The sequence below is a fragment of the Monodon monoceros genome, unplaced genomic scaffold (assembly GCF_005190385.1).
Source record: "Monodon monoceros isolate NGI ecotype Baffin Bay Population unplaced genomic scaffold, NGI_Narwhal_1 Super_Scaffold_18, whole genome shotgun sequence".
Lineage (NCBI taxonomy): Eukaryota > Metazoa > Chordata > Mammalia > Artiodactyla > Monodontidae > Monodon > Monodon monoceros.
Window position 1 is genome coordinate 34,815,272 of NW_021703774.1, and position 130,230 is coordinate 34,945,501.

General features: G+C 38.9%; 1 protein-coding gene and 1 pseudogene across 6 annotated transcripts; one reads left to right on the plus strand and one right to left on the minus strand.

Moving 5' to 3' along the window:
* The first annotated feature begins 57,251 nt into the window (after window positions 1-57,251).
* On the plus strand, window positions 57,252-118,463 carry CD46 (CD46 molecule). 6 transcript variants are annotated; one of them, XM_029231228.1, is made up of 14 exons: window positions 57,252-57,468; window positions 80,884-81,072; window positions 81,425-81,527; window positions 88,417-88,502; window positions 89,341-89,538; window positions 99,633-99,815; window positions 100,206-100,250; window positions 100,360-100,404; window positions 102,150-102,197; window positions 108,120-108,170; window positions 109,647-109,682; window positions 110,180-110,237; window positions 110,807-110,850; window positions 116,140-118,463. In XM_029231228.1, the coding sequence occupies exons 1-13, from the start codon at window positions 57,348-57,350 to the stop codon at window positions 110,814-110,816; spliced, it is 1,173 nt and encodes a 390-aa protein (XP_029087061.1). In that variant the 5' UTR covers window positions 57,252-57,347; the 3' UTR covers window positions 110,817-110,850; window positions 116,140-118,463. The 6 variants fall into 6 exon arrangements, with proteins under 6 accessions (XP_029087061.1, XP_029087059.1, XP_029087062.1 ...); XM_029231226.1 differs by lacking the exon at window positions 110,807-110,850; XM_029231229.1 differs by lacking the exon at window positions 102,150-102,197.
* LOC114900005 lies at window positions 85,106-86,624 on the minus strand (annotated as a pseudogene).
* Window positions 118,464-130,230: the final 11,767 nt, after the last annotated feature.

A 130,230-nucleotide genomic window follows, 5' to 3' on the forward strand; every position in this document is an offset into this window, starting at 1 on the left:
TTGTCATTCCTCAGAGGTTTCAGACATTGCTGTGATATCTAGAAGTCATTTTCAATTATATTTTAATTAACTAGCCCTTTTCTACTTACCTTCTAGGAAATTAACTTTTTAAAAACAGCTAAACTCTGTCCTTTATGGCATACAAATGGGAGAAGCATGATATAGGGATCTGCAGTCAATAAAGTATTTTCCTTTCCTCTGGCTTACATACAAGCAGAAGGTGACAAAATTGCTTTAAGTATGGATCACATTAAGAAAGTTACCCACCCTGATTCTTCACTTGCTAGCCAGAGAAAATCTGTATGGGGTGGTAAAACTTAGGGAAGCGGGACCCATGCCAGACAAAGCCTTTTCTGCCTAAGTGGAAAGCATGGTCTCAAAAAACCAGACTCAAGATGTCTCCAAACGAAAGATTCTGCTTAGCAATTTATTAGCAAAAACTACCTTGGAATGCTAATTTCAGGGAAAGAGCTGTCAACCTCCAGGTGCATAATGAAAAATAATCCTGCTGAGTGGCCCTTCAGTCACAAGTAAGGGGCATGCATTTTGCTTCTCATGACACATCCATGAGCACTGTTTAAAATCAAGCATTCATGGGAACACCAGAAACTACTTTTATGGAAAAGATATCCCAAGCCATTGTTTTTGTGCTTTGATGCTAAACTCCATCTTTTGGCACTTTCTTATTTGGGGACTGGAATCACAGCAACCTGCTGGCAGAATCCATGAGTTACTTGCTTTATTGGTGATACCTAGGCTGGAGCTAGGGACACAGTAGGTGAATCAAAAGTTGTTCAGTTTGTTACAATTGACCCAAAGCTGTTATGCCCACAGGTCTATTGTAGCTACCTCAGCAGAAAGGTGAATAAAACAATTCAGGGTCTTAACTGGTCCCGCCACCGCATCCTGGGGATTAAAACATGAATTCTCCAGTCAACAGCCTGAAACAGCACTGCAGCTGCAGTGAAAGGATGCATCCCATTCACGGGGAAGTTTTCCCAACAGATGCTTCACCTGTCCCACCCCCACCCGATTGGGCAGGGCAGCCAGCTGGGGGAAGACTGGCAGGAGGTGGACTTAGAAAGGCTTCCCAGGTGGCTGAGATGCCACCACTTATGGAGAACCACTGGAGTGAAATAAAAGTCCTGCAAGTGGGTCAGAGCTGGCGTTGCAGCTCCTGTGCAAAAAAGGTCCATGAAAGGGGGACAGCCCTCTTACCTAAAGAGTCCCCAAGTTTAATCCCCTGTGAAGTCAAATGTGGCTCATCTCTGAATACCTTTACAGAACTGGTTCACTCTGTCTACAAAGGTTGATAGAAACAAAGAACCAAAAGTAGCAATACTCCTGCATCTCTTATAATGCAGCTGAATTCATTGGTGCTACTCCACGGGCCATGTGAGTACAGGCTCAGGTATGCCAATGTTTCTGAGGGAACACTGACTGCAGAGGCTCCAGGGCTGGAGCCCACTGGGAACCGAGGTCAGTTTCCCGTTCAATAAGCAGCATCCTTCAGCCCAGGTCTGCAACGTGTCTCTCTTCTGTAATCTTTTTTCTCATTTTATTTCTTGGCTCATAGAATTTCATTCCTGTCTTCATAGGCTACATTTTTAATATGTCTGCTGTAACCGACTTCAAGTTCTTTACGAAGTAGGTAAGGTCTGCACAGCAAATGAACTTTTCAGGACCCCACTCATCATCATACAATTAGGAACGAAAAATAAAAGACAGAAAACGAAGACATGATAAATTGTACACAGTAAAGCATTTATTAAGGTCAGGACGCATGACAGAAAGATAATTCAACAGCAACCAATTTATAGTTTACATCACTACCACATTTCAGCAAACCGAGGACATCAGATAAATTTTAGTAATTTGCTTCTAAAAATCCATTAACTGCTCTATTACCCGTGCATAAAGTATGGTAGATGTAGTTAAAGAAGCTAGCAGGAAAAAGCATAACCTTCCTCCCCCTCTCTCTGCGCATCCATCTTCCAGGAAGCCCCAGGCTGTTGCTGACCAGACTTGGCATGAGGCCTCGAGGCTGCTGCTTTTCCCCCTACATCATAACCGATTTCAAATGGTGCTAGACAAAAACAGACTCTGAACACCAGGAGAAATCGGTCAGCCTGTGTAAGAGATGGGTCCAGTGGTGCTCGGTGGGGTCCGGCACCTTGACAGTGCAGGTGGCGAGTCTGATTTCAGCTGCTCGGCAACTGCAGCTGAATGTTTCACGGCATCTAGGAGCAGGTGGACAGTGCTGATGTGATGAGATAGTCCTTCTGGTCCACACCCCTCCCCTTGCCTATTGCAATCAACTACCCAACCCAGCATTGCCCAAGCATGTGCTCAAAGGCCTTACCAACAGGCTACTGCTAGGGGTTGCCGCTCCCTGTCAACAGAAAGACAATCACAACCTCTGGCTCTGCTCAAGCCTCTGAGTTTCTATTGAACACAACCCCATCCCTGCACTGTCCCCTTCCACAACCCAACACACTCAAGAGTGTACTTTGATTCTCAAGTTCTTCCTTTTCTTGAACCGGCTCAGGTGGCAGGAGGAGGGAAGCTGATCCCATGAGCAGCAGCTCCTCTGCGGTTGGCCTTTTGCTGTGCTGCAATTCTTACTCCTAAAACACTGATTTCAAATGGTGCTAGATACAAAGATGGAAAAATCTAAGCCACCATGTGAAACCAGCTTCCAGAAGAAGAGGATCTCACTGAAGAAAGAATGGAGATGCGATCGGAAGGCCCAGCCTCTGCCCCGAGCAGAGGTGTCTTCTTGCAGTTCCACTTGTGATGGGACATGATATATGGATCCATTAGAAAGGCACAGAGAAGAGTTACAAAGTGATGCTCAAAGAACATGAAAGTCAAAGCTGATAATTTACATAGACAATTGCAATACAAAACTCATGAATTCTAAGTTATTTAATTCCATAACCAGTCCCTACAGATTATTATATATATGACAAAATAAAATAGCCAAAACTGTTACTAAACTGGGTTAATATTTACATTAGTATTGCCCTGCTTTGTAAACTATTTCACAGTGTGCAAAGCATTTTCCGATATTATCTCATGTCATCAGGAAACAAGCACCCTTTCTGCCTGTGAGGCTCTAGACACTACACAAAGGTGGGTTTCACCTGAGCCAGGGCAACTCTTCCATGTGTCCTAGTCACGTAGATCATGGGCTCCTCCTTCCCAGCCATAGGTGAGCGGTCAGGACATTCAAATATGACCCCATTAATTGCCAATCTTATTTATTCTCTACTGTGACACAAAAAGATTAGTGTCTTATAATTGTACTAAGTAGATAATCTTCTAATAAAAGAATGGAGTTTTGTTCTGTGTTGTTTTCAAATTCTGCCTGAAAATTAGGTTTGCAAATGGTGTTCAAATTAGATTTCCCATCTCCTAATTGCACCATCTTTTTTGGTTGTTTGAAGCTAAGAAAATATGTCTGTATTTCCTCTGATACCATAACCAGGAGAAAGAAGAATCTGTATCTCTCCGGTTCCCTACCAATTCTTCAGGACTCTAGATAAACCCTTCTATTTTTTACGCCTCCTGGACATAACATCACGTGCTGCTCTAGGGAAGAGAAGGAAATAAAATTTGAACACCAAGCTGTGCTCTTGAATTCTCACAACAGTTTTGCGGAGTAGGTATTATTCCCATTTTTGCAGGAGAAGAAACTGATCCTCAGTGTGGTTCAAAAACTTGTCCACAGTCCCATGACTAGTGAATGGTGTTGTTCCCAGATCTAACTCCAAAGCCTGTGTTCCTACCCCTCTACCCACTGCTGCCTGCTTTGTAGTTTGACTATCATCTCATTCTGTTCTTGAACTTAATTATGAGCAAGTTTGAGGGTAAGGGAAGTCCTAGGCAATATTTCTGCATGGAAGTGGGGAATTACTGACTGTACAACACATTAAACTTGGGTAGAGATGAGAGCATGCCTGGTTCTGCAAGGAGCCAGTGCTTTGATACTTGCTTTGTTCTCCAGCACCCTGGTGCCTCTGTGGTCTCCACTGCACGGCTGTGGGAGGGGAAGGCGCTGGGGATGAACTGCCCCGCAGTACCTGTGCTGGACGCCTGAGCGATCCTGACAGCAGCACTAGGCTCTGCAGCCTGTGGGATGAGAAAACAATTCTTTAGCCATGAATGACCTTTGTTGTAAGATGCAGGGTAATCTTTTTCAAAGCAGTGCTCTGTATCTGCTTGATTCTGAGGTTGTATGGGGTTTCCTCAAAGTGGTCAATTCTGTGGAACAATCAGAAGTATACAGGACATTCAGTATGCTACACTCCAGTCTGAATCTTAAAAACAAGTGTAAATTGAACTGTACACCTCATCCCAAATTCTGCTGCTTTTCTGTAGGAAAATCATGTGCAAAACCTCCAGAACTCTTCAGTGGCATGGTGCAAATTAACACAGATGCCCAGCTCAGATTAACAGTTAAAAATTCTTGTAATGAAGGGTGAGTTGTGAGCATTATCTGTGGAATGTGAGTTCCAGAACAGAAATGCCAACCCCCCACCCAGTCTTAGACATGCAAACCAGAATATAGATATCTGTACTTCAAAAAGTAAGCAATAGGACTTCTGGGTCGAGATGGTAGCTTGAGCAGAGGCATATGACCAAGGAATATAAGAAAAAAGGAGTAATCCGTACCTGTATAATAAATAAACTAGGGGAAGGCACCATGGTCCTGTTGCAGGTAGTACTTGAGAAACCTAGCAAGATATTCACTGGATAAAAAGAATCAGACTGCCAAATAAGTTAAAGGGAAAATGCTGGTTGAACCATGCAAACATCTTAACTGAGATCGGGGCAGTAGAGCTGATTAGAGGATCCTGGGGCAGGGTGTTACAGCAGCTTTAGGAAAGGTAAGTGTTAAAGTGCACACAGTGTGGGGACCTGAATGGAGTTCTTGCCCTTGACTTTTCCCTGGGCTGGGGAAACATGCTAGAAACCATTCCCTCAACTTAAAGGGAGCAATTAAAGAATGTGTACTAACCTGCAGCTGTTGCCACAATAAAGTCAGAGGAAAAATGACATCTATATTAAATCTTCCTGAGAAAAGTGTCCCTAGTCTTCAGCCCCATCCTATTCAACCCAAGATATTGTACCTACGATCCAGCAAGTGTAAACTAAGATAAATCAATATTTGCCTCTTCTCATTTGGTCTGAGCCTGGGAGATTTTAAAGCTTTCCATACAATCTCATCATCAATCCCTTCTCACCCCCCATTTGAATAAGCCTAAAGCTCTCTCTGTAGTGAGCAAACAAAACATCACTAAACATAAAGGAAGATACTGCAACTGAAAATAAGAGACCAATCTGAGAAATCAGAGACAGTATTCCTCTACAAATCAATGTACTGCAATAAACAAGGGAATAACAAGTCCAAAACATGATATTAGAAATCTCTCATATGTTTTTGTAACATAGAATTCATAAAAAAATGAGGCATTTGTAAGATATAATGACTTGATATCAAGAAATTTTACAGGGCTTCCCCGGTGGCGCAGTGGTTGAGAGTCCGCCTGCCAATGCAGGGGACACGGGTTCGTGCCCCGGTCCAGGAAGATCCCACATGCTGCTGAGTGGCTGGGCCGGTGAGCCATGGCTGCTGAGCCTGCACGTCCGGAGCCTGTGCTCCGCAATGGGAGAGGCCACAACAGTGAGAAGCCCGCGTACAGCAAAAAAAAAAAGAAAAGAAAAAAAAGAAATTTTACATATGAATAAAACATAGGAAAGTCTAAAAACAGCAATAATCAATAGGTTATTAAATCCAGAAAAAAAAACCAAAGAGATCATGAGAAAACCGGATTAAATTCTCCATAATTAACCATGGACAAAACTGTAAATTATATATACACGCACACATATACACACATGCACTCACATGTGTACACAGATCTAGATATGAGAAAAATAAAAGAAAGAAAGAAGAGGTGAAGCATTAATTAGCAAATAATGAAGATAGTTTCCCAGACTAGGAAGAAAAAGACTACATTGTTTGAATCTTTAAGGCTTACTAAACAAATGCAAGTTTGATGATAAGAGGCCCTGCCCTGCATGGAGAAAATTTATGAAATTCAGATATTAAAAAATATTGTAACTATCCAGAGATTTTTTAAAAATACAGAAAAAGAAGAAATTCATATTGGTATCAAATGTTTTTTCATATACTAAATAACAGAAATTAGTGTTTTGAGAGAAAATATTATGGCATAAAATTTCTGTACTCATGCAAGCTACCATTTATCTACAAGGCACAGATAAATAGTCTTACTTGAGCAAGAATCCAAAACATACACCAATTAGATATACTTCCTTAAAAAAAAGAATAATTCTTACAAACCCATGGGGAATTTTTAAAGAAGAAATCAAAGAAATAGTAATGAGGCACCAAACTAGTTAAATAGTGTTTTTTTAATATGGATCTGAAACTAGATATAATGGCAGGACTAATTCTTGAAAGAGAACTCATGGACCATGAAAAGAAGAATAATAAACTTGATATAAAATAATAGATTTTGTCACTACAACTAGGAAGTTGGGATGAAGTAAAGATAAAAACTATGCTTAACTTGTAATACATAGGGGATAAGTAGAAAACACATATTCTTGACATGATAAAGAGAAAATGGTATTCCATACTAGTATAAAATTGAAAAATGCAACTTCAAAATCACAAGGACAATCAAAACAGCAAAACCACTTGGTTCATGTAACAAAAGAGGGATGAGAAAAGGAAGGGCAAAGAAGCTTTCTATTTCTCTTGCTGGAAACAGCATCAGCAGAGCAAGAATGGAGCTAGTCTTGTACAGTGTTGTGTTCTAGCCCTTGGAATTGTTAAATAAATAAAAGGGAAAGAACACTACAAGCAAGATCAAACATGTCAGTTACAACAGTACATGTGAACAGCTTAAATTCCCCTTTTGAAGGACAATGCTTTCTAAATACAGTCAATGAAAACTTCAAACTACATGATATTTGAAGACACATTCCTAAAATAAAATGACACAGAAAAATTCCATTTATAATAACATCAAAAACAATAGCATTTTTATACATATATTTCACCAAGGAGACAGAGACATACACTGAAAACTATAAATTGTTGCTGAAAGAAATTAAAGATCTAAATAAATAGAAAAACATCCATATTCAGGGATTGGAAGACATTAATATTCTTAAGATGAAAATACTGCCCAAAGTGATATACAGATTTGATTCAATCCCTATCAAAATCCCAACAGTACTTTTTGAGGAATGGAAAAAACATCCTAAAATTCATTTGGAATTTCAAGGGACCCAGAATAGTCAAACAATCTTGAAAAGAACAAAGTTGGAGGACTCACACTTCCTGATTTCAAACTTACTACAAAGCTACAGTCATTAAAACACTGTGTAACTAGCATAAGGTTAGACATACTGAACAAGGGAATAGAGTGATAGCCTAGAAATAAACCTGTATATTTACGGTCAACTGATTTTCAACAAGAGTGCCAAGACCATTCACTCAGGAATGAACAGTCATTCAACAAATCGTCACGGGAAAACTGGATATCCTCATGCAAGAGAATAAAATTAGAGCTTTACCTTATACCACATACAAAAATTAACTCAAAATGGATCACAGACCTGAATTTAAGATCTAAAATTATAAAATTCTTAGAGGAAAACTGTAGGGGTAAATCTTCCCAATCTTGGATTTGGCAATGGTTTCTTAAGTATGACACGAAAAGCATAAGCAACAAAAGAAGACATAGATAAATTGGGCCTTACTAAAATTAAAAATCTTTGTGCATCAAGACAGTGTCTAGTCTGTTTGGGCTGCTATGACAATATATCAGCTAAACAGCTTATAAACAACAGAACTTTACTTCTTATCCATTTAGAGGCTAAAACTCTGAGATCAGGGTATCAGCATGATCAGTGAGGTTCTTCTTCCAGGTTGCACATGTTTCGTCATATCCTCACATGGTGGAGGAACTAAGAGCTCTGTGTGGTCCCTTTTATAAGAGTACTAATCCCATTCATGAGGGCTCCATCCTCATGTCCTAATAACCTTCCAAAGGCCCCACCCACTAATGCCATCACCATTGTAGGTTAGGATTTCAACATATGAATTTTGGGAAGATAAAAACACTGAAACCATAGAAGACACCATCAAGAGAGTGGAAAGACAACCTACAGAATGAGAAAAAAATATTTTCAAATCATATATCTGACAAAGGTTATATATCCAGAATATATAAAGAACTCTGTAATCCAACAATAAAAAGACAAACAATCCAATTCTGAAATGGGCAAAAAACTTGAATAGACACTTCTCCAGAGAAGATATACAAATGGGCAATAAACACATGAAAAGATACTAAACAGCATTAGTCATTTGGGAAATGCATATAAACCCACTTCACACTTCCTAGGATGGCTTTAATAATAATTTGTTTTAAACTGAAAATAAAAAGTGTTAGTGAGAATGTGGAGAAACTGGAACACTTACACATTGCTGGTTGGAACATAAAATGGTGCAGGCACTGTGGAAATTGTAAGATATCTATACTATGAACTATTTCGCATCAATGAAAAAGACTTCATTAGATCCTGTATTCAGTGACCATGATGTGATATTAATTGAGAAAACAATTTGCAGAGAGTCATGTAGAGTTTGTTCTCAATTTAGAAAAAATGATGACAATTTTGGAGGAGATGCTCTATATGTGTATGTGTGTTTGAATGCTCTTGAAAAAGTGGGGTTATTGAGACAGGGTGAGACTGATAAAAAAAAATACATGCTATTCTAAGCACATACATATATTGTAAAATTTTGTTGTCACATTACTGAAAAGAAATAAATTAAACTTAAATAAGCGAATAACCAAGGAGCAGATGCTAACCTGGACAAATGAAACATAGATTGCTTTGACAAAAGGATGACAAACTTTTTCTGTGAAGAGCCAGATAGTAAATATTTTCAGCTTTGTGGGCCTTACAATCTGTGTTGTAACTACTCACCTCTGTAGTTGCAGTGGGACAGCAGCCCTAGACAATACATGAATGAATGTGTGTTTGAGTTCCAATAAGACTCAATTTACAAATACAGGCTGCAGCATACATGGGGCCCATGGGACTTAGTTTGCCAACCCCTGGATAGATGAAGGGATTGTCAACATTATTTTTCCTCAATTCCTGTTGTTGATCAAAATCAGAGAAGTTTTACAAAGAAGTAAAAAGATAAATTTTAAAATAATAATAATAGTTGAAAACTTCATATTGGATAAGCAAAGGTACAAAACATAAGACACTGATGGATGAGGCTGTTTTGGTACATGTGTATTGAATTTTGTACCTTACAGAGAATGCAAACTCTTTCTAGGAACCATTTATAAGAGTTGATAGCATATCACTCCACAGGGTGTACCTCAATAAATTTGAACACAGGAGAAACTAAAACAGCTATATACTCTTATTATAATAAAAATAACACTAGGAATTAATGACAAAAGAATAAATAAAAATTCAAGTTTTGGTAAAGAATCCACCTTACAATGCAGGTGACACAGCTTAAATCTCTGGTCAGGGAACTAAGATCCCACATGCTGCGCGGCAACTAAACCCGCGTGCCACAACTGCAGAGCTCACACGCCTCAACTAGAGAGCCTGCATGCCACAAACTACAGAGCCCACGTGCCCTGGAGCCTGTGCACCACAACTGGAGAGAGAAAACCCTCATGCCACAACTAGAGAGAAGCCCACCACAAAGAAGAACCCATGAGCCGCAACAAAAGATCCTGCATGCCTTAACGAAGATCCTGCGTGCTGCAGCTAAGACCTGACACAGCCAAAAATAAAGTAAATGAATAATAAATAAATCTTAAAAGAAAAGAAATTAATAACTAGAAAATAGAAACAACAGAAACGATAAGTAAATCTAAGAGTAGGTTCTCTAAAGTGGTCAATTAAACAAACAGAATTTAGCCAATTGTAATTTCACAAAATAACAAATCTACAAATACCCATGAATTCGAAAGAAGATATCACTATAGATGTTGAAGAGATTCAATACTTTTTAAAAATAGTATATCCTCTGTATTCTAATGAAATTGAAAACATCCATGAAATATGTCATTTTGTAGGAAAAATACAATTTATCAGATGGTACGTAAAAACAGATAAATCAGATGATTTATCAATTTCTGTGAGTCTCTTTTTTCAATCCTTTCTGATATATAGTTAGGATTGGAATTGCTGGGTAATATGGTAATTCTATGTTTAAGTTTTGAGGAATCACCTAACTGTTTTCCACAGTGGCTTTTACATTCTCACTATCAATGTTCAAGGGTTCCATTTTCTTTATGTTCTCACCAACATTTTATTTTCCATTAAAAAATTATTATTATAGCCATCCTACATGGTGTGAAGTGGGCCTGATTTGCATTTCCCTAACAACTAATGATGTTTAGTATCTTTTCATGTTTTTTTTTAAATAGATCTTTATTTGAGTATAATTGCTTCACAGGACTGTGTTAGCTTCTGTTGCATAACAAAGTGAATCAGCCATATGCATACACATGTCCCCATATCCCCTCCCTCTTGAGCCTCCCTCCCATCCTCCCTATCCCACCCCTCTAGGTCATCGCAAAGCACCGAGCCTATCTCCCTGTGCTATGCTGTTGCTTCCCACCACCCAACTATTTTACATTCTGTAGTGTATATATGTTGATGCTGCTCTCACTTTGCCCCAGCTTTGCCCTCACACCCCATGTCCTCAAGTCCATTTTCTATGTCTACCTTTTTATTCCTGCCCTGCAACTTCCTTGGATAATGTCTATTCAAGACTTTTGCCCATTTTAAAATTGGGCTGTTTGTCTTTTTGCTACTGAGTTGCAGGAGTTCTTTCTATATTCTGTATAATAAACTCTGACCAGATATTTAATTTGCAAATATTTTCTTCCATTCAGTGGGTTGTCTTCTCAATCTCTTGATAGTGTCATTCATGTTGACTGGGACTATAGTCACCTAAAGGTTTGACAGGGTTGGAGGATCAACTTCCAAGAAGGCTCACTCATATGGCTATTAGCAGGAGACTTCAGTTCCTCATCTCATGGACCTCTCCTAAGGGCAGCTGGCTTCTTCTAGAATGAGCAATCTGAAAGACAGAGGAAGACTTCATAGTGCCTTTTCTGACCGGTTTCCAAAGTTGCTCACTATCCCTTATGCTTTTATTTTATTCATTAAAATCATATCACTAAGCCCAGCCTGTATTAAGAGGAGAGGAATTAGGCTCCACCACTTGAAGGGAGATGCATCAGGGAATTTGTGGGCATATTTAAAACCACCACAAAGAAAAGTGCCTTCAAATAAAGAAAATGGCCCAGTTTTATGACTTCTTTTAAACCTCAATAAATAAATAATAAAAATATTATTCAAACTGTTACAGAGTATAGAAATAAAATTGTGCCCATAGTAAAATTTGCCAAAGATGGCAAATGAAAAGAAAATACATTTCTGGTTCATTTCCTAATATAAATGCTAAAATCTTAAATCAAATATTAAATAAATATAATATAAAAAGAATCATGCAGGGCTTCCCTGGTGGCGCAGTGGTTGAGAGTCTGCCTGCCAATGCAGGGGACACGGGTTCATGCCCCGGTCCGGGAAGATCCCACATGACGTGGAGCGGCTAGGCCCGTGAGCCATGGCCGCTGAGCCTGCACATCCGGAACCTGTGCTCCACAACGAGAGAGGCCACAACAGTGAGAGGCCCGCGTACTGCAAAAAAAAAAAAAAAAAAAAAAAATCATGCAAAGTGAACAAGTAGGACTATTCCATAAATGGTTCAAAACTAGAAATCCATAAATTTATTTCATAATAGTATAGAAAAATATAGTGTTCCTTTCATATAAATATACTATATGATACCCCCCCCAAGAAACAACATAACAAAAGGAAAAGATAAAAATGACACCATCCTAGCCCTTGATTCTCCCATCCCTGACATTACTTAATGGGCTCTCCAATGCCTCAGCATGCTTTTCCACAGTGTATAAGATGCTTACAAGGAAAGGAATCTCATAACTCCTCTTGAACAACAGTTTAGATTCAGATTCATGGCTACACAAATTTCTAATGCCCAAGGGAGCTAAGTGGGCTCCAATAAAAGAACTTCACAGATATGGGAAATCAGGCCCGGAAAAATTACAACATAATCACTACTGGGTCTTACAATACATTCAAAAATAGTCACTGGTTTTCGGCTTCCCGGGTAGCGCAGTGGTTAAGAATCCTCCTGCCAATGCAGGGGATAAGGGTTCGAGCCCTGGTCCAGGAAGATCCCACATGCCGCGGAGCAGCTAAGCCCATGCACCACAACTACTGGGCCTGTGCTCTAGAGCCCGTGAGCCACAACTACTGAGCCTGCGTGCCACAAGTACTGAAGCCCGTGCACCTAGAGCCTGTGCTCCGCAACAAGAGAAGCCACTGCAATGAGAAGCCCGCTCACTGCAACGAAGAGTAGCCCCTGCTCACCACAACTAGAGAAAGCCCACGCACAGCAACGAAGACCCAATGCAGCCAAAAAGTAATTAATTAAACTTTAAAAAATATTCACTGGTTTTTATAGCCATACAGAGGCTGGAACTTGCTTCACATTTTTACTCCAAGGCTCTAGCTTAGTCATAGTGAGCACATTAAGAGCAGCCTTTATTAGGTCAAAAGTCAGAGGACACCCATGACCCTGTGCTTCTAAGGCCACTTTTAAATGTGTGATAGGAGACGGACAGAAGGAAACACACATGTAGTAGAGGGATTATTCTTTCCTTATTCAAGTGGTTCTCAAAATGTTTGTTTGCAGAAATTTTGCAGATTAAATATTTGTTGGCACACTTAAAACATTTTACAAGATAGCCAATAAAAAACAAGTTAATACAAAGAAATATTCACTGTCATTGTTATACCCACATTGTTCCCGTCATTTTTATATGTCACTGTTTCAGGAAGTGCTGATATATCTGTTAAGATTATATTAAGCTGCAAAAGACAGGAAAAAAAAATAACGGGAGTTTAAACAAGATAGCAGTTGACTTCTCTCTCAGGTTAAGAATCATGGTCGGCCCAGGGCTCAAACGGTGGCTCCATTATCCACAGAAACCTGGGATCCTTCCATTAGAGAATCCATCTCAGCTCATCATCCAAACTCCATTCAGCAGAGGAAGAATGGAGCAAGGGGACACTTATCCCTGTAAAGACACTTTCCAGACACTCCGCTTACATCTCTCTAGCCAGAATATGGTCACATGGCAGTAAGGGAAGCTGAGAAATGAAGCCTTTAGGAAGGTGGCCAATGGCCCAGTTAAAAATACAGGGTCCTGTTACTAATGAAGAAGAGGAAACTGGATACTGGAGATCCCAGCAGTCTCTGCTACAAAAGGGTACTGCCCTTACCACGTCTTAGGTAATCAAGAGGCAAAGTTCTTAGCTGTTCCAGTAACTGCCTCACTGTTATATGACATTGCCTTTTACTTTATCAACTTTAGCCCTCCTGTACACTGGAACACATGAAGAGCTTGGCTGAGTATCTTTTGTGACATTTCTCACAGTAATAGTACTGAGATACTTAATACAGGAAAAATATATAATGAAATGTTCCAAATTTGGGGACCTGCTCTAAATGATTTCATGACACAGTGAGTAAGTACCCCTGTCTTTTTTTTTTTTTTTTTTTCTGTACGCGGGCCTCTCACTGTTGCGGCCTCTCCCATTGCGAAGCACAGGCACCGGTCGCGCAGGCTCCGGACGTGCAGGCTCAGCGGCCATGCCTCACGGGTCCAGCCGCTCCGCGCGCGGCACGTGAGATCTTCCCCGACCAGGGCACGAATCCGTGTCCCCTACATCGGCAGGCGGACTCCCAACCACTGCGCCACCAGGGAAGCCCCTACCCCTGTCTTTTACATTTAAAGTGTTAAGATGGTTAGCTATTTCCTCTGGCTCTCACTTAGTGAGTCTTCAGGGTAAAGACACCGCTCTTTACTTCAACAAATATTTTTGAGCACCCTAAGCTTAACAGTCTTTAGGCTAGGTGTTGGAGTGTGCACATATTTCAATAAGGCACCTTCCTTGTCATCAAGGAGCTTATAATTCCCTGGATGGAAGTACACACGAATAAAATAACTCTGTGAAGTTCCCTAAAGACAAGCACAAAAATGTCCCATGATGAGCAAGGAAAATACTGCATTAAGTTGTGAGGAGACCAGGAGTGAAGATAAATTAAAGAGGTAAGAATTTAAGCTTCTCCTTAGAAATAAAGGACTAATTTGCAGATGGAGATGATCTTTCTTCTTTGAGGTCTCCCGTACATAATTAGTAATTTGTAACATCCTCCTGCTATTATGTGTAGAGTATAATCATTTTTCATTCTTCGCTTCTAGGTATTGAATGATTGGTTCCCCTTCTGCTACTTGTCTCCTCTTAGGCAATGATGTCACTTGGGATAAGGAGACACCTATCTGTGAGTCATTAAATTTTTTCCCATAATTCCCTCCACATGATCCTGATTTGTTTCCAAAGTTGCAAAGAAAAACTCTAATCCTTCTTGTACGGAGTAGTCTCTAAGATATTTGAAAATTGGAGTCATGTGCTGCGTGGTCCTCCTAGTTTTTCTTTACTTTAGGAGGAAATTTATCTGAAACTGTGGGCTTAAGCTCAGGTAAAATTGCCCTACTTTCCTACTTTGATAGTAAACTCTTTCCAGTATAAAGATCCTTCTCCTTAGTGACTAAACTTAAAAGACATTAGAGAAAATTAAATCTGTCTGTGCTACTTCTTAAAATAACATTACAATTCCAGGAAGTATATGTCTCCCTTCCTCATTATTCTTCTCTAAACAATGAAGAACTTCCCCAAGCCTCTGGTCATTCCACACTTTTCTTCATCCTTCATATTCTTATTTGGACTTCTGAGGGCTCCTTCCCTTAGCTGCATTTGTTGTTGACTAGTAGACAGTCCCTCTTGTCCTTTTATTTTTTATTGAAGTATACTAATTTACAATATTACTACTTTCGGGTGTACAACATAGTAATTATATTTTATACATTATTTTTATAAATTATATACATTACGAAATGATCAACATGATGTCTAGTTATCATCTGTCACCATACAAATTTTTACTATATTATTGACTATATTCCCTATCCTGTACATTATATCACTGTGACTTCTTTTATTACTGAAAGTTTGTACCTCCTAATCCCCTTCACATATTTTGCTCATCCCCTCCACCCTCTCTCCTCTGGCAACCCTGAGGTTTCTCTGTATCTATGAGTCTGTTTCTGTTTTGTTTTTTTTTTTAGATTCCACACATAAGTGAAGTCATATGGTATGTGTCTTTCTCTGACTAACATTTCACTTAGCATTATCCCTTTTAGGTCCATCCATGTCACAAATGGGCAAGATTTCATTTTTTATGGCTGAGTAATATTCCATTGTGTACCTATAACACTTCCTCTTTATCCATTCATCTATTGATGGACACTTAAGTCACTTCCATATCTTGGCTAATGTAAATAATGCTGCAATGAACGTAAGGTGCATATATCTTTTCTAGTGTTCTTAGATTTTTCCAGTAAATATCCATAAGTAGAATTCCTGGATCATATGGTAGTTATATTTTTTTATTTTTTGAGGATCATCCATACTATTTTCCACAGTAGCTACACCAATTTACATTCCCACCAACAGTGAATGAGGTATCCTTTTTCTCCACATTCTCACCAACCATATTTTTTGTCTTTTTGATAATAGCCATTCTGACAAGTGTGAAGTATATCTTGTAGTGATTTTGATTTGCATTTTCCTGATGATTAGTGATGTTGACCATTTTTTCATGTTGGCTGTTTATCTTCTTTGGAAGAATGTTCAAGTTCTCTGCCCATTTTTAAATCAGATTGTTCTTTTGATATTAAGTTGTATGTGTTCTTTATATAGTCTGGATATTAAGCCCTTATTGGATATATATGATTTGCAAATATCTTCTTGCATTCAGTAGGTTGCCTTTTCATTTTATTGCTGGTTTCCTTCACTGCATAAAAGCTTTTTTAGTTTGATGTAGTACCATTTGTTGACTGCTGTTTCTGTTGCCTTTGCCTGAGGAGATATCAAAAAAAATATTGCTAAGACTGATGTCAAAGAGCATAGTGCTTGAATTTTATTCTAGGAGATTTATGATTTCAGTTCTTACCTTTAAATCTTTAATCCATTTTGAGCTTTTTTTTAATATGGTGTTAAAAAGTGGTCTAGTTTCATTCTTCTACATGTGGCTGTCCAGTTTCCCCAGCACCACTTATTGAAGTGGCTGTATTTTCCCCATTGTATATTCTTGTCTCCTCTGTTGTAGATTAATTTACCATATAATTGTGGTATTGTTTGTGGGCTCTCTATTCTGTTCCTTTGATCAATGTGTCTGTTTTTGTGCCAGTGCCCTACTGCTTTGATGACTATAGCTTTGTAGTATGGTTTGTAATCAGGGAGTGTGATACCTCCAGCTTTGTCCTTCTCTTTCAGAATGTTTTGGTTTTTGGGGGGTCCTTTGTGGTTCCATACCAATTTTAGGGTTATTTGTTCTAGTTCTGTGAAAAATGCCATGGGAACTGTATTAAATCTGTATATTGCTTTGGGTAATAGGGATATTTTAACAATATTCATTTTTCCAATACATGAGCACATTATATCTTTCCACTTATTCATGTCATCTTCAATTTATTCATCAGTGTCTTGTAGCTTTTTGAGTACAGGTCTTGCATCTCCCTTGGTTAAGTTTATTTCTAGGTATTTCATTCTTTTTGATGCAATTGTAAATGGGATTGTTCTCTTAAATTCTTTTTCTGATAGTTCATTAATTAGCATATAGAAATGCAATGGATTTCTTTATATTAATTTTGTATCATGCAACTTCATTGAATTCATTTATTAGTTCTAATAGTTTTTCAGTGGATTCCTTACAGTTTATTGTATCTTGTGATCTGCAAATAGTAACAGTTTTACTTCTTCCTTTCCAATATGGATGCCCCTTATTTCTTTTTCTTTTTTAATTGCTGTGGCTACAACCTCCAATTCTACGTTGACTGAAAGTGAGGAGAGGAGGTATCCTTGTCTCGTCCCTGATCTTAGAGGAAAAGCTTTCAGGTTTTCATCATTGAGTATGATGTTAAATGTGGGTTTGTCATATAGGCCTTTATTATGTAGCAGTACGTTTCCTCTATACTCACTTTGCTGAGAGTTTTTAATCATAAATTGGTGTTGAATTTTGTCAAATGATTTTTCTGCATATTGAGATGATCATATGAGTTTTCTCCTTTTTCTTGTTAATGTGGTATATGATGTTGATTGATTTGCAGATCTGGAACTGTCCCTGAATCCCTGAAATAAGGTCCACTTGATCATGGTGTGTGATTCTTTTAATGTATTGGTTGGATTTGATTTGCTAATATTTAGTTGAGAATTTTTGCAGACTAGATTTTCAATTGGATATTTTAAAGTTAACCTCCAGAACTTTAAGAAACATGGAAGAATGACTCACTGCAATTTTGTAAAGTATTAATTAAGATTGTGAAGAAATCAGTGTCACACAGAGCTGATGGCAGTAAAAGTGGGCACAAACTACTGGAAGGCTAATAAACAATATTTACAAAAGCTTTAATGCAAATACCCTTTGATGTGGCAATTCCATTTTTCAGAATTTATCCCAAGAAAAAAACCATGGGATTATCCTATGATTTTGGTTCAAAGACACTCAATGCAACAGTATTTAGGATGGCAGAAAATCTTAAAAATCTAAATGTTCAGTATGGTTTATAAATAGATAATGGAAGAAATGAGGTTTATTAAAAATGGATATGATGAGCTTTTAAGGAAGATATAACATGTACCATGAGGTATTAGAGATTGAGATGCCTCGTCTTAGTGGAAAGAGATAGTATATCTAAATATCTACATGCCACAAAATATGATTTCCTAGAAAATATATCCATAGACATACATGCATGTGCACACATACATATTTGAAAAAATATACATTAAATTGTTAAGAATCATTATTTTGGGACCATTATCATTTCCCTCTTTTTGTTTGTCCATATTTTATAAATATTCTAACATAAGTGTTAATTGTGTTCACAAGTACTCACAAAAAGAAAATAATGCTGACATTAAAGATTAAAAAACTGAAGGAGAAGTCATAAAAGGTGTCGCTCTTATCTGCCAGAGATTAAAAATTGTCTGAAAAAAAATCAAATTAGGAAGGTATTATCAGTTTACTATAAAAAAAATGTCTCGGTCTGGCAACTTTTGTAAGCAGTTATCTTCAAAGAAAACTGTTTCTACCTCTATTATATTTATAGGTCAATAAACATTAAACTGAGTCAATATTGGTTACATCTTTTCTCTTTTTGCATTTTATTTTTATATACAGCAGGTTCTTATTACTTACCTTTATAATATATATTAGTGTATATATGTCAATCCCAAAATCCCAGTTCATACCACCACCACCACCACCCCACCCCCACTTTCCCTGCTGATGTCCATGAGTTTGTTCTCCACAACTATGTCTCTATTTCTGCCTTGCAAACCAGTTCATCTGTAAAAATTTTCTAGATTCCACATATATGCATTAATATTCGATACTTGTTTTTCTCTTTCTGACATACTTCACTCTGTATGAAAGTCTCTAGGTCCATCCACATCTCTACAAATGACCCAATTTCATTCCTTTTCATGGCTGAGTAATATTCCATTGTATACATGTACCATGTCTTTATCCATTCATCTGTTGATGGAAATTTAGGTTGCTTCCATGACCTGGCTATTGTAAATGGTGCTGCAATGAACATTGGGGTGCATGTGTCTTTTTGAATTAGGGTTTGCTCTGGGTATATGCCCAGTAGTGAGATTGCTGTGTCATATGGTAATTCTATTTTTAGTTTTGAAAGGAACCTCCATACTGTTCTCCATAGTGGCTGTACCAATTTACATTCCCACCAACTGTGCAAGAGGATTCCCTTTTCTCCACACCCTCTCCAGCATTTGATGTTTGTAGATTTTGTGATGATGCCCATTCTAACTGGTGTGAGGTGATACCTCACTGTAGTTTTGATTTGCATTTCTCAAATACTTAGTGATGTTGAGCAGCTATTCATGTGCTTCGTGGCCATCTGTGTGTCTTCTTTGGAGAAATGTCTATTTCGATCTTCTGCGCATTCTTGAATTCGGTTGTTTGTTTTTTTAATATTGAGCTGCATGAGCAGTTTATATATTGAGGAGATTAATCCTTTGTCAGTTGTTTCATCTGCAAATATTTTCTCCCATTCTGAGGGCTGTCTTTTTGTCTTGTTTGTAGTTTCCTTTGCTTTGCAAAAGCTTTTAAGTTTCATTGGGCCCCATTTGTTTATCGTAGTTTTTATTTCCATTACTCTAGGAGGTGGATCAAAAAAGATCTTGCCATGATTCATGTCAAAGTGTCTTCTTCCTATGTTTCCCTCTAAGAGTTTTATAGTGTCTGGTCTTACATTTAGGTCTCTAACCCATTTTGAGTTTATTTTTGTGTATGGTGTTAGGGAGTGTTCTAATTTCATTCTTTGACATGTAGCTGTCCAGTTTTCCTAGCACCACTTATTGAAGAGACTGTCTTTACTACATTGTATACCCTTGCCTCCTTTGTCATAGATTAGTTGACCATAGGTGCATGGGTTTATCTCCGGGCTTTCCATCCTGTTCCATTGATCTATATTTCTGTTTTTGTGCCAGAACCATATTGTCTTGATTACTGTAGCTTTGTAGTATAGATTGAAGTCAGGGAGTCTGATTCTTCCAGCTCCGCTTAGTCCCTCAAGACCGCTTTAGCTATTCGGGGTCTTTTGTGTCTCCATACAAATTTTAAGATTTTTTGTTTTAGTTCTTTAAAAAATTCCATTGGTAATTTGATAGGTATTGCATTGAATCTGTAGATTCCTTTGGTTAGTATAGTCATTTTCACAATATTGATTTTTCCAGTCCTAGAACATGGTATATCTCTCCATCTGTTTGTGTCATCTTTGATTTCTTTCATCAGTGCCTTATAGTTTTCTGAGTACAAGTCTTTTACATCCTTAGGTAGATTTATTCCTAGGTATTTTATTCTTTTTGTTTCAGTGGTAAATGGGAGTGCTTCCTTAATTTCCCTTTCAGATATTTCATCATTAGTGTATAGGAATGCAAGAGATTTCTGTGCTTTAATTTTGTAACCTGGAACTTTACCAACTTCATTGATTAGCTCTAGTAGTTTTCTGGTGGCATCTTTAGGATTCTCTATGTATAGTATGTCATCTGCAAACAGTGACAGTTTTACTTCTACTGTTCCAAATTGTATTCCTTTTTTTTCTTTTTCTTCTCTGATTGCCATGGCCAGGACTTCCAAAACTGTGTTGAATAACAGTGGTGAGAGTGGACATCCTTGTCTTCTTCCTGATCTTAGAGGAAATGCTTTCAGTTTTTCACCATTGAGAAGGATGTTTCCTCTGAGTTTGTCGTATATGGCCCTTATTATGTTGAGGTAGGTTCCCTCTATGCCCACTTTCTGTAGATTTTTTATCATAAATGGGGGTTGAATCTTTCATTTATTTCTGATCTGATCTTTATGATTTCTTTCCTTCTGCTAACTTTGGAGTTTTTATGTTCTTCTTTCTCTAATTGCTTTAGGTGTAAGGTTAGGTTGTTTGAGATGTTCCTTGTTTCTTAGGGTAGGCTTATATAGCTATAAACTTCCCTCTTAGAACTGCTTTTGCTTCATCCCATAGGTTTTGGGTCATCGTGTTTTCATTGTCATTTGTTTCTAGGCATTTTTTGATTTCCTATTTGATTTCTTCATTGATCTCTTGGTTATTAAGTAGTGTGTTGTTTAGCCTCCATGTGTTTGCATTTCTTACAGATTTTTTCCTGTAATTGATATCTAGTCTCATAGCGTTGTGGTCCGAAAAGATACTTGATACGATTTCAATTTTCTTAAATTTACCAAGGCTTGATCTGTGACCCAAGATGTGATCTATCCTGGAGAATGTTCCGTGCACACTTGAGAAGAAAGTGTAATCTGCTGTTTTTGGATGGAATGTCCTATAAATATCAATTAAATCTATCTGGCCTAGTGTGTCATTTATAGATTGTGTTTCCTGATTAATTTTCTGTCTGGATGATCTGTCCATTGGTGTTAGCAAGGTGTTAAAGTCCCCCATTGTTATTGTGTTACTGTCTATTTCCCATTTTAGAGCTGTTAGCAGTTGCCTTATGTATTGTGGTCCTCCTATGTTGGGTGCATACATATTTATAATTGTTCTATCTTCTTCTTGGATTGATCCCTTCATCGTTATGTAGTGTCCTTCCTTGTCTCTTGTAACATTCTTTATTTTAAAGTCTATTTTATCTGATACGAGTATTGCTACTCCAGCTTTATTTTGATTTCCATTTGCCTGGAATATCTTTTTCCATCCCCTCACTTTCAGTCTGTATGTGTCCCTAGGTCTGAAGTGGGTCTCTTGTACACAGCATATATACAGGTCTTGCTTTTGTATCCATTCAGCCAGTCTATGTCTTTAGGTTGGAGCATTTAATCCATTTACATTTAAGGTAATTATCGATATGTATGTTTCTATTACCATTTTCTTAATTGTTTTGGGTTTATTATTGTAGGTCTTTTCCTTCTCTTGTGTTTCCTGCCTAGAGAATTTCCTTTAGTATTTGTGGTAAAGCTGGTTTTGTAGTGCTGAATTCTCTTAGCTTTTGCTTGTCCGTAAAGCTTTTGATTTCTCTGTCGAATCTGAATGAGACCCTTGGCAGGTAGAGTAATCTTGGCTGTTCTTCTCTTTCCTCACTTTAAATATATCATGCCATTCCCTTCTGTCTTGTAGATGTTCTGCTGAGAAATCACATGTTAACCTTATGGGAGTTCCCTTGTATGTTATTTGTCATTTTTCTCTTGTTGCTTTTAATAATTTTTCTTTGTCTTTAGTTTTTGTTAATTTGATTACTATGTGTCTTGGTGTGTTTCTTCTTGGGATCCTGCCTGGGACTCTCTGCACTTCCTGGACTTGGGTGGCTATTTCCTTTCCCATGTTATGGAAGTTTTTGACTATAATCTCTTCAAATATTCTCTTGGGTCCTTTCTCTCTCTCTTCTTCTTCTGGGACCCCTGTTATGTGAATGTTGTTGTGCTTAATGTTGTCCCAGAGGTCTCTTAGGCTGTCTTCATTTCTTTTCATTCTTTTTCTTTTTCTGTTCTGCAGCAGTGAATTCCACCATTGTGTCTTCCAGGTCACTTATCCATACTTCTGCTTCAGTTATTCTGGTATTGATTCCTTCTCATACATTTTTCATTTCCGTTATTGTATTGTTCATCTGTTTGTTTTTTCCTTAATTCTTCTAGGTCTTTGTTAAACATTTCTTGCATGTTCTCGCTCTTTGCCTCCATTCTTTTTCCGAGGTCCTGGATCATCTCCACTATCATTATTCTGAATTGTTTTTCTGGATGGTTGCCTATCTCCAGTTCATTTAGTTGTTCTTCTGGGGTTTTATCTTGTTACTTCGTCTGGTGCATAACCCTCTGCATTTTCATTTTGTCTATCTTTCTGTGAATGTGGTTTTTGTTCCACAGGCAGCAGAATTGTAGTTCTTCTTGCTTCAGCTCTCTTCCCTCTGGTGGATTAGGTTATCTAAGAGGCTTGTGCATGCTTCCTCTTGGGAGGGACTGGTGGTTGGTAGAGCTGGGTGTTGCTCTGTTGGGCAGAGCTCAGTAAAACTTTAATCTGCTTGTCTGCTGATGGATGGGGCTGAGTTCCCTTCCTGTTGGTTGTTTGGCCTGAGACGACCCAGCACTGGAGCCTACAGGCTCTCTGGTCAGGCTAATTGCTGACTCTGGGAGGGCTCATGACCAGGTGTACTTCCCAGAACTTCTGCTGCCCGTGTCCTTGTCCCTGCAGTGAGTCACAGCCACCCCCTGTCTCTGCAGGAGACCCTCCACCGCTAATAGGTAGGTCTCGTTCAGTCTCCTATGGGGTCACTGCTCCTTCCCCCTGGGTCCTGATGAGCATACGACTTTGTGTGTGCCCTCCAAGAGTGGAGTCTCTGTTTCCCCCAGTCCTGTCAAAGTCCTGCAATCAAATCCCACTAGCATTCAAAGTCTGACTCTCTGGGGATTCCTCCCCCTGTTGCCGGACCCCCAAGTTGTGAAGTCTTACATGGGGCTCAGAAACTTCACTCCAGTCATCAGACTTCTGTGGTATAATTGTTCTCCAGTTTGTGAGTCACCAACCCAGTGGTTATGGGATTTGATTTTATTGTGATTACAGCCCTCCTACCATCTCATTTTGCCTTCTCCTTTGTCTTTGGATGTGGGGTATCTTTTTTGGTGAGTTCCAGTGTCTTCCTGTTGATGATTGTTCAGCAGTTAGTTGTGATTCCAGTGCTTTCACAAGAGGGAGTGACTTCACGTCCTTCTACTCTGCCATCTTAAACCCATCTCCTTGGTTACATATGTTCAGGTGAACATACATGTAGTAAGTTATACCAATATTTTAAATTTATTATGTTATGATAGAAAAGTTTTCATTATAATTTTATTACCCCTGATTCTGATTATTTCATTTCTTATGGCTTCTCTTTTATATTTTTTTCTGTTTTCTTTTGAGTAGTGCCAGAGATAGTATATTTATCCTGCTGTTATTAAATAATCAATAGAAAAAAATAGTCCAGCAGTAATAATAATCTATGGTAAAATCTCAGAGATCATCCACTTAAAATCATAAATATGTAAACCATAGTAATACATAGATGTTTTTACACAAAATAATTATTATGTACAGAACCCAATCACACACAACTAAGTTTCAACTATGTAAACAACGTGTCTGATTACTATCAAATATTACAAGAATAGTATTTTAATTAGCTGTATTTTAGGAAGTCATTTGATTCTTTTTGTTATTTAAATTCATAGTAAAATCATTCATAGTTAAAAAAATTAATTCTAGAAAAGGCAAAACTATGGAGACGATAAAAACATCAGTGATTGCCGGGGGTTGGGTAGGAAGTGGGATTAATATGCAGACCACTGAGAAATTTTAGGGAAATGAAAGTACTCTGCATGATACCATAATGATGGGTACATGTCATTATATATTTGTCAAAGCCCATAAAATTTGCAAACCAAGAGTGAACCCTCATGTAAACTATAACTTTGAGTGATTATGATGTGTCATTGTAGGTTCATCAATTATAACAAATGTAACTCCCTGGTAAGGGATATTGATAATCAGGGAGACTATTTTAGAGGGGCAGCAGGTATATGAGGAATCTCTGAACATTCCCTCCAATTTTGCTCTGAGCCTAAACTGCTCTAAAAAACTTATCTTAAAATTTTTTTTTAATTAAGTTATTGTTTACCACTCTCTCTTTTATCCCAGATATATCTTTCTTTGTGGTTTGATGACTTTCTTTAGGGGTATCCTTAAATTTCCTCTCTATCTTTTGTGTATTTACTATAGGTGTTTGTTTTGTGGTTATCATGAAGCTTATGTATAACAACTTATTTCTGTAATGGTTTATTATAAGCTGATAACAACTTAAGTTTGATCCCATTGTTAAACTCAGCATTTTTACTCTCTCCTCCCACAATTTATGTTTTTGATGGCACATTTTACGTCTTCTTATCTTGAGTATTCTTTGAGTAATTGTTGTAATCATAGTTGTTTTTACTAATTTTATCTCAAACTTCATACAAGATTTATAAGTGATTAACTCACTACCTTTACTATTTATTTACCTTTCCAATGAGATTTTTCCTTTCATGCATGTTCTTATTACTAATTAGCTCCCTTTCTTTCAGCTTGAAGAATTCCTTTTAACATTTCTTGCAAGACTAAAAGAAAAGCATTTTAAAATGCTTTTTTCTTTTTGTTGCACTGTTTGAGTGAGTTCCACTGCCCTGTCTTCCAACACACTGATTCTTTCTTTGCTTCATCCAGTCTGTGGTTGAGTCCTTCTATTGTAGTTTTCAGATCAGTTATTGTATTCTTTAGCTCTGGGGCTTCTATTTTGTACTTTCTTGTGTTTTCCATCTCTTTGTTGGTGTTCTCAATAGGTTCATCCATTCTTCTCCCCAGTTTGGTAAGCATCTTTATGACCATTACTTTGAATTCTTCATCAGGTAAATAAATTACCTCAATTTCATTATTTCCTGAGGTTTCCTCTTGTTCTTTCATTTGAATATATTCCTCTGTTTCTTCATTTTGTTTGACTCTCGGTTTTGATTCTTTACAGCAGATGAAACAACTACCTCTCTCAGTATTGAAGGAGTAGTTTCATGTAGGAAATAAACCTTGTTCAACTCTGCCTCAGCCCCTCATTGTCTGTCAAACCTCTGTGCTTGGCCAGAATATCTATTATATTTTGAATAGTTCTCAGTAGTTAAGGATGTACCAAGACATGTCAAGTGACCCAAAGGGAGGGATCTCAGCACCTAGATTCAGGCTGACTGGAAGCCAGACTGTCAGGCATCAGCTTTTAAGAGTATGCAAATACATACAGTCCTGTGGTACCACAAGCATAAGTTCCACTGTTCACCAGTGCCAGGCCAACTGGAGGTGTCCCCTGAGTAGCTGTCACAGAAATTGGTGCTCCAGATGAATGTATAAGCTCTGTTTTGGGTGATACCGGCAAGCTGAAGCAAGGCAGAAGGGGAGCGCCAAGATGATGTATACAGCCTATATTACCTGAGAGCAGCTCCATAGGCCACTAAATGTGTGCTGAACCTGAAGACTGTTCCTCAGACCAGAGCTCCAGGACAGGCACAGAGGGCTTCTTCACAGAAAGCCTGGGGAGTGTGCCCCAATCCACTATCTGTGCAGTGCCTTGGGAGTGGTAGCCTGCCAGAACCATCTCTCCAGTTGCCACAGTGCTGTGGGACCCAGGATGCAAGACCCCCAGCCATCAGAGCCATGCCATCAAGGGGCATCCCCTGGGAAGCAGCAACAAAAACTGGGGCTCTAGACAAAAACCAAGGCACCAGTCACACATAAAGCTACCCTCCAGGAGACACTGGTGCACTGGAGCGTGGCAGAGCGTGACCATAAAGATAGTGCCCACCCTCTAAGTTCTCTGGAAAGGATTACAATAAGCCCCAAGATCCTGCCTAATCAGAAGCCCACCCCTCGGGCTGCAGTCAGGATGATCAGTTAAAAAACCTTCACAGGAAAACCAAGCTCCTGAGCCTGTTTCCTCTTGCCATGCCCAGGGGATGACAGCTGTTTAAAAACTCTCTCTCCATTGGTTACAGTCCTGTGATACCCACTGCCCCTCAGAGCCAGGTGATGTAGAAGTGCCCCCTGGCAGCAGTCTAAAAAATTGGGGCACCAGAGAGTGGTATGAGATCCTTTCTGGGTGACACCAATTATTAAAGAATCATGGCAACAGGAATACAAGATCCCCTGGTACCCAGAGCCATGGATAAAGAGGTGTCCACTAAGAAGAAGCCACAAAAAGTTGGGGCACTAGACACATGCAAAAGTTCCCCTCCAGGAGACAACAGTGCTCTGAAGCATGACAATAGAAGAGCGTGAAAATGGCATGCACCAGTCTATGTCCCCAAGTGTTGTGCAGGCTCCAAATGTGTGTTAAATAAGATGCTTCCCCCTCAGGCCAAGGCTTTAATCTAAGCAGATGAGCCTCTTTCACTTTATGTCTGAGCACTATTGGCTGCCTCTGAGCTGGGCCCTGGGGTGGGCAAGTCTGGGCAGGAGCCCTTTAAGAGTGGTCTCTCAGATCGTTAGCATCTTGTGGGTCTTGGGTAGTGATCCCATTGGTTATCAAGGCCAGATGTTTAGGGGTTTCTCTCTCAAGTGTATGTCCCCAAAGTTAGAATGTCTGGTGTGGGGTCTGAAACCCTTGCTCTTCAGGGAGAATCTCTGGGTTCAGAGTTCCCTCCTGGTTGTGGGACATCATGGTGGGATAGGGTTTATGGTGAGATAGTTTCCCAGGTTCTGCTACCCACCTCGATGTCATTTACATCTTGTTTGGACAGTGTGTAGTTCTCACTCAGCCAGGCCTTCAAAGGTTTAAAGAGAAAATTATTCCATACGTAGCCGTAGACTCAAGTGTGTCCATGGGAAGAGGTGAGTTCAGGACTTTGTCTGTTTCCATCTTGAAATAGAACCTACTTCTTATTCATTTTTAATACATTGTATATCGTTCAGATTGAGGCTTAAATGTGTTCTGATGCCCTGAGAACACACCAATTGGGCTGTGAATGGAGGCAGCCAAAATCTGAGTCACAATATGCTCTACACAATATATTCTCTAAGTCTATAGCTTTTTACTTTTATGGGGATTTTGTTCTTGATGGCTTCTCTTGTCTTCTTATGCTGAAATGGCTGGCTTAGCAGTGGAATGGGAAGAATCCAGGCTGGCACATAGGGACCAAGCAGAGGCTTATAGTTCTGGAGGAGGAGTTGGGAGAAAAGATGCAGGGGGATGGGTGACTAACTGTACTGTAAGCTAGGGGAGGGGTCTGTTGGATGACACTTGGGCAAAGGTATCCCTTGTTGAGGCCAGAAAGGAGAGCTTTCTAGGAAGTGTAAGAATGGAACTAGCCACCAGCACTCACAGCTCTGTACTGGATGGCCAGTCCTGGAAAGCAAAGGAACATTCTGCTTGTAGTCTTAGGAATGTTTTAGTAGAAAAAACACAGACAAGGTGTTGAAGAAACATTTATTCTACTCACAGCTCTGCCCTGTGGCCTTAGTTTGCTTACCAGTAAAAAGTGGGTGCTGAACTAGCACATCTTTTAAAATCTACACTCTCTGAGTAGGATTTTTAAGCTCCCTGGCAAGCACAGGATATAGCAGAAGATATTTCCTCGTAACTGACAGGTACTTTGCTGTTCTTTCCTCAGTTTGTCAACCACCACCAGAAATCCTGCATGGTAAGCACGCCCCAAGCCACAAGGATGACTTTTCCACTGGGCAGGAAGTGTTCTACAGCTGTGAGCCCAGATATGATCTCAGAGGGGCTTGTTTCCCTGTCCTGTACACCCCAGGGAGACTGGAGCCTGGCAGCTCCCAGGTGTGCAGGTGCCTATATTCTTATCTGGTCTGAGGATCAATTTCTTTGTCCCTCACATGGACATCTCACTCCTGTGTTTTTTTTCCTAGTGAAATCTTGTGCTGACTTCCTGAACCCCCTCCCTAATGGACGTGTGCTCTTTCCACTTAATTTCCAACTTGTGATAAAAGCATGCTTTTTTGTGATGAGGGACTGAGGGACCCTAGAAGAGAGACCAGGGACTCTGTGATGGATAGTGACTCTCTTGGGTTCAGGGGTTAATCCACAAAGGGAAGCTGACCTATGGAATAGAAGTACCCAGAGGACTAACTGCTGGGCAGTTTTGAAATAAGTGTCACGACTCGGGAGCATCACTATGAAGGAGATGAAGAAAATGGCATATGTAATTCAGTGTCAAATACAAACATAAATATAGACAGTGATCTTGAATTCATGGTTAGAACTTGAAGTAAATGGGGAAATAGTTGTTTGGAGGCAGGAAAATGTAACTTTCTAGGAAAATATGCTAGTAAAAGGCTTGACATATAAGACAAAAATTGTTTGCATTGTGATAGATCAGGCAAAGGTTGTTTCAGGAAAATAAAAACCAATCAAGAGTGGAATTTGTAATACTGTATGGATAAGAATTAATTCAATCATATATCTTTGCATCTGTAATGTCTTGGTCTTTGGGATCATAATGGCCAATGTTATTGTTTCAGGAAGTATTATTAACTGTTCATGTGGATCTAGTACACTCAGTAGAATGCAATGTCTGTGAGAGGTAACAAGACTGGGTAATATAGTAGTTACTCTAAACAATTTCCAAGGAATCTTTGATATTTACAAAGTCTGCCACCCAATAATGATGAGCAGATTTCATAAGGACCATAGGATCTAATAATAATCTGGGCATTTCAGTGGCAGAGACCTCTGTGAGCCCCTTCTGGCCATTACAGCTCTGGTGGCAAGAAGAACAATGTCGGTTCTCTTTCCCAATGTTCCCTGCTTTGCTTCCCCAAGTCAGGAGCCAATCTTGCTCATGACCTACTAATGAGGATAAGAGGAATGTCAGAGGACTGTCAGTGAGAAATGCAGAGTGGGTCTAGGGCACTGGGGAGAGTCCAGCTCTGTGTTCAGGGACTTCTGAGGTGACACTGGGCTATGTCTGTTTGACTATTAAGCGTACAAGTTCTGATTACTTTGTCTGTCACAGGACACCGCGATACTTTAGAATAATTTGGCTTCTGAATTTCTGCCAGCTACCGAATGCAAGTCCTTAATGAACTGAGACTTCTGGCTTGTTCTGAACCTAAGAAACAAATGGTATTTAGGCTGAAGTGAAAAAGCTGAGCATCTATCAGTGAAGAGATGAAGGGAGAAATAGGAATTGCTCACCTATTTGCTATGCTTTTTGTCCTTAGGTTCTGATTAAAAGACAGCTCTGCCAGCCATTGTGTCTTAGTTGGAATGAAAACCCCTTGAAGAGCAGTATTACTGTGTGTGAACGTGAGTACAAATAATTCTGCAGCCTGGATATATCCTCTTATTTTTTTCCTAGTGTGTTTCACCTCATGGAATCACCTGTTGTCTGGATCTTTATTTAGCTAAATTACTGGTAAAATACTTCTTTGTTGTAAGAATTTTTACAGGGTCTGGCAGGTCTTATACATCATGTGTTCATGTTACTAATCTGTAAGTAACTAGTTTAATGTTGGTGTTGAATTTTGTGGGGAATATGTGGGGAGAAAGTAGATGACATAAAGGTATGCCAAAATTTATTTATTCATTTAAAGTTTCATCACTGAGGACTAATCTCTCTTAAATTTTTATGTCCTTTTATCCCTCACATAGGTGAACTATTTTTTCAGCCTCTCATTTAGTCCATAGTATTTATGAGGAAGGCTTCCCATGTGCCAGGACTTTCTATGTAGGGGGTGTGCTGAATAGGAAAGTCTTATCCCTGCTCTCATGGACTTCATTTTCTATTTGGGGAGGCAGACAATAAACAGGAAAATAAGTCAGTAAACAAATTAAAAATAGAATATATAAAATAGTATGTTAAAAAGTGATGTGCTATGGGACTTCCCAGGTGGCGCAGTGGTTAACAATCTGCCTGCCAATGCAGGGGACACAGGTTCGAGCCCTGGTCCGGGAAGATCCCACGTGCTGCAGAGCAACTAAGCCGTGCGCCACAACTACTGAGCCTGTGCTCTAGATCCCACAAGTCACAACTACTGAGCCCACAAGCCGCAACTACTGAAGCCCGTGCAACTAGACCCCTTCCTCTGCAACAAGAGAAGCCACTGCAACAAGAAGCCTGTGTACCACAATGAAGAGTAGCCCCCCACTCACCACAACTAGAGAAAGCCTGCATGAAGCAATGAAGATCCAGCCAAAAAAAAAGGGATGTGCTATAGAGAACAAAAACAGATTTATATGATAAATTAGTATGGTTCAGGGAGGTGAGTCAATATTTGAAATGTTGAGGTGAAGAGTCTTAAATTTCCAAATGACCTGTTTAAACAAAACATACCAAAGACTCAGAAATTAATATAGTTAAAAATATTTTATATACGAAGACATTACTGATGTATTCTACTCTGTTTACTAAAGCAAGGCAAGATTTTTAAAATCCCTTCCTGATGATTAGAAAATGTTTTATTTTGGATTTCATTAAAGTACTTTGCTGGAAATCTATTTGGACATCTTATGGGATTATGATGGAACTTTTAAGAACACTCGATACATATAAAATTCATATATACAGTAAACTTAACCTTCCTGAAACACAAAGAGCTGAAAATAAGTTAGGTAAACTTTGGAGAAACATAAACACACAGTTAAGAGTCCAGATACCAGGAGTCAATCATTGTTTGATGTACTGAGGCCCTCATCTGGAGACATTCCCTATGGAAAAGAAGTACAGTGGACCAACTGTATCTACAGGTCTGCATCCGTGGATTTAATCAACTGAGGATTCAACTAACTTTTTTTACTGAAAAGTAAAACTTAAATTTTCCCCATGCTAGCAACTATTTACATGGTATTTACATTGTATTAGCTATTATAAGTAATCTAGAGATGACTTAAAGTATAGAGGAGGGGGTACTTAGGTTATATGCAAATACTACGTTAAGCCACTTTATATAAGGGACTTGAGCATCCATGGACTTTGGAATCCATGGGGATTCTGGAACCAATCCCATGTGGATACTGAGGGCAACTTTATCTTACAAATGTGACTTCCTCCTCCAAGACAGAGAGATCACCTTCAGCCTCACTGGGGACAGCACCACCCACTGCACAAGTGACAGTCAAGGGATGGGGTTTGGAGCAGCGCCACCCCTCATTGTTAACTTTCTGGTCCTACTGGTCAGTGCACATTTCCCCACGATCCAGAAGGATCAGTGTATCTAGATGAAACCTCCATGTTTCTACAGTGACAATCGTTTTTGCTTGTGATATAGCTTTGTTATGAATGTCAGAGGCAAAATTACCTGCAGGATGGATAACAGATGTTTTAGATGTGCTACAATCTGTCCCAGTTGGTGGTATTCTGATGACCCTTCCCTCTGGAGTGAGGAGGGTGGGATGGTGAGGAGAGGTGGGAGCAGAGAGAATAAGTAAAGGCCAGATTTTACAGGGAATATTATCAAGGCACTGAAAACAAATGCCAAAGAAATAGTCTGTCATGCCATCTCTACTGAGTTTTCCTTATACTAGATAGATGGGTGCGCAGAGCAAAAAGCACATGTTGATGTCAATAATTTACTTCAGAACTGGTGATGTTACTGAGTATAGGAGATGGCAGAGTAGGAAGATCCTGAGCTTACCTCTTCTCACGGGACATCAAAATTATAACTATTTACGGAGAAACTAATCGATGAGGATGACCAGAACCTACTAGAAAAGAGCTTCTACAACTAACGATATAAAGAAGGAATCACAACAAGATGGCTAGGAGGGGCAGAGTCAAGGTAAATCGAAGGCCCTTACCCCTGCGTGGTGACTCCCACAAATGGAAGAGTAACTACAATTGCACAGGTTCTCTCCAAGGAGTGAGGGGTCTGAGCCCCACATTGAGCTCCCCAGCCTGGGGGTCCTGTGCCAGGAGAGTGAGCACCCAGAATGTTTGGCTTTGAAGGCCAGTGGGACTCTAGGAAGTACAGACTCCACTCTTAAAGGGTGCACACAAAGTCTCACATGCTCCAGGACCCAGAGCAGAAGCAGTAATTTGAAAGGAGCCTGGGTGACCCACGTACTGATCTTGGAGAGTCTCCCAGAGAGGAAGGAAGCAACTGGAGCTCATCCTGAGGACAAAGACACTGGCGGCAGCCATTTTGGGGAGCTCCTTCTATCATGTGGACATTGGTGCTGGCAAGTGCCATTTTGGAATTGCCCCCATTAGCTTTTTAGCCTCAGGACCCAAGCCTGCACCTACTCACCAGCCTGTAGGCACCAGTACTGAGCACAGCTCTACCCACCAGCAGGCTGCCTTAAGACCTCCTAAATCCAAAGATAACCCCGGACACAGCCCTGTATTGCAGAGGGCCCAGGATCCAGCACCACACATGGTGTAGTCACTAGACTTGGGACTCCCAGGGTCCTTGTGGCCAGAGACCCTAGGACCCAGCCTCACCCACCAGTGGGTGGACACCAGCCCTATAACAACTGCAGGTCCACAGCCTGCCATGTCAGGACACAGCCTACCCATCAACAAGCTGGCACCAGCCCCAGGAACCACTGGGCTCCAGCGCCACCCACCAGCAGGCCAGCATCAGCTCTGAAACACTTTGAGCCTCTCAGCCAACCTCAGTGGATCTAGCCCCACTCACCAGCTAGTCAACACAAGCTTCAGGACAACCCAGACCCCACAGGCAGCTGTGTAAGGACCTGGCCCCACCTACTAGCAGTTCAACACCAGCTCTGGGACCACAGTCAGAGACCACAGATCCCAGTTCTGCACACCAGTAGGCTGGCACTAACCCCAGGACTTGGTTTCACCTACTGGACCTACTGGTGGGCAGGTACCAGTTCCAGGATCTCCTGGGCCCCACCCCCACCCACCAGCCACTGGTCCCAGGTCCACCACAGCCCACAGCCTTCCTTGTAAGGACCCAGCCAATGTACCAGCAGGCTGGCAACAGTCCCAAAACTGCCCAGGCTCTGGCTCAGCCCAGCAACAGGCCAGCTACAGCTCTGGGATACTATGTGATCCTCAGCCAATGGCCCTGGATTCCAGCCCTATGCACCAGCGAGCTATAACAAGCTTCGGGATTCCCGGGGTGCTCTAGCCAGAGTCCCCAGGAAATGGGTCCACTCACCAGTGAGCCAGCACTAGTCCTGGGAACCCATGGGCCCTGGACCCACCCACCATCATGGCATCAGCAGTTATGAGACACCTTAGTCACTTTAGCCAGCCACCCCAGGATCCAGCCCCATTTACCAGTGGGCCAGCACTAGCTTTGGGACACCACAGGACCTGCAGCCAGCCATGTCAGGAATCAGTCCCACCCACCAGAAGCCCAACAGTAGATCCGGGAACCCCAACCCTGCAACCACCCACCCTGGAACCCAACCAGCTCTGCCAGTTCTACCAGTGAGCCAGCACTAGACCTGGGACCCACTGCAAAGCCAGCCAAGTCATAACCTAGCCCCATAAACCAGTGGCTAACAGCCTCCACACAAGGCAGGGCCTGGCAACAAACTGAACTGGGGGCCAGCCATGACTACCAGGCTACCCACAGTAGTCAGTCCACCACAAAATAAGGACTCATGCAGCTCACATAAGGGGCAGCCCTAGAGCATATAAGCTCTGGTGACCAGAGAGGAGTGTGCTACAGGAACACATAGGATGTCTCCAATAAAAGGCCACTTCTCCAATATTAGAAAACTTAAACAACTTACCAGATACATAGAAATAAAGTCAGCAAATTAGGCAAAAATGAGGCTAGAGAGCCATGTGTCCCACAGAAAGAAACAAGATAAAACCCCAGGAAAAGAACTAAATGAAGTGGAGATAGGCAATCTACCCAAGAAAGAGTTCAAAGTAATGACTGTAACAATGATCAAAGAACTCCAGAGAAGAATGGATAAACAGCACAAGAAGTTAGATGCTTTTAACAAAGAGGTATAAAATAGGAAGAACCAGACATGAAAAACACAATAACTGAACTGAAAATTACACTAGAAGGAATCAATAGTAGATTAAATGATACAGAGGAACAGACCAGTGAAATGAAAGACAGACTAGCGGAAATCACTAATGCTGAACAGAAAAAAGGAAAAAGAATAAAAAGAAATGAGGACAGTTTAGGACACCTCTGGGACAACATAAAACATACTAACATTCACTTATAGAAGTCCCAAAAAGAGAAGAGAGAGAGAAAGGGGCAGTAAACATATTTGAAGGCATAATAGCTGAAAACTTCCCTAACCTGGGAACAGAAATAGACATCCAAATCCAGGAATCATAGGGAGTCCGAAGCAGGATTGACCCAAAGAGGACCACACCAAGAAGCACTGTAATTAAAATGGCAAAAATTAGAGGTAAAGAGAGATTAAAAGCAGCAAGGAAAAAGCAACACATTGAGTACAAGGAACTCCCATAAGACTATCAGCTGGCTTCTCAGCAGAAACTCTGCAGGCCAGAAGGGAGAACCATGATATATTTAGAGTGATGAAAGGGAAAAACCTACAACCAAGAATACTCAACCTGGGAAGGGATTCATTGAGATTTGATGGAGAGATCAAAAGTTTTACAGGTAAGTTAAAGCTTTAGTACCACCAAACCTGCTTTACAAAAATATTAAAGAAACTTCTCCAAGTGAAAAAGAAGAGGCCACTACTAGAAACATGAAAATTGTGAAAGGAAAAAGCTCATTGGTAAAGGCAAATATACAGTAAAGGAAGTAAATTAACCACATACAAAGCTAGTAAGAAAGTTAAAAGACAAAAAGGAGTAAAATTATCTGTATCCACAATAATCAGTTAAGAGCTACGCAAAACAAGTAGATGTAAAATACAAGGTCAAAACCAGTAACGATAAGAGGAGGAAAATACAAATGCAGGGTTGTTAAAATGCATCAGCAACTTTAAATAATCATGTAAATATATACAGATTGCTATATATGAATCATATGGTAACCACAAACCAAAAATAGATACAAAAAAGAGAAAGGAATCCAAACATAACACCAAAGACAGTCATCAAATCACAAGAGAAGAGATCAAAGAAAAAGAAAGGAATGAAAAAGAACTACAATAACAACCCCCAAACAGTTAATAATATGACAATAAGTACATACCTACCCATAACTACTTTAAATGTAAATGGCTTAAATGCTCCAGTCAAATGTTATAGACTGGTTGAATGGATACAAAAACAAGACCCATATATATATTGCCTACAAAAGACTCACTTCAGATCTAAAGATTCACAAAGACTGAAACTTAGGATATGGAAAAAAGTATTCCCTCCAAATGGAAATCAAAAGAAAGTCAGGGTAGCAATGCTTATATCAGACAGAATAGACTTTAAAACAAAGAGATAAAGAAGGACTTTACATAAAGATCAAGGGGTCAATCTAAGAAGATATAACAACTGTAAATATATATGCATCCAACATAGATTTAGGAGCACCTAAATACATAAAGCAAATATTAACAGACATAAGAGGAGAAATCAACAGCAACACAATAATAATAGGGGACATTAACTCCCCACTTACATCAATGGACAGATCATCCAGACAGAAAATCAATAAGGAAACACTGGCCTAAGTGACCCATTATACCAGGTGGACTTAATAATATATACAGAATATTCCATCCAAAAAGCATAATACACATTCTTTTCAAGTGCACATGGAACAGTCTCCAGGATAGATCACATGCTAGACTGCAAAACAAACCATGGTAAATTTAAGAAAATTGAAATCAAATCAAGCATCATTTCCAACAATAATGCTATGAGACCAGAAATCAACTACAACAGAAAAACTGCAGAAACACAAACAAAAGGAGGCTAAACAATATGCCACTAAACAGCCAATGGATCACTGAAGAAATCAAAGAAGAAATTTAAAAAATATGTGGGGACAAATGAAAATAAAAACACAACAATCTAAAATTTGTGGGACACAGCAAAAGTAGCTGTAGGAGGGAAGTATAGCAATATGAGCTTACCTCAGGAAGCATGAAAAATTTCAAATAAACAACCGAATCTTACACCTAAATAGCAAGAAAAAGAACAGAACAAAACCCAAAGTTAGGAGAAGGAAAGAAATCATAAAGATCAGAGGAGAAATAAATGAAATAAAAACTAAAAAGACAACAGAAAACATCAATGAAACAAAGAGCTGGTCCTCTGAAAAGATAAACAAAATGGATTAACCTTTACCCAGACTCATCAAGAAAAAAAGGGAGAGGGCCCAAATCAATAAAATCAGAAATGAAAAAGGAGAAGTTACAACTGACATCACAGAAATACAAAGGATAATAAGAGACTACTACATGCCAATAAAGTAGACAACCTAGAAGAAATGGACAAATTCCTAGAAATGTACAATCTCCCAAGACTGAACCTTGAAGAAATACAAAATATGAACAGACCAATTATCAGTGATGAAATTGAATCAGTAATTTAAATAAAAAAACTCCCAACAAACAAAGGCCAGGACCAGATGGCTTCACATGTAAATTCTACCGAACATTTAACTGTGCTGGCTCCAAAACTAACAGCATAGTACTGCTTGACAGCTAAATAAATTCAACTCCAGAAATAATGTAAAAACTAAGAGACAACTTTATTGGAATCTCTCAAAGAGGCTCAAAGAAAGATTACACTATGTGATGCTCATAAAAATGTCCTAATATCCACTTTACCCATTTATGTCCCCCAGGGTTCCATTCCTTAAGGCAACTGCTTTCCTAAAACCTTGCTTCTCTCTCTCCCTCTCAGACTCTCTCTCAAAAGCTCCAGCTAAAGTTGGCCTATCTGTCTTCTACTACGCCCTTACCATCTGAATCGTCTAGTTCATCAAAGTCTCCATGACATTTCTAAGGTAAATGGTGTTTCTTCTCTACAGATCAACAAAACACAACACTGAAAGGGGCGCAGGGAAGTGCAGAAAATATCTTAGAATGTGGGGTTGGGAGAAAGGGTGCACATATATGTTTATGCTGGCACATAAATATGGGGAAATTGTTTAACCTCACTAAAACTGAAAGAACTGCAGAAGAAAAGAACAAGGTACCATTTCTTTGCCCATTAAATTGTCAGCAACGAAGGTTCTTATGTGACCCCCAATAAAAAGCAAAATGTGATGAAACTGATATCCTCATATGTTGAAAGTACAATTATAATTGGCAAAAACCCTATGAAAAACAGGTATGCAATGTATGTAGACAGTAACACAAATACTCATGCCAATTAGCCCTCCTAGAAATCCAATCTAATGAAATAATGTAAAATACAAAAACATTTCGTGCATTTTTATCAAGGATTTCATTACAAATAAAACTTGAAACAGCTTAACTCTACAATAGAAATCTTGGACTACACTACGATACATTCACTAGAAAAGTTTATATTACTTTGCCTCTGTCATGATATTCATTCCTATTGTATCACTGTGTAAACTTTAAATGCATGGAACAATTTACCGGAAAGGAATGTACCACAACATTTCAGGGTAGTAGGATTATGGATGATATTTTTCTTGCTCTGTTTTATAGATCTTCTGCTGTAGTTATATTATTTTTATGACAAAAAATATTACATTAAAAAGAAAAAAACAGACTTCTCTGAGTACACAAAATGAGATTGTGTGAGTAAAACCAATGGCTTTTTATATCATAAAAAGCTTTTTATATCAGAAAAAAATAAGACTATGTATTGAAAAAAAATCAGGATGAATTATAACTGACTGAGAGTTCCTGTTTGATCATATTGTGTGCCAGACTGACGTTTTTTATGGCTTTTGCTTCCTTTTAGACACAAGTGATAATCTCATAGCTGGTAAGTTTTATGAAGAGTTTGCCAAGGAAACCTAGCATCTTGAACAGTAAGTATCCACTTATAATAAATGAAATGTAAAAAGAGAGATCAAAATATCCTAGACTGCAATTTCAATTAGAAAGAAAAGAATAATGAATTCAGGCCATAGTGTAGCAAAACTGGTATCCTTATATGCATATAGAGTGAGTGCCTTTTATCAAAGTTTCTATACTATCTTTGAACCATTATAAAAACTGAATCGTTCTTCCTACTTTAATGTGTTTGGAGAAGACAACTTGCTCTTTGTTTTATAACCTAGGAATGGCCTTCAGGATGGTAATTGTGCCCGTTTGCACAAATTGAAAGCCACAAAGACCAGTTTTCTAAGCCCATTTCTGTGATCTGCCTATGTGAGAGGAATAGTTTTGTGGTAGAGTTTCTAAGAGAATCAGTAGAGTCTGCTGCATAGAGTAGCTCGTGCCTTGCGCCTCACACAAGAGACATGCAGGGTCATGGCAAGCTGAGCAGAGGAGCTCCAGTGCTTGTTCCCACCCACCTGTTGAAAGGCTGCTGTTGGACAAAGGTCACAAACTGCTCTCTCACAGCTTACCTGTAACCCTGTGGTAATAAGACTAATATGCTAGATTAAACCAGGAGCAGAGGGGAGTTCTTAAAGATAAGCCTGTGGGGGGTGTTTTTAGTAGCAGAATTTGTAGTTACATTTTTTTTTAACATCTCTATTGGAGTGTAATTGCTTTACAATGATGTGTTATGTAGTTAAATTTTAAAAACTCATTGGCAATCTCTAGTGGGACTATATATTAAGATAGAATTTAAAGCCTGCAGGTTAGGGACTTCCCTGGTGGCGCAGTGGTTGAAAGCCCACCTGCCAATGCAGGGAATGTGGGTTCAAGCCCTGGTCCAGGAAGACCCCACATGCCCCGGAGCAACTAAGCCCAGGAGCCACAACTACTGGGCCTGTGCTCTGGAGCCCTCGGGCCACAACTGCTGAGCCTGTGTGCTGCAACTGCTAAGGCCCATGCGCCTGGAGCCCGTGCTCTGCAGCAAGAGAGGCCGCTGCAATGAGGGGCCCGTGCACTGCGATGGGGACTGGTCCCCACTTGCTGCAACTAGAGGGAGCCTACACGCAGCGACGTAGACCCAACGCAGCAAAACAAAAACAAAAACAAAAAAATCCCCTGCAGGTTAAAATATAAGCCATGACCCCCTAAAACTCCTATAAGAGAACGTCGGCAAAGCATTCTCTGACATAAATCACACTAATGTTTTCTTAGGCCAGCTCCTAAGGCAATGGAAATAAAAGCCAAAATAAACAAATGGGACCTAATCAAACTTATAAGCTTTTGTACAGCAAACGAAACCATAAACAAAACAAAAAGACAACCTATGGACTAGGAGAAAATATTTGCAAATGATGCGACCAACAAGGGCTTAATTTCCAAAATATACAAACAGCTCATACAACTCAACATCAAAAAAACAAACAACTCAATCGAAAAATGGGCAGAAGACCTAAATAGACATTTCTCCAAAGAAGACATACAGATGGCCAATAGGCACATGAAAAGATCCTCAAGCATTGCTAATCATTAGAGAAATGCAAATCAAAACTCCAGTGAGGTACCACCTCACACCAGTCAGGATGGCCACCATTAAAAAGTCTACAAATAACAAATGCTGGAGAGGGTGTGGAGAAAAGGGAACCCTCCTACACTGTTAATGGGAATGTATATTGGTGCAGCCACTATGGAGAACAGTATGGAGGTTCCTCAAAAAACTAAAAATAGAGTTACTATATGATCCAACCATCCCAATCCTGGACATATACCCAGACGAAACCATAATTCAAAAAGATACACGCATGCCCTATGTTCATAGCAGCACTATTTACAATAGCCAAGACATGGAAACAACCTAAATGTCATTGACAGACGAATGGATAAAGAAGATGTGGCACATATATACAACGGAATATTACTCAGCCATAAAAAGAAATGAAATTGAGCTATTTGTAATGAGGTGGATAGACCTAGAGTCTGTCATACAGAGTGAAGTAAGTCAGAAAGAGAAAGACAAATACCATATGCTAACACATATATATGGAATTTAAGAAAAAAAAAACAGTCATGAAGAACGTAGGGGTAAGACAGGAATAAAGACACAGACCTACTGGAGAACGGACTTGAGGATATGGGGAGAGGGATGGGTGAGCTGTGACAAAGCGAGAGAGAGGCATGGACATATATACACTAACAAACGTAAGGTAGATAGCTAGTGGGAAGCAGCCGCATAGCACAGGGATATCAGCTCGGTGCTTTGTGACCGCCTGGGGGGGTGGGATAGGGAGGGTGGGAGGGAGGGAGATGCAAGAGGGAAGAGATATGGGAACATATGTATATGTATAACTGATTCACTTTGTTATAAAGCAGAAACTAACACACCATTTTAAAGCAATTATACCCCAATAAAGATGTTAAAAAAAAAAAAGATGTGGTATACATACACAATGGAATATTACTCAGCCATAAAAAAGAATAATGCCATTTGCAGCAACATGGACGCAACTAGAGATTATCATACTAAGTGAAGTAAGTCAGAAAGAAAAAAAACAAATACTATATGATATCACTTATATCATTTAAAATATGACATAAATGAACTTATCTATGAACCAGAAACAGAATCACAGACATAGAGAACAGACTTGTGGTTGCCAAGGGGGAGTGGGGGTGGGGGAATGTTGGATTGGGAGTTTGAGACTAGCAGACATAAACTATTATATAGAGAATGGATAAACAACAAGGTCCTACTGTGTAGCACAGGGAACTATATTCAATATCCTGTAATATACCATAACAGAAAAGAATAAGAAAAAAAAATATATATATGTGTGTGTGTGTGTGTATGTACGTATATGTGTGTGTATATATATATATAACTGAATCCCTTTGCTGTACACCAGAAAGAAATACAACATTGTAAATCAACTATACTTCAATTAAAAAAAAACAACCTGCGGGTTATATTTTCCATGCATTCAGTTACCTCTTTTGCTGCCTAGACATGTTCTTTGTTATGATCTTCTTTATTTTGCCCATCATTGTTTCCTGTTGGATAATTCTACAGCACAAAAAAAAGGGTAAGTCTCCTAGAAAATGTTTAAAACTGTACTTGCCTCTTCTTGTGAGCCAAAGAGAGGTAAGAGAAAGCCTCAAAAGAACAAAAACAAAAACCTACATAAACAGACGCAGTCATTCTTATAAAGACCCTTGACACACATTGTGGATAGAGAAGTATTTACATTAAAATAAATATATATGACATTAAAAGTACTTTAAAAAAAGTTTAGAATTTTAAGGACTCGAGTTTTACAAAAGAAAAAGTAGGTGTAAGGGATTTTTCCAAAGGTGTTGATGAGAACGTTGGTATCTCAGTCTTACTGAGACACTTCAGATTCTGACCTCTGTACAAAGACCCTATCAGGGCACTAAAAGTTAGATAGTGTGTCTCACTGGCATATATACCCAGGCTGCCAGTGTGAAATAGTTGATGTTTTGCTTTGGGTATTAAATAAATAATAAACCTTTTATAAACACCATTTACTAAATAAACATTTTCACTGGGAAGAGAACATATATAAGCTTTTGCACTAGTTGATTTAATTATAACAAAATCAGTGAGGTCAAAGTCAATGAGATCAATTTTACAAGCTTGATGGGCAAACTCTATAACCATGAGAAAATTTTTAACTTCAAATTAACAGTTTTCTATAGCAAACATGCTCAACACATGCAGTCTCCTAGGGAAGCTTTACAGAAATTGAAGTTTTGATAGTTCACAGAGGATGCCAATATAAACTTTTAATAAAGAATATCACAGCAGAACTTCTTACAAACAATCTAGTCAGGAACTCAATTTCAAGATAGAATAATTGGTAGAGATTTAAATTTAAGTTAAATCTTTATCCTTCCTAACTAACGTCCTCTATATTCTGGCTTGACATGTAAATATACTTTGCTCTTCTTCACTACAAAAAGAAAATGAAAGTAGCCCGATGCTTTACGTTAGCAAAAGTCCTTGTGCCAATAAGCTTTTCCCCTTAAAGTTCCTCATTTAATACCACTATAATGAATGAGGCTTTTAAAATTTTAGGCTTTAGAAAAATTAAGGCTGAATTAAAGTAGTTAAGATTTTAACTTTCTATTTCTGTACCAGTCTGAAGTTAATATAATCTAGGGCAAATGATTCTCTCTTTCTCTTAGAGATAAGTGATCCTCTCACCTCCTCCCTTCCAACTACTTCATTCCTCATCCCTATACCTTGCTCATCAACTGGAGGGTCAAATTCCCAAGTCTAACTATTGATTTATTTCACCCAGGTAATTTAAGATCATATGCTCATATTAGTCATCCACAAGCATAAATAAGATTCAGTAACCATTTCATAAAAATATATTTCTTTAGAAATCATTACCTTGTCTGATCTAAACAATCTTAGATCACACACCATTTCTTCACGTATTCCATCTCTTAAAGCCTGCCTGTTGTTTTTCTTCCACGTTCCATAAATGTGTAATGTCCATGGCAGGAGCATTCTCTCTCTGACCAATGGCAAACCAGATGGTGGCAAGGGAAAAGATCATGGTCCCTTTAATCTTAAAGGTCAGGGAGCAAACCTCCCAGACATGTAAGCAACTCATAATAAAACCTATTGTGTGTAATTTATCAAAATTTCAGAACATTTTAAAAACGTTTATTTTTCGCTTGATTCACTTCTTGGGATGACAAGCAACTCACAATGAAACCTATTAGGTGTAATTTATGAAAATTTCAAAACGTTTTAAAAACTTTCAGTTTTGGCCTGATTCACACCTTGGGATAACAAAATGCCATTTATTTTCATCTTAGAAATAATGTATAACTATAATTAGAAAAGGAAGTTCTAAGCTTAAATAATCAGAATGCAGAAGTCCCTTCTCTGCCTGGAAGGAACTTGCATTCTAGTGGAGGAAGAGACAACAATAAACCAGACACTCAATGAATTACAGGGGATAAAGGCTATGATTTTCCTTGCCCATTTCTGAATCTGATTTTGTGTCGTTGAAATTCCATATCCAGAACTGTATATTACAAAGCTGAAATAATTCCTTTTTTTCTTTCAATACTCCTTTTTTTCTTCCCTCTATTTCATTGGATTTGTATTAGCTTTCTGGTAGACTGAACCAGTATCTTTCTGGAGAACAGTATGCAATCTCTCCTCTTTCACTCCATTCTGAGTTATTAGCCTACAAGAAAATTACAGTATTTCTGTAAGGGTATCTGTCCATATTAAGGTTTTGTGAAAACTTTCCCGTTTGTTTGCACAGACTTGCAAATTCTTTGTGATTTAACCTCACTGGCTTGACATTTCACTAGTGAAAAAAATACTATTATCAGCACATTTGATATTTTACTGTGTATTTACTACATCAATAATTTGTGACAAATGTTAAACAAGATAAGTCATGCACTGATCACTGAGAAACAATATTGTTAGACTGTTCCACAGAGCCCATTTATCCCTGCCTCTTTGTTTCTGCCTCGAATCCACTCCCATTTCTATACAAAAAACCTTCTTGTCCACAGTCAGATAAAGCCTTAAGTTTTCATTAGTATTATGCGTAGTTCAAAACTATTAAGGCCGCTCTCTGGAAAGGCTCGCTGCATTACCCAAGAAGGCAATGGTGTTCATCCTCAAAATCAGCAAACAAATCAAGAAAATAGCAAGTACCTAATACACGTACTGAATTAAAATTTTTTTCAACAACTCAAATGTTGGAAGTGGAAACAGAATTTGAATATGGTACTTCACTAGTTGGATCACTGGTATCAAAGAAGTTGGAATGTACTTCAGGAGGTGGAATTGCCTTTTGTTGTTGTTTTTGGATTATTGTTTCTTCTAGTGATTTGGGGTGGTGACTCTGTCAGGGCTGTGTACAGGCACTGTCTTTTTCAAAGCAAAGACTAAGGCTTCTCCCAGAAGAAGGAATTGAAAGTTGACATTAGCCACCATCAACCACCTGCACAGCCATTCTTTGAACACATACTCACTAAGATTGTATCCTCTCACACCCCATGTACCACTCAGCATCCAAGACCATTTTCAGGCCATTACTCACCTAACCACCTAGTCACTGCTCCTTGGACACCCATCCAACGTGGCTGTCCAGCCCTCTACGCTTCCTCATGCATGAATCTCAAGTTGCCCTTCCTCATCCTGTGGACACTTTGCTCCTGACTCACAGTCTCCTCTTTGTCTCAAGTGGTGCCACCATCTAACCTCCATGAGAGTGTAAAGAGGAATAATGAGGAAGTACTGGGAAGTGGTGGAGTGAGTGAACTCTTTGTGCTTCCATTCTTAAATCCCTAATACCAACCTAGACTTGAAGTCTAAAGGTACTGGTATCGTATAATTCATCATTTCATTTATGTAAAGTGAAGTGCTGATTAAATGACCCACAAAGGCAGAGGAGCATACCCGGTAAGACCCTGGGCTTTGCAATCGGTAAGACCTGTGTTCACACTCACTTACTACTATGAGACCCTCAACAAGGTACATATCCTGTCTAAACTCTACTTTCCTTCCCTGTAAAATAGGGAAAATAAGAATTTCTACCTCACTTAACACAGGTTCTCACTTATGATGAATGCCAGAAAATTTTAACTATTGTTATATATGCATGATTATGATTACTGACATTTAAAAGTCATTAAATACTTCTATTTACTGTCAGTTCTCATATACCTTCATGACAACTACTGCTGCTCTCCTAACTGTGGGTAACAACTGTACAGAAAACAGAACTTATATCTTCACTACAGGGGAAGAAGGAAGTCTTGTGTAAGACTGCAGTGCAAAGACATTCGCACGGTGAAGCCTAAATGTCACAATGTTGTGGTGAACAATATTCAGTAATCAAAATTACTTTGGGAATGGTGAAATGTGTTGTTTTAAGGCATGGGCCCTTGTCTAATAGGCAATTTTGATTCTTCCGACATGATGGATAGGATGGTTTTATTATTATTTCCTAATAAGTTTTTACTTAGTCTTGAAAGTTGGGATTTAGTTATGTTTTTCCTTTTAGATACCTTGCAAATATTTCAAAAACTTGAGGCAAATTATGCTCTAAATTTCAAAATAAAGCAACTAATTTCTTTCAATAATGAAACATATAACTGAGATACTTTTCCTATTTTTTTCCCCATGGCCAATTAGCAATAATACAGATGAAAAATCTAAAAAAGTGATTATCCATTTATGTTCCCAAGAAGGCAATGGTGTTCATCCTCAAAATTAGCAAACAAATCAAGAAAATAGCAAGTACCTAATACATGTACTGAATTAAAATTTTTTTCAACAACTCAAATGTTGAAAGTGGAAACAGAATTTGAATATGGTACTTCACTAGTTGGATCACTGGTATCAAAGAAGTTGGAATGTACTTCAGGAGGTGGAATTGCCTTTGTTGTTGCTGTTGTTTTTGGATTATTGTTTCTTCTAGTGATTTGGGGTGGTGACTCTGTCAGGGCTGTGTACAGGCACTGTCTTTTTCAAAGCAAAGACTAAGGCTTCTCCCAGAAGAAGGAATTGAGCCCCAAGACTGCAACATAGAAACCTTGCCTAGTTTCCAGCCTGCGTATCTTGCCTGGTGGAGTTCAGACTCAAGACTGCAATATCATCTCTAACCTGAATCCCCAGCCTTCTGTTCTGCCCCGCAGATTTCACACTTGTCTGCCCAACAACCTCATGAGCCAATTGCTTAAAAGAAATCTCTCTCTCTACATGTAGATATCCTATTGCTTCAGTTTCCTCTGGAGAGCCCTAATACAGTTGCCATTGGTCAAAATAAATAAATAAAGTAGTCTTACCCAAGCTGTTGTGTAATAAACGTGTAGCTGTTTGCATAAGGTTTAGGGTGAAAAGGAAAATTATACTACAGCCAAAAGTGGCACACAACCTAGACTGAATAGTAGAAGTCACTGAACCAAACATAGCTGTTTCGTAAATAGTTATACTGGAACACAGGCACACCCATTCCTTACTTAATGTCTATGACTCTTTCATATTACAACAGCACACTTGAGTGCATGCCACAGAGACCCAGAGACTGCATGGCACACAAAGCCAAATATTTACTACTGGCCCGTTAAAGGACGAGTTTGCTGACCCCTGAACTACATCAGACTGTGAGGATTTTCTCACAGGCTGGTCCCCCTTTAAGTTTTGCTTTCCACCCTTTTCTCAGGCCTCTCTCCCATTAGACACTCATCCCTTCAAATCTTTACTGCAATCTCAGGGTGCCTCATTTCAACTCAAGGTTTTCTTGTAAATTCAAAACTTCAGTTTTTCATACAGAGTCATTCACCTGGTCCTTGCTTACTCCGGCTATGGCCAGGAGTCCTAAAATTTCCTATCCATAATATCCTTAGGGCATTTTCAGAAACACCACCACCAAAAGCACTAGAAAGGTATTAGGCCATTCCTGTAGAAGCAAGAGCAAAATCATCACATTTTTTAGTAAATTTCTTTTGTTTCTGACCTACTTCTTTCCCTTATCCATGTGCATTAATCTAAATCTGGCATTTTATATCTACATACATGTCAGAAGTTATAAATTTTATAGAGAACAGTGGAAGGGGCCACAGGAAAAAGTAAGGAAGTGGGAGAGGCATTTTATAGTTAATTAAGTTATATGCAATTCAAATTTTTCTAAACAAAAATATACAGGATAAGGTCAATTTTCTCCTAAATAGAAATGAATTTGCAAAGCCCTATGTTTATTATCTTGCTTCTACTCACTTTGCTTCTGTCAAACAGCTTGTTTTTCATGACTGTTAATGTAAGTAAATGAAATGTGCATTGCTTTTAAAAAATTCTGAATTGGTAATTTATTTTTTGAAGCTTTAATGATCATCTAGCCTGATGCTCCTCCAATGGGCATTTGCATATGCCCTGGGGCTGCTTGGCTGGTATACCAATAGGATATAGAAGTCATGAGATAAAAATGGCAAGGCTTCCTAGGAGAACATTTTTCCTAATGTTATTCCAATAGTTCAAATGGAAAATAGCATTATATTAACACAAATACATATGTAAGAGAACAGAAGACAAATAAGGCAGGATATTTTAAGATGAATAAGACAGAGAATATTGTACTTTCAGGGCTGCTTTAAGGCCTCCAAGGCTCATGGGTGATGCGTACCTTTTCTTTGCTATTGGGGTACTGGGATGGAAAAGTTGTGCAAAACTGTTCCATGGCCAGCCATGTTGCCTCCAAATATAAACAGCAGACACAATGGTTGTCTTTTCAAGAGTTCATTTAAAAAATAGTCCATAAGGGTGCTTAAAATATCATTTTATTTGGTTTCATTCCTGCCAGGTTACCTGTCTAAAACACGTTTCACCTTTCTTCCCATCTAAGTTGCATTAACCCAGCTCAGAATTCACTCACCCAAGAAGCTCTCCCAAACAACTCCAATCCAAAGTGATGTTTTTCTTTGGAACTCACAGCACTTCCTTTCTATACCATTTTAAAATAATCTAGTTTCTTTAAAAGTAATGTGTGTTCACTATTGAAAACATATAAAACACAGAAAAATGTAAAGAATATTAAAATTGCCTATAAGAGCCTCCACCCAGTGGTTAGTGTTTTTAAGCTTCTTTCAATAGTATTTTACATTTGCAACGTTATACCTTGAGATTATATTGATGATATACTTTTTTTTTTCACCAAATGACAACCATTTCTCCCATCATTTCCCCCAAGCTCTATCTAAACACATCCCATAGTATTTGACATTTCATGTCTTGTTTTTTACCTATTAACTATTACAGTCATTCACTTGCTAATGCATTCATTCTTGTAACACTCAGTAGTCAACTATAATATACCAAACTTTGTGCTTACATGTTTTCTCTCCCATACTAAATTAACTTATGGGTAATGACCACTTTTTAAACTGTCCCCACATTTCTGAGTATAGATTTAATCAAATGAGAAGTATACAGTACGTATTTGAGAATGAGCTTACCAAAATTTCATTCATCCTCAACTTTTTGGAAACATTCTTTTACATCAAGGTGCATCTCAAACTGTGCATGTTGACTACTGACCACCTTTTAATAAAAAGGTAGGAAGTCCTTAATGAATTGTCTCAAATGTTTCCTTTTAAGCTTGCAATTTTTTAAAAAATAAATTTATTTATTTATTTTTGGCTGCGTTGGGTCTTTGTTGCTGCATGCACGCTTTCTCTAGTTGCACTGAGCCGGGGCTACTCTTTGTTGTGGTGCGTGGGCTTCTCATTGTGGTGGCTTCTCTTGCTGTGGAGCACGGGCTCTAGGCACGCAGGATTCAGTAGTTGTGGCACGTGGGCTCAGTAGTTGTGGCTCGCAGGCTCTAGAGCACAGGCTCAGTAGTTGTGGTGCACGGGCTTAGTTGCTCTGCGGCATATGGGATCTTCCCGGACCAGGGATCGAACCCGCATCTCCTGCTAAGAATCTGGCAGGCAGATTCTTAACCACTGTGCCACCAGGGAAGTCCCTAAGCTTGCAGTTTTGATCACTGACTACCAAAGGATCAAGGTTAATCATTTGTGGCAACATATGGTAGACAACGAGTCAGAGTCTGTACCAAGCTTAACACCTGTGAACCCAGGCCAGGTGCAGGAGCAGAGAGGGCAATAAAATTAAAGAAGCAGACTCCAAAGACACAGCTGTGTTTTGAAGGCCATGACAATGTTCAAATATGATGCAGGTAACACATGATGTTGGGAAATCTTGAGAGGTAGAAAGAGAACAATGATGAGGAATCAGTAGTAACTAGGGGTGTCAGGTAAACTGACAGGCCTCATTAGGGGTTTGTCCACTGGTGGAAGGAAGTGTTCCTGGCCTTATGAAACAGGAGAGGCTTCAGCATGGCCAAGGGAACATTCTGATATCTTGTATTATGCAATAACTTCTTTCAATCCTGACTATGAGTAGGGGAGGAGGACGTGTTATCTGAAGCTGACCCTCCTCCAAACTACCAGCTCTTGTTTATTTCCTCTAACAAAATCATCATTCAGAAAAAAGAGACTCAGGAAATATTTTTTGTATTAAGAGGGGCCTGTATGTGTTCTGGAATGGGGCTCTTTTTATTTAGTTGCTCAACTCTGAGAACAAAAGAAGCAATGTGAAAATGTCAAGTTACTCATTACCCTCTCTTATCTACTCAGTGCCTCAATTTATGCCATACTTTCTTGTGCCCCAAATAGCAACCACCACAGAAGGCAATAAGCACCTCCTTTGAACTTGTAATTTATGTGTAATGCTTGCATCATGATTATCAACATATAAATTCTGGGTAGTCCAGTTGTCGATCATGCTGTCATCTAAATAAAAATATTTTGTTATTTCAGTGTCCTTCCTTGACAAAGTACTATAAAGCTAGAGAACATCTCGAATTAAAATGTTGATGGGAAAAGAGCCAACTCATTTCAACAGAATAAGATCTGAGACTCATAAAATCTTTTAAGTGACTTCACAGAGATGCACACATGTGCACTTGAAGATGCTGAAACTCTCCCAGTACCTACTGAAGCACCCTCTTCTTAGCTTGGATTACGGTCACCCCTTCACTCTCCTCTCTTGTGCTGAAAACACACATTACCTAGTCAGGGGAAAACTACACTTAGGATTTATAAGTAGTCTCAATTACTTAAAGAAATGTCACCCAGGATTTCTGTTTACATGTTTGTCATTTTTCGTTCTTATTGTCAAATATATATAATATGGAATAGGCTCATTGAGGAGAACTTGGAAAATGCAGGAGGAAGATATGAAAAACTGATCAGTCACATAAAAATATATTACCTAGGGCTTCCCTGGTGGTGCAGTGGTTGGGAATCCGCCTGCCGATGCAGGGGACACGGGTTCGTGCCCCAGTCCGGGATCCCACATGCCGTGGGGCGGCTGGGCCCGTGAGCCATGGCCGCTTAGCCTGCACATCTGGAGCCTCTGCTCCACAATGGGAGAGGCCACAAGAGTGAGAGGCCCGCGTACCACACACACACACACACACACAAAAAAAAATATATATATATAACCTAGTGATAACCACTGTTACTATTTCAATTCATTTTCTGCTAATCTTTCTTCAAGTATATTTCTTTATACACACAGATATCTTTCTTTTTAAAATACCTTCTTTTGCTTTTATAGAGCAGAACCCAATCCTTATAGATAGACTGTGGTAAAATGTATGCTATAACAGTTTTCACTTTCTCTAGAAAAAAAATAATTTCTGTTTAGTAAAAGGCATTAAATGATTACAGAGAGAGGGGTCAAGGGAAATATCTGGAACAAAATAAGGAAATTAATATTTCCTAAGCTCTAGTTCAAAAGTACTTTGTACTACGTTCTATATAAAAAACACTAAAATTTAAATAAAAGAATTTTTATTACAAAAGTAGCTAGATTATTTTTTATGGATTCAGAATAAACTTAATTAACTAAGAAAGCATGACTTTTAAGAATTTATCAAATTAATAAACATGTATTGATACTTTCTAAATAAGTGGCCCTGGAGTCTCAACTGGTTCACATCTTTATACATCAAAAATCTATTTGGGGGACTTCCCTGGTGGTCCAGTGGTAAAGAATCCACCTTACAATGCAGGGGATGTGGGTTCGATCCCTGGTCAGGGAACTAAGATCCCACACGCTGCAGGGCAACTAAGCCTATGCACCACAACTACTGAGCTCATGCACCTCAACTAGAGAGACTGCATGCCACAAACTACAGAGCCCACAGGCCCTGGAGCCTGTGCACCACAACTAGAGAAGAGAAAACCTGCACGCCATAGCTAGAGAAATGCTGTGTACCGCAACTAAGACCCGACGCAGCCAAAATAAATAAATAAATAAATCTTTAAAAAATTTATGATATTATGAGCCTTGCTAATGATCTCTAGAAAATATCAGGATATTTCTGAATATTTAACAATAGATTCGCATATGACTACTGCTAACTTCTGTGTAATTATGGGTTTTAATAGTTGCTTTTAGAGTGTATTCTTCCATATATACTTTGATAAATATAAAGAGTGAGCTGGACATCAACCTGAATTTCAATTTTAAATTACTCAATACAGAAAAACAAAAAACAGCATAAGCAAAGTCAACTGACAAACTGTGACAAAAAAATTGCAACCTCTATCACAAATGAAGGGTAACTGGCTTCTTTAGAGAGTTAAAAATTCAAAGACCAACCCTCCCCCAACTTCCCAAAGTATGGGTAAAGGGCATACACCCAGGTCACTCAAGAAAGAAAAGCAAATAGCCCATGAATATATGAAAAGATGCTCAATGGTTTTGTTTAGTTGAACCTCTATTATTATCTGCATTATTTCTTGGGTCTCTGGAGAAGAAATTTTTAAAGGAAAAGACCCCGAATAGCCAAAGCAATCTTGAGAAAGAAAAAGGGAGCTGGAGGAATCAGGTCCCCTGACTTCAGACTATACTACAAAGCTACAATAATCAAGGCAGTATGGTACTGGCACAAAAATAGAAATATAGCCCAGTGGAACAGGATAGAAAGCCCAGAGATAAACTGATGCACTTATGGTCACCTAATCCATGACAAAGGAGGCAAAAATATACAATGGAGAAAGGACAGTCTCTTCAATAAGTGGTGCTGGGAAAACTGAAAAGCTACATGTAAAAGAATGAAATCAGAACACTCCCTAACACCATACTCAAAAATAAACTCAAAACGGATTAAAGATCTAAATGTAAGACCAGACACTATAAAACTCTTAGAGGAAAACATAGGCAGAACACCCTTTGACATAAATCACAGCAAGATTTTTTTTTGACCCACCTCCAGAGTAATGAAAATAAAAACAAAAATAAACAAATGGGACCTAATGAAACTTAAAAGCCTTTGCACAGCAAAGAAAACCATAAACAAGACGAAAAGACAACCCTCAGAATGGGAGAAAATATTTGCAAATGAAGCAACTTACAAGTGATTAATCTCCAAAACATACAAGCAGCTCATGCAACTCAATATCAAAAAAACAAACAACCCCAAAATCAAAAACTGGGCAGGAGACTTAAATTGACATTTCTCCAAAGAAGAGATACGGATGGCCAAGAGCACATGAAAAGATGCTCAACATCACTAATTATTAGAGAAATGCAAGTCAAAACTGCAATGAGGTATCACCTCACACCCATCAGAGTGGCCATCATCAGAAAATCTACAAACAATAAATGCTGGAGAGGGTGTGGAGAAAAGGGAACCCTCTTGCACTGTTGGTGGGAATGTAAATTGATACAGTCACTATGGAGAACAGTATGGAGGTTCCTTAAAAAACTAAAAATAGAACTACCATATGACCCAGCAATCCCACTACTGGGCATATACCCAGAGAGAACCATAATTCAAAAAGAGTCATGCACCACAATGTTCACTGCAGCACTATTTACAATAGCCAGGTCATGGAAGCAACCTAAATGCCCATCGGCAGATGAATAGATAAAGAAGGTGTGGTAAATATATACAATAGAATATTACTCAGACATAAAAAGGAACAAAATTGGGTCATTTGTAGAGATGTGGATGGACCTAGTCATACAGAGTGAAGTAAGTTAGAAACAGAAAAACAAATATCATATATTAACACGTATATGTGGAATCTAGAAAAATGGTACAGATGAACCTATTTGCAGGGCAGGAATAGAAATGCAGTCATAGAGAAGGGATGTGTGGACACAGTTGGCGGAAGGGAGGGTGGGATGAATTGGGAGATTGGGATTGACACATATACACAACCATATGTAAAACAAATAGCTAGTGGGAACTTGCTGTATAGTGCAGGGAGCTCAGCTCGGTGCTCTGGGGTGACCTAGATGGGTGGGATGGGGCGGGGTGGAGGGAGGCCCGAGAGGGAGGCAATAAATGTATACATATAGCAGATTCACTTCGTTGTACAGCAGAAACTAACACAACATTGTAAAGCAACTATACCCCAATTAAAAAAAAAAAAAGGAAGTAGCAATTAAATGCTTGGAAATAGGGCTTTCTTAGAATTAAAATTCTCCATCACAAGAAAAAATGTGTTTTGTTTTTTCCGGTAATGGAGTAGGTAGGTCACTGAGCAATATAATTAACAAATATCTGATGCCTGTGACTTTTTAATTACAAGAAATCTGTGAGATTTTTTCCTATCACATCAGTTATCTATGGGAAATAGTGTGTATATTAATGATGTCTAAAATATTATATAGCTAACTTGTATTATTGAGTAATTCTTTTCACCCCTGGCCTTACATTTTTCATCTGAAAAGCAGGGACTGGAGCAACCGGTCTCCAAAGCTATTCCTAGTGCTAACATTCTAATTTCGTTTTGTTTTGTTTGACTTTTTGTACAGTTCAGTGTGAGATGTAAGTTAGTTTAAGTCTGTGATGTTTAAATGTACTGTCTCCACCATTATAATGAAAGGAATAAAAAAATTTATTTTTGCAAATGTACTTATGGAATATGGTTTGTAATATATTTACTTTTTATAGCCTTGAAAAGCCAAGAGGAAACAAAATGAATATGTGATCCTTATGAGAAATGCCCTCCTTTCTGTACTTGACTGGGTTCAGAATCCCTGTGTTGGGTGTGGCACCACAGTAATGCTCTTGAGGTAACAGCCAAGTACGAAGGTCAATTTGCTGGCAGGTGCCTACCAGGTGCGAGTAGAGGTGGCTGAGCTCCCAGGACCAGCCTCAAAAAGGTGGCTTAACTATCCTCTGTTTAGCCATTCTCTTTCAGGTTTTCACAAACACCTAACCTGTAAAGCACCATGACAGGGGAAAGCCTCTTCTGAGAGCAGTCACAGGCCCCTTCATGCTGCTACCCTCACCTCTGAAAAGCAAAATGTAAATATACCAATTTAGGAGGCAAAGGATCATCTAGCATTGTTTTATTTAATGAAGTCCCCCTCGGGTTAATGACATCCACAGACACCTCCCTCCATCTTACCGCCATTCCTAAAGCTTACAGGAGAGCTATTACATAGCTCAAAACCTGGTCTACAGTCATATTCTCCATTCTCTTCTTATTTTCCTGTTGGCAGTTTTACAAAATCTTTAGGGGGAGTTGGAGGAACCACTAGTGTTTAAGCCCCTACTTCACTCAAAGCCTCGACTCTTGAGTTCTATTCCTCTCAGAACCTTAGGAAGTTCACAGTCCATATTCTCCCTTTGAACTCAGTCACTAAAATGATCTCAAGGCTAAGGGTTAGACAGTAGATCCACTTCATAGGTCAGCTTGCCATGCCTGATTTAGGAAAGTTTTCTCTGCAGACAGTTGTAGACAAATCCTTTCAGAGACAAATTCTGCTTGTTCCCAGTACCTAACATTATTAAAATCAAAACTTCTCAGAACTTTTCCAGCATTTGGTAAATCCATGCTGGGGAGGATTGGCAGAGACATGTTAAATGCACTTGACAGCAATGCCCATTTATTTCATTCAGTATTTAACGGGTATTTGTTATGTACCTGGTATAGGTCTAGAACTGTCTCAGCACTGGAGATACAGCAAGAAAACTATCCCTGCCCCATGGAGCTAGTCCAGAAAAATAGGGAATAAGGCTCAAAGCCTTTCAAATGGAGCCTCAGTTGGGTCGAATCAAAGTAAGTTAAAGAAATCTATGTGAAAGTCTTCAATTATATTAAGAATGGCTTGATGAAACACAGGTATAGAAATTTCACTGGTTGAAATAAAATTCCAGTAAAGCCCCAGTTCTTGAATCTAATCTAGCATTTGTAACTAGTAAACCAAACGCTAGTCATATTTTTTTCCCTTTTAAATTTTCTCATGAGAAATAAAAACTTACTTCCAAGACTAGAAATAGATGGGAAAGTTTTTTTGAACTTTATTCAGATATAAGTGACATATAACATTATGTACCAATAGTTACAGAGAACATAAATAGATTCATTTTAAGTGCCAACATTGAACCACAGAACATTTCTGTTATATCACTGTTTTATAACTATAAGAAATAACAGAAATGATAAGTCCCCCTCATTAAGTTTTCTATTCACTGTCTCCTTAATTGTACCTCCTTTAATTGTCATCATGGAGTGTCTGGATTTTATAATCCAAGACACTAAGGTGTTTATTTTATACATCACCTCCACACTTAGTATCTTGTATGCTAGATACAAGAATCCAAACATTGTGTTGGTCTGGGAGGAAACGGAAATTCCATAGTTTGTTGAACCCAGAAAACCTTTAGTGCATCTCAGATATAAAGTTGTTTAAATATATATAAAGTTCTATAATTGCAGAAGATGCATTTGAGGTTTACACAGAGAGCTTCCATTTCCTTACCATCCTCTCATACCTCAACCCTATGTGACACAGGTTCTATTCCCACCATTCTATGAACAAAAGAGCAGGTGATATACAGGCTGGCTTTTTAAAAAAATGTTTCTTTATCTGATTCCAAATGTAACAAAGGTCAATAAAGAAAAAAAACACACAAAAATGAAATATAGATAAGCCTATGAATGGTTAGTTAATTTTGACTATTTCCAACTAATCTCTTTTTAAGTGTATCAATATACTATTTTGTTTTAATAAAAGTAATGACAAAAGGCACACACCGATTTGGAGTTTGCTTTTTCTACTTACGAATATACCATAGTTTCTCATATTTTTTTTTACACTGCTTGCTGCATAGAAATTCATTCCATAAAGCTGCCTATCAAAAACTCTTATACTTCTGCTAGACATTTAAGAGTTTATATTTTGTTCAAAATTATACATCTTTGCTCCCAGCTCTGATGATATCTTTGGGATAAACTCTAAATGAAACTAGCGGTTTAAAAGTCATGTCCATTTAAAATTGTAACGCATGAGAAAGTTATGTAAACTAAAACTTTGAGGGTGCTTCCCCCCACCCCACCCCATCCCCAATATGTTTACACACTGGTTGACTTTTTTATTCTTTGCCAGCTAATACGAAGAGAATGTCAGCTCCGTTGTTTGCTGTTTAATACTGGTCATGTTACTTTCCTTTCCTTTTACTAGTCATACAGGTTTACTCACAACTCTACAAATAAATCTTACTCATTCTTAATTTTCCAGCATTGAGAGATTGGTTCACCAGAAAAGTTGTCACTCATCAATTCCTACCCATCCCAACTCTAACGACATTCATTGCTTCCAGAAATATGGCACTTAATGCACCCTTGTCCTTACCATTTTCATGCATGTATATGTCATCTCCAATAAAACATTTAGTCGTTCGAAGGCAAGGCCGTAGAATTGAGCCCCAATATGCTAATGGCCCGGTGTTGTTTAATAATTTACCTTCCCGGGGTGCTCTGCTGGGAATACAGGTGAGACTAATTGACTTTAGCAGTTGGGAGAGCAACAGCCAAACCTTCCATGTTTTTCAAATCTATCAGGCCATGAGAGGCTTCAGTAGCAGAGGCTCAACCACGGAAATCTCAACTATTGTCCCGAATTATGCCTGAGTAATGCCAAAGATTGAGCAAGGGCCCAGGTATCCGGACAGTCTGGAATGCCCCAGGTCCAGACTGGAGTCCTGAGGGGTGTCTGCCCCACAGTGACTCACTGCCTGGGCTCTAGGTTTCTGTCTTCAGCTTGATGCGTTTTATTCTTTAATCTAGCGTTCCGGAAAACTGACAATGCTGACCTCTCCAACGCTTGCTTCCTTTCCGCCCTTCCTGCTTAGGGTGGTAACAGTCTTTACGAACAGGCGGTGAACAAGCCATTTCTCGCAAACCGCAGCTGTGCTTCCGTGTAGGTCTGAAGAAGGAGGAGCCAAGTACAGCCAGGGCCCAAGAGTGAGGCGTAAAGCGGACCGCGCGCAAGGACTGTTAGACTCCGGCTAGCGCCACGCCCCGCCTCTCCAGGCCTAAGGGCCACCCCCAACACCGAAGCCCCGCCTTACAGCCCGCCTATTGGCCCGGCAGGCCCCGTCCATGAGTCATTTCCGCCCTGTGTACGGCCCAGGCCACGCCCAGCTGCGAGACCAAGGTTGACGGTTTGTGAGTGCGCGGATTCTTGTCTCTGGTAACTGGACTCAGAAAGATCTCTGCTGAGCTGTTTCAGGTTTCTCGCTGATCTCCCGAAAATGACGGCGTCTTGCTCCTCTCGCAAGGCACCCCCCTACCGCTCCGAGAGTCCCTTTTCTTCTAGGTGCTTCGTTGGGATTCTTTTGGTGGCGCTACTGCTCCTGCTTCCCATATCCTCCGGTAGGAGCCTGGAGAAGGTGTCCGCACAGGCGGCGAACTGGAGCGGGTGGGGGGTGGGGCAGGCCGGGTCGCGGGGCAGGCTCGCTGGAGCCGAGGGTCGGGGGAGCTTTGCTTGGTGGCTCGGGGCGGAGGCGCGGGGCTGAGTCCACCCAGGGTCGTAAGGAGTTAGGGTAGAAGGCGTGGCCAGACTGTCCCCGGCTCTTACTCAGTGGGGACCCCGGGGGGTGGGGACCACGTAGTGGCCGAAGAGAAAGCTTGCTTGGTGACGTGGCTGGGGTTACCCGGGACCAAGCTGGGTCTCTAGCAAAAGCTTGCAGGGTGTTTCCGGGACTGATCAGGTGGATAAGGGAGCGCCAACCCGGGGCTGGTGGTGATGGCTTGCTCTTGAGTTGCCCAGGTGCCTGGGGATGTTGCTAGGCTGGTGCTGTGCTCATGGGGAGAGTTTGCCCTGTGTTCCCTGGGCGGGATGACGCCTTGTGCCCTGCTGGGCGTGGTTAGCGGAGCCCAGGCCAGGTGTACGCAAGTGTGTGGCCAGCGCAGCCGAGCCGAGTGTGGGACAGGGAAGCTTACTGCTTGCTTTAAGTGGGCCTGCAGAGCAGATGTTGTGCCTGTAGCACTCCGGTGAGAGCAGGCTCTGGGAGCTTGGGATTTAGAGGGTTTGAAAGCGGGCAAGGTGATTTTTGTAAAAAAAATTAACAGGAAACCTGGTACTCGAGATCATATTGATATTGATTTGCAGGTTCTTTTTTTTTTTTTTTCTTTGCAGTAGAGTTATCTTCCTGTTCTCATCCAATAGACAGTATTCAGTTCTATTACCGAATGGCTTTTTGGCATTGCTTTCCTTCTTTCTGAAGGTTGGGTCATGTTTGAGGGGCTATCCGAAGCAACCTAAAAAACACTGGTAGCCAAATCTACCGAAAAATGAGTATCCTAAGAAGTGAACCAGAAATGGTGGTAGTCTGGTTTTCTCCTATAGCTCATAAACTAAACCTGAAGGCCCAACCGCTAGGTTTGTTTCACAGAAAGCACTTTTTTTTTTTTTTGCCGTACGCGGACCTGTCACTGCTGTGGCCTCTCCCGTTGCGGAGCAACAGGCTCCGGACGCGCAGGCTCAGCGGCCATGGCTCACGGGCGCAGCCCAGCATGTGAGATCTTCCCGGAGCGGGGCACGAACCCGTGTCCCCTGCATCGGCAGGCGGACTCTCAACCACTGCGCCACCAGGGAAGCCCCACAGAAAGCACTTTGAAGTACATATATTCTAAAAAAAGGCATGCTTATTGTATAAAACTTAGGACAACCATTTTTAATACTTTGGTAGATTTCCTTTTGTCTTTATATGTACATATGTTTTCATGCCCAAGTTATTTTTAGGATCCTATTACATATACGGTTTCATTAGCAGCATTCATTCAACAAATACTTGCCTTCTATATGCCAGGTCCTGTACTGGTCCTGAGGATGCACTGGTGAGCAATAACACACCATTCCTATTTTCATGATCCTTATTTCACTATTTCTCTGTCTGCCTACACACATGAATATATGCAGGGACTGTGTTTTGCTCACTGCTCTACCCCCAAGTGCCAGGCACACATTAGGAAATCAAATATTTGCTACAATTTATTGGGAGTGGTAGGCAGTAGCCAAAACATAATACTAATGAATATGTTATAACCCAAGAGAAGTACCCAGGAGGAAAGGAGCATGATTCTCTGACAGCATTTAACAAATGACTGGTGGAAGGGAAGACTTTTCTGTTCATTGAATAAGCCAAACTCTGCCACTTTGCCTTCTGTACTTGCTGTTCCCTTGGCCTTGGGACATTCTCCTGCCTCTAGCGTAGTTTGGCTCCTTCTTATTCTTCAAATTCACTTGTGATATTACCTTCTCAGAGGGACCATCTCTGACCCACTATTTCCAGTAGACACACATGTTCCAGCTCAATTACCCCCCTAACTGGTAGTCACTCTCCCAAACTGTTTTCTGTTCTTTCCTCACTAGAATGCAGAGATCTTGGCTGTCTTGTCACACTTGTGGTTGCCTAAGTGTCAACACTCTTGTATAACTCTCAAGTACCAGAAAATTAAAGGTAACATTCGGCTGGGGCTTAGAGCCCAGGAAAAACTTCTCTTGCATCCAGGAGGAAGCAAGAGAGCCATGCTTAGGATGGCCTTTCTTTGGTACCTAAAAAGCTAAGGAAGGAGCAACTGGGGGGTCAATCTATCTTCTCCTGATAGTAGAATCCTCAGGTCTCATCATACTCGTCTTGCTTATTACGGATCATTTAAAAAGTTTATTTCTATGCCGGAGAGGTGTGGGGGAAGGAACAGCAGTGCTAACAAGAAATTAAAAGGAAATTTTTAAAGAATAATAATGTTTAGAATAGGCTTAAAGCTAGAAGTTGAAGGATATGATGAGAACTATTTAAAATAGAGGAGGGCTTCCTTGGTGGCGCAGTGGTTGAGAGTCCACCTGCCGATGCAGGGGACGCGGGTTCGTGCCCTGGTCCGGGAAGATCCCACATGCCGCGGAGCGGCTGGGCCTGTGAGCCATGGCCGCTGAGCCTGCGCGTCCGGAGCCTGTGCTCCGCAACGGGAGAGGCCACAACAGTGAGAGGCCCACGTACCAAAAAAAAAAAAAAAAAAAAAAAAAATTAGAGGAAAATAGAGGGACTTCCCTGGTGGCGCAGTGGTTAAGAATCTGGGACACGGGTTCAATCCCTGGTCTGGGAAGATCCCACATGCCACGGAGCAACTAAGCCCGTGTGCCACAACTACTGAGCCTGCGCTCTAGAGGCCGCGAGCTACAACTACTGAGCCCGCGTGCCACAACTACGGAAGCCCGTGCACCTAGAGCCTGTGCTCCTCAGCAAGAGAAACCAACGCAATGAGAAGCCCGCCCACCACTACGAAGAGTAGCTTCTGCTCTCTGCAACTAGAGAAAGTCCGCTCGCAGCAACAAAGACCCAATGCAGCCAAAAATAAATGAAAATAAAATAAAAATTTAAAAAATAAAATAGAGGAAAATAGATAAATAAAATGAATACCACATATTGTGGAAGGTAACAAAACTAGAAATGGAGGAAAAACAAGGTGAAGTTTAAGGCTGAAAGGTAAAATCAGGATAGGTGGGAAACATAGATGAGGTACAAAGGAGAACTTACTATACTGGCAGGGAAAGTATGTGGATAAAATAAATATTTCACTGAAGCAGCTCATGAGGAGAAGGTTTTGTAAGTGGGCAGTGTGTGCTTGGGAGGCTTGCCATCTCAGAGGTAGTTGCCAAATGGTAGGGGATCACAGAAGGGACCGGTCTCATTCCTCCAGAATGGGTCTGCTTTTTGGAACAAAACCTACAATTTCCTTTTATGGGTGGTTTCTTCTGCCTGTTTTAGGTCTTTTCTTTCTTCCTAATGAAAGAAGCCAAGATCAATAAGTGCTTACACAGTAGTTTCTTAGTTTCTTACTCTAAATATTACAGTGTAGGGAGAACAATCCTTATCTGGTCAGTTGCTAGGTTACATATACTGGGAGATATGAGACAAAAGAAATTAGGTGGTCAAATATTTCTCCAGTGCATAATGCTTTAAGATGATTATTTTCAATATTAGATTCATTATACTATATTCTTTACCATTGGTTTCTGTTTAACAGCAGTGGTTCTTTGAGAACCAAAGTTTTTTGAATAGCAGCTATGAGGGACATACTGTGTGAGGTGTTGTGGCCACATGGATGGATGGAGTCCACTGGTGAGCTGAGAGATCCATGTAGAGGAGAGTCCAAGAGAAGGGGACTGGTCACTGCCTCCCCAGGAGAAGCAGAAAGTACTTCCCAGAGGAGATGTTGAGTGGATTAAGTTAAAGAAGACAACAGTTGAACAGGAGCTGCTCCTGAGCAGGAGGAAGGGTGTTCAGAGCAGAGGGAGCATTGTGAGCAAAGGCTCAGAGATGTGGCATGGCTCAGGGCAGTCATGGACTGCCTAGTTACCCTGTGTGGCAGCAGTAGAGCAAAGGAGGCAAGAGGAAGGCAGCGGTGTAGATCACAGAGTGAATAATTGTGAAAAGAACAGGATAGGTAGCAATGAACAACCATCGTAATAAAAATCACCTGTTGTTTTTGGGCACCTTGACTTAGCAGAATGCAAATCTAAACTAAGGTTGCTTTAATTTCCCTAAGCTCAGTATAAGACCATTTCTTGAGGACTAAATTGCAGACAGAGTGTATTGGTGTAAGCATGCAAGCGTTCCAAGTTAGAGACAGTGATGGGAAATGGTGTTGGCAGTAGAACTAGGCTGCCTGGCTTCACTCCTGGGTCTGGTACCTTCTGGGAATGTATTCTTAAGCAAGTTACTTCATGGCTCAGATTGCTCATCTTAAAGAGGGTGAAATAGTACCTAACTCATAGGATGTTTATGAAGAGTAAGTTAGTTTAAAAGGACTTAAAATATAGTTGGTACAGGTAGTGCTTAAATGTGCTATTTCCAAGATAATTAATATCATTTCTTTTGTTGTTAGAAACAAGTTCTGGGATCTTTCATACCATACTTTAGGAAAAAAATGTAACCAACAGGATTTGGAGTTCTCCTTTGAGAATGTTAAGATGCCATTTCTAGTCATAGCAGTAATGGAGAATGGGTTCAAATAAATAAAGCACAAGTATTTTGACATTAAAAAAAAACTCTGATAAAGGGAAACATCTGTAACTAAACCAATGGAAAAAATTTGAGGAAAGGCATACAAAAGCAAAGAAAAATGATGATTTGCAGATATCTCTGGAACAGGTTGGCTGAACAGTATAAAGTATTTGAATTTTGATCCAAGAGTTTATAGAACTGATAACAGTGCCCCTTCAGCTCTGGCATCAGGAACTAGAAATGCAGTGAAGAATGAGACATGGTCCTCAAGAAGGTTACAGTCTCCTAGGGAGTACAAACAATGAACAATTACAGTATGAAAATTGCTATGAAAGAAATAAATTGGGGCTCATGAGGACACTTAACTGAATTTTTTGGGTGAGAGATGTTAGGAGCCTCCAGGAAGGAGTGGCATCTAAGATGAAACTGAAGGATGAGTAGGTGGGAGGAATGGCAGGGTCTCTGGTCAAAGCTGAAGTAATATGATGCAAGGAGGTCTAGAGTGCTAAAGTAAGTTGAGTAATTTAATGGGTACTACTAGTGGAATTGAATGTGGCTTAGAAGAGTATGCAAGAGTGAGCAGATATTAAAGCTCTGTTAGCCATGTCAAGGAGCCTTAGACATTATCATGAGGGAAACAGGGAGCCGTTGAAACATATCTGACTTGGAAGGGCCTTGGTCCTAGTATCATATCAGTATTACTCTGGTGGCAGTGTGAAAATGAACTGAATGAGAGGTGGCAAGACCAGTAAGGAGACCTATTCAGAAACTCTTGTAGCAATCCAGATAAGAAATGATAGTGGCTTGAATTAGAAGTAAAGGTGGAAACAGAGAGAGGGAACAGGCATTTCAGTTGTGGAAACCATGTATCTTGTTTGCTGGCTTCATTATGTTATTTGAGATAGTGTGACACATTCCAAGTGGAGCTGTGGGGAGGCAGTTGAACACATAGACTTGGCACCCCAGCTAAGATCTAGGATGGAGAGAGGAATTTGGGAGGCAGCTCTCATCAGTTGTAATGATGTCATGAGAGTATACATTCTGACCCGGGGGGATTTGCAGAATGAAAATAAGGAGAGCTCGTAGAATAACTCATGAGGAACGTCACATTATGCAATCAGACAGAGAAGGAAGAGCAGCCAGAGGACAGGCTGAAAACCAGGCTGGTTTGCTACCTGGAAACCAAGGAAAAGAGCTTTTTAGGCACAAGAGAGCAAAGAGAGAATGAACAATAGCTCCAGATGTTATAGACAGGGTAATTAAAATTACTGAGGGAGAGAGTGCTAGGATGAATTTACTTAGAAGAAGGCTACTTAATTACTTCGAACATGATTTATGTGATTTTTTTATAGGCCTAGAAATGAGTGGAACATGAGAAATAAAATTGACAGGTATAAATGTTAGAGCCTCCATTTTGAGGAAGCAAAGAAAATTTGAAAATAGGTTGTGTAGAGTGAGAAAAGGGGAAGTTTCGTCAGGTTTCATTGAGGTTCCGGTTTGGGTCAGAGACCATGATTTTCTAAAGGTACCATCTGGGCAGGGGTGTGGGTGTGTGCTTGTGTCAGAGAGTTATTTTTATTTTTTGCAAGCAGGTAGAGAGTGCTTGCATAATTTTTGTAAGTGTACAGAAGGTGAACAGTTTTCTTGATCCATATTAGGGACTATTTCACCTTCCTGAAACTCATCTGGAAAACTGGGGAATTTTCTGAATGCAGCCTATCATATGATATAATGGCATCTGTTATTAAAGTATAGCATTGCAGCCTAATAACAATTACATTGTAAATTCTCTAGAAAAAAACTCAGTCCATATACTATTTTTCTGATGCTGGGAATGTTTAGTTTGAAAATCCTCATAGGAAAAAAGAATTCAGTATTCTGAGCAAGAGAAGAAGATATTTGATTATAAAACAAGTATGATATTAGACCCAGTTATTAGAGTATATAAAGCTTATAATCAACTGATGGCCAAAGCAAATGTTCTAAACTGCACATTGTTGAAGGCATGTCTTTTGCGATGCGTGTTATTGGGAAGAAATACTTCAAGTTAGTCGAATAGATTTTTTTTTCCTTCTTTATTTTTTATTTTTTTTATTTTTTTAACATCTTTATTGGGGTATAATTGCTTTACAATGGTGTGTTAGTTTCTGCTTTATAACAAAGTGAATCAGTTATACATATACATATGTTCCCATATGTCTTCCCTCTTGCGTCTCCCTCCCTCCCACTCTCCCTATCCCACCCCTCCAGGCTGTCACAAAGCACCGAGCTAATATCCCTGTGCCTTGCGGCTGCTTCCCCCTAGCTATCTACCTTACTACGTTTGTTAGTGTGTATATGTCCATGACTCTCTCTCGCCCTGTCAAAGCTCACCCTTCCCCCTCCCCATATCCTCAAGTCCGTTCTCCAGTAGGTCTGCGTCTTTATTCCTGTCTTACCCCTAGGTTCTTCATGACATTTTTTTTTCTTAAATTCCATATATATGTGTTAGCATACGGTATTTGTCTTTTTCTTTCTGACTTACTTCACTCTGTATGACAGACTCTAGGTCTATCCATCTCATTACAAATAGCTCAATTTCGTTTCTTTTTAAGGCTGAGTAATATTCCATTGTATATATGTGCCACATCTTCTTTATCCATTCATCTGATGATGGGCACTTAGGTTGTTTCCATCTCCGGGCTATTGTAAATAGAGCTGCAATGAACATTTTGGTACATGACTCTTTTTGAATTTTGGTTTTCTCAGGGTATATGCCCAGTAGTGGGATTGCTGGGTCATATGGTAATTCTATTTGTACTTTTTTAAGGAACCTCCATACTGTTCTCCATAGTGGCTGAACCAATTCACATTCCCACCAGCAGTGCAAGAGTGTTCCCTTTTCTCCACACCCTCTCCAGCATTTATTGTTTCTAGAGTTTTTGATGATGGCCATTCTGACTGGTGTGAGATGATATCTCATTGTAGTTTTGATTTGCATTTCTCTAATGATTAATGATGTTGAGCATTCTTTCATGTGTTTGTTGGCATTCTGTATATCTTCTTTGGAGAAATGTCTATTTAGGTCTTCTGCCCATTTTTGGATTGGGTTGTTTGTTTTTTTGTTATTGAGCTGCATGAGCTGCTTGTAAATTTTGGAGATTAATCCTTTGTCAGTTGCTTCATTTGCAAATATTTTCTCCCATTCTGAGGGTTGTCTTTTGGTCTTGTTTATGGTTTCCTTTGCTGTGCAAAAGCTTTGAAGTTTCATTAGGTCCCACTTGTTTATCTTTGTTTTTATTTCCATTACTCTAGGAGGTGGGTCAGAAAGGATCTTGCTGTGATTTATGTCATAGAGTGTTCTGCCTATGTTTTCCTCTAAGAGTTTGATAGTTTCTGGCCTTACATTTAGGTCTTTAATCCATTTTGAGCTTTTTTTTGTGTATGGTGTTAGGGAGTGATCTAATCTCATACTTTTACATGTACCTGTCCAGTTTTCCCAGCACCATTTATTGAAGAGGCTGTCCTTTCTCCACTGTACTTTCCTGCCACCTTTATCAAAGATAAGGTGTCCATATGTGCGTGGGTTTATCCCTGGGCTTTCTATCCTGTTCCATTGATCAATCTTTCTGTTTTTGTGCCAGTACCATACTGTCTTGATTACTGTAGCTTTGTAGTATAGTCTGAAGTCAGGGAGCCTGATTCCTCCAGCTCCTTTTCTTGTTCTCAAGATTGCTTTGGCTATTCGGGGTCTTTTGTGTTTCCATACAAATTGCGAAATTTTTTGTTCTAGTTCTGTGAAAAATGCCAGTGGTAGTTTGATAGGGATTGCATTGAATCTGTAGATTGCTTTGGGTAGTAGAGTCATTTTCACAATGTTGATTCTTCCCATCCAAGAACATGGTATATCTCTCCATCTATTTGTATCATCTTTAATTTCTTTCATCAGTGTCTTATAATTTTCTGCATACAGGTCTTTTGTCTCCTTAGGTAGGTTTATTCCTAGATATTTTATTCTTTTTGTTGCAGTGGTAAATGGGAGTGTTTTCTTGATTTCACTTTCAGATTTTTCATCATTAGTATATAGGAATACCAGAGATTTCTGTGCATTAATTTTGTATCCTGCTACTTTACCAAATTCATTGATTAGCTCTAGTAGTTTTCTGGTAGCAAATTTAGGATTCTCTATGTATAGTATCATGTCATCTGCAAACAGTGACAGCTTTACTTCTTCTTTTCCGATTTGGATTCCTTTTATTTCCTTTTCTTCTCTGATTGCTGTGGCTAAAACTTCCAAAACTATGTTGAATAAGAGTGGTGAGAGTGGGCAACCTTGTCTTGTTCCTGATCTTAGTGGAAATGCTTTCAGTTTTTCACCATTGAGGATGATGTTTGCTGTGGGCTTGTCATATATGGCCTTTATTATGTTGAGGAAAGTTCCCTCTATGCCTACTTTCTGCAGGGTTTTTATCATAAATGGGTGTTGAATTTTGTCGAAAGCTTTCTCTGCATCTATTGAGATGATCATATGGTTTTTCTCCTTCAATTTGTTGATATGGTTTATCACATTGATAGATTTGCGTATATTGAAGAATCTTTGCATTCCTGGAATAAACCCCACTTGATCATGGTGTATGATCCTTTTAATGTGCTGTTGGATTCTGTTTGCTAGTATTTTGTTGAGGAGTTTTGCATCTATGTTCATCAGTGATATTGGCCTGTAGTTTTCTTTCTTTGTGACATCCTTGTCTGGCTTTGGTATCAAGGTGATGGTGGCCTTGTAGAAGGAATTTGGGAGTGTTCCTCCCTCTGCTATATTTTGGAAGAGTTTGAGAAGGATAGGTGTTAGCTCTTCTCTAAACGTTTGATAGAATTTGCCTGTGAAGCCATCTGGTCCTGGGCTTTTGTTTGTTGGAAGATTTTTAATCACAGTTTCAATTTCAGTGCTTGTGATTGGTCTGTTCATATTTTCTATTTCTTCCTGATTCAGTCTTGGCATGTTGTGCATTTCTAAGAATTTGTCCATTTCTTCCAGATTGTCCATTTTATTGGCATAGAGTTGCTTGTAGTAATCTCTCATGATTTTTTTTATTTCTGCAGTGTCAGTTGTTACTTCTCCTTTTTCATTTCTAATTCTATTGATTTGAGTCTTCTCCCTTTTTTTTTTGATGAGTCTGGCTAGTGGTTTATCTATTTTGTTTATCTTCTCAAAGAACCAGCTTTTAGTTTTATTGATCTTTGCTATCGTTTCCTTCATTTCTTTTTCATTTATTTCTGATCTGATTTTTATGATTTCTTTCCTTCTGCTAGCTTTGGGGTTTTTTTGTTCTTCTTTCTCTAATTGCTTGAGGTGCAAGGTTAGGTTGTTTATTCGAGATGTTTCCTGCTTCTTAAGGTGGGCTTGTATTGCTATAAACTTCCCCCTTAGAACTGCTTTTGCTGCATCCCATAGGTTTTGGGTCGTTGTGTCTCCGTTGTCATTTGTTTCTAGGTATTTTTTTATTTCCTCTTTGATTTCTTCAGTGATCACTTCATTATTAAGTAGTGTATTGTTTAGCCTCCATGTGTTTGTATTTTTTACAGATCTTTTCCTGTAATTGATATCTAGTCTCATGGCGTTGTGGTCAGAAAAGATACTTGATACAATTTCAATTTTCTTAAATTTACCAAGGCTTGATTTGTGACCCAAGATATGATCTATCCTGGAGAATGTTCCATGAGCACTTGAGAAAAATGTGTATTCTGTTGTTTTTGGATGGAGTGTCCTATAAATATCAATTAAGTCCATCTTGTTTAATGTATCATTTAAAGCTTGTGTTTCCTTATATATTTTCATTTTGGATGATCTGTCCATGGGTGAAAGTGGGGTGTTAAAGTCCCCTACTATGAATGTGTTACTCTCGATCTCCCCTTTTGTGGCTGTTAGTGTTTGCCTTATGTATTGTGGTCCTCCTATGTTGGGTGCATAAATATTTACAATTGTTATATCTTCTTCTTGGATCAATCCCTTGATCATTATGTAGTGTCCTTCTTTGTCTCTTTTAATAGTCCTTATTTTAAAGTCTATTTTGTCTGATATGAGAATTGCTACTCCAGCTTTCTTTTGGTTCCCATTTGCATGGAATATCTTTTTCTATCCCCTTACTTTCAGTCTGTATGTGTCTCTAGGTCTGAAGTGGGTCTCTTGTAGACAGCATATATAAGGGTCTTGTTTTTGTATCCATTCAGCCAATCTGTGTCTTTTGGTGGGAGCATTTAGTCCATTTACATTTAAGGTAATTATCGATATGTATGTTCCTATTCCCATTTTCTAAATTGTTTTGGGTTCGTTATTATAGGTCTTTTCCTTCTCTTATGTTTCTTGTCTAGAGAAGTTCCTTTAGCATTTGTTGTAAAGCTGGTTTGGTGGTGCTGAACTCCCTCAGCTTTTGCTTGTCTGTAAAGGTTTTAATTTCTCCATCAAATCTGAATGAGATCCTTGCTGGGTAGAGTAGTCTTGGTTGCAGGTTTTTCTCCTTCATCACTTTCAGTATGTCCTGCCACTCCCTTCTGGCTTGTAGCGTTTCTGCTGAGAGATCAGCTGTTAACCTTATGGGGATTCCCTTGTGTGTTATTTGTTGTTTTTCCCTTGCTGCTTTTAATATGCTTTCTTTGTATTTAATTTTTGACAGTTTGATTAATATGTGTCTTGGTGTATTTCTCCTTGTATTTATCCTGTATGGGACTCTCTGTGCTTCCTGGACTTGATTAACTATTTCCTTTCCCATATTAGGGAAGTTTTCAACTATAATCTCTTCAAATATTTTCTCAGTCCCTTTTTTTGTTTTTCCTCTTCTTCTTCTGGAACCCCTATAATTCGAATGTTGGTGCGTTTAATGTTGTCCCAGAGGTCTCTGAGACTGTCCTCAGTTCTTTTCATTCTTTTTTCTTTATTCTGCTCTGCAGTAGTTATTTCCACTATTTTATCTTCCAGGTCACTTATCCGTTCTTCTGCCTCAGTTATTCTGCTATTGATCCCATCTAGAGTACTTTTAATTTCATTTATTGCGTTGTTCATCGTTGCTTGTTTCATCTTTATTTCTTCTAGGTCCTTGTTAACTGATTCTTGCATTTTGTCCATTCTATTTCCAAGATTTCGGATCATCCTTACTATCGTTATTCTGAATTCTTTTTCAGGTAGACTGCCTCTTTCCTCTTCATTTGTTAGGTCTGGTGCATTTTTATCTTGCTCCTTCATCTGCTGTGTGTTTTTCTGTCTTCTCATTTTGCTTATCTTACTGTGTTTGGGGTCTCCTTTTTGCCGGCTGCAGGTTCGTAGTTCCCGTTGTTTTTGATGTCTGTCTCCAGTGGCTAAGGTTGTTTCAGTGGGTTGTGTAGGCTTCCTGGTGGAGGGGGCTAGTGCCTGTGTTGTGGTGGATGAGGCTGGATCTTGTCTCTCTAGTGGGCGGGTTCACATCTGGTGGTGTGTTTTGGGGTGTCTGTGGCCTTATTATGATTTTAGGCAGCCTCTCTGCTAATGGGTGGGGTTGTGTTCCTGTTTTGCTAGTTGTTTGGCATAGGTTGTCCAGCACTGTGGCTTGCTGGTCGTTGAGTGAAGCTGGGTGCTGGTGTTAAGATGGAGGTCTCTGGGAGATTTCCGCCGTTTAATATTATGTGGAGCTGGGAGGTCTCTTGTTGACCAGTGTCCTGAAGTTGGCTCTCCTACCTCAGAGGCAGAGCCCTGACTCCTGGCTGGAGCACCAAGAGCCTTTCATCCACACGGCTCAGAATAAAAGGGAGAAAATGTAGAGAGAATTAGTAGAAGTATGAGGAAAGAAAGAAGGAAAGGAGGAAAGGAAGGAAGGAAGAAAGAAGCAAAGAAGGAAAGAAAGGAGGGAGGGAGGGAGGAAGGAAGGAAGGAGGGAGGGAAAGAAGGAAAAAAGACAGAAAGAAAGAAGATATAGTAAAAATAAAATAAAGTATAATATAGTTATTGAATTAAAAAATATTTAGAAAAAAAAAAAGTGACGGATAGAACCTTAGGACAAATGTTGGAAGCAAAGCTATACAGAGAAAATCTTACACAGAAGCATACACATACACCCTCACAAAAAGAGGTAAAGGAGGAAAAATCATAAATCTTGCTCTCAGAGACCACCTCCTCAATTTGGGGTGATTCGTTGTCTAAAGGAGGGAAGGAAGGAAGGAAGGAAAGAAGGAAAGAACGAAGGTAAAGTATAATAAAGTTATTACAATTAAAATTAATTATTAAGAAAAAAAAATTTTTTTAAAAAAACCATGGACGGATAGAGCCCTAGGACAAATGGTGGAAGCAAGACTATACAGACAAGATCTCACACAGAAGCATACACGTACACATTCACAAAAAGAGGAAAAGGGAAAAAAAATCATAGATCTCGCTCCTAAAGTCCACCTCTTCAATTTGCGATCATTCCTTGTCTATTCAGGTATTCCACAGATGCAGGGTATATCAAGTTGATTGTGGAGCTTTAATCCGCTGCTTCTGAGGCTGCTGGGAGAGATTTCCCTTTCTCTTCTTTGTTCTCACAGCTCACAGGAGCTCAGCTTTGGATTTGGCCCTGCCTCTGCGTGTAGGTCGCTGGAGGGCGTCTGTTTTTTGCTCAGACAGGACGGGGTTAAAGGAGCCGCTGATTCGGGGGCTCCGGCTCACTCAGGCCGGGGGTGGAGGGGGGTAGGGAGGGAGGGGCACTGCGTGCGGGGTGGGCCTGCGGCGGCAGAGGCCGGCGTGACGTTGCTCCAGCCTGAGGCCCGCCGTGCGTTCTCCCGGGGAAGTTGTCCCTGGATCCCGGGAACCTGGCAGTGGCGGGCTGCACAGGCTCCGCGGAAGAGGGGTGTGGAGAGTGACCTGTGCTCGCACACAGGCCCCTTGGTGGCGGCAGCAGCAGCCTTAGCGTCTCCCGTCCGTCTCTGGGGTCCGCGCTTTTAGCCGCGGCTCGCGTCTGTCTCTGGAGCTCCTTTAAGCAGCGCTCTTAAACCCCTCTCCTCGCGCACCAGGAAACAAAGAGGGAAGAAAAAGTCTCTTGCCTCTTTGGCAGATGCAGACTTTTCCCCGGACTCCCTCCCGGCTAGCCGTGGTGCACTAACCCCTTCAGGCTATGTTCAAGCCGCCAACTCCAGTCCTCTCCCTGCGCTCCGTCGGAAACCGAAACCCGAGCCTCAGCTCGCAGCCCCGCCCGCCCCGGCGGGTGAGCAGACAAGCCTCTCGGGCTGGTGAGTGCCGGTCGGCACTGATCCTCTGTGCGGGAATCTCCCCGCTTTGCCCTCCGCACCCGTCGCTGTGCACTCCTCCGCGGTGCCGCAGCTCCCCCCGCCGCCTCCCGCAGTCTCCGCCCGCGAAGGGGCTTCCTAGTGTGTGGAAACTTTTCCTCCTTCACAGCTCCCTCCCACTGGTGCAGGTCCCGTCCTTATTCTTTTGTCTCTGTTTTTTCTTTTTTTCTTTTGCCCTACCCAGGTATGTGGGGAGTTTCTTGCCTTTTGGGAGGTCTGAGGTCTTCTGCCAGCCTTCAGTAGGTGTTCTGTAGGAGTTCTTCCACGTGTAGATGTATTTCTGGTGTATCCGTGGGGAGGAAGGCGATCTCCGCGTCTTACTCTTCCGCCATCTTCAAGGTCCCCTAGTCGAATAGATTGAACCATCCAGTTGACATTTCTTTTTCCATACACAGCACTGTATGTGAGAGTCATATTAGGAATTCTCTCTTCTTTTATGCCTTCAAGATAGTTACTGAGGGCTTCCCTGTTGGCGCAGTGGTTAAGAATCCGCCTGCTACTGCAGGGGGCATGTGTTTGAGCCCTGGTCCAGGAAGATCCCACGTGCCGCGGAGCAACTAAGCCCCTGCGCCACAACTACTGAGCCTGAGCCTAGAGCCCGTGACCCACAGCTACTGAGCCCACGTGCCACAACTACTGAAGCCAGTGCGCTTAGAGCCTGTGCTCTGTGACAAGAGAAGTCACCGCAGTGAGAAGCCTGCCCACTGCAACGAAGAGTAGCCCCCACTTGCCGCAACTAGAGAAAGCCTGCGCACAGCCCTGAACACGAAAAACAGCCAAAAATAAAAATAATAAAGTAAATAAATTTATTTTAAAAAAAGATAGTTACTGAAATTGAATAAATAAAACAAAGAACACTTGTATAATTTAATCACATGATTTTTTTCTTGGTGCTTCCAGGATATTCTAGAATGATACGTGTTTTTATCTAAAATGGAATTATATGGCATTTCTAGCCCATTATTTCCTATTGTAAAATGAGAATGTATGGCTCAGGGTATTCAGTAAATTTAATGTTATTAATAAAATTTAACTCTTTACTAATCTTTAAAAAAATGCTTTTAATAACTATGGCTCTTTGTTTTTTGCTTTTGCCTTGTTTTGGGCAGTTGATTGAGGAGTATTCATGTAACAAGATCAGCATAGTGGAAATGTTCAAAACATTTGCTAAATGCTGAAACAATTTCAGCACATGACGTAAATGAAATGTTGGACAGTGTATTGAGAGAGGAGTTTAGAATTTAGAATAAGATGTAAAATATTTCACTTGTTTAGACTTCTCTCTTGTGACCAGTCTCAATCTGAAGACCAAGATCCAGGGAGTAAGAAAGAAAAAGTTCCTCAGGGACTAGAATAGGTCTCTCTTCTTTCTCCTTAGGTTCTTTTTATTTTTTTAACACCTTTATTAGAGTATAATTGTTTTACAGTGGTGTGTTACTTTCTGCTTTATAACAAAGTGAATCAGCTGTACATATACATATATCCCCATATCTCCTCCCTCTTGTGTCTCCCTCCCACCCTCCCTATCCCACCCCTCTAGATGGTCACAAAGCACCAAGCTGATCTCCCTGTGCTATGCGGCTGCTTCCCACTAGCTATCTGTTTTACATTTGGTAGTGTATATGTGTCCATGTAGCACTCTCACTTTGTCCCAGCTTACCCTTCCCCCTCCCCGTGTCCTCAAAGCCATTCTCTACATCTGCGTCTTTATTCCTGTCCTGTCCCTAGGTTCTTCAGAACCATTTTTTTTTCTTTACATTCCATATATATGTGTTAGCATACGGTATTTGTTTTTCTCTTTCTGACTTACTTCACTCTGTATGACAGTCTCTAGGTCCATCCAGCTCACTACAAGTAACTCAATTTCGTTTCTTTTTATGGCTGAGTAATATTCCATTGTATATATGTGCCACATCTTCTTTATCCATTCATATGTTGATGGGCACTTAGGTTGCTTCCATGTCCTGGCTACTGTAAATAGAGCTGCAATGAACATGTGGTACATGACTCTTTTTGAATTATGGTTTTCTCAGGGTATATGCCTAGTAGTGGGATTGCTGGGTCGTATGGTAGTTCTAATTTTAGTTTTTTAAGGAAACTCCATACTGTTCTCCGTAGTGGCTGTATCAATTTACATTCCCATCAACAGTGCAAGAGGGTTCCTTTTTCCCACACCCTCTCCAGCATTTATTGTTTGTAGATTTTTTGATGATGGCCATTCTGACTGGTGTGAGGTGATACCTCATTGTAGTTTTGGTTTGCATTTCTCTAATGATTAGTGACATTGAGCATCCTATCATGTGTTTGTTGGCGATCTGTATATCTTCGTTGGAGAAATGTCTATTTAGGTCTTCTGCCCATTTTTGGACTGGGTTGTTTTTTTTTTTGATATTGAACTACATAAGCTGCTCGTAAATTTTGGAGATTAAACCTTTGCCAGTTGCTTCGTTTGCAAATATTTTCTCCCATTCTTACGGTTGTCTTTTCATCTTGTTTATATTTTCCTTTGCTGTGGAAAAGCTTTTAAGTTTAATTAGGTCCCATTTGTCTATTTTTGTTTTTATTTTCTTTACTCTAGGAGGTGGGTCAAAAAGGATCTTGCTGTGATTTATGTCATAGAGTGTTCTGCCTATGTTTTCCTCTAAGAGTTTTATAGTGTGTGGCCTTACATTTAGAACTTTAATCCATTTTGTGTTTATTTTTGTGTATGGTGTTAGGAAGTGATCTAATTTCATTCTTCTCCATGTAGCTGTCCAGTTTTCCCAGCACCACTTATTGAAGAGGGTGTCTTTTCTCCATTGTATAGTCTTGCCTCCTTTATCAAAGATAAGGTGACCATATGTGCATGGGTTTATCTCTGGGCTTTCTATCCTGTTCCATTGATCTATATTTCTATTTTTGTGCCAGTCCCATACTGTCTTGATTACTGTAGCTTTGTAGTATAGTCTGAAGTCCAGAAGCCAGATTCCTCCAGCTCCGTTTTTCTTTCTCAAGATTGCTTTGGCTATTTGGGGTCTTTTGTGTTTCCATCCAAATTGTGTAATCTTTTGTTCTACTTCTGTGAAAAATGCCATTGGTAGTTTGATAGGGGTTGCATTGAATCTGTAGATTGCTTTGGGTAGTATAGTCATTTTCACAATGTTGATTCTTCCAATCCAAGAATATTGTATATCTCTTCATCTGTTTGTATCATCTTTAATTTCTTTCATCAGTGTCTTGTAGTTTTCTGCATACAGGTCTTTTGTCTCCTTAGGTAGGTTTATTCCTAGGTATTTTATTCTTTATGTTGCAATGGTAAATGGGAGTGTTTACTTAATTTCTCTTCCAGATTTTTCATCACTAATGTATAGAAATGCCAGATATTTCTGTGCATTAATTTTGTATCCTACTACTTTACCAAATTCATCGATTAGCTCTAGTAATTTTGTCGTGGCATCTTTAGGATTCTCTATGTATAGTGTTATCTGAGAACAGTGACAGCTTTACTTCTTCTTTTCTGATTTGAATTCCTTATATTTCTTTTTCGTCTCTGATTGCTGTGGCTAAAACTTCCAAAACTATGTTGAATAATAGTGGTGAGAATGGGCAACCTTGTCTTGTTCCTGATCTTAGTGGAAATGCTTTCAGTTTTTCACCATTGAGAACGATGTTGGCTGTGGGTGTGTCCTATATGACCTTCATTATGTTGAGGTAAGTTCCCTCTATGCCTACTTTCTGCAGGGTTTTTATCATAAATGGGTGTTGAATTTTGTTGAAAGCTTTCTCTGCATCTATTGACATGATCATGTGGTTTTTCTCCTTCAATTTGTTGATATGGTTTATCACATTGATTGATTTGCGTATATTGAAGAATCCTTGCATTCTTGGGATCAACCCCAATTGATCATGGTGTAGGATCCTTTTAATGTGCTGTTGGATTCTGTTTGCTAGTATTTTGTTGAGGATATTTTCATCTATGTTCATCAGTGATATTGGCCTGTAGTTTTCTTTCTTTGTGACATGTTTGTCTGGTTTTGGTATCAGGGTGATGGTGGCTTGATAGAAGGAATTTGGGAGTGTTCCTCCCTCTGCTACATTTTAGAAGAGTTTTAGAAGGATAGATGTTAGCTCCTCTCTAAATGTTTGATAGAATTTGCCTGTGAAGCCATCTGGTCCTGGGCTTTTTTGTTTGTTTGTTTTTGTTTTTTCTTTTTGCAGTACACGGGCCTCTCACTGTTGTGGCCTCTCCAGTTGTGGAGCACAGGCTCCGGATGCGCAGGCTCAGAGGCCATGGCTTACGGGCCCAGCTGCTCTGTGGCATGTGGGATCTTCCTGGACTGGGTCACGAACCCGTGTCCCCTGCATCGGCAGGCGGACTCTCAACCACTGTGCCACCAGGGAAGCCCAGGTCCTGGGCTTTTGTTTATTGGAAGATTTTTACTCACCTTCTCAATTTCAGTGCTTGTGATTGGTCTGTTTATATTTTCTGTTTCTTCCTGGTTCAGTCTCGGAAGGTTGTGCTTATCTAAGAATTTGTCCATTTCTTCCAGGTTGTCCATTTTATTGGCATATAGTTGCTTGTAGTAATCTCTCATGATCCTTTGTATTTCTGCCATGTCAGTTGTTACTTCTCCTGTTTCATTTCTAATTATATTGATTTGAGGCTTCTCCCTTTTTTTTTTTTGGTGAGTCTCTCTAATGGTTTATCAATTTTGTTTATCTTCTCAGAGAACCAGCCTTTAGTTTTATTGATGTTTGCTATTGTTTCCTTCATTTCTTTTTCATTTATTTCTGATCTGATCTTTATGATTTCTTTCCTTCTGCTAACTTTGGGGGATTTTTGTTCTTCTTTCTCTAATTGCTTTACGTGTAAAGTTAGGTTGTTTATTTGAGATGTTTCTTGAGGTCGGATTGTATTGCTATAAACTTCCTTCTTAGCACTGCTTTTGCTGCATCCCATAGGTTTTGGGTCATCGTGTTTTCATTGAGATTTTTTTCTAACTATTTTTTGATTTCCTCTTTGATTTCTTCAGTGATTGTTTAGTTAGTAGTATATTGTTTAGTCTCCATGTGTTTGTATTTTTTACAGATTTTTTTTCCTAAAATTGATATCTAGTCTCATAACGTTGTGGTCAGAAAAGATACGTGATATGATTTCAATTTTCTTAGATTTACCAAGGCTTGATTTGTGACCCCAGATATGATCTATCTTGGAGAATGTTCCAGGAACACTTGAGAAGAAAGTGTATTTTGTTGTTTTTGGATGGAATGTCCAAAAAATATCAATGAAACCCATCTTGTTTAATGTATCATTTAAAGCCTGTGTTTCATTATTCATTTTCATTTTGGATGATCTGTCCATTGGTGAAAGTGGGGTGTTAAAGTCCCCTACTATGATTGTGTTACTCTCGATTTCCCCATTTATGGCTATTAGCATTTGCCTTATATACTGAGGTGCTCCTATGTTGGGTGCATAAATATTTACAGTTGTTATATCTTCTTGGATTGATCCCTTGATCTTTATGTAGTGTTCTTCCTTGTCTTTTATAACATTCTATATTTTAAAGTCTATTTTGTATGACGAGAATTGCTACTACAGCTTTCTTTGGATATCCATTTGCATGAAATATCTTTTTCCATCCCCTCACTTTCAGTCTGTATGTGTCCCTAGGTCTGAAGTGGGTCTCTTGTAGACAGCATATATATGGATCTTGTTTTTGTATCCATTCAGCCAGCCTTTGTTTTGGTTGGAGCATTTAATCCATTTACATTTAAGGTAATTATCCATATGTCTGTTCCTATTACCATTTTCTTAATTGTTTTCATTTGTTATTGTAGTTCTTTTCCTTCTCTTGTGTTTCCTGCCTAGAGAAGTTCCTTTAGCATTTCTTGTAAAGCTGGTTTATGGTGCTGAATTCTCATAGCTTTTGCTTGTCTGTAAAGGTTTTAATTTTACATCGAACCTGAATGATCCTTGCTGGATAGAGTAATCTTGTTTGTAGGTTCTTCCCTTTCATCACTTTAAATATGTCCTGCCACTCCCTTCTGGCTTACAGAGTTTCTGCTGGAAGATCAGCTGTTAACCTTATGGGGATTCCCTTGTATGTTATTTGTTATTTTTCCCTTGCTGCTTTTAATATTTTTTCTTTGTATGTAATTTTTAATAGTTTGATTAATACGTGTCTTGGCATGCTTCTCCTTGGATTTATCCTGTATGGGACTCTCTGCACTTCCTGGGCTTGATTGACCATTTCCTTTCCCATATTAGGGAAGTTTTTAACTATAATCTCTTCAAATATTTTCTCAGTCCCTTTCTTTTTCTCTTATTCTTCTGGGACCCCTATAATTCGAATGTTGGTGCATTTAAAGTTGTCCCAGAGGTCTTTAAGACTGTCCTCAATTCTTTTCATTCTTTTTTCTTTATTCTCCTCTGTAGTAGTTATTTCCACTATTTTATCTTCCAGGTCAATTATCCGTTCTTCTGCCTCAGTTATTCTGCTATTGATTCATTCTAGAGAATTTTTAATTTCATTGTGTTTTTCATTATTGTCTGTTTGCTCTTTAGTTCTTCTAGGTCCTTGTTAAATGTTTCTTGGATTTTCTCCATTCTATTTCCAAGATTTTGTGTCATCTTTACTATCATTACTCTGAATTCTTTTCCAGGTAGACTGCCTATTTCCTCTTCATTTGTTTGGTCTGGTGGGTTTTTACCTTGCTCCTTCATCTGCTGTGTTTCTCTGTTTTCTCATTTTGCTTAACTTACTGTGTTTGGGGTCTCCTTTTCACAGGCTGCAGTTTCGTAGTTCCCATTGTTTTTGGTGTCTGACCCCAGTGGGTGAGGCTGATTCAGTGGGTTGTGTACGCTTCCTCGTGGTGCCTGTGTTCTGGTCGATGAGGCCGGATCTTGTCTTTCTGGTGGGTAGGACCACGTCCAGTGGTGTGATTTGGGATGTCTGTCACCTTATTATGATTTTAGGCAGCCTCTGTGCTAAGGGTGGGGTTGTGTTGCTGTCTTGTTAGTTGGTTGGCATATGGTGTCCAGCACTGTAGCTTGCTGGTGATTGCGTGGAGCTGGGTCTTAGGGTTGAGTTGGACATCTCTGGGAGATCTTTCACTGTTTGATATTACTTTGCGCCGGAGGTCTCTGGTGGATCAGTGTCCTGAACTCGGCTCTCTCACCTCAGAGGCACAGGCCTGACACCCTCCTGGAGCACCAAGACCCTGTCAGCCACACAACTCAGAAGAAAAGGGAGGAAAAAAAGAAATAAATAAGTAAAATAAAGTTATTAAAATAGAAAATAAAATTATTAAAAATTTAAAGAATTGTTAAAGTAATAAAAGAAAGAAAGAAAGAAGAGAGCAACCAAATCAAAAACTAATCCACCAATGATAACAAGTTCTAGAAACTATACTAAAAAAAAAAAACAAATGGACAAACACAACCCTAGGACAAATTGTAAAAGCAAAGCTACATAGACAAAATCACACAAAGAAGCATACACATACACACTCAGAAAAAGATAAAAATGAAGAAAAAATATATATCTATATATTTTTATAAAGGGAAGAGAGCAACCAAATGTATAAACAAATCTACCAATGATAATAAACTCTAAATACTAAACTAAGATAAACATAAAACCAGAAACAAATTAGATGCAGAAAGCAAACCCCAAGCCTACAGTTGCTCCCAAAGTCCACCGCCTCAATTTTGGTATGATTCATTGTCTATTCAGGTATTCCACAGATGCAGGGTACATCAAGCTGATTGTGGAGATTTAATCCGCTGTTCCTGAGGCTGCTGGGAGAAATTTCCCTTTCTCTTCTTTGTTCGCACAGCTCCTGGGGTTTAGCTTTGGATTTGGCCCCACCTCTGCATGTAGGTCGCCTGAGGGCGTCTGTTCTTTGCTCAGCCAGGACGGGGTTAAAGTAGCAGCTGATTCGGGGGCTCTGGCTCACTCAGGCTGGCGTAGGGGGAGGAAGGGGTATGGAACGTGAGGTGAGCCTGCGGCAGCAGAGGCCAGCGTGACATTGCACCAGCCTGAGGCGCGCCGTGCGTTCTCCCGGGGAAGTTGTCCCTGGATCCCGGGACCCTGGCAGTGGCGGGCTGCACAGGCTCCCGGGAGGGGAGGTGTAGATAGTGACCTGTGCTTGCACACAGGCTTCTTGGTGGCGGCAGCAGCAGCCTTAGCGTCTCATGCCCGTCTCTGGGGTCCGCGCTGATAACCGTGGCTCGCACCCATCTCCTCCTTAGGTTCTTAACTTTTATATATAAGAGAGGCCTCTGAATTCCTGTAGTCCTTTAGGACTTAATATGTCTCCATCACATTGTTTTACATAATTTTTCTAACAGATTTGTTAGGTTATCAAGTGCTCAGATAGTTAAAAGCAAGAGGGGGCTTCCCTGGTGGCGCAGCTGTCGAGAGTCCGCCTGCCAATGCGGGGGACACGGGTTCGTGCCCCGGTCCGGGAGGATCCCACATGCCGTGGAACGGCTGGGCCCGTGAGCCATGGCCGCTGAGCCTTTGTGTCCGGAGCCTGTGCTCCGCAACGGGAAAGGCCACAACAGTGAGAGGCCCACGTACCGCAAAAAAAAAAAAAAAAAAAAAAAAGCAAAAAAAATAAAGCAAGAGGGCTTGCTGAGGTAGAAATGACATTATTCTAGGGAGTAAAAAACTCCTTCCCTCAACACCCCCCCAAAAAATCCCAGAAGTACAAAATTATAAAAGCATAACAATATAATAGCTTTACTGTTGGGATATATTGGATAAACAACCCAAACAGCTACCTCAGGGAGCTTCTGAGGAATGAGCAATCCATTGATCTGTGAAGGAAAGTTAAATTATATTTAAAGTAATGTCGAAGAGAGCAAGTTGTTTTTTCATGTAATGCTTTTCAGATAGTACATTTTGATATTTACATGGTGTCTATTCACCACTTTTAAAATGCTCAATTCACTAATAGGAAACAAATGAAACTGAGTATTATTTTTTGAAATACTTCAGTCCATAATTATTTTGATTTATGAATCTCACAAGGCATATTTTATATTCATCTCTTACCATAGCATGTCTTGAGTACCAACTGAGTACAGAGTGTAGTAGAGAAGGAAGGCATATGATCCCTGCCCTCTAGGACCTTGCCTTCTGAGAGGAAACTGAGCCTGAAATGACAAGTGATCATATGCTTGTGTTTCAAACTATGGAAGAGTAATCTGAACAGAGTGCTGTATACTGTAGGAGACTTCTTAGAGGAGAGATGAGTTTTGAAATGAATTTAGAAAAAAGTGGGGAAGGATACATACCTAAAATAATAAAAATTCATCTTATTCCCTAACAAACCAAAAGTTAATAGGTTGTTATTTAATGTAAGTAAGGCACATACACCACCAGTTGGGTAAAAGCATGGGACGGTCATTTAAAATCTTGCTGAGAACTTTTCCATTTATTCTGTACTACCTACCTGATGCCAGGCCACAGTCCCTGGCTGGTGAATGAGATAAAATATTTTTATGCTCTTATTCTCTTATACCTAGATGCCTGTGGTGAGCCACCAAGGTATGAATCTATGCGGCTCCAGGGTGTCCCTAAACCCAGTTATAGCCCTGGGGACAGTATACAGTATGAATGTCGCCCAGGTTACCAGCCCAAGCGTCCTTCTCTTCCTACTTCTGCTGTTTGTCAGAATGATAGTATGTGGTCACCTCTCCAGGAGGCCTGTACAAGTAAGTAAACAAAACTTTTTTATTTTTAATTCAAAAAACTTTTTTATTGCTCTAGAGATTTTTCACACATTTTAGGGTTCATATTTTACGACTGAAATGGTTTTCTCATGTGAATGTAGGTTTTAGACAGCAGTGCATTCAGGCTTTGAAAAATCTCCAGGGAACCTTTTTTTCCACAATTGGTTGCCTGGGTAAATGTGAATCTTCTTTGACGTTATAATAGTTAAAGAAAGCAAATAACAAAAGATAATAATATTCCCATGAATTCAAGTGAGCAATGTAGAATATTGAATTTGATTCAAATCTGTTTTGAAACTGGTATAAAACAACGAATTTGAAATTTTCCTTTTAGGAAAACAGTGTCCTAACCTAGGGGATCCCCCAAATGGCCAAGTACACTACCCAAATGGAAGTATTCTGTTTGGCTCAGAGGCTCATTATGTTTGTAATGTTGGGTAAGTAGGATGCTCCTTAGAGGAAATAATGTTATATGTTACTAAATCCATTTTCATTTTGCCTCTCTTCTTAAACATTCCCACAAAGTTGATTTAATTTTGCTTTCTGTGTGACAAGTTGTACTGTAGCCAAATAACTCTTGGGCTTTTTATGGAGACTGAAAAGATGTGTAACTAGTAGAAAGAAATTTAAATTGAAGGAAAGTAAAATTGTGTAATACTTAGTATGTGTATTAATAAACCTCTCATAAGCATTAAAAATGTGTTAATCATGGTGACTCTATCCTTGACAACACAATGCACCCTATTTAAAATGGTCAGTTCTCAGAGGTGAAATAGGTTTATGGAACTGGGGGGTAGAGTTGCCAACTGAAGATATTCTTATATCAAAGTAATCTGTAAGATGTCACAAGACCAAAAGTGACCTGGTAAGCTTAGACAATAATGTTGATCAAGATCTCTTAATTGGAAAACCTTATTTTTAAAACTACTACAAAGGAGTGAAGCATCTCAAAAAGTGGTACTGAGGATTTAATAATAGCCTTTGTTTTACAGGGCTCTTTTAATAGCATATGTTAGGGATACTGAACATTTATAAAAAATGTGAATTTAAAAGGTAAATGTAATATGCTATGGAAACACAACTGGTTTTTAAATATTGTCTATGTATCCTGGTAATTTACTGAGTTTATTTATTAGTTTTTACAGTGTGTGTGTGTGTTTGTGTGTAATCTTCAGGGTTTTTTATGTAGAAGATCATATCCTCTGCAAACCGTGATAATTTTACTTCTTTCTTTCCAAGTTAGAACTATATTTCTTTTTCTTGCTTAATTGCTCTGACTAGAACTTCTAGTACCACGTTGAATAAAAGTGGTAAAAGCAGTTGTTCATGCCTGTTCTGATCTTAGAGGAAAACTTCCAGATTTTAACCACTGAGCATGATGTTTGCTGTTGGATTTTCATGTATGGAGTTTATTATCTTAAGGCAGTTTCCTTCTGTTTCTAGTTTGTTAAGTATTTTTCTTATGAAAAATATTGAATTTTATCAAATGCTTTTTCTGCCTCAATTGAGGTGACCATGTGGTTTTTTTCCCTTTAATTCTTTTGATGTTGCATATTACATTGATTTTTATGTGTTGAGCCATCTCTTGCATTCTAGGAATAATTCCCACTTGGTCATGATGTTTAATCCTTTTAAAATGCTGCTAAATTGTTTGCTAGTATTGTGTTGAGGTTGTTTGCATCAGTGTTCTTAAGGGATAGTGGTCTCTAGCTTTCTTTTCTTGTAGTACCTTTATTGAATTTTGCTATCACCGTAATGCTTGTCTCAGAATGGGTTTGGAAGACTTCCCTCCTTTTCAGTTTTTTGGAAAAGTTTGAGAAGGATTGGTATTACTTCTTTAAATGTTTGGTAGAAATCACCAATGAAACCATCAGATCCAGGATTTTTCTTAATTGGGAGAATTTTGATTACTGATTCAATCTCCTTACTAGTTACAGATCTATTCAGATTATCTGTTTTTGTAATTAACTCTTGGTAGATTTTGTGTTTCTAGGAGTTTGTCCATTATATCTAGTTTATCCATTTGTGGCATAAAATTGTTCATGGTACTCTCATAATAGTTTTTTTTTCTGTCAAATCTATAGTGATGTTCCTGCTTTCATTTCTGATTTTAGTAATTTGAGTCTAATCTCTTTGTTTTAGTCAATCTAAGGGTTTGTCACTTTTGTCGCATTTTTTGAAGAACCAACTTTTAGTTTCATTGATATTCTCTCTTGTTTCGCTCTTTTTGTTGTTGTTGTTTATGTCTGTTCTAATCTTTATTATTTGCTTCCTTCTGCTAACTTTGGGTTTATCTTTTTCTGGTTCCTTAAATTGTACACTTAGTTTGTTTTTTCAGAGCTATCGTTTCTTAACGTAAACATTTATAGCTATAAATTTCCCCCTTAGCACTGCTCTTGCCGAATCCCATAAGTTTTAGTATGTTACGTTTTCATTTCCATTCATGTCAAAGTATGTTCTAATTGCTCTGATTTCTTCTTTGAGCCATTGGTTGTTCAAAAGCATATTGTTTAATTTTCACAATTTTATGAATTTTCCAGTTTTCCTTTTGATGTTGATTTTTAAATTCATCCTATTGTGGTCAGAGAATATACTTTTTATGATATCTGTCTTTTAAAATCTATTATTAATATTAATTTGTGGCATAAAACAATTATATTATTAATTATTTATTAAATAATTAATTATGTTTTGAATAACATTAATTTGTCACCTAACATATGGTCTATCCTGGAAAAAGTCCCACATGCTCTTGAAAAGACTGTGTATTCTGTTGTTGTTGGGTAGAATGCTTTGTATATATCTGTGAGATCAGGTTGTTTTACTGTGCTGTTGAAGTCCTCTGTTTCCTTATTTATCTTCTGTCTAGTTGTTCTATCCATTATTGTGAGCGAGGTATTGCAGTCTCCAACTATTATGTAGAAATGCTTATTATGTAGAAATGCATATTTCTCCTTTCAATTCTGTCATTTTTTGCTTCATATATTTTGATAGCCTGTCATTAGGTACATAAATGTTTATAATTGTTATATCTTCAGTACTGAATCCTTATTAATATAAAATTTACTTCTTTGTTTCTTGTAACCTTCTTCATTTAAAGTCTATTTTGTCAGATTTTAGTATAGCTACTCTACTGTCTTTTGGTTACTATTTGTGAGAAATATCTTTTTCCAGCCTTTCATTTTCACCGCATTTGTGTCTTTGAATGTCAAGTGAGTCTCTTGTAGACAACATATAGTTGGATCATGTGTTTTTATCCATTCTGCCAATCTCTGTCTTTTGATTGGAGAGTTTATTCCGTCTACACTTAATATAATTATTGATGAGGAGGGATTTATTTCTATCATTGTGCTACTTGTTTTCTATATGCTTTATAGCTTTTTTCTAGTCCCTCATTTCCTGCATTACTGTTTTCTTTTGTGTGTAGTTGATTTTTGTAGTGAAATGTTTAAATTCCTTTCTCATTTCCTTTTGTGTATATTCTATAGTTATATTGTTTGTGGTTACCATGGGAATTATTTTACATTGAACATTGTACATGGGAATTCCCTGGCGGTCCAGTGGTTAGGACTCTGCACTTCTACTGTAGGGGGCACGGGTTCAATCCCTGGTTGGGGAACTAAGATCCCACAAGCCTCACAGGGCGGCCAAAAAAACCAAACCAAAACAAAACAAACAATGACAGAATTGAAGGGAGAAATATGCATTTCTACATAATAAGCATTTCGACATAATAGTTGGAGACTGCAATACCTCGCTCACAATAATGGATAGAACAACTAGACAGAAGATAAATAAGGAAACAGAGGACTTTTTTTCTTTTAGCACTTTGTATCAATCCACGGTCTTCTGGTCTCTGAGTTTCTAATGACAAATCTTAATTAGTATCCCTTGTATGTGATGATTCACTTCTCTCATGCAGCTTTCTGCATTCTTTGTCTTTTGAAAGTCTGATTATCATGTATCTTAGTAAGATGAATACAAAGAGACCTGCACTCAGAATTTTAAGCTTATGGAGGATTTTAAGCTTTTGGCATATTTGTTTCTTTTATCAAATTTGGGAAGTTTTCAGCCATTATTTGTTCAAGTATTCTCTCTGTCCCTTTTGCTCTATCTTCTCCTTCTGAGAGTCCCACAGTGTATTTGTTGGTGTCCCACAGATCCCTTAGGCTTTGTTCACTTTTCTTCAATCTTTTTTCTTTCTGTTTCTTAGAGTCAATAATTTTCACTACCCTATCTCAATTTCACTAATTCTTTTTTCTTCTCAAATATGCCTTTAATTCTTCCAGTGACTTTTTCATTTCCATTAATGTACTTTTCAACTCCAGAATTTACTTTTGGATTCTTTTTACGTTTTCTAGCTCCTATTGATATTTCCATTTTGTTCACATATTGTTCTCTTGACTTTCTACGTTTCTTCCTTTAATTCTTTGTGCATCTTTATCCCAGTTATTTCTTTCAAATTTTACTGAGGCTCCAGGGCAGGGCTTAGGCAGGGGGCAACCCTGTGGGCAAAAGAAGAGCCAGTGGAGAGGATGTACCTGACCTTCTTCTTGGGGCACAGGTTGTTGGTTTGGCCACACTTCTTCTTGTGGCAGTTGACAGCACTGGTGTGCAGGTGAGCATAACACCTGCAGCAGATCATTTTGTTGCAGTTGTACTTCTGGGAAAGCTGGCAGAGGGAAGACTTGATGATACCACCCTGCAGGTGAAGCACCAAGTGTAGGGTGGATTCTTTCTGGATATTATAGTCTGAGAGAGTACGGCCATCCTCAGCTGTTTGTCTGCAAAAATCAGACTCTGTTGGTGAGGCAGGATGTCCTCAGTGTCTTTGATTTTGGCTTTGACATTCTCAGTGGTGACACTGAGTTTGACCTCAAGAGTGATGGTCTTGCCCGTCAGGGTCTTCACAAAGATCTGCTGTTTGGCTTCTTCATTGGCTTCTCTGTGTCTGCTGTTTGGTTGCTTCACTGAAGGAAAATGGGGTGGCAGAACTGGCATCCGTTAATTTCCATTGAGAGTGCCTTCACAAGACATTTAAAGTCTTTGATAGATTTGTCATGAGGTCTCCTTCAGAAAAAGATTCTGTTCATGTATTTTTCCACTGTACGAGCCATACTTTTCCTTTCCCGTTTCTTTGTATGCCTTACAACTTTTTTGTTGAATCAATATTTGAATCTAATAATGTGGTAACTCTGGAAATCAGATTCTGCCCACTACCTAGAGCTTACTGTTTTATGGGTTTTTTTGTTTTGTTTTGGTTTGGTTTTTTGATTGTTGTATGGTGTCTCTGTGCTGAGGAGCAGCCTGACATATAAACTTGAAGGTCATCTCAGGTTTTTTCTGAGCCTTTCTCTGGGCAGGCGGAATCATTTTCTAATTTTTTTCCACATGGCAGTTATTTTTGAATGTCCTAGTGTTTAATGTCTGGCTCCTGTCAGTGGAAAAAAAGTAAAAGTGAAGGGGAGGGGCAAAGGATGCTGGATTTTAAATCCCTTGGATATCATTTGTCCAGTGTTGAAGGAGCTTGAAAAAGTTGGGGGAGGTGTGACAACAAAGGCTGCCCACCTCTTTTTCTGCTTCTCTGTGATCAGAAGCAGCAGTGATAAGAACACAAATCCCTGATACTTGGAGGGCAGATTCCTTTTTGCCCACCCTAGCTCCCACAGGCTACTTATAAGCTGCTCTAGCAACACGTGTACAGATGCCAGCTGGGTGGGGGGGATAGGTAGCTGCCACTGTGCTAAGAGCTAAAATTGACTCAAATCAAGTTAATTTACCTAAGTCTTCTCCTAGTAATTGCAAGCCATGAACAGATTCTAGACTTCCAAAATAGTGATATCAGGCAGATTCTGTCAGTGTCATCATCAAGGTGTGGAGACAGATTTCTGTTGCCACTTATTTTGCCATCATCCCAGAATCCTCTCCTAATGCATTATAATCTAGAATCAATGAATTAGCCTTTAGGGAAAAGTCCTCTGGAAGTGGGTACAGGCAGTTACACTGAGTATTTTTAACTTGATTAAGTAAAAATAGCAGAATATCCAGTGAATGTTCCGCTGGAACATTTAGAAGAGGCTACTAGGCACCAAAAGTTTAAGATGTAGAATCAAGGAAGTTGTAGCCCTCTTGAGAAACAGAATATATAGAGAGGCATCAGAGCAAAATAGTAAATGAAAAGTACCAAATAGATAGAATCATTCATGATCATTACAGTGAGAGTCCAGAAGGAGAAGAGTGTATTATGAATTTAAATAATTGGAGAATACTTCATTGAGTAGTATTCCTGAACTACTACTAGAAAGATACAGGCATATCTTGGAGATATCGCAGGTTCCTTTCCACACCACTGCAATAAAGCAAATCAACTGAGTTTTTTACATACATTTATACTATACTGTAGTCTGGTAAGTGTGCAATAGAATTATGTCTAAAAAAATGTATATACCTTAATTTAAAAATACTATATTACCAGAAAAATGCTAACCATAATCTGAGCCTCAGAGGCATAGTAGTAACATTAAAGACATTGATCACAGATCACTATAACAAGTATAATAATAGTAATAAAGTTTGAAATATGTGAGATTTACCAAAATGTGACACAGAGACATGAAGTGAGCAAACGTTTTGGGGAAAATGGCACAAATAGACTTGTTTGAATCAGGGTTGCCATACACCTTCAATTTGTTAAAAACTTAATAAAGTGAAGAGCAGTAAGATGAGGTATGCCTGCATTCTGAATATTAATAAAGAATGTAAAGAATATTATCTAAAGAATGTTTTAAAAAGCTAAAACTTACCTAGTACTCACTACATGCCAGATGCTAACTCATCCAATCCTCAGAACAGTCCTATGAGGTATGTAGTGTTACCCCCCTTTTCACAGATGAGGAAACTGAGCAAGAGAACCTTGCCTAAGGGGCTTGCCCAAGCTCAAATAAGTCAGTCTTAGAGCTGGAACTTGAATCCAGGCAGGCAAGCTCTAGGGCCTGATCTGTCTGCTCAGTCCTTACTGAGCAGAATGGTGTGAGCAAAAGGGTAGAGAAGTGAACGTGTGATGCATTTGCCAGAGATAGCGGAGGGGCTACACTGACAACATGACAGAGTAATTTAGACATTTTTCTGTGGGCCAATGTGTGTTCACATGCAGAAACTCTATTTAATTAAGTTGCATATTTAGTTAGCACTTACATTATATTTTGTTTAAGGAACTTCTCCCTCAAATCACTATAGTGCAGGAAGACAACCATATAAAATTGTTTTCATTATTATGTCCATCTTGTAACTACTAAAGAACATAGTAACTTTTCTTTTCTCATTTAGTTATTTCTTAATTGGACCAAGTATTCTATACTGTGACATTTCTGAAAGTACTGTGGACTGGAGTGATAATCCTCCAATATGTGAAAGTAAGTATATTCTCTCTTTAGAATATAGAGGAGCAGTTCTCAAACTTTGGGCCTCAGGACCCCTTTATGCTTTTAAATTAACATAGATACCAATGAACTTTTCTTTATGTGGGTTATATCTTTTGCTATTATTATATTGGAATTAAAACTGAAAAGTTTTTAAAATAATTATTATTCATTTTTAAGAAGAGTAAGCACAATACCTGTTAGTATATACAACATACTTCTATGAAAAATCAAAAATTTCCAAAACAAATAGTGGCATTGTTTTACATTTTTGCAAATTTCTTCAATATCTGGCTTAAAGGAAGACATCTGGATTCAGTGTCTTGCAAAATCACACAATTTATTGCCTCTGGAAAATTTCACCATACACTTGTAAGGATGAAAGTGAAAAATGACGATAATACTTGGTATCAATGTGAAGAACTGATTTAGTGAATAGATATATTTACAAATTATGAAGTGTTTCTCAACCAGCACTGAGTTCTGTTTTTAATCATAATTATATCATATCATTAAATTGTCAACATCTCTTATGATGAGAACAAAACTTAGTATGGCCTTGCAGATAAATAAATATGTTTCATATAGATTTTTAATGTAGTTATTTAAGAAAATTAGTTTTATTTTAAATAATTCACTTCTAAATTAATAGTTTGAATTTAGGATAATACATTTTCTCATAGAAACCTTCTAAATGGATATTGGATTCACAACTAGCTTGTAGAAATCATATGTTAATTTATTGAAGGCAATTCATATGTCTTTACTAATTGCTGTTTAATCTTTTACCTTTCCTTTTGCCTTTTATGTCTTCTTTTTTTCCCTTTCTAAGAGATTTTGTGTAAACCACCTGAAAAAATTCTAAATGGAAAATACACAAATAGCCACAAGGATATATTTGAATACAGTGAAGTAGTAACTTATAGTTGTGATGCTTCAAATGGAGCAGACCCATATTCACTTGTTGGAGAGAGCAAGCTTGTTTGTATTGGAAATGACAAATGGAGTAGTGACCCTCCTCAGTGTAAAGGTAATAATATTTCCATTTATTTCCTTCTTAATTTGTAAATACTGTAGAAACGCTTTGTAAATTGTTTTACTTACAGTAAAAACAGCCATATGTGCTTGATCCTCCTATTTAATTGGTTTCTAATTTAATTTAATATTGGTCAAATCAAGTATAAAATACTTCTACTTGTAGAGCTTCCCCCCTCTCACCCCACAGATTCTTGGCATTCCAATTTATACATTGTAAACTACTGTGTATATGCATGAGTTAGGATTTTTTTCCATGAAAAGCATCAAAAAATTCAACACACACTTTCTTAAACATAAGAAAGTATTATCTTGTATTACAAGAAGTCTGATAGTTTTGGCTACAGGAAATCATAGTGTAAATTGTAAAAGATTAATTGTCTCACAGATATGATTTATAAACTCTGGGCAAATCTTACTTAAAAACAATGTTTAAGGCATTAGAGCATGATCAGAAGCAGGGAGACACTGGAGGGATTTTTACTCTTGAAAGAAAGGGTCCACTGAATAATAGCAAAATATTTACTCTTCTCAAGTGAACATGGAACATTCTCTAATACCATATTCTAGGCAATAAGATAATTTTTAACAAATTTCAAATAATTGAAATCATTCAGAGTACAGTATCTGATCAAACTGGGATGAATGTAGAAATCAAAACGTAAATCTAGAATATCCCCAAATATTTGAAAATTATGCAGACACTTACAACTAATAAATGAATCAAAGACAAAGTACTAACAAGGGAAATTAGAAAGTGCTTCGAATATAATAAAAATGAAACACAGCATATCAAAATATCAGAACTTCTGGGGTACAGCAAAAGCATTGCTTAGAAGGATATTTAAACCATGAAATACTTATATTGGAAAAAGAAAAGTCTCAAATCAATAATCTGAACTTCTACCATAAGGAACTAAAAAAAAAAGAGCAGCTTAAACTCCAATAGGAAATAATAAAGACAGAGAAAAAATCAATGATATTGAAAAGAGAAATAATATAGAGAGAATCAAATCAATACCTGCTTCTTGGAGAAGATTGATAAAATGGGTAAACCTATAGGTAGTTTGACAGGAAAACAGAAGATACAAATAACCAGTATCAAGAGTGAAAAAGAGGAGGTCACTACATATACTGCAGACATTTAAAGAACAGTAAGGGAATAAAACAAACAACTTTATGCCTGTAAATTTGACAACTTAAACCTTCTTGCATGTAGATTTTGTCTTTCCTTTTGTTATTGTGGTATATCACATTGATTGATTTCTGTATGTTGAACCATCCTTGTGCAGAAGGAAATTTTGTCAAATGCATAAATAGCATTTGACAAAATTCAACATCCATTCATGATAAAAACCCTCATGGAGGTGGGTATAGCAGGAACACACCTCAACATAATAAAGGTGATTTATGACAAACCCACAGCCAACATAATACTCAAAGGTCAGAAGCTGAAAGCCTTCCTGAAATTCAGGAACAAGACAAGTATGCCCACTCTCATGACTTCTATTCAACATAGTGTTGGAAGTCAGAAAATAAAAAGAAATAAAAGCTATCCAAAATAGAAAGGAATAAGTAAAACTGTCACTATTTACAGATGACATAATACTCTATATAGAGAATGCTACTCTATAAAAAACTGTTGGAACTAATATATGAATTCAGCAAGGTAAGAGAATACACGATGAATATACAGAAATCTGTTGTGTTTCTTTACCCTAATAATGAAATGTCAGAAAGAGTAAGTTAAAAAAAAATTCCATTTAAAATTGCATCTAAAAACAAACAAAAGAAAACCTAGGAATAGACTTAACCAATGAAGTGAAAGACCTATACACTGAAAACTATAAAACATTGATAAAGGAATATGAACATGATTCAGAGAAATGGAAAAAATATACTGTGCTCTTGGATTGGAAGAATTAATATTGCTAAAATGGCCATACTACCCAAACCAATCTACAGATTTAATGCAATCCTTATAAAAATACCTGTGACATTGTTCACAGAACTAGAACAAATAATCCTAAAATTTATATGGAACCATAAAAGACCCAGAATTGCCAAAGCAATACTGAGAAAACAGAAGAAAGCTCAAGATATAACCCTTCCTTGACTTTAGACTATACTACAGAGGTACAGTAATCAAAGCAGCATGGTATTGGCACAAAAACAGACATGTAGATCAATGGAGTAGAGAACCTACTCCATGGTACTTCAATGGAACAGAGTAGAGAACCCAGAAATAAACCCATGCACCTATGGTCAATTAATCTACAACAAAGGAGGCAAGAATATACAATGGAGAAAAGGCAGTCTCTTCAACAAGTGGTCTTATGAAAGCTGGACAGCTACATGTAATACAATGAAATTAGAACATTCCCTCACACCATATACAAAAATAAACTCAAATTGTGTAAAGGCCTAAATGTAAGATATGACACCATAAAACATAGGCAAAACACTCTGACAAAAGTTGTAGCAATATTTTCTTAGGTCAGTGTCCCAAGGCAAAAGAAACAAAAGCAAAAGTAAACAAATGGGACCTAATCAAACTTAAAAGCTTCTGCACAGCAAAGGAAACCATCAACAAAACCAAAAGACAACCTATGGAATGAGAGAAAATATTTGCAAATAATGCAAATGACAAGAGGTTAATATCCAGAGTACACAAACAGCTCATACAACTCAATATTAAAAAAACAAACAACACAATCAAAAAATGGGTAGAAGACCTAAATAGACGTTTCTCTAACGAAGACATACAGATTGCCTACGTGTATATGAAAAGATGCTCAACATCACTAATTATTAGAGAAATGCAAATCAAAACCACAAGGTGTTACCACTAGTCAGAATGGCTGTCATCAAAAAGTCTATAAATAATAAATGTTGGAGAGGGTGTGGAGAAAAGGGCACCCTCTTGCACTGTTGGTGGGAATGTAAAGTGATGCAGCCAGTAAAGAAGACAGTCTGGAGGTTACTTAAAAGACTAAAAATAGAGCTATGATCCAGTAATCCCACTCCTGGGTATATGTCTGGAAAAAGCAAAAACTCTAATTCAAAAAGGTACATGCACTCCCAATGTTCATAGCAACACTGTTTACAATAGCCAAGACATAGAAGTAACCCAGGTACCCATCAACAGGTGATTGAATTGAGAAGATGTTTTGTGTGTGTGTGTGTGTCTGTGTGTGTGTGTCTGTGTGTCTGTGTGTGTGTGTCTTTGTGTCTGTATGTGTGTGTATTGGCATATTACTTAGCGTTAAAAAAAGAATAAAATAGTTACATTTTAGCAACATGGATGGACATAGAGAATTTTATGCTTAGTGAAGTAAGACAGAAAGACAAATACTATATGATATCAGCTGTATGTGGAATCAAAAAAATAATACAAATGATTCTATATACAAAACAGAAACAGACTCACAGATGTAGAAAACAAACTTATGATTACCAAAGGGAAAAAGGAGGGGGGCAACAAATTAGGGGCATGGGATTAACAGATACAAACTACTATACGTAAAATAAAAAAGCAACAAGTATTTGCTCTATAGCACAGGGAATTATATCCAATATCTTGTAATAACCTGTAATGGAATATAATCTAAAGAATAACCAAACAACAAATCACTATGCTGTATACCTGAAACTAACGCAATATTGTAAGTCACCTATACTTCAATAAAAAATTATAAAAAACCTTCTCATGAAGTGTACTGCAGGCCCATGTCCTCACCGGGGAATTATACCAAACATTTAAGGAATAAATAGTAGTAGCCCTACATAAAGTTTTCAAGAAAACTAAAAGAGATAGGAATACTTCTTAACTCATTTCATGAGGACAGCATTGCTCTGATACCAAAACCAGACAGAAACATTGCAAGAAAATTACAGACAATATCCAAAATGGGCATAGAACTAAAACTTCTTAAAATATTAATAAATCAAATCCTTGCCTATAAAAAATAATACATCGTAATTAAGTAGGATTTATTCCATGAGTTCATGGATGATTCAAATTTGAAAATTAATCAGTGCAATTTACCATATCAAGAAACTTTGAAGAAGAAAAAAAAAAACACTCTTGCATTCCTATACACTAACAACGAAAGATCAGAAAGAGAAATTAAGGAAACAATCCCATTCACAAGTGCAACAAAAAGAATAAAATAACTAGGAATAAACCTACCTAAGGAGGTAAAAGACCTGTACTCAGAAAACTATAAGACACTGATGAAAGAAATCAAAGGTGACACAGATGGAGAGATGCACCAAGTTCTTGGATTGGAAGAATCAAATTGTGGAAATGACTATACTACTGAAAGCCATCTACAGATTCAATGCAATCCCTATCAAATTACCAATGACATTTTTTAGAGAACTAGAACAAAAAATCTTAAAATTTGTATGGAGAAACAAAAGTCCCTGAATAGCCGAAGCAATCTTGAGGGAAAAAAATGGACCTGGAGGAATCAGACTCCCTGACTTGAGAGTATACTACAAAGTTATAGTAATCAAGACAATATGGTACTGGCATAAAAAACAGAAGTATAGATCAATGGAACAGGATAGAAAGCCCTGAGATAAACTCACACATCTATGGTCAGCTAATCTATGACAAAGGAGGCAAGGATATAAAATGGAGAAAAGACAGTCTCTTCAATAAGTGATGCTAGGAAAACTGGCCACCTACATGTAAAAGAATGAAATTAGAACACTCCCTAACGTACACAAAATAAACTCAAAATGGATTAAAGGCCTAAATGTATGACCAGGCACTATAAAACTCTTAGAGGAAAACATAGGAAGAACACTCTGACATAAATCATAGCAAGATCTTTTTTGACCACCTCCTAGAGAAATGGAAATAAAACCAAAAATAAACAAATGGGACCTAATGAAAGTTAAAAGCTTTTGCACAACAAAGGAAACTATAAAAAAGAGAAAAAGGCAACCCTCAGAATGGAGGAAATAGTTGCAGATGAATCAATGGACAAAGTATTAATCCCCAAAATGTATAAACAGCTCATGCAGCTCAATATTAAAAAAACAACCCAATCAAAAAATGGGCAGGAGACCTAAATAGACATTTCTCCAAAGAAGACATACAGATGGACAAAAGGCACATGAAAAGCTGCTCAACATCACTAATTATTAGAGAACTGCAAATCAAAACTGCAGTGAGGTATCACCTCACACCAGTTAGAATGGTCATCATCACAAAATCTACAAACAACAAATGCTGGAGAGGGTGTGGAGAAAAGGGAACCCTCTTGCACTGTTGGTGGGAATGTAAATTGATACAGCCACTATGGAGAACAGTATGGAGGTTCCTTAAAAAGCTAAAAATAGAATTACCATATGATCCAGCAATCCCACTACTGAGCATATACCCAGAGAAAACCCTAATTCAAAAAGACACATGCACCCCAGTGTTCATTGCAGCACTATTTACAATAGCCAGGTCATGGAAGCAACCTAAATGTCCATCAACAGATGAATGGATAAAGAAGAGGTGGTACATATATACAGTGGAATATTACTCAGCCATAAAAAGGGGCGAAGTTGGGTCATTTGTAGAGACGTGGATGGACCTAGAGACTGTCATACAGAGTGAAGTAAGTCAGAAAGAGAAAAACAAATATCATATATTAACGCATATATGTGGAATCTAGAAAAATGGTACAGATGAACTGGTTTGCAAGGCAGAAATAGAGACACAGATGTAAAAAACAAAAGTATGGACACAAAGGGGGAAAAGTTGGGAGGAGGGCGGTGTGGTGTGATGAATTGGGAGATTGGGATTGACATGTGTACACTAATATGTATAAAATAGATAAGTAATTAGAACCTGCTGTATAAAAAAATGAATAAATAAAATTCAAAAAAAAAAAAGAGAGAACTAATGAGAGCTTAGAGTATGCTGCATATCCTCCCTTATTTGAGCCCAGAGCCATTTGCTTAGACAAACCTTCCCTTGAATATATTGGACAATTCTGTCTCCACTTCCCATTAGCTCTGTAAGTTATTTAACTTCTTTGAATGTCAGTTTCTCCTGCAAATAGAATGCCTAACTTAATGTTTATTTTAAAGATTAAATCTTCTAGCATGTGCCAAAAAACAAAAACAAAATAAAACCACACATGATCACCTTAATAGATGTAAAAGAAAAAAGAGTATATGACAGAATTTATCATCTTTTCATTATAAAACTCAGCAAATAAGGATATAAGGGAACTACCTGAAGCTGACAAAAGGCACCTATAAAAGTTCCCCAGCTGGGGCTTCCCTGGTGGCACAGTGGTTGAGAGTCCGCCTGCCGATGCAGGGGGCACGGGTTCGTGCCCCGGTACAGGAAGATCCCACATGCCGCGGAGCAGCTGGGCCCGTGAGCCATGGCCGCCGAGCCTGCGCGTCCAGAGCCTGTGCTCCGCAAAAAAAAAAAAAAAAAAAAAAAATTCCCCAGCTAACATTATACTTAATAGTAAAAGAGTAGTTTATTTTTACTTAACGTGGAACAAGATAAGGATGTCTATTCGGCATTGCATTGGAGTTCCTAGAGAGTACAATAAGGCATACATATTGGAGAGTAAGAAATAAAATAGACTTCATTCACTTATGACGATTGCTTTTGTAGAAAACTTGAATGGCTGAAGTTTTAGCAAGGTTGCAAGATACACGATCAACATACAGAAATCGACGGTATATCTATAAACTAGTAAAACACCATTAGAAATTGAAAATTTTCAAGTACTGTTTATACCAGCTCCAAAACATGAAATACTTGCATATAAATCTAGCAATGTATGTGAAATATTTAAATGGTAAAAACAACTAAACACTTATAGAAGAAATTAAAGAAGACCTTAATAAATAGAGAAAATTCAGTGGTCATGGATTAGAAGACACAATATAATAAAGATGTCAGTAATTGATCTTTAAATTCAACACAATCCCATAGAATCCCAGCAGAACTTGACAAACAGGCTCTACAATTTATTTAGAAAGATAAAAGAACTAGAATAGTCAATACAAATTTGAAAAAAAATTATAGACGTCTTGTTCTACCTGATGTCAAGACTTCTTATAAACCATGCTGTAAGGAATATAATCAAGACAGTGTGGTACTGGTGAAAGGATAGCCATGTAGAGCAGTGGAACAGAATAAGTGTCCAGAAATAGACCCTTTCAAATATGTCCACTTGATTTCATCACAGATATACAAACAATTCATTGGAAAAATGGTAAATGTACAGGCTCAATTCGATATACATTATGCACAGAAAAAAGAAAGCACCTCAACCTATGTTAGCACCATAGACATTTACTTACAATGAACCAGACTTAAATGTAAAACCTAAAACCATAAGGCTTTTACTAGAAAACGTAGAAAATATTTCTGCCTTAGCCAAAGATTTCTTAAATCAATCCTAAAAGCATGATCCTTCTTCTTTAAAGAAAAAATATTAATTGGACTTATTAAAAACTCAAAACTTCTGCTTCAACTACACTGTTCAAAGAATGAATAAAATGAGCCACAGACTGGGAGAAAATATTTGCAAAATACATATCTGCTAATGGACTTGTATACAATATATAAGTAACTCTCAAAACACAATAAGAAAAGAACCCAATTTTTTTTAAGATAGGCAACCCATTTGAATAGATTCGTTTCACCAAAGAAGACATATGTATGCCAAAAAAGTACATGAAAAGTTGCTTGATATCATTAGTAATTACAGAATGGAATTTAATACCATAGTGAGGTATCACTAAACAGCTATTAGAATGGCTGAAATTAAAAAAAAAAAACCCTAAAAACTAACAATACCATTAACTGGCAAGTATATGGAGCAATTGGAGCTCTAATACATTGCTGGTAAGAATGCAAAGTGGCATGAACATTATGGAACACAATTTGGCAATTCCTTATAAGGTTAAATATACATTTACCATACAACTCAGCAACGTAAGTAAAAAGGTATGTTTATATAGAAACCTGCATGAGAATATTCACAGCAGCATTAGTCATAATCATTCCACACTGGAATTAGCCCACATGTCCTTCATCTGGTAATGGATGAACAGCCTATACCACATCCATACACTGGAGTAATACTCTGCAATAAAAAGAAATGAACTCCTGAATCATGCAACAGCAGGAATGAATCTCAAATGCATTATGCTAAGTGAAATAAGCCATACTCAGAGGCTGTGATCCCATTATGACATGCTGGAAAAGCAACATTATAGGGACAGAAAACAGATTAGTGGTTGGCTGGTTGGATAAGGTGGTCGAAAGTTCGGGAGGGTTGATTACAAAGTGGCATAAGGAAGTATTTGGAGATAATGGAACTTTTGTTATTGTGCAGGTAATTACATGGTTATTTGAATTGATCAAAACTAATACAGCTGTACACTTAAAAGGGTGAGATTTACTGTATGTACTTTGTTATCTAGTAGTAAACCTAACTTAGAAGAAAATCATTAGGTACAATTAAGAGCATATTGGCCCAACAGTGAAAAATATCAGTGACAGAGCAATAGAAATCCACCATGATTTGAAAAAAAAGATTAAAATAAGAAACAGAGAGAAAGACATTTGGGAGAAAAAGCAAAGAGTCAAACATATATGTAACTGGAGTTTCAGAAGAGACGAGAAAGAAAAATGTAGAAAATCATTTCAATAAATACTGGTCAAAAATTATCTAAATTTGATCCAAAACAACAACCCCACAGGTCTGGGAAATTCACTGACCGTAGCAGAATAAATTTCAAAAATTTACCAAGAAACTGCTACTAAACTAAACACAACATGGTAAAACTACTGAAAACAAAAGAAAAAGTAGCCAGTGAGAGGGAAAAACAAAAAACAAAACACAAACATATTACATCCTCTCTCTCCTCACCCCAAAGTAAGAATGACATGACAGCTGACTTTTGTTAAGGAACTGTTGAAACTACAAGACAATAATTTCTGCTAATGTGCTGAAAGAAAAAACAGTTAGCCTGGAATTCTCTGTCAAAGAGAAATCTTTCAGAACTGAAGGTGAAATAAAAACAGTTTCAGATAAACAAAAGCTAAGAGAATTTGTCATTAGCCAACCTGGACTATAAGAATTGATAAGGAAGTTCTCCTGGCTGAAGAGAAATAATACCTGATGGAAATTCAGACCCAAAAGAAAGGAGAAAGGACACTCTTCTGGTTTAAAAGGCAGTATATTATCTGGCCCTCGTCTATTACTCAGATTTAATCTCATAAGATGTTCTCTAGAACTCACTGCCCAGCCCAGTGTTTCTTGATTTTGTTTTTTCCCAAATTCTGCCAAACCCATTAATGGATCGTGAATCCTAGAGGGTCAGGATGAGTATTTTACTTTTTAAGAAGTAGAGTAGAATGGGAAATAGCAGAGTACACTGGTGTGAGGGCTAAGTATTAACTTTTAACATTATCTCAGGCCTGTTTGTTTATATACTGGTTTACAATGTAAAATGTATTTCTTGATCTCTGGGTTACAGTCCAGAATGTTTGGAAAACACTCCCCTAACTCCGCTGGCCTTTGTACTTCTTGAACATCCCAGTTCCTCTGTGTTGTTGTCACCTGAGAACTTTCTTTTTCATGTCTTGGCATGGCTAGCTTCTTTTCAACTTTTAAATTTGAGCTCAGATATTACCTTCTAAGAAAAGTTTTTGCTGCCTTTCTTAAAAAGCAGGGTACCGCAGTTAGTGTCAGCATGATCTTAAAAAAATCCTAGAGCTAAAGAGCATTGAAAGTTTCTTTTGAACTTACCCTGAATTTGTGTCTGGTACTCAGACCTTTCTCAAAACTTGTCAATAATGGAAAGAAAATGTAGGGAAGCAAATAAACTATAATGACAGTCTGTTTTAGGTGGGAAAAGGTTATTAGACTTCTCCAGATCTGTTCCCTGGAATTCAAATGCACAAAGTCTTTTTTTTTTTTTCCAATTAACATCTTTTCATTCCTTTCCTCTTTCTTTCCACTGGAAATTATTACTTTGCACTAGTTTTTCTGTTCCTATGTGAAAGCAGCTTTCCATTAACTCTGGAATTTCTCCATTTTTCAGTGGTCAAATGTGTACATCCACACGTTGAAAATGGAATGATAGTCTCAGGACATGGATCAAAATTTTACTACAAAGCAACGATTGTATATAGATGCGATGAGGGTTTTAAGCTTAATGGCAGCAACACAATTCTCTGTAGTGCGAACAGTACTTGGGAGCCTGAGATACCAACATGTATTAAAGGTATAAATATTGTCGTTTTCCTTTGTTTTTTTTTTTCTTTGACATTAAATATCAATGATACAGAATAATAGAAAAGAAACAATTTTCATATTTAACTGTCTTGTATTCATTCCTATGATAGTTGTATGACTTCAAATTTACAAAGAAATCTGCTGTTGCGATTTTGGATGTCATTATAGGGTCTTAGCATTTCATGTACATCACACATGTATATAAATTTCTCTTGTTTCACATTTTTTACATGTAAAAATGAATAGCAATCATTTTTCAGAGTAAATTGAAGCGTAGGAAGTTTTACCTAAATAAGAGTGAAAGGCATAATTCATATTAATGAAAAGAAAATAATAATGCCCAAGTTTTTTATTCAGTCTACATTATTTTGTTTTCCAGAGTCAACTACTCCTAGTACCCAGCCTCCAATTTCCAGTGCCTCAGGTTTAGTAACTACCTGCATATATTTTTTCAAAAGTCTTTTAGATTCTTGGTGAAAATACTAGCAACTCCCAAGTGTTTGATCCAATCTACATTTTTTTTTGTTTTCCAGTGTCAACTCCTCCCAGTTCCCAACCTCCAATTTCCAGTGTCTCAGGTCTAGTAACTTCCTGCTTATATATTTCAAAATCCTTTACATTCCTTGTGATTTTTTTCAAAATCTTTTAAATTCCTATGATTTACACTCATTCATCAATTTTAGGAATGAAAGGGAGAAGGAACATATTAACAGCCATTTTAGTTGTTACATTTAGTGACTTTAAAATTATTTGCAGTAGTCTGCAGATATAAGCAGGTGGCAAGTTAAGTAAACTTTAAGCATGTTTACTTACATGTAAAATAATTAAAAGATGGTTTTTTTGGTGGATGATTTAAAACCTTCCTTACTGAGTGGTAGTAAATTTAAAATGGGATCCATTTAAAGCACTTAGCACAGTGCCTAGTATCTAGAAAGCTCTTAAAGGTAGCTTGTATGCATTACAGCATAACTCAATATTAATGCAGAGGAAGGTCCATGGTGTCTGTTTTTTAACATGTGTGTTTTCTGTATCATCGACATTGATAATTTATTCATTTTAAAAGTGATCTGTTGACACCTTTACAGGGTATCTCCTGGGTCTAGGACTATGTTTCTTTTCCCAGACCGTGACCAGTTTGGTTCTGCAGGGATTACTGATTAGCTGCTCTGCCTAAGACTTGAGAGACTATTTTGATATGGTGGAAGGAATTATCTTCCTGATTTCAGGGCTGCTATCTCTGGCTTCTTCTCTTTGGTTGCAGCAGAAGCAAGAGACAAGAGGAAGAGAGGAAGAGCATTAGCCTGGGCAGACTGCACTCAGGGTCCCAGTGTGGCTCTGCTCACTAAAGTAACAACATTTCTATAGGTTCCAGTGTCCCATTGTTTAATGACTCAAACAAATGTCATCTACTGGCTTTTAATTTGTTTACTTCTTATTGTCCTAATATTTTAAGGACTGAGGGGAATTTTTCATGTTAACATGGTAATTAGAACACCTTTTTATAATTCCCGTAAACCTGGTATCCAGTAATCTCCTTGAGTACCTTGGTGAGGGCTCTGAAGTTTTGGGGGGAAAAAGATGTTTTTTTTGGTGGATGATATTGACTCATCCATGTTTACTCACATGGGCCTACTGGGACTATGCACTGTGGTATACTATGTTTGTTGATAGGCTCTTTTGAAAGAGTTGACCATAAGCATTTTATAAAGGATTTATAAAACACTGATACAGTTTAGTGTTTGAAGAAGAGAGAGTTGTGAGGACAAATTTATAAAGAAGGTAAACTACAGGGATTTTTTTTTAAATATCAAAAATCAAAATTCCTCATGAGACTGTCAGTCATTTTTTATCATCAGTTAGAGAGCATGAAAAGGATCATTAGTGACATATAATGGTGATAAGGTAGATCTGATTATGCAAATATGAAAAAATGTGGGCAAAATACTAAGTGGAAAAGAAAAGGATACAAATTATGTAATAGGGTACTATGTGGATGGTATTTTTTTAAAGTTTCATGTCTTTATTCTGAACACATATTTTTATGGTTTATTATTAGTTAACTTCTAAGATTTCCATTATATAATACAAAGCCATAGTGAACATCCCATAGTGAACATTCTTATGGATACATTCGTATGTACTTGTGTAAATATGTATTTTAGGTTAACTTCACAGAAGTAGAATTGCAAAGTTTAGGAAGTATGTGTATTTTTCATTTTGGGAAATAATTCACTTTGAGAAATAATCTTTTTAAAAACTCAAAAGTAAATCCATAATTTTGTATTGATAAGTCTGGAGAATTGAATCAAATTTATTTTTCCAGATTCCAAGCCTACTCATCCAACTATGACTCTGGGGTCAAGTCATCCAGGTTCAGGAGTTCTTTATTCTACATATATTGCTTAGAACTTTTTAGGGTGATGGGTGAAAAATGATGTCACATATTAATTTGCATTTATTTAATTATCAATGAAGCTGAGCTTTTTTCCTCTACAGTTATTTGTTCATGTCCTTTTTTCATTTTTCTATTTGGTTTCTAAAATATTTCTTGTTGATTTGTCAGAATTCATCAAAGCCTGTTTAAAATGAACTTTTTTTTCTAGGTGGTTTTTTTTTGCCTTATATTTACTAGTCAGTTTTCTTTTAAAATTTTATATTATTGGGTATATATATTGCTTTTTATAACTTTTAATTACATAAATAGTATATGAATATGAGTTTGTAAAATTTCAAACATTATGAAAGCATACAGAGTAAAAGATTACTTCTCCTCCTCTTTCTCTAGTCCATTTCCTGAATCATCACTTAATAGTTTAGGGTATCTTTTTATTTCTGTACATCAACATCTTTATATGTGTACTTATACATATTTTGGCATTTTTTCTTTTTTCTTAACCAAAAATGGCATTATGCTGCTCATATTTTTCTGAAGCTTTCACTTTTTCCATTTAATGTCTTGAATTGGGGTTCTTTTTAGATTTACTCCCATCCTTTTTAATGATGACTTTAATATATACCATATTTAACTATTCTCCTATCAGTGGTCATTTACATGTGCATTTTACATTTATAGGTAGCTGGGTGTACTGATCTTTTCCCTAATGGCTATGACTGTGTATCCTTCTTATAAAAGCTTCAGGACTTCCCCATGCTGAAATTATATAAACATCTTAACCATACATCCTGATTGCATTATTTGCATTAAATCGTTGTTTTATCTGAAATTCATTATGGTATGTGGAATGAGATTAGGTTCATCTCCATTCCACCCACCCCATCTAAGGGCTAAGTAGAACTATTTGTTGAATAAGTTGTCTTCTCTACAGCTATTTTGAAGTGCCAATTTTTATCGTACATTAAATAAAGTCATAGGTGTTCTAATCTTCTCTCTGTTCCCTTGATCTCTGTCCATTCCTGTGCCCCCACTAAGTCGATTTTTTGATGGCAGTACCATAATATGTTTTAATATCTGGCAGAAGACATCCTTTTCAGAAATGTTCAGGCTATTTTCTATGTTAATTTTTCTAGATAAAATTGTTTTTGACTATTTCAACCATTTTAAGTGTACATTTCAGTGGCATTAAGTACATCACTACTAGCTATCATCACAACTTTTTCATCATCTCAAAATGAAAGATTATATCCATTTAATAATAACCCTCCATTCTCCCTCCCCTCAGCCCTGCTAACCAATATTCTACTTTCTATCTCTATGAATTTGACTATTCTAGGTCAAGAAGTAGAATCACTTCTGACTTATTTCACTTAGCATGATGTTTTCAAGGTTTGTCCCTCTTGTAACATGTAGCAGAACTGTATTCCCTTTTATGGCTGAATAATATTGCATTATTTGTATATACCATATTTTGTTTATCCATTCATTTGTTGATAGCCACTTGGGTTGTTTCCACCTTTTGGCTATTCTGAATAACACATTGAGGTGTATGGTAATTCTGTGTTTCCCTTTTTGAGGAACAAACTTAGTGTCTCCCTCAGTGGCTGCACCATTTTACATTCTCACCAGTGACACACATAGGTTCTAATTTCTCTACCTCTTTGTCAACACTTATTTTTCTGTTTTTTGATAATAGCCATCCTTATACATGTAAAGTAGTATCTCATTGTGCTTTTCTATTTTTTAATTTCCCTAATGATTAGTAATTGATCATCTTTTCATGTGCTTATTGGTCTCTTATAGATCTTTGGAGAAATGTCTACTCAAGTCCGTTTCCTATTTTTGAATTTTTTGTTGTTGTTGTTGAGTTTTAGGAGTTCATTATGTATTTTGGATATTAATCTCTTATCAGATACATTATTTGAGGATGTTTTCTCCCATTCTGTGTATTGCCTTTTCACTCTGTTGGTAGTGTCATTTGAAGCACAAAGGTTTTTAATTTTGGTAAAGTCCAGTTAATCTATTTGTTCTTTTGTTGCCTGTGTTTTGGGTGTGACATCTAAGAAATCATTGCCAGATCCAATATCATGAAGATTGTCCTCTATGTTTTCTTCTAAGCGTCTTATAGTTTTAGCTCTTAAGTTTAGTTGTATGATCCTTTTTGAATTAATTTTGTATATGATGTAAGTGTCCAACTTCACTATTTTGCATGTGGATATCTGTTTTCCAAGAAACATTTGTTGAAGAGATTATCCTTTCCCCATTTTTCCCCATTGAATGTTCTTAGCACCCTGTTGACAGTCATTTAACCATATAAGCAAGGGTTTATTTCTGGGCTTTCTACTCTATTCCATTAGTGTGTGTGTTTTTTTCTATGCCAGTACCACTCTGTTTTGATTATTGTAGCTTTTTAGTATGTTTTGGAACCAGGAAGTATGAGCCCTCTCAACTTTGCTCTTCTTTTTCAAGATTTTTCTTGGCTATTGCTAGTCCCTTGATTCCATATGAATTATAGGTTTGATTTTTCAATTTCTGCAAAATGGATTTTCAAGATGGTGATAGGGGTTGCATTTAATATGTAGATTGCTTTGTGTAGTATTAGCATCTTAATAATATTAAGTCTTCCAATCTATGAACACAGGATGTCTTTCCATTTATTTATGTCTTTAATTTATTTTCAGCAATGTTTTGTAGTTTTCACTGGATGAATGTTGCACTTCCTTGGTTAGTTTATTCCCAAGTATTTTATTCTTTTTGATACTGTTGTAAATGGAATTGTTTCCTTAATTTCCTTTTTGTATTGTTCATTGCTCATGTATAGAAATGCAACTGATTTTTGTTTGTTGATTTTGTAGCCTGCAGCCACCTTTGCTGAATTATTTGTTATATCAGGTGTGTGTGTGTGTGTGTGTGTGTGTGTAATCTTTAGAGTTGTCCTTTTATAAGATCATGTCATCTGGAACAGAGATCATTTATTTCTTCTTACCCAATTTGGGCGCTTTTTATTTCTTTTACTTGCCTAATTGCTCTGTCTAGAACTTCCAGTGTTATGTTGAATAGAAATGGCAAATGCAGGCATCCTGGGTTGTTTCTTATCTTAAGGGAAAAACTTTCCGTTTTTCACCATTGAATATGATGTTAGCTATGGATTTTTTATAAATTGTCTTTATTATTTTAAAGTTTCCTTCTATTACAAATCAGATTCTAAATTGTTTTTAAGCCCTCCTGTACCTTTTAGTTTTTTTGTTCTGTTGAGATATAATTGACATATGGCACTGTATAAAGTTTACATTGTACATCATAATGATTTGGCTTACATACATCATGAAATGATTACCAAAGTAAGTTCAGTGAACATCCGTCATCTTATATAATACAAAATTGAGGAAACAGAAGAAATTTTTTTCCTTGTGATGAGAACTCGTAGAGGTTACTCTCTTAACAACTTTCTTACATAACATACAGCAGTGTTAGTTATATTTATCATGTTGTACATTACATCCCTGGTACTTATTTATCTTATAACTGGAAGATTGCACCTTTTGACTGCCTTCATGCAATTCCCCTTTCCTCCCACCCTCTGACTCTGTTAACCACAAATCTGATCTCTTTCTATGAGTTTGTTTGTTTGTTTGTTTTTGAAGTATAATTGATCTACAGCACTATGTTAGTTCCTGGTATACAACATAGTTAATATTTTCATACATTTCAAAATGATCACCATGGTAAGTCTAGTTACCATCTGTCACCATACAAAGATATTACATAACTATTGACTATATTCCCCATACCTTACATTTCATACCCATGACTCATTTATTTAGTAACTGCAAGTTTTTACTTCCTAATCTCCCTCATCTATTTCTCTCCTCCCCATACCTCGAATCCTCTCCTCCTGGCAGCCACCTGTTTGTTCTATGTATGACTCTGTTTCTGTTTAGTTATGTTTACTTGTTTTGTTAGATTCCACGTATGAGTGAAATCATATAGTATTTGTCTTTCTCTGTCTGACTTGCTTCACTTACTATAATACCCTCTAGGTCTATCCATGTTGTCGCAATTGGCAAGATTTCATTCTTTTTTTATTCCATTGTATGTGTGAATGCATGTGTGTGTGTGTGTGTGTGTGTGTGTATATATATATATGGATAAAGAAGATGTAGTGCGTGTGTACAGGAGGGCTTAAAAACAATTTAGGATCCAATTTATAATAGAAGGAAACTTTAACAAAGTAACATTCATCTATGGATGGGCACTTAGTTTGCTTCCATATCTTGGCTATTGTAAATAATGTTCCAGTGAACATAGGGGTGCATATACTTTTCAAATAAGTGTTTTCATTTTCTTAGGGTAAATACCCAGTGTTGGCTTGTATGGTAGTTCCATTTTTAAGTTTTTGAGGAATCTCCATACTGTTTTCAATAGTGGCTGCACCAAATTACATTCCCACTAACAGTACACAGAGGCTCCCTTTTCTCTACATCCCTACCGGTATTTGTTATTTGTTGTCTTTTTGATGATAGCCATTCTGACAGGTGTGAGGTGATATGTCATTGTGCTTTTGATTTGTACTTCCTGATGAGTAGTGATGTTGAGCATCTTTCATGTGCCTGTTGGCAATCTGTATGACTTCTTTGGAAAAATGTCTATTCAGGTCTTCTACCTAATTTTAAATTGGGTTCTTTGTTTTGTTTTGATGTTGAGTTGTATGTGTTCTTTGTATATTTTGGATATTAACCCCTTGTCAGATATATTGTTTGCAAATATCTTCTTCTATTCATAGGTGGTCTTTTCATTTTGTTGATAGTTTTCTTTGCTGTGCAAAAGTTTTTTAGCTTGATGTAGTCCCATTTGGTTTTTTACTTTCGTTTCCCTTGCCTGAGGAGACATCCAAAAAAATATTGCTAAGGCTAAAGTAAAAAAAGGTATTTGCTATGTTTTCTTCTACAAGTTTTATGTTTTCAGGTCTTACATTTAAGTCTTTAATCCGAGTTTATTTTTGTATATTTTATGAGCAAGTAGTTCATTTTGATTCTTTTTCATGTTGCTGTACAATTTTCCCAACACCATTTATTGAAGAGGCTGTCTCTTCCCCATTATGCTTTCTTATCTCCTTTGTTGTAGATAATTTTCCATATAGCTGTGGGTTTAGTTCTGTGCTCTCTCTTCTGTTCCATTGTTCTATGTGTCTGTTTTTGTGCTAGGACCATACTGTTTTGATTATTTTAGCTTTGTAGCATAGTTTTAAGTCAGGATGTGTGATACCTCTAGCTTTGTTATTCTTTCTTAAGATTGTTTTGGCTATTCGGGGTCTTTTTGTTTCCATACAAATTTTAGAATTATTTTTTTCTAGTATTTTGATAGGGATTGCATTGGATCTGTAGATTACCTTGAGGTGTATGGTCATTTTAACAATATTAATTCTTCCAATCCAAGCACAGTATATCTTTCCATCTGTGTTGTCTTCAATTTCTTTCATCAGTGTCTTATAGTTTTCTGAATATAGGTCTTTTACCTACTTATTTCTTGGTATTTTGTTCTTTTTGATTTGATTGTAAATGGGATTGTTTTCTTAATTTTAGTTTTAAGTATAATCACATTGAATCCATAGGATAATTCTGACAATACACTAATGATAAATTTGTTTGCTGTACCACAGAATATTGTCCCAGGAAATGTTACTGGACAGGAAGAAGAATGCTTTGATACTGAATATAAATTTATAATATTTTGATACTACTTTTAATGAGAAACATTAATATAGTTTATATAAGGAAAATAAAATTATAAGGGTTTTGTACAAAGTCAAAAAATCAAAACCTATGAATTTAGAGGACCTTAAGCTTTATTGTTTTTTCTTCTTCTTTTATTTACTTCCATTTTTTTCCTTTTTTCTAGGATATCCCAGTCCCATTGATGAACCACCACCTAAAGATGCTGAGAGTTTAGGTATTATTTTGGTTGTTAATAACCCTGCATCATGAGGCCCTAGTTTTCAACATGGAAATATTACTGTTATCTGTTGTTAGAAAAGAGACAACATGTCACAAATTGGTGATAATTGTTCAATGTATAATTGTACATTTTAAGTAATTTTAAAGGTGAAGATACCATGACAAATATAAGTGGTACTATGTATAGGCACATGTGGGTAATACAGTTTTTAAGAGTTTCCCCAATTTAGGCTTCCTAGCATGATAAGTTTACTTTCTAAAATAATATGGTTACATGTAGTTTAATATATATAAAACATAGCTTGTTTTCCATGTGATAGTGTTACTTTGTAATGGCAATTTTTAGATAAATTTTCTTTCTACTGGTACCTTGTATATACAAGCCTTTAAGTACTACTAGTTGGGTTAGTTTTTCTATATCAAGCTGGGGTAGCACACTTAATGTTGGCTCACATAGTTCACACATATGTGTTAAAGAACTTGATGAAGTATAGTTGTGACAGTTAAATGAAATATAAAGATTTACTGATAAGGAAATGAAGAAAAATAGCTATTACTTTACTTTAGACTAGTAAAGTTAATCTATTTATAAAATGTACTTTAGGCTTGTTGTGTTTTCCCTCTGAAAACTTGCCACGGTGTCAAGTGAATCCAGTGCCATCTCAAGATGCTTACACTTGATAATATTTATGAAATAAAAAGAGCAGAGCCGAACATGACATTTTATGCTATGAGTTATAGATAACAAAAGTAATGGCAGTTAAGAAGCAGAGGTACTGACAAATATTTCTAAGAGTTAAGATTTGGTAGTATTATTTATTGCTCTCTGGATAGTCAAAAATGCATGTTTACGTTTCTGTGCATAGTTTTTATCCATGTTCCCTGGTGTTCCCTTTACATTCTTAGATCAAATCTCCTTGTAGGACTATGTCTTAATCTGGGGGGAAAGGGGAATAGGAGCTGTGATGATACAATGATGTATTGTTTGTGAAGACTCTGCAAATAACATCTATATGATAGATTAGTAGCACTCTTTGACTTATTCTACAGACCCACTTAGGGAAAAAAATATATGTTAAATTTCCAACAAAATCATAAGTAACAAAAGACTGAATGTTGAACTAAATGAACTATAGTGGGCTGCTACATTTCTAAAATGATTTTCCTCTAAACTAGTAAATTCTAATTGTCCTAGTTACCTTTACTAAACAACCTGGTGTGGTAGCTACAGCATACAACAATGAAAAGTGAGGTTCCTGTTAGGAGTTTCACAAGGTGTGTCCTAACCCTGGAATGTGATTAGAAGGGTTCCGTGATCAAAATAACCTGAAAGCACTAGCAATCATGCTAAAACTAGATTGATAATTTTTTCTTTGTAGTTATAGATGATCTGATCATATTAAAATGTAGCTGCTACCTGGAGACCCCTAGGTACTTAATTATCTCCCAAACTGTTTTCATTTTTTCTCAGGTGCAGGAATCATTGTTGCAATTGTCATTGGTGCACGTACGTATCCCAAACTTTGATACCAATTAAATCAAGACATTACTCTGAAAAGTGCAATAGTTTTTTAAAAGATTTTTCAATTTCTGTGGCTTTATAGCTTGAAATTAAGTAAAACAGGAAAAACCTGACCTTTTATATAATACACTACCTTGTATTATTGTCTGTTCCTTTGTATTCTACATGTCCAGTAACTAACAAACCCTAAATAATACAAGTTGTTTCAAGATCATTACTCATATGAGTTTGCATCCCAAATATGCTTTGAGTAATTTTCTCAATTAATCAAGGACTCTTCTCTGACTTACTCTGTACTGTTTAATGCAAAGAATTGGATTGATACTGAAGAGTCCAGATGGAATGTAAATGTATATGTGCTTAAATAAGATAACATTTTCTGGCCATGGAAATCTGACCATCATTTATTTCTTCTGCTAGATTTTGAATCTTGGCAATGATTTTTCACAGTTACATATCATTTGTTTCCTGATTTCTTGTAGTTTTTGGTGTTGTAGTAGTCATCTGCAGCATCCGCTTCTGTTTTCACAAAAAGAAAAGGTAAATTGAAGCATGTTTTTTAATTTATTGGTCCTTCTCACAGTTGACATAGTTTTGTGCAGGTTTTGTTTGTAGTCTGTATTGCATGTTGTTTTTTCAAAAAATGCACCTGCATGAGTGTGTTGTCTGAATTACATTTCTTTACTAAAAATGTTTTCAGCTGCTTTCAATATCATTGCAACAAGAGTAATCTGTGCAGGTTGCTTCAGCTAATTATGATGTAAGAAAAATTTCTGTGGGATTTGAGGTTTAAGTGCTGTAGTAAATCATGGACCATTTTGGGGCTTTCTCTATCCTAGGTGTACCCAACTTCCTAGATTGGACTAATGGCCAAGATTAAATATTATAAAATGGTTCACTGTGGAGACTTTGACAGATGTAGTCACTGTAATTTTTATGGTGAAAGTTTTCAGTTGTCTGTATAACTTAGGTAGTAGTAAGAAGCTACATAGATGGCTCATTCAGATACCCACTTTGCTTTCTTTTAGATTTGTTATTCATACAAGTTAAACTGGGGAATTTAAAGCAACACTATTTGATTTCCCTCTTATGTTCTCTTAATTTACTAGGTTGCAGTAAATCTGATGGGGTTAAACTAAAAGTTGCTGAGAGGGTAAGATTTATAAGGCACTTCATGAACTCTGTCTTTTTATCTATAAAAATGAAATGGGGGGGACTTAAAATTGAAAAAAAAGGTACAAATACATATCTTCTAAGGAGAATAGAATTTTTAAACATCATCTTAAATTTTAATGAAATAATTTAAAATCTAATGAAAGACTTAGAATAAAACTGGAGCATAGACCAAGATTAGGTGCTTTGATATTTCTGACTTTTAGTGACTTTTTCCCCCCCTATTGCTTTGGAAATAGCTTTGAAATCAAACTAATAATTAATAATAATTGGTATTCATGGCTTTATGATATATATTCCTTTTATATTAATCACTGGGTTTGGACTACATAATAAAAGTACATTCGTCACTCATAAAGAGCTAAAACTTTTTTTATATTTCTTGGTTATCTTTTAAAAATATCCACAGTGCCTTCATTTGAGTCTTAAGTCTTACATTTGTAGAACACATAGTATGCATATTTGATTTCTCTATCAGCAGTATATTTTTAAAATTACATGTACACAGCAATCTGAGAAGGAAGTACTATCAGTGAAATATTTGACAAGTCTAAAAGGTTTATCTAGAAATAACCTCTCAAGAAAGCAAAACAAAATAGCTTTCTGCTCCTCACTCCCCTTCTTTGTTTAAAACATCACTACACCAAAATAAGGTTCCCTAACAAGTATCAACCAAAAACTCTCTCTAGCTATCAGTTAATGAAAGCCAAACAATTATCTGAGCATCGTATCCCCCAGGTTAAAGTTTCAGTAGCATTAGAGATCTGAGATCCCATTTCTAATGCGTTCCCAAGTGATGATGCTGCTGGGCCTGGACTACACTTTGAGAAACCAGGGTGTAGACCATTACTGATGTGCCTGTGCTCTTTAACTTGAAGAAACACCATCAAGCTTATTGGGAAATGTTTTACCTGTTTAAGATTATTGGATTTTTTAAAGACTCCTCATTTATGTGTATGCTTTTTTAAAAGAATGTGAAGTGATACCTAGCTTTAGTTTGCCTTTCCTTTAAAAAGGTAAATATTTTTATTATATCCTTTGCATTGCTTAATGTCCATATTTCCCCCCACCCCAATTGCTTTTGTTGCTTTAGAAACTACTTTACAAGACTGTAAAGTGTAGGCAGTTGCTTCTCCATTCCTAGGGATAACTCTGGAAGCAGGATACCAGGCACAATAATCCAGAATTGCTGTTAATGGGAGTTCCCTGGCAGTCCAGTGGATAGGACTCAGCACTTTCACTGCCGTGGGCTGGAGTTCAATCCCTGGATGGGGAACTAAGAACCTGCAAGCTTCGTGGCGTGGCCAAAACAAAAACAAAAAAACACAAATTTGCTGTTAAAACTTGATACAAAATGGATTTGATATAAACTTGTATTTATGATATTTTGGGAACACAATTACCCTGCTACAATATTTATACCAAAGCATGAAAATAGTATAAGTAGTCATTTTTAAGACGATTAAATTTTGATGAAATATGGCCACAGGGTTAAAGTACTCTGTTATAGTTTCCTGTTTCTTAGCTCTCAACTAAGAATAGAATAGGATCCCAGTTGGTCTGATAGGCTCCATCTACACCCTCCTTCCTTTTCCCTTTCAGTCTCCTTTCTTAACTAACTCTTCCACCAAACTTTCCAGCCTTGGAATCCACAGCCCTTGCCCTCTCCTTTGCTATTGCTTGAGTCCTGTCTTGCATGTTCTGACTGTGTGGTTCCAAAAAACAGATACCTTTTGTTTACATTAATGTTTTCAATTATTTGTTGTGAATATTTTTTTCATAAATGCATGATTTTCTCTACTCGGGTTAAATCATCACTGGATAAGTGAGAGTTTTTTAAGTTCATTAGAATTATTGCAATAATTTATGTATTTTAGTAACAGTGACTGAGTACTTTTTCTTTTTTCCATTAAGGATATTTATTATTTATTGTAGTTTTAAAATATTTTAATGTTATATTAATAATGACTGATCCAGTAAGTGTAATTTTTAAGCTGTCTGCTTAAATTAATATTACTGAAGCTTTTTTGGATATAATATAAATGGTGAATCCAGTTCAGGTGGTGGGGAGTATAATGACATGGGTAAAAACTTGAATGGTCAAATTAACTTGAACATTTTTCTACCTGGTTCTCAAATTCTTGAGCATTGAACAAAGGCTTTAAAAAATTTTAGACAAAAACTAGTAAATAACAAAGATGTTGTAACAGTTGAGAGAGCATATTTATAAAATTTAGATCCATCCTAGAAAAATGGGAAGTCATAATAAGTTTTACAGAGATCTTCCCTCAGGTGAAAACAATTGTGCCACAGGAAGAAACTGTCCTCGATGCAAAAGATCCATCTGAAAATGTATGTCATAAAATCGATTTCTGAGACAGTATTACATGGAATTAATACATGCTCTGTGTATTGCCTCAAAATCTAAGGTGCTAGAGACCAGGACCATTTCTCCTCATACAATCTTATTCTGTGAAAGAGAGTTTACATTATTCACTTCAGGCTAAGCGGTTTCAGAGGTAGACAGATTGCACACAAATTTAGAATCTGTATATCTGCTGGATGACCTGTAAGACTTCAAAGGTAAAGTAGCTTCTTGCACCAAATTCCTGTTTCAAGTTCCTAATCAGAATCAGGAGAGCCACAATTTATGAACCTAATTGTCAGCTTTACTTCCCTTCTCCTCCATCATTGATTTTATCCCATTTTTATGCCACTCTTGCTTCCTTTTGGTTTGATGTCACTATTTTATTCATCCCTGTTCCCTTCCTTTGTTCAGCACATACCTAACTGGTGAAAGCCACAGACAAGTAAATTTTATTTCTCTCTGAGAAAAGATGAGAGAAAGGTTTGCTTTTATCATTAAAAGGTATCTGCTTTCTGTTGTGTTTCTTTTCAGAGATGTCCTTTCTTCTGAAAAATATTCAATGAATATTTAGATATTGATAAACTGAACTAAGATAAGTGGGCAGTAGATATCCAAGAGGACACCTGGATTCCTGTTCCCTTTGCTAGATTATTGATGTTTTCTCCTACCTTCCCTGTTTTAATGTAAAATAATGTGCATTGACAGGCTCTTGCTTTGATAACAGGCGCCAACAGAGTAACGTCCCCCACGTCCTTTGATCAGACTGTCTAGCTCCTCTACCTTCTAGCAGCTATGAATCCAAAGCTGGGGGAATTTTTTAGCCCAATGGGAAATAATCACAGAATGTGTTCATTTTAAGTTCATTTTGGTTTTTCGACAGAAACCAAAATACATTTCACTTAATTTTGTAAAGATATTCAATTTCCACTTGTAAATATTAATTCTTTAAAGGCATTTATCTGTTTCCCTTGGCCAGGATATTTTTAACATATAAAAGAGAAACCACCACCAACAAAAAACCCTCAGATTTTGGAAAATTATGAAATGCATTGCTTTAAGCCATTTAACCCCCTCTGCCTTCTGTCTCTGAATGAAATGAATTGGAAATTCCTCCTTTTGTGCCAGAATGTGTGTCTGCATGGCCATGAAAAGAGGAGTTATGTTTCCCACCACTTATATTGTGAGGCGCTACCCTAGGTTACAGTCATGAGTTTGGGAGCAGATTCTACAACGGCCAATAAGAAGGGCAATTTCTTAGTAAAAGCAAAGTGGTGACTTTGATCACAGGGCAAAGGGGAAGACAAACATACCAACTAGAATGGCACTGTGGGCCTACCCAGCCCTATGTATCTGCTTGGTTCTCTTAGGATTCCTTTGAGGCTAAAGCCAACCAGGAAAGTAGTTTTCAGATGGGCCGTGAGCTTCAAGTTGTCTATAAACACTTGAAGTTAACTTAATGAATGCTGAAGGTAATATGACATAACTGTAGTTAGTACAATAATTCACTTTCACATTTTAATCTTCAGATAGCTTTGTTGTTATTTCAAATTAATGTTTCTTTAAGTTTATATTAATGCAGGGACTTCCCTGGTGGTCCAGTAGTTAGGACTCCGTGCTTCCATTGCAAGGGGCATGGGTTCAGTCCCTCGTCGGGTAACCAAGATCCCGAAACCTGAGGGGTGTTGCTGAAAAAAAAAAAGAAAAATTTTATATTAATGCTTATTTATCCTTCTCATATATTGGATTTCTATTTAAAATTCTACTTAAAGAAAAGCATTTCACTACTACAGAAAAAGAAAAAGTATTGACCTCACAAAATAGTAAAATATAGTGGTCTTAGAGGATTCAGGATAGGCCTAAGTATTGAATCACTCTCCAGAATAGTCCTGCGGAAACTGCTTTATAACAAGTATTGTGCTGGTTCATCGTGATGCCTCCCCCACCAAGAGAAATATGAACGTCTCCAGAATTAACACCGTTAGCTCCTACATGGGGTAGGTACCCCGAAGTGTTAGCTGGGGCAGGCGTACTGTAAATAACCAACTGGTCCCCATTTGGTTGTAGTCTGTCTATTGTAGTCAGTTTCCTAAGCAGGGACTGGAACTGCGTTTTCCAGCTCCAGAGTCAGTAGCCCTGAGTGGCTGCCGAGGACGTCAGAAGTGGCTCATCCTACTTAAGGTGAGCTTCAGTGCACACTACACACCAGATTCAAAGACTTAGTGCAAAGAAATGTACAATCCATGGATATTGGGTTAAGTAAAATATGTTAAAACTAATTTTCCTGCTCATCCTTTTTTTGATGTGGCGTCTAGAAAATTCAGAATTACCTTGTGTGACTTGCATTATATTCCTTTGGAAAACACTGGACTTGAATAACAGAGTTTAGAAAGATGTCTGTTGTTACCAAAAAAAAAGTGTTATGTGAGTTTTAGTTACTTAGGAGACTCTCCAACCAGAACACGTGATTTTCCTTGACTGTGAGGGGTAAATGAGGCGTTCCTCACTGATCTTGAACGCTGCTGGAATCATTAGCTGTTTAAAGGTTTCATCTCAGAGTTAGATTTTAAATTGCAATATTAGGAAAATGTGTGTTTCTCTGTAGTCTTCCCCATTAGCTCTAAATTAAGATAAGGGAATATTTACTAAGTATATGCAACTGCTCTATTTCTTGTCATGGAGGGAATCAAAACTATAATACAGCAATAGAAGAAGGGTTTCTAGAGTGAGACTGGTTGAACATGGGAATTACTTTAAAAGAATCATTTAATTCCTAGTTCAGTGACTCTTACTAGTATATAGGTTTTTTTTTTAATTGTCCATGTTCTAAATGGGCTTCTGGAATTTGACTTATGTACTTAATTATGTTCATCTCTGACCCTATTTTCTAACCTTGCTTCGTAGGAAAGAAGGTATTGCTACATACAGTGCTTACCAGGATAAGGCGACCACTCCAGCAGAGTAGATGAACTAAATGGTTTCCACAAACCCATGTATCATTCAGCCATGAAAATGAAGGAAATCCTACCATTTGAGACAATACAGATGGACCTTGAGGGCATTATGCTGGGTGAATAAGTATAAAGAAAGGCAAGTACTGTATGATCTCACTTATATATGGAATCCAATAAAACAAGCTTATAGAAAAAGAAATCAGATTTACCTTCATCAGAGGTGGTGGGCTGGGGGTGGCAGTTGAGTAAAGGCAGTCAGAAAATATAAACTTCCAATTATAAGATAAAAACGTACTGGGATGTAATGTACAGCATAGTGACTACAGTTAGTAACACTGTATTGTATTTTGGCAAGTTGCTAATAAGAAAGTGGATCTTAAAACTTCTAATCATATGGAAGAAAAAAATTTTTTTGTAGGTACATGAAGTGATGGATGTTAACTAAATTTATCGTGTAATCATTTTGCAATATATACATGATCAAATCATGCTGTACACCTTAAACTTATGCAGTGTTATATGTCAGTTATATTTCAGTACTGAAAAAAAATCTATAAAAATTATTTGCTAGTTTCTTACACTGTCAGGAATGGAACTGTTAAGCTATAGTGCTAACATTTTAATGTGGCTGAAGTACAGTCACCATCATTTAATGCTTCTTTGCAATGTGTATGAATTTGTGTTTGAATATCTTGCTTGTTTTTCCTTAAATAACGCTTGTATTTATAGGGCAAGTTAGCACAGCATCGCGACTAGTGTTAAGGTGGGGAAATATTTTTTCTATAAAATCTCCAAACTCAGAGAACTATAATTCAAAATGACATTACATTTCATTTGTAAAGAAAGTGATTTTGAAATCTTTTCTGTCCAAAGATGATTGCCAACTCTTAAAATTCATTCTTCAACAATCCCAAAATATGCATTATATATTGTTTATTATAAAAGTTTGATTTCCTTAACTAAGAATATTACCGGAAAATACTGTTACAGTTAATAGGTTAAAATACTATTTTAAAAATTATTTGTAACCTCTTGGTGATTTAAAGATGCTATAAAGTTTATTTCTGGCATTTGTTCTTCACCCCTTTTAATAACAATAAACCAGTCTAAGAAACCAAGAAGAATTCAGCATCAGTTGCATGCTTCTGTACAAAGTTAGGGGGCTTCTAACACCCGTAGCAGGGATGCCAGCGCAGGACAAAGTGAAGACTGTGGCCTCGTAGTTTTCTTAAAAAGAATTCCACTCTTTAAGAGAGTTAGAGTCCACCCTAAATTCTGTTTTTCTCTCCCCACCTGAATAAAGAGATGTCTTACTTTAAACATGTCATCTGAATGTAGGCAGTTTTGTAGGGAATAAATTCATCAGATAACCTCAAGTTGCATTAGAATCTGAGTCTCACCTCATCTGTAAAGGGCAGAGTAAAAATGAAGCCCCATATTTCAGAAAAGCAAACTTAACTTTGTAGATTTGCTGTAGGTCATGCAAAGGGATGGAAAGAAGAAAGAGCTCAGGTAGCTCTTGACGCTCAGGTGGGACAGATCCCAGCCCTCTTCTCTGTCCTCACACCAGGCAGGGCCTCCTTCAAATGAGCCAGCGGCCAAAGAGGAGGGACTGTCTCTCTAACTCCAATTACATTTTTACATGTTTTGTTTCACACTTTTATAGTTAGTAGCACAAACTGGGCCAAAGAAACGTTGCCTTAGAAATATATGAATAAAGAATCAAGAGTGAACCGGAGTAAATATTGTTTTACTCCCTAAGGACATGTTTGTAAGGCCATGTAAGTGGTCCTTCCCTTTGTAGTCTCTGGTGAGGCACTTTAGGAAGATAAATTTGAGGAGAATAAATTCAGGAATTCTGAGATAAATATAGAGTTGAAGTTTTGCTGTACCCTTTTCCACATAATTTTTGAGAATCTAGCACTTGCTTAGAAGCAAGGGGGTGGCTATAGTACATATTTTTAAAACCCTCAAAGAAGTGTTTTCAACCAAGGATTATTATGCTTACCAAAATAAATTGACTTTCATAGTATAGTTTCCACTTCAAAATTAGTTTTTCTAATTTATTTATATGTAAGATTGAAATATGTGTGTACATATAAATTATGTTCTGTTTGTCAAATAATTTGTCAATTAAATATATGGGGACACCATTTTTCTCTAGAAATGTTTATTTAAATGAGAGAGGGAAAAGTGTATTTTAATTTAAAGCTTTCTTAAAACTGCATTTTGAGCATTGGACCTTCAGATCTATTAAAAAAATAAAATGTCATTATGGAGAAGTTTCATTTGTGATAATGCATTTATTTCCAGTGTGTTTTATCTCAAATCGGAGTACATTTCTAATGGGGCCCACCTTCTGTAAGCATTCCCCTCCAACAATCACCACTCCTGCCCCTCCCATCTCAGAGCCTTAACTTAAGCATGTCCAAGCTTTTCCCCTCCCCAGGGGTCACGTGCCTCCCCTGCTCAAAGGTGCTCAGTCCTACCTCCGTTAGCCACAGCATAAAGTCCATTTCATGAAAGATACTTGAAAGCTTTCTACAGTTAATTCCCAACTTTTCTTCCCAAGCCTTCTCTTTCTGCAAGACTTCAGATAACCTGCTCTCAGTCAAGCCAGACCATCTGTCCTGTGCTGTCTGCTGTATTCCTGGTTCACTACTGGCTGAAGCGCCTGTGGTCCTGTCCACCCGATCCTGGGCCTCTTCAAAGGCCCAGCTCACAGAGCCCATTCTGTGCAGTACTTCCTGATTCTGCCCAGCTCTCAGCCTTCATTATTTCCTGGCCTTGAGTTCACCACATTCAAGTATCTGTATCTATGTGTGTGGGAGAAGACATATCTTCCACATCACTTTAATGCATGGGTGTGGCTAATTAAAAACCCAAGTCCCAACCATGAAAGCATAACATGTTTCTGAACCATGGCTGCACACTGGAATCCCCTGGAGACTTTTACTGATGCCTGGGTCCCGCGCCCCCAAAATGTGTCATGTCATTGACCTGGGGCGTGGCCTGGGCAAGTAATTCTCATATGCAGCTAAGCGTGAGAACCTCTGCATTAGTGGTCCTCCAGTCTCAGAGTCCACTTCTACACATGAACTTATAAAGACATAAGGTGAATGCTTATACTTACATGGTTTTGTAATTCAGCCTATAAAGAAATCAGAAAATATCTAAAACTTGAATTAAGGTCTTATTGCCTGCCTAACCAGAAGAGGCTATCTGTGGTTTAAAAACAAAACAAAAACAAACAACAAAAAAGCAATCTTTCTAATATCAACACTGGATGAAAATTAGTTTGACTATAACTAAAGAATGTATTTTATCAAATTTTGTCTTTGAGACAATAGTATATTTTTTAAATTGGCATAAAATAAACAGGAAGAGCTTTTAAGGTGACTAACAATAAAAGTCCTCTACAAGAATTCTGAAGACCGCTGAGGTAGGCAGGAATTTGAATTTAAATTGTTTAAGAATGTTCTAGGTTTAAGGAAAATAGGCAACTCTGGTATTCTAAAACTTAGTAACTGCTGACAATATTGTAACCAAGAATGAATATTTTTGCATATTAAAAATTTTATATATTTGTACTCAAGAGCAGGATTTAACATAGTCTATTGACTCTCAGAAACAATGCAAAATTGAGAGAGCGTATACATATATTTTTTTTTTTCCTAAGCTGCATTGCTTTCATCATTTCCAGGATCATCCATCCAGAAAAGGTTACCCTAGAACGGAGTGGTGCGCCTTTATAGTATTAGCACTGCTGCCCTCCTGTGGACTGTTAGGGCATTTGACCATGCCTTTCTTAGTTTTTCAAACTTTGTCATTATTCAGAGATTTTAGTCATTGCTGAGTCCCAGAAACCGTTTTTAATTTCATTTTAATTAACTAGCTCTTTTCTGCTTGCCTTCTAGGAAATTAACTTTTGAAAAAGAGCTAACCTCTGTCCCTTATGGCTTACATATGGAGGAGCATAATATTGGGGTCTGCGGTCAGTAACTATTTTTCCTTCCCTCCGGCTTAAATACCAGCAGAAAGTGACCAAAATTGCCTTAAGTATGCATCACATTGAGAAAGCTACCCACCCTGATTCCTGACTTATCAGCCCAAGAAAACTTGTTTGGGATAGTAAAACTCATATTTGCCAGGCAGTCACTTAAGTTTCTATCGTTCACCACCTTTATGTAGCTTTTAGAAACAACTATGGTACGTACGTATGACACAGTGGCAGGCCTTGTGCAGAACTAGCAGAAAGAATCAGGACATCTGGCATCCTGGTGCTTAGGGTTTGTGGCTTCATTGAGAATTCTGGAGACTACTGTCATTTAGGTGAGCACTATTCATGGTGTTCAGGAAAATGATTGGTCTTCTGATCACCCACTGCCACCTGAAAAGGACCCAAGGGAAAATATTCCTTTCAATCTGTCTTTGACGTGGACTCAATTATTGGAGAATCCTTGGGTAGGATCCCATACAACCACGCTTCTCAAATTTTTGTGTGCAGGTGAATCACACGATGATCTTGCTAAAATGCAGATTCTTGAAGCAGTAGGCCTCGGCTGGGGCCCCAGGTTCTGCATTTGTATGTGTTCCACATACTGCGGTTTGTGGAGGCTGTATAAGGGCCTCCAGAGATACGGGAGTCATAATACAAGTATCACCCTACTTTTTAAAATCCACTTTATGCCACTTAGTGCTTTTACAAAAGACCTACATTGGTACCTGTTTTCATTAATCAAAAGAAATCCAAAGAGGATTTTTGCTTTTATGAAAAAAAAGAGAAAAGCGAAAATATCGTTCAGCATTTATTTTGCAGCGAGCTGTTACACAGGCAGCCCACACAGGAGGTGAGAGTGGCACCCCCACGCTCCTTCCTGGGAACTACACTCAGCATCTCAGCATCAAGCTGCCATAGGTCTAGAAGTATCTGTGCTTTATCTCCATTTATTTTGTGCATCCCTTTGCAAGGTATGCCCTCAGGCATTTGCTTCAGTGCTTTATGCCAAATCTGCTTATGAAAGGTTGCATAGGAACATTCTACTTTCAGATACCAGGGGAAAGCAGTACCTGGAACCTGTGAATGTGGCTTTGTCCGCAAAGGGTCTTTGCAGATGAGATTTTGGGTGGGGAGATTATCCCCCCCAGGTGGGGCCCTAAATGTAATCACATTTAATCCTCAGGAGAAGAAGGCAGAGGAAGCCTTGACTACAGCAGAAGGCTGTAGTCAATGTGACCACTGATGCAGCATGCTATGGTGCTGGCTTTGAGAATGGAAGAAGGGGCCACAAGACAGAGAATGCAGCTCTGGAAACTGGAAAAGGCAAGGAAACTGATTCTCTGACAGTGCATCCGGAGGGAGTGTGGCCCTGCCTATAACTTAATTTCTGATTCTGACCTCCAGAACTAAAAGAATACAGGTGTGTTGTTTTAGACAAGTTATTGTGTAAATGTTTGTGTCCCACCAAAATTCCTACCTTAAAACCCTAACCCGAAGGTGACCCTATTAGGAGGTGGGGCCACTGGGAAGTGATTAGGTCATGAAGCCTTCATGAATGAGATTAGTGTCCTGATAAAAAGAGACCCCAAATCCCTTCACCCCCCTGCCCCAGGAAGTTACATGGCACTGTCTACAAAACCAGAGAGCTGGCTCTCACCAGGCACTGAATCTGCCAGCACCTCGATCTTGGCCTTCCCAGCCTCCAAACCATGAGAAGTAAATCTGTTCTTTATAAGCTGCCTTGTCTGTAGTGTTTCGTTACAGCAGCCCGAAGAGTCTACGACACCAAGTTTGTTGTAACTTGTGAAAGTGGCCACAAGAAACTAACACACCGACACCATGAGTCCTCAGGTCACATTTTGTGTAGAAGCAAGACCCAGAGGAGGCGCTCTCAACCCTGACTGCACAGTGGAATCCCCTGGGAAACTTTCAGAAAACACATGTCCAGACCCCATTTCTACAGCAGTATAACCAGAACCTATAGGGGTGGGATCTGAAAATCACTATTCTAATGGCTCCTTGGGTGAATGCAATCAGAAGGTGGGTGGAGCGGTATCACATTAGAATAAACACAAAACATAGCTTTCCTTGTGTTCAAGGAAAACTCTTAAACTGCCCTCAAACGTAGACACACCAGTCTGCTAGGCAACTCCATGAAACTATATACCAGCTTCTCAAAGTGCAGGGCTGAGCCAACATCTTACATGAAGACTTACCAGGTTAGAGATTTAACACATTGTTTACCCTAAGCTGGAAAAAGACTTGTCTCATAGTTACTAAGATTTACCAGCACTTGGTTCCACAGGCGGGAATTCTTTGCCAGTACAACTTGCATGAGGCTGGAGGTGCCTTCAGTCCAACTCGCTCTCCACTGACACGCTTACAGTAAATGTGTAGCAAAACTCAGGGAAGAGAGCTCCATGCCCGACAAAGCATTTTCTATATCTGGGTGGAAAGCAAGGCCTCAAAAACCAGACTCAAGATGTCTCCAAAAGAAACATTCTGCTTAGCAATTTCTAAAGAAAGACCACCCTGGAATGCCAACTTTAGGTAAAGACCTGTCAGCCTCCAGATGAATAAAGCAAAATAATCCTAAATGAGGGGCATGTTAATTACTTGGGGTGTGCATTGTGCATCTCATGACTCAGCCATGAGCACTATTTAAGTATTCATGGGAGCACCAGGAAGTACTTTTATGTAAAAGATGTCTCAAGTCATTGTTTTTGTGCTTTGATGCTAAACTCCATCTTTTGGCACTTTCTTATTTGGGGACTGGAATCACAGCAACCTGCTGGCAGAATCCATGAGTTACTTGCTTTATTGGTGATACCTAGGCTGGAGCTAGGGACACAGTAGGTGAATCAAAAGTTGTTCAGTTTGTTACAACTGACCCAAAGCTGTTATGCCCATAGGTCTATTGTAGCTACCTCAGCAAAGAAGTGAATAAAACAATTCAGGGTCTTAACTGTTCCCATCACCACATCCTGGGGATTAAAACATGAATTCGCCAGTCAACAGCCTGAAACAGCACTGCAGTTGCAGTGAAAAGATGCATCCCATTCACCTGGAAGTTTTCCCAACAGATGCTTCACCTGTCCCACCTCCACCCGATTGGGCAGGGCAGCCAGCTGGGGGAAGACTGGCAGGAGGTGGACTTAGAAAGGCTTCCCAGGTGGTTGAGATGCCACCGCTTATGGAGAACCACTGGCGTGAAACAAAAGTCCTGCAGGTAGGTCAGGGCTGGCCTTGCATCTCCTGTGCAAAATGGTCAATCAGGGGGAAACAGCCCTCCTACCTGAAGAATCCCCTGTGAAATCAAGTCTGGCTCATCGCTGAATACCTTTACAGAACTGGCGCACTCTGTCTACAAAGGTTGATAGAAACAAAGAACCAAAAGTAGCAATACTCCTGCATCTCTTATAACGCAGCTGAATTCATCGGTGCTCCTCCACGGGCCATGTGAGTATAGGCTCAGGTATGCCAATGTTTCTGAGGGAACACTGACTGCAGAGGCTCCAGGGCTGGAGCCCACTGGGAACCGAGGTCAGTTTCCCGTTCAATAAGCAGCATCCTTCAGCCCAGGTCTGCAACGTGTCTCTCTTCTGTAATCCTTTTTTCTCATTTTATTTCTTGGCTCATGGAATTTCATTCCTGTCTTCATAGGCTACATTTTTAATATCTGTCTGCTGTAACCGACTTCAAGTTCTTTACGAAGTAGGTAAGGTCTGCACAGCAAATGAACTTTTCAGGACCCCACTCATCATCATACAATTAGGAACGAAAAATAAAAGACAGAAAACGAAGACATGATAAATTGTACACAGTAAAGCATTTATTAAGGTCAGGACGCATGACAGAAAGATAATTCAACAGCAACCAATTTATAGTTTACATCACTACCACATTTCAGCAAACCGAGGACATCAGATAAATTTTAGTAATTTGCTTCTAAAAATCCATTAACTGCTCTATTACCCGTGCATAAAGTATGGTAGATGTAGTTAAAGAAGCTAGCAGGAAAAAGCATAACCTTCCTCCCCCTCTCTCTGCGCATCCATCTTCCAGGAAGCCCCAGGCTGTTGCTGACCAGACTTGGCATGAGGCCTCGAGGCTGCTGCTTTTCCCCCTACATCATAACCGATTTCAAATGGTGCTAGACAAAAACAGACTCTGAACACCAGGAGAAATCGGTCAGCCTGTGTAAGAGATGGGTCCAGTGGTGCTCGGTGGGGTCCGGCACCTTGACAGTGCAGGTGGCGAGTCTGATTTCAGCTGCTCGGCAACTGCAGCTGAATGTTTCACGGCATCTAGGAGCAGGTGGACAGTGCTGATGTGATGAGATAGTCCTTCTGGTCCACACCCCTCCCCTTGCCTATTGCAATCAACTACCCAACCCAGCATTGCCCAAGCATGTGCTCAAAGGCCTTACCAACAGGCTACTGCTAGGGGTTGCCGCTCCCTGTCAACAGAAAGACAATCACAACCTCTGGCTCTGCTCAAGCCTCTGAGTTTCTATTGAACACAACCCCATCCCTGCACTGTCCCCTTCCACAACCCAACACACTCAAGAGTGTACTTTGATTCTCAAGTTCTTCCTTTTCTTGAACCGGCTCAGGTGGCAGGAGGAGGGAAGCTGATCCCACGAGCAGCAGCTCCTCTGCGGTTGGCCTTTTGCTGTGCTGCAATTCTTACTCCTAAAACACTGATTTCAAATGGTGCTAGATACAAAGATGGAAAAATCTAAGCCACCATGTGAAACCAGCTTCCAGAAGAAGAGGATCTCACTGAAGAAAGAAGGGAGATGCGATCGGAAGACCCAGCCTCTGCCCCGAGCAGAGGTGTCTTCTTGCAGTTTCACTTGTGACGGGACATGATATATGGATCCATTAGAAAGGCACAGAGAAGAGTTACAAAGTGATGCTCAAAGAACATGAAAGTCAAAGCTGATAATTTACACAATCGCAATACAAAACTCATGAATTCTAAGTTATTTAATTCCACAACCAGTCCCTACATATTATTATATATATGACGAAATAAAATAGCCAAAGCTGTTACTAAACTGGGTTAATATGTACATTAGTATTGCCCTGCTTTGTAAACTATTTCACAGTGTGCAAAGCATTTTCCGATATTATCTCACGTCATCAGGAAACAAGCACCCTTTCTGCCTGTGAGGCTCTAGACACTACACAAAGGTGGGTTTCACCTGAGCCAGGGCAACTCTTCCATGTGTCCTAGTCACGTAGATCAGGGGCTCCGCCTTCCCAGCCATAGGTGAGCGGTCAGGACATTCAAATATGACCCCGTTAATTGCCAATCTTATTTATTCTCTACTGTGACACAAAAAGATTAGTGTCTTATAATTGTACTAAGTAGATAATCTTCTAATAAAAGAATGGAGTTTTGTTCTGTGTTGTTTTCAAATTCTGCCTGAAAATTAGGTTTGCAAATGGTGTTCAAATTAGATTTCCCATCTCCTAATTGCACCATCTTTTTTGGTTGTTTGAAGCTAAGAAAATATGTCTGTATTTCCTCTGATACCATAACCAGGAGAAAGAAGAATCTGTATCTCTCCGGTTCCCTACCAATTCTTCAGGACTCTAGATAAACCCTTCTATTTTTTACGCCTCCTGGACATAACATCACGTGCTGCTCTAGGGAAGAGAAGGAAATAAAATTTGAACACCAAGCTGTGCTCTTGAATTCTCACAACAGTCTTGCGGAGTAGGTAGTATTCCCTTTTTGGCAGGAGAAGAAACTGATCCTCAGTGTGGTTCAAAAACTTGTCCATAGTCCCATGACTAGTGAATGGTGTCGATTCCAGGTCTGACTCCAAAGTCTGTGCTCCTACTCTTCTGCCCACTGCCTCCTGTTCTGTAGCTGGACTACCGTCTCATTCTGTTCTTGAACTTAATTATGAGGAAGATTGAGGGTGAGGGTAGTCCTAGGCAATATTTCTGCATAGATGGGGGGGGTATTACTGACTGTACATGTTAAACTTGGGTGGAGATGAGAGCACGCCTGGTTCTGCAAGGAGCCGGTGCTTCGATACTTGCTTTGTTCTCCAGCACCCTGGTGCCTCTGTGGTCTCCACTTGCGCGGCTGTGGGAGGGGAAGGCGCTGGGGATGAACTGCCCCGCAGTACCTGTGCTGGACACCTGAGCGATCCTGACAGCAGCACTAGGCTCTGCAGCCCGTGGGGCTCTGCGTGGCCTCGGCCACAGGTGGGAGAGCCAGGGCTGGGGATCAGTACTGCCTGCCAGGGCTCTAAGTAAGGACACCTGCAGTCAACAGCGGAGGGGAGGCCGGTGTGCGGGGGGGGGGGGGGGTGAATCTAAGGCTTTAAGGTCACGACTGAGCGTTAATGATAGTCATTCCCGTAGAATACGAACCCTATAAAACGTGGGGTTTGGAGACCTACACTCGCTAATTCTCAGCTTTGCTGCTCTGTACTTCAGCCAAACTCGTCTTCCTTTGTAACTTCCAACTGCCACTCTCCACAAACCCGTTCCTAAGGTGTCGTCACAGGAGTCCTTCGGTGAGATCCAGACTGCCTCTTTCTCCATCAGAAGGCCTCTGCATAGGCTATTCCTTCTTTCTGGAACAATCTGCATCTACTCTCTCATAACTACCAACCGTCAGTCACTGCCCTCCCCGCCAAGTAAGCCCTCCTTCAGGTCTCAGCTGGGCCACCCCGTCCGCAGGAAAGCTCCCCAGTCTAGCCTGGCTTTGGGTTAAGCTCCCCTCTCACACCATCATGCTCCCGTCCTTCAGAACACACTCAGGTCATCTAGTCGTGAGGGTGATTAATCCATGTCTCTCCTGCTACCCAGGAAGCGTCAGCTCTGAGTGCAGAGGAGGGGATGCACATAGCAGAGGAGCAACTGTCACCGAGGGAACTAAGGGACATGAACCTGAGTTTGGGCTCCAACTCTCGAGTTCTAAAATACTCTCAGTTCTCTGGAAGAAGAGACAAGAAATCATTAGCAATGCATTGCTGTAAACACTCTAAGAGTAGAGGGGGTAAAAGTCATCTTAGTATCCAAACCTTTCACCCTTCCAATCCCACCAGATAAAAGGGTCTGCTGAGGTCTCAGACCTCCCAACAGAACCAGGCTTCTCTCTTGAAGTCGGCCGAGCAGTGAACGACTCACTTACCTGAAACCAGATGCTGATTTTGTCCCCTAGTTGCAAGTAGCCAGGTGATTTCATGCGGCTGGAAGCAGCTTGCTCTCCCTGGCACCCAACCCGAGGGCCTCCTTGATCTGGAAGAAGGCAGCCTGGTAAAACCCCAGCCTGCTAAGGGCTGTGTCATCAAAGGCGGAACGCTGGATCCTCCCACCTCAGCCTAGCGGCCCCACGCAAGCTGACCAGTGGAGAAGGGCTTAGAGGGCTGTCGGGAAGGAGAATCAGCCCCTGAGGAGTGGGTATGTCAGCCCTGGGAGTTGCCACAGCACAGGAAGAGGGTTTGGGGGCCACGATGCCGCACCAGTCCAGTCTGTGCCCACATTCTAGTTGGAGGTTTTTCCACCCCCTCGTGCCTACGAAACTCCTCTGCCTGGGCAGGGACCCGAGGGTGGAGGAAAGGTCACCATACAGTGAATCAGAACACAGTGGCTTTAATTCCTGCTCGGCCAGGCTCTGAGAACTGGGGCCTGCACTTTCCTGGAATAGGCCTCGGAACGTTCATCCGAAAACAGAGGGGCTGGTGCAGACTGGTCACTGCACATTCAAATGTATGGAGGGGTCAGGCAGGAAACTTAAGACAGAGAAGCAGAGACAGTGTGCAGCAGAAGTGTGGGGACCCGGAGGGGCCGTGTTTAGTCTAAAGGCATGCAGAATCCGATACAGCTGAAAAAAAAAAAAGAAACAGAAACTCTGCACAGGCCAAACAAAAACATCTGAGTGTTAAATACAATTCATGGGGGCCGTTGCTTAAAGAATAGCCTGGAGATTGCAAAGAGAGCTTCTACTGCATTCTATAAATGATGCTGTGTCATTTAAAGTGCTAAAAATCCTATGCCCAGCACGGTGCCCAAAAAATAATACGGGAGGAAAACAGGAAGGAGAGGAATCCTTGTTTATGAAATCCGTAAGCAAACCCACGGAACAAACAGATATTTGCCTCCAGGAACCAAATGCTGCTGGCTTGTTCCGCGCTACCACAGCGTGTTCAAATCCAGAACGCTTGGGAAGGTTCCTGCGAGGCAGCAGCTTCTCCCTCCCTCCCAACCCAGCTGGGTGCTGAGTCACAGCTACTTACATGACTGACGCAAGTTCCAGCCAGAGTGGGGGAGGAGCGCCGGAAGTGGAGCCCAGATCATCCATCTTCCTGCCGCTGGGAATGCTGGTTTCAGGGCTCCTGGGAGTGAGGAAGAGTCATGTTGGTGAGACAGGGGCCTAGAAAAGGCCCTTTTGAAAAAGGGGAACAGTCTGCCCTTGAGTTAGTCCCAGACCATTGTACGTCTGAACAGAGAGGCCCAGCCCAGCTTCCTGTCACTCTCGACTCTAGCCCTGGCCCAGTGTCCTGGACATTTTGTCTTAAGCTGTCAGGGTGGGACCTGTTGCCAACTAGCTGTGGTTAATGAATCAGAGAAAAGGGTGATAAAATGAAAGGTATATATACAGGGGGCCGCGGAGGAGGGGAACGTGGAACTGGCTCTCTCTCTCTTCCTCTCTCTCTCTGGCAGCTTGGCTTCCATGAGGACTCAGCATCCAGGAACCACCACACTTCACAGGCCCTAGATCCCAAGGTGGGATGACATACTCCAGACCCACTAAACCCCCCCAGATGACCCCTGAGGTAAAAAAAAATCACCACGTTCTCAGCTTGTGTGGGCCCAGCATCAGTAGCTCTGGTTTCTCTTGGGGCAGGGGTATGGAGGCCTATGTTCCTAGGCCTCTGTCCCTTCCTCAACACCACTTGGGTCTGGAAATCTCCCAACCTCCCAGACTCAGGACAGGGCACTGGAGGCCCTAATCGGGATGACTGGCTGGCCGGGAGGATGCACATGGCTATCCTGCCCTGGGGATGCCATGGGGCCTGGGGGGTAGCATGAGACAGTGGGCAGTGAAGGGGAGGAGGAGGGGTGGCGTGAAGATGGGATCAAGGACGCCTCCCTGTTTCCCAGAGAGTGACTTAGTCTGGGCAGAGGATGGGCACAGCCCTGAACTGCTTTCAGGGAAGCTGGTGCTTTCCACAAGAAGAAAAGTAAGTGTGCCTTTGGTCTATTACACACACGCAATGCCCACCACAGTTCACAGGTCCAAGCCAACGCAGATCTGAAGAAAAACCACCAACACTGCTCCCTTGTCATTCCCAAATCATCTATTTGACCCAGTGAAGATGGACTCAGAAGTGAAACTTCAGGCTCAGGTGAAATCTAACTCTGGAGGTTGGGGGAGAGACACCCAGAGCCCAGCTTCCCCACCTCCCAAGGAGGAGCTGGGTCACCCCCTCCTGCAGCCGCCAGGAGTGACTAGCGGGCACAGTATGCCGCCAGGAGCCCCATTCAGAGGACCACGTGCCCTCCCGCTGGGTGACGCACGTTTCTGTCCCCAGGAACCTTTCCAGAGGCGTGCCCAGCCTCTGCAGTACTGCCCCCACTCCTCCTGGAAGGAGAGCAGAGCATCTCCCCAAGTCAGACATCCTCCCAGGAGCACAGCCCCGGCAGGCACCAGGAAGCCCGGGGCGTATCCACTAACCTCCAAGTGGCGGTTCTACCCAGTACCTGGGCACACACCTGGCAGAGCACATGGACCGGGTCATGCCCATGACCTGGTTCCACTTCCCTAGGTGGGGGGCGGGAGGCTGGGCAGACAGAGGGTAGGTCTGGAGTCCAAAGCCAGCTTGGAGCACCTTTCTCTCCTGCTTCCCCTGCAGCTGGCCAGGCTGGTGGCTGTACCTTCACGGCTATGCCAGCCTCATTCTGTTATCAGGACCTCTGTCTGCCAGTCTCAGGACCTGGAACAGTGAGTAGTGGGAGGAGGCAGGAAGAGGAGGGAGGGGAGGGAGGGAGGAGGAGGGGGGGAGGAGGG

Bases quoted from the DNA above. Each gene is read 5' to 3' on its own strand.
- CD46 (XM_029231226.1), top strand. From the start codon at position 57,348: ATGACGGCGTCTTGCTCCTCTCGCAAGGCACCCCCCTACCGCTCCGAG. The intron at 99,816-100,205 runs GTATAAATATTG...TTTGTTTTCCAG, and splicing joins GATACCAACATGTATTAAAG to AGTCAACTACTCCTAGTACC. The intron at 100,251-100,359 runs GTTTAGTAACTA...TTTGTTTTCCAG, and splicing joins TCCAATTTCCAGTGCCTCAG to TGTCAACTCCTCCCAGTTCC.